The sequence below is a fragment of the Lygodium microphyllum genome, chromosome 24, assembly GCF_053477565.2.
Source record: "Lygodium microphyllum isolate KBCC chromosome 24, Lygodium_microphyllum_v1.1.10, whole genome shotgun sequence".
Classification (NCBI taxonomy): domain Eukaryota; kingdom Viridiplantae; phylum Streptophyta; class Polypodiopsida; order Schizaeales; family Lygodiaceae; genus Lygodium; species Lygodium microphyllum.
In genome coordinates this window covers 108,519,072-108,663,250 of record NC_141158.1, presented here as the reverse complement: position 1 = coordinate 108,663,250, position 144,179 = coordinate 108,519,072, and the positions used below count along the sequence as shown (strand labels likewise).

Below are 144,179 nucleotides of genomic sequence, written 5' to 3'. Positions count from 1 at the left end.
ACTATGAAGTGGTTTGGATCATTGTTTTCATGTTTCACGAGTCATGAATGTAAAACAAAATTTGATCGATGAGACTTGGAATTTTTTGCTTTCTCTACTGCATAAAGGATGAATTCACTTCATTCATCTTGTAATTTCCAAATATCTTACATAATAAACACGTTAAATTTGTCAAAATACAAAAGCAGTGCCGTGTAGGTTTTGACTAATTTTTTTTAGCAATATTTCTTTAGTCTTCTGGATATGAGCAAATATCGATTTGTATATTCTGCCCCTAATTTTTTTTTGTTTTCTGGATTTGGTTTTGTGAGTAATTAGGATGACTAAAAGGAAGTTTTCTTTAGAGGGAATGGAGGAGGAGGATCTAGACAATACCTGTGATAAAAAGCTGTTGTTTGATTTTCTTCATGCAGTTGGAAGTTCATCTAGATTTGTTTACATCAGAGATATGCTCAACATTCCCTTTGATATGCAAGAGCTCTTGAAGGATCTTGAAGATAAACTGAAATATTTTAGGGAGTTTTATGATAGACATGTGGAAGGCCTAGCGATTGAGGGATTTGTCCTTTATAGCGATGTAATGGAAGCTACCAATGCTGCTAGAACAAATTTGCAAACAAGGAGAAATTCAAGAAGTGGAAAGGAGATTGCCCTTTTCATCAAAATCAACATCAATGTCTTCATGTAAAGAAGGATGTTGGATTTATTGTATATCTTCAATTTATGGATAGTTGTTCTTCAGAAAATACAATACAAGAGAAGAAGATAGAGGATATTGCATGCAAATACAAAGAAGTTGAAGAAAAGGGAAAAATGTTTCAAGAGGATATTGAGAACTAGTTAGTGCACGGATTTGATGTTGCTTTGTTTAAAAGTGAAAACATTACAAAAGTGGAGTAAAAAGGAGATAAAGTTGAGTGCAAAGATTGAAAGAGGTCCTCTTGAATGTGTCCCAACATTTCCCACTTATCTCATCAACAAAAAGAGCTATGTATTGCTAAATGATATTCAACACCTTTTTTATCTTAGAGAAGTTTATTGCTTGGCAATCCTTGCAGCATGGGATCAAAATGATAAGAATTTTATAGTTTATGAAAAGGAATTGCTAGCAACTCTTGATATTGAGGGAGAGAATTTTCAAGATAGCTCTATAGCCTTGCATTCTTGTATTAATCAGATTGTGGAATATGAAAAGGAGGGGATATCTAACAAAGGAAGAGTACTTACAAATTTAGTAGAGACTTGGTATTGATAACATGGGATATGAAGAGAAACTGAAGTTCCCATTATAGGAGAAACCAAAAATTTCAATAAATCTATATGATGATAGTCTTCTTGAACAAGATGAAAACCCTAAGGTATGAAAGATAACTCTAAGATATCCATTGTGATTTATATTATAGTATGTTATGCATTATAGACAAATATTATTGGATATTTATCTACTAACATCTTATACTATTGTGGTTTATTGTGGAGATAGAAATTGAAGATGCAAAAAACTTTCCTGGAAGAGCCAAGGGCTCAAGGCCATTGAAGCTTGGCAAAATTCAACAAGGGCTTGGTCACTATATTGGAAGCTTAAATAATCTAGCAATTACAATTTATCATAGCAAGTTGTCAAGCTCTCCAAGATTACCAATAATGGCTTTGAAAGCTATCTCCAAGGTGATTGGATTCCAAGCTTTCAATAGAGCTTCAAACAAGATAATTTTGGTGGAGAAGGAAGAAGTTGTAAGAGTTTTTGGCTTCATGCCTAGATACAGTGGATCTAGCATAGGATACTTTGGAGTTCTTGGCTCTTATTTTCTCTCCCATGTAGGAGATGCCAAGAATTTGAAGCTCCTTCCAAGCTGTAGAAAACAAGAGTTCCTGAAATGTAGAGGTCTCATCGAGTGGGATGAAACAAAAGATTCCTTTAGAGGACCTAGTGAATTCCCCAAAACCAAAGACTCTTCTGCAACAGAGTCAGACTAAAAGATGTTAAGGGATTATTGAAACCCATATTTTGCCATCTCTTTGTCTAGTTTGTAACCATTCTGAATATCTTTTCTTTGCACAAGAGTTTAAATATCCCTCTTTTCTTCTTTGGGTAATAGTGGATATAGTCCTTGCCAAAGATGATGTATTACATGATGCAATTATGTCTTTGAGCTTGAATTTGTGCCAATTTGTGCCAAATTTATATATAGAACCATTGAAATATATCTAATAAACTGTTTGCTTTGTATCTTCCATCTTCATGTCTTGTGTGTTTAAAGTATTATTTTCTTGCTTGATAATGTGATTTTTCCATACCTTGGGTTGACAAAAAAAATAGAGATCCATATTTCTTGATAGAATTTGGAGCATGGTTTTATAAAATAGGCTTCATAGTTAACAAATAAGAAATTCAATTAGAAAATCCTATATGAATCAGACAATAAAGAGACATACATATGCAAACTTCTTACCATATAGTGAGTGAAGTGTTGATTACCCCAAGCTTTTGTCATTGCCTTTTTAAAAAGGTTCCATTGGTTTTTGAAGTTTTTGAGATCATCATCATTTCACTTTGTTTTATCACAATAAAAGAATACTTTGTCTAGTGTTTCCCAAACATTGGCTTTTCTATTCCAAGCATGTCCATTATCAACATGATCCTTAACTGCATTATGTAGGCACTTACACTGATTGTATCTAATAGTTGAGCCAACATTCCTAGAGTTTATCTTACCAAGTCTCCCATGAAAGTTTAGGAACCTCCTAATCTTCACTCCACCAATAGATGGCTTTTTGGGAAGATCTGGCTCAATACCAACATTATAACCATGTAAACCAACTGCAAATAAAACTTTTTCAAACTTTGTTACAGCATCTGTTCTAGCTAATAATGGCTTCACCTTCCATGCAAATCCTTTATAAAGATAAATAAGCTTTTCAATTATCCTACAAAGTGCATGAAGTGTACATATATGGGAATTCACTAAAGGAATATCTAGGACACTACCTTAAACTGTGGATCCTTGTTGTGCCTAGAGGGAGCTCTATTCCAATTTCTTGAGTTTAACTCTATGACTGGGGACATGCAATATAGGCAAGGAGATCTAGAGTTGGCTCCCTTTGATACATTGTACATACATTTAAGTGTCTTTAAATCACCAACTATATGCCACTAAATCTTATAATTCCCAAATTCTTCAGAAATAGCCTTTCACCTTCTTGTTGTCTCTTAATAACATCAGGTATTGGTGTTTGATGAGAAACCCAATACAATATATCAAAATCCTCTGTATCTACTTTGAATGCTCCTAGCCACCTTTGTACCTTACTTCTTGGATCCTTTTACTACAACCACCTCCTCCTTGTCTGAGACTCTCAATATTTCTAAGAGCCTTTTGTCGATTTCAAAGGCCTTAAATAGCTTGCATTCGTTGATAAGATTTGATGTGTATCTCCAATGAATGAATCCTGTGATGATAGCCCTCTAGCTTGTTATGTTTTGATAAAAGATGGTTCTACAATTTGAGGGCATCCTTTTCTACAACCAAGTCAAGTGTATAACCTAGAAACCCATTATAAACATCACCAATGAACCTCAACAATGAAGAGCTATTATAGAAAGGGAGAGTGCTATTTTTGCTAGGATCTTTGGGATATAGCCTACCATCTAACCAAAGATCAAGATTCTTCTTTCCTTCAAACCTAAGTATATGTTTTGTAGACTCTGTAATAGTAATGGGTTTTGTTCTCTTCCTTATTGGTTCATACTTACTATCCAACTCAATATGAAGATGATAGAGAGGTATTTTATTAGAGCTACTGAGATCATTGGATGATTGATCCATAGTTAACCGTCAGACGAACAAGCTGGAAAATCTAGAAAAGCTAAAGCAGAAGACAAAGGCCAAGGAAAAGTGAAACGGAAGACGAAGGCATGCCAAGAAAAATATAGAAACACAAGAAGTGCAAGAAAAGTCCTAAATAAGGGAAAAAGGCGCACAAGGAAAAGCGCAAGTCAATACTTTTGAAAAAGAGCGCAAGCACATCATGATTTAATTTAAGGAGCGCCAGACTCTCACCCGTGCAATTTGTAAATGTAGACGAGCGATGGAAAGGAAGCTAGGAAGATAAAAGGACAATGGGAAAAAGGGCCTAGGCCACGGCGGGCCATGTAAAAAAGGGGATAAGGGGATGACCACCCAAAAGGGATTTAGGATTTTGTATATAAAGTTGAAAAGTGAATGACAAGCTAATTCTTGTGTGTGGCCACAAGTGGGTCTCCTCTTCTTCTTCTTCTCCTTCTTCTTCTTGCTTGCTTGAGCTTGTGCTTGAGAGAGAGTGTGTGAGTGTGAGGGGGTGAGTGTGTGAGGGTGAGGGACTAGGGAGGAGAAGCTCTCCATCTTCTCCTCTCTTCTTCTCTTCTCTTGCTCACAACAATGGAGGTTGGAGCGTGGAGCTTGAGGATGGAGCTTGCTTAAAGCTTGCACTTGGATTGTGGAGCTACCGGAGTGTGCAGGAGAGGAGATAACTCCATTGATGGAGATAAGCTCACTACACCCGTAGATATGGATGGCGTGTTGGCTATGTGAGAGGTAGCCATTAGTGCTCGGCTTGAAACACTTGAAACAATAAGTGGTCCGTGGGTCTTGGCGGTTGAGCAAAGGCTCCCACATTTTGGTTCAGTTGTCGGGACCAACGGATTCAAGCCTTAAGTGCTTGCATGCTTCGAATCGAGCATTGAAGTAGGGTTTTCTCCAAACCAGTGCTTGAGGTAGATAGATAGGAAGCGAGGGAGTTTGAAGAGGTATTCGATCTCCTTAGCAAGTAGGGTTTTTTTATTTTAGACTTGGGAAAGCATGATGGAGTAGTGTAGATATTTTCCTTATAGTTTTTTCTTACATTTGAAAAGGATAGGAGAAAAACGTTGGAGCAAACAGTAGGGTTTTTTGTTGCTGTATAACAGGCTGAAACAGGGAAAAGAATGGCAAGAAATGAAATTTTGGATTAAATGTTAGTAAGGGAAGCAAGATTAAGGTGAGTGCAGGCCTGGACAAGGTGATAAGGGGCCAAGAGTGGCAAGAAAGGCCACACTATGCATTGCAGGGTTTCAGGAGAGCAGGAGAGTAGGAGAGAGGAAGAAAGATTTGTTAAGTGGATCCGCTTCGATCTGACCATTCAGGAGTTATTTGCCCAACCCAAGTAATTCCACACCTTCCACTGCATGAGTAGGTTGGATATGGAGCTGCTCGACCAGTAGGACGGCCTCCATCGCTCGACGCAATGAATTTTTTAAGTCCGGTGAAAAAACACGTCGCGCTCGGCCCGTCCAAGTGACCGCGATTTTGGGCCGAGTCCCAGAATCAGCCCTTGGACCGCTTGGCCATTCGGCCCTCGGCCCTGCCGACTCGGCCCAACCCCACTCGAACAAGTTGACATTCGGTCCACTTGACTCGGCCCTCGGCCCTCGGCCCACTCGGCCACTCAGCCCTTGGACAACAAGATTCTGATTGGCCGAATTTGACATTCGGACCAATTATATTCGGCCCTTTCTACTCGACCCTCGGATGGGCTGAAACAAGCACTCTTGGGCCGAATTTAGATTTTTTCAAATTTTAACCTAAAGACAGTGAAACTAACCAAGAGACCATATAGAGCCGAAACCATATCATAGATCCATCATTGGGCTGAAACTTAAAGCAAGTAGTTCAAAATTTGGCTCTATAAATGGTCTTTCGAATCACGTATGGCATTTATCATAACGGCCCCCCGCACCTCCCCCAAGTAGGTTGGCTTTGCCCCCTCTACACCTCCCTCAAGTAGGTTGGAGAGAAAACACGTGCCATGACAAGTCCTCCAAATTGGACCCTAGTGTAGTAATGGCTCTACACGAGCATGGATTCTCGCTTGCAAAAGAGCAACCAAAAGCCCATACCCAAACAGAGACAAATAGAGACCCTAGAACCTCAATGGGCCAATCTAGCCAACAAGGGCAAAAAGGCCACACTACAAAAACACATGTGTGTTGCATTCAGACTGCATCTGGTCAAAGTGGAAAGCAACAACATCAAGCTACAACAACGAGGATGACTAGATATGACAATCCTGATGATAGATACTCCTTGAATAGCACTGCACTGACGATCCAAGACATCAGTGGAGAATCCACATCTAGTCGTGTAGTTGGGGACTCAAGGGCATTTGTTAGAAGGCTTAAATTTATAACTTAAGACCTAGAAGACGAAAACATAGTACCGTCTGCTTATCTTAGGGTCAAACTCACCATGAAAAGAGAGCACACTATTGATGCTCTGATTGATGAAGGAGCAAATTTTAATATCTTGACCTATGAAGCATGGACCCTACTAGGCCAACTAGAGCTCACACCAACTAATGCAACTCTTAGCCCTTACAGGGGACACCCACAAGCACTCATAGGGAAGTGCAAAATCATTGCGACAATTGAAACTAAAAGCTTTCCTATCCTATTTCATGTTCCTCCAAATAGTGCTAATTGCGGGAAGGAAACCCTCCTAGGAAGACCCTTCAAAAGGGCAAACAAGTGTGAGGCTGACTATGTAGCATAGAGGATACACCTGACACTACCGGGTGTGAGGATAGTCACAACCTTTAGCAAGGGTGACCTCATCGAACCTCGAGGGAAAGGCAAGGAAGGTGCTGACATAATAGTCAAGCCTACTAATAAGAGCAAGGAATTGTTGGAAGAGTTGATACAAGCACAGGTCGAATGACGAGAACTAGTGAGTGAGGCCATGCCTGAAACAAGAAGGTCAGGAGACAATGCCAAGGACAGCCTTTGGACTTACAAATATCATAGAAGACCCCAAAAGAAGCCCAAGCCTTATAGATGAAGGCATCGATGGAGGGTTAACACAACACCGTGATGGATATCCAAAGTGTTGCTACGTGCTCAAGGATATTACGCAGGTAACCGATGGATTTGGGTGCCAAAACCCCCTGCTAAATTAAAGGCCAGATTGTATCAAGAGAAAAGAAGCGTAGGAGGAGATCTAAACGAAAGACCAAGTCTCGAGTCAAAAACATTGGAGTGACCGAGCCCCTCACGGTCGAAATCAAGAAACCAAATGGGACTAATCAGAGGGTAGATCCTCAGCCTAGCATGCTTGACAAGCAGATATCGGATGCAATCATTGAGGATACACAAAAGCTACTAGTGCTCTTTTGATTCCCCAAGAGGATAATGAGCACCAAAGGCACAATGCTGCTCATGAAAAGGCTGATTGTTCAACAAAGCAAATGGCACAATCGTCTAATAACCTCGAGCAAATCATTCAGCCAGTGTGAAGTCCACCTAAGAGTCCTAGATCTCCTACATCCTCTTTTTCCAAATGGACACAGGAAGCACAACAACAGTCGTCATGGGCGGCTGCTCAATCCCAATCTCTATCTCCATCTAAGCTTCCAAATGTCCTAGAGGTGGTACATGACACCATCCGTAGCTCTCGGTCCAAGGATATACCTGTGCAACCTAATATGACTAGATCAACTCATGCTCTACACAAGTGAATGCTCAAAGAGCAACAAAAGACATGACCACTTCCAATTGCCCTAGGGACTTGACACCACAATCCACCAAGAGTAGCCAGCCCAGTGGACTAGTCGCAACTACTTCCAATCAAGGATCACAACAGTCACAGCCCTTGGCCGTGACAATGACCCTTGCAGAATGTGTCCTTAGCAGTTCACCTGTGGAGGAGATGCCGCAACCAGCATCCTTGACAACTCCAGCACTTCCAAAGCACTTAAAGCCTAGGCTTGAGGAGAAACCTCTCAAAGATGTGGCCAAAGAGATGGTGCATCTAACCAATCAACCTAGCAAGGCTGTCCAGTAGGTCGCAACTACGTCCCATGAGGACACACCAGAGAAGGGGAAAGCTAAGGCCCAACCAAGCACATCAACGGCTCACCTAGTTTAGGGTCCTGAGTCATTAATTTATGCACCTTCACTGACCAAGAAAAAGAGGAGAAAACAACGAAAACAACAGCAGTTACAGGTAGTTGTGGACCCCAAGAACATTGAGACCAAGAGCGTTGGAGAGCTGAGAAATAAAGCATCGAGTCCATCCACCAATGAACCCGTGATGTCTCTCCTAATAGCGGTGAAACCTCAGACACATCCATGTATTCTGAAAAATCAAAGCAGCCGTTACCATCAACAGTTGCTTGCATCACTCAATCCACTGACAACAAAACTCACATTGACCAATCAAGAGTGGATACAACATTGCCACAATAGGGTGACAAATCTATACCAGTCACATGCGAGGAGAACCATGACAAAATAGAAGCAAAACCTCAGGAAAAATGCACAAACCCCGAGAGTATAAGCAATCCTAGCATTGACCAATCTTGCTCATCTAGGCCTGAGCCCCCAACTATGCTAAAGCCTAGGGAAACTCCTAGAACCTTGCATGAGATAGCAACCGATGTTCGCATGTGTCTATGTCCTGGCAGACATGGGTGCATTCCCTAAGGAGCAGCTTGAAGAATACTTGCCATTTCCCCTATCCTGGGAAGAGCAAGAACATCTTGACGAGCACTATGACAAGCTCCTACATAAATGCATGCAACTCACCTCTGACGAGGAAGCCGACGAACTACGCTTAATTGTAACATTCAATGATGTGCTCTGCCAACCAAATCTCTTAGAGATAAAGCAACTAAAGTGGCAATCAGAGGGTCGAAGTCAATTTAAAAAATGTTGCTTTGAAAACCACGTTGCAATGGCCGAACTAGGAGCCCAGATTATGACAGTCTCAGAGGAGCGATTGGCCAAATGGTAGTCTCAAAGAGACCCAACCAATATGGCACCAACTTCCTTTTGAGTGCTATCTATCATTCGGGGTACGGACTTAGCTGGAACTAGCCAAGAGAACTCTTTGGCTAATAAGGTTCTAACTGAGTAGGAGTTACATGTTTCCAGTAGACTTGGACAAGGTGCCATGCTACTCGATGTTGCAAAATATCTATCGTTATTGAGTAAGCTAACATGAGTACTGGATGTGTGTGCCACACTCCAGTACAATCCGGAGTTCTACAATTGGCTTTATCCTCGTGAAGTGACATGGATTCACAAATATATACATAAATAAACAATGAATTTTGTGACCCTGTATAGATAATATCAACACACACAAGCAATGATAGTCAAGTGTAGGGAGAAGAGTTGGGTTTGGCAGGCTGAGCTCCTCAAGTCCTCCTCTCACCACACATTTAGAAGTTGTGTGACCATTCCCACCTCCAGGTGGAGGGCAAGCAACCCTCATTACCGCCATAGGAAGCCCTGACCAACATCTCTAATGATGTAGATGAGGCACCGTCCCTTTCTAGACACCTTTTCCCCTTTCCGGTCTATCCTTCCGAGGATGAGCCCTGCCCCACTCCATGACAATCAGTCCACGCAACTTATCATGAGCCAAGTTCTGCTAATGGCTGGAGGCAAAACAAACATCATCATAGGGGCCATCCCTCTACAACAAACACTGCATGCCTCACCTCTTCCCTCCTCGTCATATGCGCTTGATAACCCACTGTATAATCCCTTCCATGCGAATAGTTTTATCCTGCCTCAGGGCCTAATCCTTGGTTCGCATTTTGCAGATCCCCCTACGGTAGCAGTCATGGATCACATAGTGTAGCTGGCATGCAAGGAAGCTCTCTGTCGTCAGAAAGAGCATAAGGCACTAGCGCCCCCACTAGAACGCTATGTGCTTACTCTAAAGAGATACGCGTCGAAAAGAGGCCCCAATGACACCACCCAGGACGCAGGCCGAAAACCCCCCAAGCCAAGAGGATGAGGGCTCAAGGGAGCACACGGGGTGTGGCAACACTAGCCATGCAAGCTCCCACGAGACGTCGAGCACCAGGTGCCCGAAAGAGGAGAGGCCAACTTGAGACAAGCAAGAATTTGACGCATTGTTTAAAAGCATTCTAGAAACAGTTGCGGCCAGGGACTACACCATCTAGGTCCCAGCCAACATCTTCCCTACCCAGCCTCACAGTAGCCCCTCACCGGCACAGCTTCAGTCGCCCGACCACCCAGACTCGCCCCGCCTACTATCTTGTCACTAAAAATAGCCACTAACTTGTCAATTCCCATCCTCATACCACATCAAAGCCTGATTTCATCTCTTTAATATCATTTGAGAGTTGCTGTAGGCTGTTAGAGTTCATGGAAGCATGGGACGTCTCAAATCCATTCATTGCTTGATTGATAGGAGAATAAGTGGAGCTTACATCAACCCCTTCAGTCTCATGATGCATGTGGCATATAGCTTCTTGAGGGGTTTCATGTTCATGTTCATGTTGGTATACTCTCAGCTCTTCATTGATGGTCTCCAAAATAGGATCCTTTTTCTTATTCCTTGCCATGAGTAATTTCTTGTCTTATATATACAGTAGAAGAAAAGCTCAAATATCTTGAGTTCTAGTGATCCGAATAACAAACTCTTTGGCTCTACTTGAAGCATGAGAAGTCCCCTTTCTAACAAACTTGTGGTAAAATAGGGCATTGAAAAATATTACTTGGAATAACGACAAGAACAATGCAAAGAATGATAAATCTGTGAAGGAATGTAGAGTAGTGGTGGCTCCCTCATTAGTGGCACTCTTCATCTAGAAGTTGCTTAGTCTTCTACACTAGATGCAACATCGATGGCCACTCAAATTAGTGACAACTTTTTAGTTCCTATATAGGGCAAAGGTGATATGTAGCTTATTTCGGATGGACATGGCGGTGCTTATACTTCAGAGGTTCTTTATGTACTAGACTTAGGCTACCTCCTTTCAGTGAGAGAATCTATGAGCTTGGCCTCATAGAGGAATTTAATGCAAACTCTTTTCGGGTTCTTGATGGTGGGAAGTTCAAGTAGATGGTGTGTCAAGTGCAGGATGAGAATAGTTTCTACAAGATGTGGAGTTCTGCAGCTCTTACATCCTTACTTCTTCCTTTAGAGATAGAGACTGAGCTATGGCATGCTCGGTTTGGCCACCTCAACTTCAAGTATTTTTGGAAGGCGGCTCGTGTGACCAACTTGTTTATGGCTTTCCAGATGTTGGGGTGAGCCATTCCCTTTGTGTATCCTACATTTGAGGAAAACATGACCCTCGTTCCATTCCCAGCAAGGCTTTTGAATGGACCATTAAATCCACATGCTTGTTTTCATTGATTTTTGTGGACTTATGAGAAATGAGTCTCTTAAGGGAGTCTTTATTTCATGCTAATTGATGATGATTTTAGCAAGATGACTCACACATAGTTTTTGAAGTTGAAGTCAAAATTTTTCTATCATTTTCGAGATTGGCTATCTTTGAGGAGAACCATCCTAGCTAGAAGTTAAATGCAATGCAATGCAGCAAAGGTGAAGAGTTTGTGTCCAATGAGATGGCTCCTTTTTGTGCAGAACGAGAGATTCATCAAGAGTATGCCAACACCAATACTCAAGAAAATTGTGTCTTGGAGTGCAAGAATAAGAGTGTGATCAAGATTGCTCAAAGAATGATGGAACATTGGCAAACACCATAGTGTTTATGAGCCGAAGCAATGGTCACTGCCATTCATATTCTCAACCGAGTCATAAACCCTGAAATAAGACACATTAGGCTTTAATGCAAAATAAGCCTCTTATGACTCGGTTGAGGATACAAATGGCACTAAAGCCTAATGTGTCTTATTTCAGGGTTTTTGGATGTTATGCCTATGTTCAAATCCGAGGAAGGAATGTGATAATTTTGAGTCAAAGTCCAAGAAGTAAGTATTTATTGCTACAATTCGTAGTCACAAGGGCATTGCATCTATAATCTAGTGGTGTCAAAATATGACAGCTATGGAAGCAAACCAAAGAGGCAGTAGGGTTTGCGGGTAGAGACACAAGAGTGTGTATTGCAAATGTTGAGAGAGAAGAGAAACTTAGAAAACACAAAAGAAGAAGATGATGAATGTTGAATCACTAAATCATGCTAAGTAAATCACGTGGTGTCACTTCTAGGGAATCTGCACAATGAAGGGACGAAATGCAATCCTTTGGTAGTAGGATATGGAAGGTAAATGTTAAAGGGTGAAGGAAAGGATAGCCAACAATAGAGGAAGTGAAATGCAGTTCTCAAGAGTTGTTAGAGATGAAGGATATGTTGAAATCTCTCCGAGATGATGGTTGCTATCAAGGTGATTGCTAGGTGTCCAATTGGAGAAAAAACATAATAATATCTTATGAAGATCTCACTACATAAGTGACTACAAATAGGCAACTGCTAGGCAGCCCTTTAGGAGTGAAGAAAACACAAAAATGAAAGTATTTGATATAGGACTTGTTAAGAGGGTGTAATCAGTTGTAAATGGCTCAAATTACTGTTTTGCAAACGAATCCTAATAATGAGGCCACAAAACACCAAGTGGAGATGGGTACAAAAGCCATGAAGTGTAATGTCCTCCTCATGGGGTGTGAACAATAGTGGAGAGGATGGAGAAAGGAGAAAAAATATGGAAGAGTGTGATAGAGTGTTAGAAGAAATGACTGTCCAATATCCTGTCTAACATCCTGTGCAACATCTTGTCTAACATCCTGGCCATGAGGATCAGTGGTGTAGGCTATCTAGCTAGCTATGTGGGAGTAGGGGGACTCTGTTGAAAGATAACCCTGTGTATCTAAACAACATTCTCATGTTGCATATGCATTTTTTCCTCATGGAACACAACATCATGGCTACAAATCACTTTCCGCACCTGCGGATCCCAAAGACAATATCCCATCTCACCTGCGTCTCCATAGCCAAGGAAAATGCATTTCACACTTTTAGGATCCAGCTTATTGTGTTTATCCTTGGGCACATGGCAAAAGGCCTCACATCCAAAGACACACAAATGAGCATATGAGGGAGGCTTTCATGTCCATATCTCCTCTGCAACCTAGAAGTCAATACCACTACAAGGTGACCTGTTAATGAGATGCACGACAGTAGAGACTGCCTCAGTCCAAAAATGTTGTGGTAAGTTTGCTTGGCTAAGCACACTACATGCCCTCTCTTTTTCGTTGCGCTTGTCATTGCACATCTTATGGCACTGCGGCTGTATGTGTCTTGCTTTTCCACAATAATGGCATGTAAGATCAAACTTACATCCACTGGATTTGTTGCATCCATGTGACTTAGATCGGGACTTCTGAGAGTCCTTCCCATGACGATCATTATCTTTCTTGCCACTTCTGCCACCTCTAATGGATAAAGCATGTGAATTTTGGGAAGCATCATTGTTTTTCCTATTAATTTCTTCAGTTAAAAGAGCACTCTCTACATCTTGCAATTTCAGCCCATCAAGTTTGTTGGTACAGATCGCAGTGTGAACTACATCCCAAGACTCAGGTAAAGTGCCAAGCAGAAACAAAGGATGCAAATTATCCTGAAACTCAATATCCTGTTGAAGCGGATTCTTCATGATAGAATGAAACTGGCTAAAGCGAGTAGACAATGGGGTCCCCTCCTTCATGTGGAGATCCATCGATTGTTTAAGCCAATACATTTGTGAAGCAGGGCTCTGCTTTACATACAGTTCCTGAATCTTTTCCCATAGATTCCATGCACTCTGATCTTCATCTTCAACAATATTATTATGGACCTCTTCATAGAGTGATAAAATGATAGTGGACTTGCATAGTGCATCTAAATCAGCCCAGTCATCATCATCCATATTCTCGGGTTTAATACCTTTGTTTCTTAGTGGCTTAATCTGCAATTTCTGTACCAAAACCTGCCATATTTGAGATTTCCAATAGCCATAGTCATCCAACTTCGCAACGTTAAACAAAGCCGTATCTTTGAGATGATCAGCTATAATGAGTCAAAACTGAGGCAGACTATGCAAAAAATAACCCGTTGTAATTAGCAGTAGACATGCCACAACCATTGCCAAAACAAGCTGAAAATAAGAGAATTTGCTAGAATGACCAGTTGTCCACCAAATAGTACCAAAAGTACATCAAAAGGACATGATTAAGCTCAATAAATACATCATAGTCCCCATAAAACAGCTTGCTGTAATAAATGACAGCAGCGAGTAAATGAGAGCAAACAGTGAGCTAATAGAGATCCAATGACAATAGTGACTGCCAAGTCCAATCTTGCATCAAGCAAGCGTAATAGAGGCACTATGACAACCAATGAACATGAGCCAAACACCCAAATGTGTCAAGAGGGTCCGTTAGTACAACTGATGCATCCCCTAACTAATAAGCAAGATGTACACACCACTGGCAAGACTTGACAAAGGTCAGTGTATGCTCAATGAAGACGGATCAAATCAGCTCATAAGCATCCAAGAGTAGACAAAGTATCTACCAAGTAAATATCATAGTCAAGGTCGTGTAAGAGATCCCACTCTCAAATCTCAAGTAATAGCTCAAATGCATAACCCGCAAGCTTTGGGTAAATCCAAGACCATAAGCATAAAGCTCCCACTGGCCAAAATTCGATGGCAAATGAGAAACCAAACCCCACACCCCATTGTCAGAGCAGAGCTAGGGGCAACCCCCATAGCCATGGAGGCACTCTTTAGGGCAGTGACCTTTTGGCACAGACTATGGGAACTTCCACACCATAGATACTCTAGATTGGCACTAACCTCATCTAGACAACTAGCAACAAGAGGCGAGAAGAACTGTTGGTTTTCACAGATGGCTATTTGGATGAGCCTACATGGTTTGAACCGTCTTCCACCTTTGGATTATAGCCTTGACTGCCCTACACTTTCTCTCAGCCGATCAGAGTTGAACAAGGTGATCAGAGCTGATATCTTGAGGATTGAGACAGCAAGGATATGGATCCACCCACCACTCCCTCTAGGATCGAGGATGGAGTTCTACAGGAGTCATTTCTTGTGCCTCTCTGATGATGATTTCACTATTCCGCTAGCATATATGGGCACCCATCTCTCCCATAGTGTATGGGTTGCTATTGGACAGATTCGCACCTCCTCACATAGGCTCCAGATGGAGACAGGAAGATGGACAAATACCCTAGCATAGGATAGGACTTGCCAGCTTTGTGGTCGAGAGCCTGCGACAGAGGAGCACTACATATGCAGATGCATAGTATACTATGACATACGAGGACGATACCACTGCCTCTTCCGGGATGGATTTGGACCCCTTCATCGTGTCATGGAGTACGAGGATCAAAGATGCCTAGGTCTCTTCCTCTTGGAGCTCGAGGGGCACCGAAGTGCACTACTATGAAATAGGAGGCCAACTCACCCACCAGAGGGACACACATAGAGAGCAGTAACAAACTTCTTCTACAAAGCCGATCCTACTGACACTACCAGCCTAGCAGAGACAGAGTCACCTCGCCAGACACTTACAGGCCACACCGTGGAGTCACATTGGATAGAGCCATTTCCCTTCGTCGAGCATGATGACCCCGTCTACTAGAACCACGTCCGAGGAGGCCACACCACAGTCAGATTAGAGCCATTATCACGAGACACTGCAGACTCACCACCAGGCATATCAGTAAAGCAACTAGGGACCACATCATAGCTGAGATCATGTGCAGATCTTGAGACCAACTACAGTCCATAGTCTCCACCACACTTTTTTACATTGCTAGATCACATCTGGTTCTCCTTTCCTTTCCTTTTCTTTTCTATCAATGGAACAACACTACACATGATTCAACCCTAGTATAGCCCCATCGTATAGTTATTTTCAGTATTCTTTCATAGGGCACCCACTTACTTGTAATGTTATCTTTACCTTATTGACAAGATGACATTAGACATGGATGTAATCCGGATTTTGTCTCATAGGCCACATTGGCCTTATGTAGACGTTAACATTTCTTTCTTTCTTTCTTCTCCTCTCCCTCTCTTCTCTCTTCTCTCTCCCTCTCCCTCTCCCTCTCCCTCTCCCTCTCCCTCTCCCTCTCCCTCTCCCTCTCCCTCTCCCTCTCCCTCTCCCTCTCCCTCTCCCTCTCCCTCTCCCTCTCCCTCTCCCTCCCCCTCCCCCTCCCTCTCCCTCTCTCTCTCTCTCTCTCTCTCTCTCTCTCTCTCTCTCTCTCTCTCTCTCTCTCTCTCTCTCTCTCTCTCTCTCTCTCTCTCTCTCTCTCTCTCTCTCTCTCTCTCTCTCTCTCTCTCTCTCTCTCTCTCTCTCTCTCTCTCTCTCTCTCTCTCTCTCTCTCTCTCTCTCTCTCTCTTTTTATCCCCCTCTCTTCAGTGGTAGTAGGGGGCAATGAGGTAGTCTATATGCCTTTGCTTAAGGAGGGGCTCTCGGCAGCAAGGGGCAGAAAATTAACGGCCTATCCTCCTTGGGGGGGGGGGGTGTTTTATAGGGGGGGAAAGCAGTACTATTGGGCTTCTCTTTACCTCCACCTAGACGGCTAAGAATGCCTTGCTGTCATGTAGTCGGCAGTATGGGGGGAAAAGAGATAGTGGTGGGGGCATCATTGTCTCCATCTTCCTTGTCATTACCACCTCCTTCCTCCCCCTCAGGATCATCGTAGACGGCTTCCTCCCTTCCCACATCATCTCCATGCCGTCCTTCTCCTTTCTTTCCCCCCTTGCCATCTGCTAGTGACAACAGGGGGGAAAAGGATTAAAAATTTTTGAACTAAGGTTGATTATTGAAGGGGGGTTTCGTATGCGGGAGTGAGCAGAACATTATAGTTTGAATGGTCCTACCCAAAACCCTAATTTTTTGGGGCACCCTTCAACATCTATAAATAGGCAGGTTGCCCATTATTGAGCTTTATCCCTTTGTGTAGGTTTCTCCTTATTTCAGTGCAGATTTCAACCATCACCCATCACCCATGTGGCGGTCTACCCTTTCCAATTGCTGCTGCTACTCCATCAACCCTTGTAGTGCCTAGTGGCTTCCTCCTTGGCTGTTGCCCGCTGTTGGCATCCTCTTCTCCTGATGTGTTTGGACTCTTCTACCATCGCCAATACATAGTTTGTCTCCTCTAGCTTGTGTTACTTCTCCACTAGGTAATAGTTGGCAATGATCTCTCACACCTTTCGGCAACCTCCTTCAGTTGCTTGTCATTGGTCTTCACCACACCAGGTGGTAGCTGGCGACACCTCATCCAGGTATCTCTTACTCAGCTGTGTTTGCAGCCTTCTGGTGTTGCCACCTTCCTCTTCCATCTTCCATAGTTGTCACCAGCATCTCTAGCAGTGTTGGGATCTACATTTGAGAGTCTTTCTCTCTTTGACTCTTTGACTGGTGGTCACAACACTTGGGATTCATCTCCGGTGGATGTTAGTCTCTGACACTGCATTGCTTTGCCCTTGGGCATTCTGTACACTCTTATATTCATTTATAGCATTCATTCACTTAAGAGTTTCTTCTCTCTATGTTTGAGTTTTGAGTTTTTATGTTTTGCATTGAGGGTTTGAGTTTTTCTTATCTCTATCTAAGTCTTTGTTGCATATGTTGTGTTTCCTAAGTCGTCCTAGCAAGCTTCCATTGGTTAAAATTTGTTCGGTATGAACGAAGTAAGCCCTAGCAAGCTTCTTTTTTAGAGTTTGAGGAGGCTACCCAACTTGTATGGAGTTATTCAAAGGCCATGCCTCCCGAAGCTGATTTGGAGTTTTAGGTCATCGTGGACCATAAGGTTTTTGTCTCTATCGGCTCTTCCTCAATATCAGAAGCTTGATGGAGAAAATTATGGCATTTGGTGTGTAATGATGGAGGTCCTCTTGGAGTCTTATGATCTGTTTGAGCTTGTGATTGAAGATATTGACCCGTTCAAAGGTAAAAGATTTTGCCACTCTTTCTTAGGAGGAGAAGCAAGAGGATAAGGTTCATGCAAGTTGAGAAAATTTAAATGCATGCATTCCCTCATTCCTATTTCTCTCATGTACACCAGTCGTAATTGCTCACATTAAGCCTTTGACATATGCTCATGAGATACAGTTGGAGTTGGATGAGCTTTACATTTGGATGATGGTTATGAAGCACGTGTCTATGGAGTTTAGATGCGGACTTGAGCCCCCACAAGTCCACCTCCATGGGAGAGCACATTGACAAGCTCTGGCAATTGCAAATGCAAGTTCAGAATGTCAATAAGACAATTTTATCCAAAGATATGGAGGTGAGTGTTGGGATGAAGGCCCGATTTAACCTCTGTGTATAGTACACGCACAGTGTACATGTGAATGCACCCTTATGTGCCCTAAGTATAAATACATTTTATTCTTTGCGTGCCAACACATTGTTGGTACACTCATATCACATCATACTTTCACTCTACTCTCACTCTCTCTAGCCGCCACACTCTCATGCTCAGTCCTCCTTGAACTTCTGTCACTCTTAGCTGAGCTCCAACAACTAGTATTAGAGCCCAAGGTTCTGCACGTTTCCCGCGACCAAGGTGCAGCTGACAGGTCTACAGGCAGCTCGAGCCAAAAGGGCTGTGCAGCACAAGTCAAGCTGAAGACCAACACAATGAGTGACAAACACACGTGCGTGGTGACAAGGGTGACCAGCGTTGACTAAGCACGAGTTCATGGTGACCAACAAGGCAACAGGTCTAGCGGTGGGCATAGACCTAGTGCAAATGACTAGACACCAGCAGACACACGCAGTTGGATGGACACGCCAACGGACAATGACCAAGTGCAGGACAGGCACCAACAGGCAGGGACCCGTGCACGTAGCGACAACCAAGCGGTCACGTCAGTTAGGAGGGTCAACGTACCACCCCCCCTCCACGACAGTTTTTTTTAAGAAATCAGAAATTTCCTTAATTTCTCACTTAACCCATTCTCTTTGACGGGGGTTCACGCATGGTAGCACAGATTACAAATCTGCGCAAATCTGGCCCAGAAATTTGGGGTTTTTCCCAAATTTGATCCCATTTGTACTTATCAGTGACATTCGTGTCAAAAATTGCAGACATTGCATGTGGTGACCTTAATTAATTTGGGGGTTTTGCCAAATTAGTAAGAATTTTGCTCTTTTAAGTAAAATTTCTTGACATTGGATCCCAGAAATTTGGGGCTTTTCATGTATTGGCAAAATTTTTCTCAGCTGGGTCAAATTGGCTGACATTTATGCAATTTTGGCTGGTTCATGTACAAATAGCAGAGACTTATTCCTAGTTGAGGAAAAACAGCAGTGTGTTTGCTCGTTCAGCTTGTGCTTTTACAGTTTAGGGGCATTTACTCTTGTGTTTGTGGTAAAATGGCTGCAACTTCTTCCATTTCAAACATCAAGAGTTTGATGGAAATCAAATAGTTTGATGGTCATGGCTTTGACCTTTGGAAAGACCGTATGCATGGCATTTTGTTCCTGAAGGATTGTGAGGATGCTTTGCAAGAAGATAAACCCGCACTAATGTCTGATGCAGATTGGGCCAGAGTAAATAAAAAAGTTGTGGCTTACATAAAGATGGTGTCATTGATGACATCTTAACAGACATTAAGGGTTTAGATATAGGTTATGCAATATGGGAGAAGCTGAAAACTACCTACGAGATCAACACACCTGTTAATCAGGTGCATTTAATACACAAGTTGATGAATATGCGACTGGATGAGTCAAAGCTTGCAACTAAGCACTTGAGTGCATTTACATGGATTCTAAATCAGCTCAAAGATGCAAATTTGGACTTTGATGATAAATGAGGGCAATCTTTTTTATCATGACACTGCTTGACTCTTGGGTGACCTTTGTGGTTTCACTCAGCAATAACCCCAATCTCTCATATGATGGGGTGAGGGGTACTATCTTGAATGAAGAAATTAGATGTATGTCTAGTAGAGAAGGCAACAACTGAGCTTATAATGTAAGAGATAGGACTGAAAAGAAAAATGCAAATGTAGGACAAAGAAATAGGAGCAAGAGCAAAGAAAAGGAAAAGAGTGACATTATTTGCTATCACTGTGGTTGGAAGGGCCACAAGAAACCTGATTGCAGGTATTACAAGAAGGAATATAAGAGAGAGAAGAATGTAGGAGATAAGAAAAGGGAGGGTAAGACAGATGCATCTAAGGCAACCAAAGGCAAGAAAAAAGGCCGATGTGGCCTCTAGTGTGGTCATAGAGGAGCTTTCAGATACAGAGGTTGACGTATTATGTGCAGTGATTATGATACCCTTGTATGTCACATGCAAGATATGCAGATTACCAAGGATGATGTGATTGATGCACTTTTGTTAGTTGAAGATGGTGTCACTCAGACTTGGATTGTAGACTCTAGTGCCTCTTTCCATGTAACTCCTTGCTTGGAGTGTTTTGTTATGTTTAATGCATGCAGTTATGGAAAGGTCTATCTTGGAAATAACCATGCTTACAGCATTGATGGGATTGGCACTGTACACTTGTCTTTAGATAATGGACCAGAGCTTGTGTTGAAAGATGTCCCTGGCATTAAAAAGAGTTTACTATCTGTTGGTCAGCTTGACTTGCATGGCTACACCACACTATTTGGTTCTCATCTATGGAAAGTGGAAAAGGGTTCCATGCTGATTGCAAAAGGAACCAAGAAGGGCACTTTGTATTGTTTGCATTGTAAAGCCTTGAATGGCAAGTTTCTTGCAGTTGTTGCTGAAATTTGCAGCCACTTGGAGTTATGGCATAAGAGATTAGGCCATATGAGCCAAAAAGGGCTTGATGTCCTTACCTCTCTGAAGAGGGTTGATGGAAAAGGCTCTAAACTTGAATTTTGTAATGAGTATCAGTTTGGAAAGCAAATAAAAAATTCATTTTACTCTGGTGTCTCTCGTAAGTCCAATGTCTTAGATTTAGTGCATTCTGATGCATGTAGTATGCCTGTGAAATCGTTGGGTGGTGCTACATATTGTGCCTCATTTATTGATGACTGTTCCAAAAATATTTGGGTATACTTGTTGAAAAAGAAAAGTGAAGTGTTTGCTGTTTTTAAAACTTTCGTGCATTTGTGATCACTCAGACAGGTAGAAAGCTGAAGCGCTTGAGAACTGATAATGGGGGTGAGTTCACATCTACTAAATTCAAGTCCTTTTGTGACTTGCATGGAATTAAGAGGGAGCTTACAACCCCTTACAACCCTTCTTCAAATTGGGTAGTTGAAAGATATAATAGGAATTTATGTGAAAGAGTGATGCATACTGTCCACCTCTAATCTCCCTCATGAATTTTGGGGAGAGGCACTCAAAACCACAGTTCACATTTGCAACCTCTCTCCAAACAGATCCTTAAACAATGGCATCCTTGAGGAGGTTTGTTCTGGCAAATCGGCCTCATATGACCATTTACGCATATTTGGTTGTGATGCTTTTTGTGCATGTTAGGGATGAGCTGAGGAACAAACTTGGCCCAAAATCCACCAAAGGCATTTTCATGGGCTATGGTGATGAGGGTGAATTTGGCTACAAAGTGTGGTTACCTTAGTCCAAGAAAATTATTCACAACCGTAATGTTGTGTTTAATGAGGCAAAATTTCTGAAATGTACTTTAGCCTCTAATGAAGATATGAAAAAGATGAAATTTGAGAGTTTGCGGCCACCTATTACTTCAGAAAATGAGCCTCATGTGCTGTATCACAGAATGAAACTAATGATCAGCCGGTTATTTTTTAGCCAGATGATGATGGACAGCAAATAAGAGCACAAGGAGGTCATGGACGGCAAGATAGACTTGCTGATTATGAAAATGCAGGGTGCTAGTAATGAAAATGAAGGTGTTGTACAGCATGAATAGTATGCTGAAAATGACTTACATCAGTCAATAAATGCTGAAAATAATATACCTCCAGATGTAGACCCAATTCCTAAAAATGTTGATCATTGGGTATGCATGTCTACATGTGTAAGAAGGCAACCACATAGGTTTGACCCCTCCTTGCATTTTGTGATGCTTACAGATGAGGGTGAGCCTCTTACATATAAAGAGGCCACACTATGTGAGTTCAATAGTAAGTGGAGCTAGTTATGGAGGAAGAGATTAAATCTCTATATGCAAATGACACTTGGGATCTTGTGTCATTGCCCAAGGGAAGGAAGCCACTTTCAAACAAATGGGTGTACAAAGTAAAGATAGTTGATGGGAAACCCAAGTACAAGGCAAGACTAGTTGCCAAAGGGTATGTACAGAAGGAAGGGATTGACTTCCAAGAGGTCTTCTCACCTGTTATGAAGATGACCACTCTACGTGTGCCTTTTGCTCTCACTATGTATTGGACTTAGAGCTACATCAAATGGATGTAAAAACATCTTTCTTGCATGTTAACATTGATGAGAAAATCTACATGAAACAGCACGAGGGCTTTGTAGTTCCTGGAAAGGGCAAATGGTGTGTAAACTAAAACGCAACCTATATCGATTGAAGCAAGCACCACAATAGTGGTACAAAAAGTTTGACACTTTTATGCTATCTCATGAGTTTACATGCAGCCATGCAAATCATTGCTTGTACATGAAAAAGGATAAAGGTGGCAGCCCCATCATACTTGTTTTGTATGTGGATGATATGTTGCTAGCTGGGAAAAGAAAGACTAGCTTGGATGCTCTAAAAAATCAGCTGAAATCGGCCTTCTCCATGAAAGATTTGGAAATGTAGAGCATATTTTGGACATGAGGATTTGTAGAGATAGAATGCAGAAATTGTTGTTTTTATCTCAAGAAAAATACATTGGAAAGGTAGTGGACAGATTTAACATGGCTGAGGCTAAGCCTTTTGGGGTACCCTTACCTCCTTACCTTAAGCTTAGCAAAGCCAATAGTCCAAAAGATGATGTGAAAGCAAATGCTATGAAGGGAGTCTCGTATGCATCACCTTGTGGCTCTCTTATGTATGCTATGGTTGCTACCTACTCGTCCAAACATTGCTCATGCAGTGGGAGTTATAAGCAGGTTTATGTCAAATCCTGGCAAAACACACTGGGAGGCTGCCAAGTGTATTCTTAGATATCTCAAGGGTACACAAAGAAAGTGTATTTGCTATGGGTAGGGTGCACTTAGTTGGCAGGGTTATTGTGATGTAGATATGGCAAGTGACTTGGACACTCGTAGGTCCACCACAACGGGTATGTCTTTACAGTTGTAGGTGGGGCTATTTCTTGGTGTTCCAGGTTGCAGAACATTGTTGCACCATTCAGTACCACTGAAGCTGAATACATATCATCTATTGAAGCTTCTAAGTTTTATGGTTGAGTAGACTTGCAAAGGATCTTGGCGTGTCTATGGGTACTGCAGTTTTGGGATATGATAGCCAAAGTGCTGTGTATCTGGCTAAGAATGCCATGTGTCATTCACGCACAAAGCATATAGATGTGCGATATCACTTCATGAGACAGATTTTGGAAGATAGTCAAATCACATTGACCAAGATTAAAACACAAGACAACCCTACAGATGTTCTCACTAAAAGTCTAAGCAAAGCTCAATATGAGCATTGCATATGACTAGTGGGAGTTGGTTAGAGGTTCCTATCGAACCTTTAAGTGGGAGATTTTTGGGATAAAGGCTCGGTTTAACCTCCATGTATAGTACAAGCACATTGTACATGTGAATGCACCCTTACACGCCCTAAGTATAAATACATTTTATTCTTTGTGTACCAACACATTGTTGATACACTCATATCGCATCGTACTTTCACTTTGCTCTCACTTTCTCCAGCCGTCACACTCTCACGCCCACTCCTCGAACTTCTGTCACTCTCAGTTGAGCTCCAATAGTGAGTTCATTGTCACAAATTTCTCCCCGGTTTTGTGCCTTTTACTCGGCTTTGATTGCCTTAAGGCATACTTAGACACTTAAGTGGGACATGTTGATTCCTATGGTATTGGATCAGGAGGAGCAACTTAAGACACTTAATTCTCCAAAGTCACCAGCTCTTACAAGTCAAAGCACATAGCCGTTTGTACATACCCTATCTTCTATATTCAACATTTTGTTTTTTGTAGTCTTCAATGTTCTACTGTCTCTTTCTCTCTCTTCCCTCTTTGTGTTTAGTATTATCATTTAGTTTAATCATATGCTTTTGCATTATAGTACTCTAACACCCCTTTTAACCTTACAAAGTATGCAAATGTCCAAGAAAAACAAGTATATTCGTAAGCACTATTCCATGGAAAGATATATATGCTTAAGACCTTAGAAAACAAGTATCATGAACTCCTACCACCTCAACTAAGATTCACTTTATATATGCCACATAATAGGATGACATTATCTTTGCCTTCCAAATGATAGTGCTCACAAAAAATGCCTTAAAACCATGTACTAAAGAAGCTATAGACTAATAAGTTGCATACAACTTCAATTTATATATAGTGTAGATTTATACCAAAGTATTAAAAGTATCAATAAAGATCAAATAGTAAAGTATATTGCCAATTGATTACTTACTATTGTATGTGACCTAAATAATGAAGAACCATAGTATTTGAATCATGTTAGTAGTATCTTCAAAACAATCGAGTGAGGAATAAGCATCCTACCATTGCATCTTCAAAAGTATGTGTGATGATGCATCTCTTTATATCGGTCCTTTCACAATTGTCCAGTTTTTCTTACTAGCCATATATTTTGTAATACCACATAGATATACACTAGCTCAGTGTCTCTTGATAACTCCTAAAATAAAAATAAATTAAATTTCAAAGCAATTTAGAGCAGTAAGAAATTCTTGTTAAAACTAAAGTCATGTCCATAAAATGAGGTTGGCATATCACCAATCTCTCCCACAAGAGACCATCCATGCATATCATGCACATAGCCTTCTCAGGTTATTATTCCCTGGTTGTATAGGTTACCAAATAGCCCTAAGATATGGTATAAAGGCAATCTTTTTTTGCACAAAAATTGTCACTCTTACCACTAAATATACACAAAATAACAATGTTAGTTATCTTTCAAAGATAATCCAAAAAACAAAACATTAGAAGGTTTCCTTAAACTTGAGGTAGGTGATGTAAGACTTGCTGAAGCAATCATATGCTCAACAACACTATTAAATGCAACATCATCATTACTATTGCTAGAGACCTCACCATTTCTTAGAATATACACACCGCAAGGACCATCGGAAGCAACTTAGCTAAGCCGAACTTCTCGAGCATATCCTTGTCATATTGCTTGATCCTACTTAAACTCAACTTCTTTGATGGCCTGTTCTTGATTATGGCCACATGGCTCTCAATGTCACACAGAGATTTGCCATTCGTAAGAAAGTTCCTCAGCATAATCATGACTCAGAGGATCTTTACTACCTTTAACTCTATCATATGGAAATAACTATCCAATCTTTGTAATGAAATTCAATCATAGTGTTGCAATAGCTCGAAGCATATGCCACAAGGATGCTAGTTGTCTTTGTGTCTCAAAAAGGGACCAGATAGCAAGAGTTGCTTCTCTCAAACATTCACATTCTACAATAGCCTAGCAAATATTTTTGAATCTTTTGGTTCATGAGATGCGCAACTCTGTGCATGTAGTCCTTATAGTCAATGATAAGCTTGGATATATAGAAGAAATCCAATTACTCTTGGATAACATTGGAGATGGACAATGAATCTAATTTCTACTAGCTTTTCAAGTGCTCTATGAGCATTTGTAGCTTATCCTCTTAATTGCCGTAATTCTTAATTTTTAATAACGTTGGAGATTGGACCATAGCCAATAGACTATTGATATCCTTACAGTTAACCTTTTATGCATTATACATTCCAGGGGATTGCAACTTGGAAGTGCAAGCATTTTTGAAAGGCATGACATGCACTAACTTCGTAAACGAATGGATAATTGTGTTTAAAATTTCCAAATGTATATAACTCGACTACGTGTATTAAAGACATGCTTAAATGCATTCTTTCCATGTGAAATCAATCTCTAAGAACCTGGGCGTTGAGGTTCAGGGTGTTATCCACACGCGGACTCGGAGTGGAAGCTCCTGCGTGTGCACCTCTCGCCATTTTCTTGGGAGCCATAGATGACGTAGATATTTTGTTTCAGCAACTTTCCCTTGGGTTACTTTCACGTATTGGACCCTCTCTGACTGAGCTCTTCTCCTCTGCGTGGGACACAGCCCTTATAACAGGTGGTTTTAAGAAAAACCTACAATGCATGGCAGAACAGGCTTTATGGAAGCTCAAAATTAGAAGCTTCCAAAGAAGCTTCTAATGCTTCTCTGTCTCTGACAGAAACATGGAGAGAGAAGAATTTGTTGGAGGGGGTGATGATGAGAATAATGATGGAGATGATGATTATAATGATGATGATGGTGGTCGTGGTGGCGAAGAAGGTGGCAACACAGCAGCCCACAATCCTCTCTTCCTTCCCCCCCTTAAGCATAAGGGGGGTTCATATAGTGTGTGTGTGTGTGTGGGGGGGGGGGGGGGGGGGGAGAATAGCCTCCCATGTGGCTGGCTTGCATGCCTCCCCTCCCTCATGCTTCTCCACACCACACTCCTCTCTCCTCCACTTAGGTCCACTCTCTCTCCCCTGCCATGCATTGGCTAAGGGGAGGGGGTAAATAATAATAATAATTTACAAAATTTTAACCATTATCCTTTTTCCTTTCCCGAAAAGGGTGTTCTCGTGTGGCCTACGGGTTTTTAGCCTTGGCCTCCTACGCTCGATGAAGTGAGCTGTTTATTAAAGCACGTGAGGTAAGCACTTAGCCACTAACATTATTCCGTTGCGAGAGATTACTTAGCACTCCTTTTGTGCGAGATGTGCGGGTTCTAGGAGTATTAATATTTCCTGACGGAAATATTACAGTGATAGGTCACTGCAATACTCTGTTGTGAATCAATTGTAGAAACATGTGTAGAAGGCATATACGATGGCACTGCAGCTAGTGATGCATACCAAGAGGCCATCTCATCAAAGATAACATCTCTACTAGTCTCCCAAGTAGAGGGATCATAGCATTTATATACCTTCTTCTCCTGTGAATAACTAATAAAGACACACTGTGCTTTTGGATCTAGCTTCTACCTCTTCTCATCAGGGATGTGCACATAAGCAAGACAGCCAAATACTTTCATGTGATTGATATTAGGCTTATAGCCATACAGCTTCTCAAATGGGGTCATATCATGAATACTTGTAGTGGGAGTCCTGTTCAAGAATAGCTACATGTAACCTGCCTATGTATGCCATTTTCAGACAAAAATGTGTCAAACTTATTTGATACATATTCCCCACCACTGTTAGATCTCAAACAAGAGATATAGCAATCAAATTCCTTTTCAACCTGCCGCTTAAATTGCTGAAAAACAACAAATACCTCATCCTTTTTTTTCAGTGTATAAACCCAAGTACAGTGACTAAAGTCATCAATGAATGTCACATAATACTTAGAGCCTCCTATAGATGCATTATGGGTTGGCCCCTACACATCAAAGTGAACCAATTGCAACGGTCGCTTACTATTTCTCACATGCTTGACAAATGGCAGCCTTGACTATTTATCAAACTGACAAGCATCGCAGACATGACCAATATCCGTGTAAGGAAACTTGGGTAGACCTCTAACAAGCTGCTTTTTTTGCATCATTTGCAGCCGCTGAAGATTAATGTACCCCACTCTTTTATGCCATATTTCTAAATCTCTAATTGTACCAAAGCCATGGGCAAACATGGCTGATTTCAACTGTGGCAAAGTGGCATCAAGAGTAAACATCCTGCCATTCCTATGACCGCGAGCAATCAATTTGTAGCCATTACCAAACTCCTCAATGAAGCAACCACGCTTATTAAACCTAACCTGCAAATTCTACTCAATCATCTGGCCCATAGACTTTGGCACATTTTGTGAGCTTACTAAGATTTTCTAAGAAAATTACATTTATGAGACTTTGGCACATTTTGTGCAGGGTGATGAAATCTTACCTTGTCTGGAGGGTGCTAAATAAATTTTGGCTATGACAAAGTTGCCTCGTGCTGGTGTTTCGGAGCAGGAAAAGGGCTTGCTCTTCGAAAAAACACTTTTGTGGTCCAAAAATTGGTTTTAAAAGGACCTTTGTTCACAAGTGTGGCTGCTATAATACGTAGTCAACTTGACACGTGCGCCATCGTTAAGCGTTTTTGTAAAAAATGAAAACCCCTAGTCAAATTGTAGTAAGGTTTTTTTTTTTTGTTACTTGAGTTGTTTGGGTGTTTGTTTGTTTTGTCATTTTGTAATTGGATTTCTTGTGTTTTTCTAGCTTAGGATTTGTTTATGTCATTTTGTTTGATTTGTTGAGTGTGAAACTTGATAGTGTTGGTCGAGCTTGGTATTTTTTTGGACACGTTGAAGCTGGAGTTTGCTAGTAGCTATACCGAACATTGTGGAATAAGGTTTATTTTCTTGTTGAGATTCTTGCACATCACAGGGATTATGGATTCACGAACACTTCACGTTGCACTTGTTTGATTGCACTGCACTCGGGAGTCGTCTCCTGTTCTATCAAATACTACCATGCCATGGGTTGGGATTAAGCACGTTTTACACCATCGTTGAGCACTAGCACGGCATGAGGCCTACTGCAGCTATATGCAACAAATTTCAGATGCACGCATACTTAAGAGGGCATCTGTCATTGAGCACACACATTTCTTGCACTCACGATATTTTGGATGTTCATCACAAAGTTATGAACCTAGAAATGAGTGTGTATGGTGGTTGGGTGAGTTAGAGAGTCATGAAGGATGCCAGCAATTGTGAGATGGGTTATTCTTATCTGGTCAACATCTTGAGGACCATCATTTTCTAAAGTGATTGTGAGAATTTGGGTGGAGCCGAGTATGCCATATTTTCTTGTTGAGAGTTGAGAGGTGAGGTTAAGGATTTAAATAATCAAGGAACTTTGTTTGCACTTTGCATGACACACCAGCACATATAGATAGGCTAGGCATAATTCCTCTAGTGCATCCATAATTTTTGTGTGAAACATCAATTGATTGGTTGCATACCAGGATCCAACATTGCATATTTTTTCAAATCATGAATGATTAGGCACGGAGTTCATTTAAAAAAACCATATTCCTACTAGGGCACACTGCATAAAAAACAGGTTCATATCCAGAGAATGTGTATTTTGAAGACTCAAGGATCAAAGGAAAAGGTTGTAAGTTTTACATTATGAGCGAGTATTTCTTGAAGAAAAAGAGGACGTGTGCTGGAAGTATGTGCAATTACAAGAACAATAGGCCAAGGAAGGGAATAAGTTGTCCAAGATAAAAGATGGAAAAAAATGATGTGATTTATGAAAATCAATATTTTTCCTTTTTTTAATGGATTTTCACAATTCTTCTCGTGTGAGCTTGTCAACCAGATGTGTTTCGATCGTTTTGACTACTCGGGAGACTATATGCGGAGTTCATATGATGAAGTTATGATCCAAACAAGTTGCAAACATGCATAGGGCACAAAAAACGAAAATAGTGAAAAGTTGTAAAAAAGCAAAAGCATAAAAGCATAAAAGCCTTAAGCCTTTTTAGAAAGCCAAAAGCTAAAAACAAAAAGCCTAATGTATGTGAGAGAACTTGTGAAAACTATATAAGGATGAGGAAGAGAAGAGTTAAGGGTCTTCCCCCTCAATTCCAATTGTATCATGAGAGAGGAGAGAGGAGGGTTGCATGCGAGAGTGTGAACTCTTGTCGTGCTAGTTGTGAAGTTGGAGAATTTGGATGTCGAAGTGCCAAGTGTCGTCTCAGGGTTATCAAGGTATAAAATTTCTATGATGTTGGATTTGTCTTCAAAGTTTGTTTTTGACCTTTTGTGCAAAATGTTGGTGTTTTTTGAAATTGTTGAAAGGTTGTGTGATGATCTACGTGGATTTGGGTTTTTAGTTGTTTGAGCTGTAAGATGCATTATGTGTTGTTTGGTTTCATGTGTGGTTCGTGTGGTGTTTGTCGGAACATTTAAATTTTTTGTATTGTGTTGCGTATCCTACAAAGTCAAATTTTCCAACCGGCACACCTTAACGTCTCATTATTGGGTTGTGAGTGATGCTTGCTCTTAATCACTGCTCGTGTAACATCTCTTATCTAGTGGCCTTGTTGAGGAGTACTGAAAAAGTTGACTTTGTCTTGGTTATTTTTCTTGTAAGTGACCTAGTTTTGATTTCTTGTGTATACTGAAACCCCTTAAAGCCTTGATAAAATGCTTTAAAAATGATCAATTATCTATTATCATTAGTTGTTTAAAAGACTAAAGTTCCCACATACAATCTTGTCAAATAAAATTGACTACTTTAGCCTTCATAAAATGCTTCAAAAATGATCAATGATCTATTGTTGTTAGTTGTTTTTCAAAAGACTAAGTCTCCACATTACAATCTTGCCATTTAAAACAACCTAATTTTCTTTTCAAGAGTCCTCCTACCTTGATTTGCAATGCCTGGGATGTGCAATGCTTAGCTCATTGGTAATATTGCATATTGCAAATATAGATGGATCAATACTTTTAAGGTGCAAATGTTACATTGCATGATTAGGATGCTAAAGCTTTAGCAAATAAGGTTAACAATCTGTATGATTGCTGAAAATGCCAACATCATCAGCTTCACTTCCACAACATTTGAGACAATGCTTTGAAATCCTTCATTTGTATGATGTTGGTTGATAGTGGTGCTATGGAGAAAGCATGCACGAACAGCCATGGCATCCCTTGCAAGCAGACTTGCAATTCAAGAGCAACTTCATCTCCATGTTCCTTTCCATGTTGCATTTGGTAGCTATCATTGAATCTTATATCTCCATCCAATCAATTCTAGCTTCCAAATTTGGATGGAGCTAGAAATGTATTTGGCTCTTCTTTAAGCTTCATCAGAACTGATTGATGAATCAATAGCTCTACCATGGCCCAATCGATTGTCACATTGGTGGTGTTGATTGCAGCTCCAATCTGATTCCTACAAGTCAAGATCCAGAAGTAAGGATCAGCAATTACCGCATAAAAGATACATGACCTCTCTTACTCTCTCATTCTCTTACTCTCACACACACGCACACACACACACACACACTCTCTCTCTCTCTCTCTCTCTCTCTCTCTCTCTCTCTCTCTCTCTCTCTCTCTCTCTCTCTCTCTCTCTCTCTCTCTCTCTCTCTCTCTCTCTCTCTCTCTCTCTCTCTCTCTCTCTCTCTCTCTCTCTCTCTCTCTCTCTCTCAAACAAGAATGACTTGATAGCCCATTGGCTCATGCAAGAGTCCAAGAGAAGGAGAAGAGAAGCACGCCGAGAATAACCTTGGGAGATTTCTCCCTCCCATGCAAGGTATTCAGCTATTACTGCTTCTTGCACTCACTAATCAGAGATTTCTAGAGGACATCACAGTGCAAGTGTAGCCTGTCCATGGATTTCTTGACACTGCAGTCAAGGAAGGGTCCCAACCAAAGGAAGAAGTCACCGATGACCATGGCACCTGCAAGAGCTTAGGGTGGGGGCAGTGGCAACCTCCTTCAAGCTATTACTGAAGGTGGTCACCACTTTAGACTGCTCACGATAGATTTCAAGTGGGGTTTTTTGTCCCACGTACAACTTAGCAAAAGAAGGCAGTAGAGACGGGACCAACAGGGTAAGACGAAGGGATAATTCACCATTCATGATGGGATGATGTGCATCATAGCTCTGCCATCACAATTGCAAGCTTTAACCTGGTGGGGTCTACATCAATGGAGTTCAACTTGAAATTCAGGATGTTATGCCTTTTAATGAGCCTAAATATTAAATAATTAAAACGAAGCACTTTCAAAGTCTACCAACCCAAAACTGAAATACTTAAATTCCTCCTAGTTCTAATGAATAAGATTTGTTCTTCAAGCTCCTCCCCTCCTCCATTCAGCAGCATGCCTTCCTTCTCCATTCCTATCCATTCTTCATGCAGTCCTTTTTTAAGGTTTCCTTTTCCAAGCTCCTCCCCTTGTCCATTCAGCAACAAGCTCTTCCCCTCCCCATGTCCTCCCCTTGTCCATTCAGCAACAAGCTCTTCCCCTCCCCATGTAACATTGCAAAGCTATCACTTCTACAATTTTTTAAGCAGTCCTTTCTCCAAGTTTCTTTTTTTGAAAGTCTTAGCAAAGTTTGCCTTCACACCTAAAGTTGTTTTTGCATGTGTTTACACAATTCTTCATTATTCTTTTCATTATCAAAGATGCCACCCCAACTATCACAAATCCAAAAATTAATGTTCCAAAACCCTCATCTAGTCCATTTGATGCCTCAAATCTTCAATGGGAGGCATGTACCAATCCGTCATCAAAGTTTGAGGTCCAAAACATTGCCTACATCCCATGGGATCAGTGGAATGATTTTATATGTGGTGAATCTCAAAGAGAGGATGCACCTACTGGCTTTCACAAGCAATGGACATCAAAGAACGCACCAAGTAAAATATTACGTTCGACAACAGATAGTCACAGGACAGATCTCCAAATCCCTCATATAATGTCATCTACAATCACTAAGTAACAAACAAACACTAATCACATAGTCTAAATCCAATTTCAATAAAACAATGCAAGCACAAGACATATGAAACACGAGGAGGCCTTCTGGACAAGAGAATCTAACACCCTCTCACATTTCATATGTCACAAGAGAAACAATGTAGGCCTAGGACGTATAAAATGCAAGGAGGACTCACATGGACAAGAGAAACTAACACCATCTCATCTTTCATACATATTCGATCAAAGAGAATTAATGTCATGAAGTTTTACAAGTCTCACAATAGAATAGTTCTCATTCTGCAAATCTCACATCTTATTCTCAATTATTTCAATCCTTGAAAGAAGATCTATTTGAATATTCACATCAATAATATTTCAATCTTATCCAACTATTTCTTATCAACATAAGTGGAAAAAAAATTATCCTTCTATGTGATCAAGCTCTGTTGATCCATGATTCTATTTGAAGAAACTTGCACTCCAAGCGACGTATAAAACATGAAATAACTCTTGTCCATAGGAAGATCCATGCCTAATCGCATTTCATATGTTAGGCTTTTTTTCAGGATCATTTGGTAGGAATTGTCAAGTGATTCAGAGCTAACTCACATTTGTCAAAAAACTTACATTTTTGAGGGTTTGGCGTGTATGCTCGGCGATGAAGCCTTCTTTAGTTGCCTTGCGCTGAAGAATAATTTTGCACTGTGATCAAGTTAGCATTGTGTTGGTGTGATTGAGCATAGAAAGAGCTTTGTCTTCAAAAAAAATATTTTGCCCTAATTCAAAAATTGGGTTTATAATGATGTTGGTTTACACGTGTGGCTGCTATAAAGTTTAGTTAATCTCACATGTGTGATGGATAGACCATTTTTGCTTGGAAATTTGTGCCATGTGTCACTTACTTTTTTGGCATGATAGCACTTTTATGGCTCCACTTTTTAAATGTTAAAGGTAATTCTTAGCATTTTCTTTTTCATTTTAAGCGCACCTCCTTCAAATTAGTGCAATGTACTTCTTGAACAAACATACGGTGACTGTTGGCATATATATATGACAACTCATGGTCCGGTTTATGTTACTATTTCTTTCACGTATCTTGTCTTATCTTTGACAAGCTATTTATCTTGTAAGCATTGCAAGCCAAACTAGGCGTATTCTTACAAAAAACCATTTATTCTTAGGGACTATAAATATCAGGTATCACACTTTTCTTAATATTTTTTTCTCTACATTCCTCAATTTCGAGGCATTGAATATGCTAGTTGATTTAAGAGGAGAAAAATACATCAGGAACTTAGAAATTCTATAAGGGTTTTTCTTTGTTTTTCTTTCAATATTGGTCTTGTACACATGTTAGATGATGGGATTTTGATCTTCTTGATGCATTATTTTGTTCAAAATTTTTGGATGTATAAAACATGAATCAAAGTGACGTGTGAAACATGATTTTATGAGCTATGAAGCGGTTTGGATCATTGTTTTCACGTTTCATGAGTCGTGAATGTAAAAAAAAAAAGATCGATGAGACCTGGAATTTCATGCTTTCTTAGAGATACCAATGCTACTAGAACAACTTTGCAAAGAAGCTTTAGCCTTGTTGATGAGGATTTTAGGAACTGAAAAGAAGATTGCCCTTTTTATCAGAACTAGCATCAATGTCTTCATGTAAATAAGGATGTAGGATTTCTTGTATATCTTCAATATATGGATAGTTGTTCTTTAGATACAATATAAGAGAAGAAGATAGAGGATATTGTATGCAAAGACAAAGAAGTTGAAGAGAAGGGGGAAATGTTTTAGGAGGATATTGAGAACTAGTTAGTACAAGGATTTGATGGTGCTTTGTTTAAAAGTGAGAACAATACAAAAGTGGAAGAAAAGGAGATAGAGTTGAGTGCAAAGATTGAAACAGGTCCTCTAGAATGTGTCCCAACATTTCCCACTTATCTCATCAACAAAAAGAGATATGTATTGCTAAATGATATTCAACACCTTTTCGATCTTAGAGAAGATTATTGCTTGGCAATCCTTGCAGAGCATGGGGTCAAAATGATAAGAATTTTATAGGTTATGAAAAGGAATTGCTGGAAACTCTTGATATTGAGGGAGAGAATTTTCAAGATAGTTCTGTAGCCTTGCAATCTTGTATTAATCAGATTGTGGAATATGAAAAGGGGGGATACCTAACAGAGGAAGAGTACTTACAAATTCAGTAGAGACTTGGTATTGATAACATGGGGTATGAAGAGAAACTAAAGTCTCCATTAGAGAAGAAACCAAAAAGCTCAATAAATCTATATGATAATAGTATTCTTGAAGAAGATGAAAACCCTAAGGCATGAAAGATAATTCTAAGATATCCATTGTGATTTATATTAGAGTATGTTATACATTATAGACAAATATTATTGGATATTTATCTACTGACATCTTATACTATTGTGGTTTATTGTGCAGATAGAAATTGAAGATGCATACAACTTTCTTGGAATAGCCAAGAAAGTTGTATTGTGGTTTATTGTGCAAATAGAAATTGAAGATGCATACAACTTTCTTGGAATAGCCAAGGGCTCAAGGCCATTGAAGCTTGGAAAAAGTCAAGGCCTTGGTCATTATATTGGAAGCTTAAATAATCAAACACTTACAATTTATCATAGCAAGTTGTTAAGCTCTCCAAGCTTACCAATAATGGCTTTGAAAGCTATCTCCAAGGTGATTGGATCCCAAGCATTCAATAGAGCTTCAGACAAGATAATTTTGGTGGAGAAGGAAGAAGCTGTAAGAGTTTTTAGCTTCATGCCTCGATATAGTGGATCTAGGGCAAGATACTTTGGAGTTATTGGCTCTTGTTTGCTCTCCCATGTAGGAGATGCTAATTCCAAGCTATATGAAACAAGAGTTCCTGAAATGTAGAGGTCTTATCGAGTGGGATGAAACAAAAGATTCCTTTAGAGGACCTAGTGAATTCCCCGAAACTAAAGACTCTTCTGCAACAGAGTCAGAGTAAAAGATGTTAAGAGTTTCTTGAAACCCATCTTTTTCCATCTCTTTGTCTAGTTTGTAACCATTCTGAATATCTTTTCTTTGCACAAGAGTTTAAAAATCCCTCTTTTCTTCTTTGGGTAACATTGGATATAGTCCTTGCCATAGATGATGTATTAAATGATGTGGTTGTGTCTTTGAGCTTGAATTAGTGCTAAATTTGTATGTAGAACCATTGAAAGACATCTAATAAACTGTTTGTTTTGTATCTTCCACCTCCATGTCTTGTGTGTCTAAAGTGTTTTGTTCTTGCTTGATAATGTGATTTTTCCATACCTTGGGTTGACCAAATAGATAGAGATCCATATTTCTTGATCAAATATGGAGCATGATTTTATAAAATATGCTGTATAGTTAACAAATAAAAAAATTTAATTAAAAAACCTTATATGAGTCAGACAATAATGAGACATACATATGCAAACTTCTTACCATATAGTAAGTGAAGTGTTGATTACCCCAAGCTTCTGTCATTTTCTTTTTAAAAAGGCTCAATTGGTTTTTGAAGTCTTTGAGATCATCATCATTCCACTTTGTTTTATCACAATAAAAGAATACTTTGTCTAGTGTTTCACAAACAGTAGCTTTTCTATTCCAATCTTCTCCATTATCAATGTGATCCTTAATTGCATTATGTAGGTACTTCAACTAATTTTATCTAATAGTTGACCCACCATTCCTAGAGTTTATCTTACCAAGTCTCCCATGAAAGTCTAGGAACCTTCTAGCCTTCACTCCACCAATAGATGGCTTTTTGGGGACAAAATTACCATCCTTAGACTTTTGAAGATGTGGTTCAATAACAACATTACCACCAGGAAAACCAATTGCAAATAAGACTTTTTCAATCTTTGTTATAGCATCTATTCTAGCTAATAATGGCTTCATCTTCTATGCAAATCCTATATAAAGATGAACAAGCGTTTCAATTATCCTACAAAGTTCATGAAATATACATATATGGGCATTCACTAAAGGAATATCTAGGACATTGACTTAAACTGTGGATCCTTGTTGTGCCTAGAGGGAGCTTTATTCCAATTACTTGAGTTTAACTCTATGCATGGGGACATGCGATATAGGCAAGGAGATCTAGAGTTGGCTCCCTTTGATACATTGTACATACATTTAAGTGTCTTTAGGTAACCAACTTTGTGCCACTCAATCTTATAGTTCCCAAATCCTTCAACAAAAAGCTCTTCTCCTACTTGTTGTGTCTTAATAATATCAGGTATTTGTGTTCGATGAAAAACCCAATACAATATATCAAAATGTTTTGTATCTTCTTCGAATGCTCCTAGCCACCTCTATACCTTGCTGCTTGGATTATTTTCCTACAACCTCCTCCTCCTCGTCTGAGACTCTAAATATTTCCAAGAGCCTTTTGTCGATTTTGAAAGCCCTAAATAGTTTTCTTTGGTTGATAAGATTTGATGGGTTTCTCCAACAAATGAATCCTCTATTGATAGCCCTCTAGCTTCTACAGTAACTCATTGTTATGTTTTGATAAAATATGGTTCTCCAATTTGAGGACATCCTTTTCTGCAACCAAGTTAAGTGTATAACCTAGAAACCCATTATAAACATTAGAAATGAGTCTCAACAATGCAGAGCTATTATAGAAAGGCAGAGTGCTATTTTTGCTAGGATCTTTGGGATATAGCCTACCATCTAACCAAAGATCAAGATTCTTCTTTCCTTCAAACCTGAGTATATGTTTTGTAGACTCTGTAGTAGTAATGTGTTTCGTTCTCTTCCTTATTGGTTCATACTTACTATCCAACTCAATATGAAGTTGATAGAGAGGTCTTTTACTAGAGCTACAGAGATCATTGGATGACTGATCGATAGCTAAGGATGTGATTAGAAGATTGGATTGAAAAACTATATGAATTAGAAATAAGAAGGAAAACGATGAAGAAACTAGTAAGGATGGGAAAGAAAGAAGAGAGTGAGAATGGAGGGAAGTAATAAAACATTGAGCAAAATTCAAATTGAATATTAGTTTTCACTTTAATGAGGATGAGTAATATCTTCTTTATGAAAATCTTTGTCACCTTTATGGCGGCCTAGATTTCTAGGTTTGATGTGACCATGAGAATATCGCGACAATGACTTATTAACAATTTTTTATATATTTACTTACCAAAATATTAAAGTTTTTAAAAATCTAAAAAATCACTTTGTTTTCTAAAATATTTTCTCTCTTTAGGATCACTTATAGGGCATTTTTGAGACCTCAAAACTCCCCTAATGATTGGGATGATCAAATGTGCTGATGATATATGGCTATCTAAAAGGCAGTATGGCTTGGATATATTATCCAAGTATGGTATGACAACATGTAATCCTCTTTCAGTGCCATTGGAGAAAAATGTGAAGTTGAGTGTTGATGTTGGGGATGAGATAGAAGACCCTACTATATTTAGGAGGATAGTAGGAGTATGATTTATATGACCATTAGAAGGTAGACTTGAGTTATGTTCTTGACCTTGTTAGTAAGTTTAAAAAGCCTCATTTGGATGTAGTTAGATACATATTGAGATATGTGAAGTCCACTTTGCATTATGAAATTTTTTATAAGGTAGGTAAGGATATACGTGTGTTTGGATACACAAGTGCAAATTGGACTGATCGCATGTCTGACGGAATATCTACCAGTGGATTCATATTTTCCCTTGGTAGTGTAGTAGCTATGTGGAGTAGCAAAAAGCAACCTACAATTGCTTTATTGAGTACAGAGAGACTAACTATAAAGATGCTACTTTGGTAGAATGTGTGGTGGTACGCTTTCAAAAGTTATTGGGTGATTTAGATGTGCAAGGAGATGGTTCAATTGTCATTCACTATGATAACATGAGCAGCATATGGTTAGCTAGAAACCTAGTGTTCCATGCTAAGAAAAAACACATTGAGGCGCATTACCATTTTGTGAGAGAGAAGGTGCTTGTAGGAGACATTGACTTGGTGTACGTTAGCACACAGGATTAGATAGCTGACATTTTCACAAAGGCATTGGGTATAGAGAAGCTTTGAAAATTTTGAAGCTTACTTGGAGTTGTGGAGATATAGTTGAGCTTGAGAGGGAGTGTTGAGATAACAAGCTCAACATGTAAGGACATTGATGATGGATTGCCTAGTTAGATGGTTTTGCATATCTACACTTAGTGCTAGTGGTCATTATGATTCTCACATGGCCATTGACTTATCACCTATTATATTTGGTTTATTGCACCTACCTACAATTAGTATAGTTATAGCATCAGTTGATTAGTATAGTTAGTTATGCATTGTTTGACTTAGTAGGCCACTTCCCTTTATGTTGTATCTTATCTATACTTTGTATACATTGTATTGTGTATGAAAGAAGAAGAAGAAACCAGCAAGGAAATTTTGGTCTCCATCTCTCTTCTTGTGCTCTGGAGTAAGCTTCCTCTTGTATGTATGGTGTGTGTTTGGTGCAACAGCCCAAGCAAGTTCCCCCCACCATACAATTCATGACATCATCCACATCCACATCCACATGTTGCAATCATCACCTTCCTATTGAGTACAAAAGCTGTTGACTGCCTCTCCACCTCGTCATTGACCAGCCGTATCATCTGCCAATCACCTCCCCACTAACCTACCATGTTAGATTTATTAAATCTACTGCCTATCTCTTTTTAGTTTACAAGATCCCATCATTAAAAAAATTTTAAAATGCTTTAGAAATCCATTCTATTATTCCTTAAATTCACAATAGCATAAGCCCCTGTTCACATTCAACCCTTCTCTCAAGCATAATTTTGGGACTTTATCCAAACCTCACACAATTTGGGTCCGAATTCCAGAAAAAATTGGGGGTTTCATCCATTTTTTCCCAAATCATTATTGAATTGAAGAAATTTAGCAGTGTCATCATCAATTTTGAAGCTTTTATCAAATTTGTCAAATTTTATCCAAATTTTGCCACCAAATTTGAGGCTTTTAAAAAAATTGGCATTCTTAATTGACATTGAGCCTCAATTCATCATTGCATGCAACATTCAATACCATTTAAGTAAAAATTTTACAAAGTTTGACAAAATTCTCTTCAATTTTCCAATACAATTTGAGGCTTTTTGTCATTTGAGCTTAATTTCACCCAAATTTCTTCAAATTTTGAGACTTTTCTAAAATTCATCAAATTTCATCAATATTGAGGACTAATTCACATTGTGGCATGGCGTTCAACAGCATTAAATAGGTAAATATTTTATCCAATTTCTTAATTTCTCTTCAATTTTTAGGTCAAATTTGGGGCTTTTGCCTCTACTCGTAAGGATCAAGGTAATCTTCTTACATGTGCATTAGTGGCTACAACATGCAATGAAGAACCTCTATGTTATAAAGATGCATTTTCAAATGATCGTTGGGTGGATGCAATGAAGGTGAAGATTGATTCCAGCCATCAAAATGAGACTTGGTAGCTATGTGACTTGCCTCATGGCAAGTGTGCAATAGGTAACAAATGGGTTTATAAAATTAAAAGAAAAGTAGATGGTTCTCATTTTACAGGTACAAAGCCCAACTTATTGCCAAAGATTGATGCCATGCATCAGAATGAGACTTGGGAGCTATGTGACTTGCTTCATGAAAAGTGTGCAATAGGTAACAAATGGGTTTATAAAATTAAAAGATAAGTAGATGGTTCTCATTTTACAGGTACAAAGCCCGCCTTCTTGCCAATGGCTATGCCCAATAGCAACAAGGAATCGACTTTGAGGAGACTTTTTCCCCTACCTCTCACACTACTACCATTAGGAGTATGATTGCCTTTGCTATCCACTTTCATTGGGAGGTACATGCATTGGACATCAAGATTGCATTTCTCCATGGATATCTCACTGAAGAGGTATATGTTTCTCAGCCTCTAGGATTTATAGTTAAAGTCTCTTAGCACAAATTCTATCACCTCAAGAGGGCTTTGTATGGTTTAAAGCAAGCTCCATGGGCTTGGTATGCCCGCATGCATTCTCATCTATTGCATCTTGGATTTCAAAATATCCCTATTGAGGCTATTCTTTGCATTCGACATGAGGGATCTAACTTTATTATTCTTGTGCTTTATGTTAATGACATGCTTGCCACTTGGACAAATGCTAGTCAAATTGTTGCATTTAAGGCTGAGTTATAGCAAACATTTGCTATGACAAATCTTGGTCTACTTCACTATTATTTGGGTATCCAATTTGCCACCATTGAGGAGGGCATCATTATGACACACTCCAAGTATATTGGGTAGCTTCTTCAGCTCTTTTAGTTTGAGAATTATAAGCCCATGTTTGCTCCCTTGGAACCTAGTTTTAGATTCACTTCTGATGATGGTAGCACACCCTTTGATTCTACTTTATATCAGTAAGCTATTTGATGCTTGATCTATCTATGCCACATGAGGCCTGATCTTCAGTTTGTGGTCTCCCAGCTGAGTAGATATATGCACAGCCCATCAGTACTTCATTGGCAGGTAGTGAAGCATGTCTTTTAATATCTTAAAGGTACCTAGGATCTTGTCCTTTTCTACAAGGTTAATTCTTCACTCTCTTTGCATTGATATTTAGATAGTGATTGGGTTGGATCTTGGGCACATCCCTTGTTTCTTAGTTTAGCAAGAAACAAACTGCAGTTGCTACTTCTAGTTGTGAAGCTAAGTATAGAGTAGAGTTCACAGTCACATTGGAGTGTGTTTGGCTTTGCAAGTTACATATAGATCTTCATGCATGCCACACGGCTCTAACACATATCTACACTAACAAAACTAAAGTGCTTTGGCTGTTGCACAGAACCTAGTGTTCCATGCCCGCACAAAGCATATAAAAGCTCATTACCATTATGTTTGATCTTGAGGGTGGATGTCAGCTAGAGAAATAGAGTTGTCTTATATACCTATTGAAGACAATTTGGTAAACCTTTTCATGAAGGCTCTTTCGCAACCAAATTTCTAGGCTTTTCGGCAAGCCTTGAACTCGATACCATTTGTTCCATGATTTTTCATACTCTATACTGTCATGTGTTGCTATATCCACTTAAATAAACTTGTGCAACCATAACCTTATGTTTCTTTTTATTTTCTAGGAATATTTTATTTTTCCTAGATCAGTCCACCCATTTCATGGAGCAAGGTTTGTAGGCCATCTTGTGGGCTACATGTGGATGCCCTTTGATCCATGATTTGAGCTCTGTAGGCATTTAAACTATCATTAAATGCAGTTGTTGGCCCTAGTGTCCTAGGCACTAAATGACACGTGACACTGGGATTACGTTTTATTATAGGGTCTCCTATGATGGCTAAGCCATTAGGACTTCATTTTTAATTATTTAAAAACACTTCATGTCTCATTTGCACATAAGTGTGGCATTATTTAGTGTAATCACGTTGAACATTGTACTCTCTCTCACTCATTAATACACCACTTTTTCATTCATGATCGAGTATCATTGTGCATTGATTAATTCTTTCATTCTCATTCATTTTCCATAAAATCAATTGCACAATTGCTCCATGCCTAAACCAACAAGTGTGTTACTAATGATCCATGCTTTAAGATGTATACACCATTCTTTTGTAAATGAGAGATTTCAGGAGGTGTTGTTCTTGGTCCATTTTCATATTCCATTTTCAAGTGATAATATATTTGCATCTTTGCATTGGAAGGACATATTAATGGCATTGCTGATAATCGTAATGAGGCCATTATCACCTTCATGATGGATATTTTCATAACACTTAGTTATGTCTACTAAACATGCACTAAATATGCTATCAAAGAGATTGAGAAACACTTCCTAAGTAGATTTCATAATCCAAAAGGATTGGATGTTATATCCTAATATGTTCAAACTTCTTATTCAAATTTGCACAAATTTCCTTAAAAACATTCTTGTAGCTAGTTGGAATGTCCATCAGAAGAGAGGTGTATTGGGAGTAGATTCAGCTTGTTGCATTTGTGAGCCATCTAAACTCACTTTTGTGGACTTTGAATATGCCCATAAGGAATGGAAATTTCTCCTCATTTTCAGATGGAGAAAGATTAAAAACATTACGTTTCTCTTTTATATTTGTAACAATAGCTGGAAAAGTTATGTGGAATTCTTGAAAATCATCCCCATCAAATCTCTACTTTGCAAGTGAAGTAATTAGATCTTTGTAGAAGAATGATGGATTGTTAGGGGGATTATCAACCCTAGATATAAAGAATTCATCAACAAGTATTCTTAAAATAATGATATCTTGTTCATGTATCTCAACATCCTCTATTTGTCCCATGATAGCCATTTGAGACACAAGATTCAATTTTATCAACATATTGACTATAAGATGTCGGTGCTCCATAAAGGAAATATATTTAGAAAGTATTTGTTTTGAGAAAAAGTTTTTGCCTAGCAAAATGGGAAAGGTTGCAATGATTCACACCATGCAAAGTGCACAAGGCAAGCCCATGTGATTACATCACCTTGTTTTTTAATGACATGGCAACTTTTTCCTTTTTTGGTTGACTGATATTGCATTTTGTTAAAAGGATAAAAACAATAATGGAAACTTGGAAGTCTGAATTAGGCTTCTTCTTTTGAGTCATCGTCTTAGTTGTTGTCAAAAGCGCAACACGCCTTGTCTCACGGACCATGCATGTAATGTCATTATCCATAGGTATGCATGTGGACGTTTCAAAAGTCTAATCTTTTCAAAATCATGAGAAAGAACAATATTAGCTCAAAAAAGGCAAGAATCCTATATAAACTTGCAAGAAATGAAGGACGTTCTTTGACATCACAACAAACAGGCACACGAAAAATACGATTGATCGAGAGTCGCTGACACAAGAACATGAATAGCCTTAAGCTCCATGGATAAGAGCTCGAATGTCATCGCCATTCTTTTCGAGTACGAAAATAGCGATGAAGAGGATGGAGAGAGAGAGAGAGAGAGAGAGAGAGTCGAGGGCAGCTTGGGATAGATCTCAAGTGGGGCCTTTTAGAGGTTTTCACCACCTATTTTAGGTCAAATGGCTTCCACGGCCATGACCTATGGTTCTGCAATCCGCTCCATCGAGAGCCAATGATTGTTGGATACCATATTCTCATTAGTCCGCTCATTTGAGAGATAAAGGTTGTTCAACTCCTTCCTCTTCTTTGGCTATGTAGCCTGCTCCACTAAGAGATAGTGACTGGCTTGACATGAGATTTCTATTCCCTCACCTCCCTTGTGTGAGCTTACCTTTTATGGTTTCTTGTGTTGTCTTCTTGTTCAAAGGAAGCTTAGCCTTACCTAAATTAGAGAAATTTTCCTTATTTTTTATGATGACGTAGAGGATTTCTCCCCTTTGTCATCATAATAATAAAATGATTGAGAGGAATGCTTGCCATTACCATTACCATTCTTGTTCTTGTTCTTGGATGAATTTGAGTTCTTTTTTGTTATCTTGAGCCAATCGTGATTGTGCTTCATCATTTGCAATTGAGCTAAGAGAATTGTTCAACCAACGTCATCAGAGACTTGCAAATCAAACTTGATTAGATTGTCCAAGTAATTAATAAATGCTCCAAGTCACTCCTTTATTTGTCTTTCTAAGTTGCATATCAAGCTACATTACTTTGTTTGAGTAAGTCATCGGAGGTGCATTGTTTTGCTTAAGAGAATGGAAATCATCCTCTAATCTATCAAGATACTATGGAGGGGGAGAGCGGGCTTTCAAGGCTTCCTAAAACTTATCCACTTATAGGTGAGTTCAAGGATCATCTAAAAAAGTGAGGCTTCTACTATGAGCAAGCCATTGCTTCTCAATCCACTCTTGATATCATATAATAGCATCATGTTATAGATGCATTAATACAAGAAATACCTCATTATAATCACTCCTAGGAGAAACTTGTCAGAGTGTAGCTATGTAGAAGTGTGGGTGTAGACTGAACATAGAGAGAGAGAGAGAGAGAGAGAGAGAGAGAGAGAGAGAGAGAGAGAGAGAGAGAGAGAGAGAGAGAGAGAGAGAGAGAGAGAGAGAGAGGAGGTGGTGGTGGGCGCCATAAACAATTGCATCACATTTTTCCTCCCTAGATTTGTGGAGGTGCTTGGTTGTTTCATAAGCCCTTTGCCTCTCTTGTCAACGATGCTAGTAAGAGGTGTAGTAATGGTTCCAATGGTAGCTTTGAGTAGCCTACACATTATCTTGAGTACCTTGGATGACTTTTGTAGTATCCTTGCGAGCTTCAATGGCCTAAGTACTTCCTTCTGCAACCTTATATCCTTAGTAGTGGGTGTGGCAAGTGAATCATGACCGGCAACCTCCTCCATGAACCTACAAGCATGATTCAACCTTTAAACCCTCATGCATGAGCACAAAAACTGATTCTACAAAAGCGACAAGACACTTTACATGGGTTAAAGTACTTACTCTCATTCAAATTTTCTTTTTCTAGGGGATAACTACCATAGGGTAATTGAGCCACCAAGGACAAACATTTTCCTCCCATGCAACAAATTTCCTCTCACATAATGTTGGAGAGTACATAGTATTCTCATCATGGATATCAATCCACTCTCTTATGAATTCCGGAGCTGCATCCAATCTCTTCTCTTCTACACATTATAGTATCCACCCACAACATTCTCAATCCAAATGACTCCATAAAAATCAAAGCACTTACCATAAGAGAACAAATGATTACTCCTCATGCACAATCATCAAAATAAACCTATAAATCATGCATTTGGATGAATGCACAAGATCTAGCATCTTCTCTGCAGTGTCTAAAGAGTTCAACCCATCCAAGAGATGTACAAAAGCCTACAAACATTTACAAAAACTTAACATTGACATGTACATGAAAAAGCTCAAGAAAGAAATATGAATGTATTGCATTGTGTCAACCTACATGGAATGATTCTTCAAGTTAAGGTTGAAGAACTCGAATGAGTCCGGCAATTGTGGACCTTCTACTTGTATCCCTTGGATCTGTAGCACTGCCTCCAAATGCAAATGAGCCCAATATGTCTCTTTCTTTGTGTAAACCCAAAAGATCTTGTAATCATCAAAGTGAGGTTATTGGGGATCTTTAGACTTTGTAAAACTCATAGGATGCAACAATATTTTTTTCCTGCAATGCACAACAACATGCATGAATAGAAAGCATTGAAGAAAAAAGGCACCACACAGACAACTTGATTTATAAATAAAAAGTGCCTCTCTGAAGAGATTTTTGAGTCTGTAAGACAATACAACTTGTCTCTTGTGATTTTGAGCATGCTCACATCATCCCACCTTAGGCTAAATAACAACTTAAAGAATCATCCCCATTTCGGGGATTGGCAATGCACAAGTACTTGTAACCCTATCTTTGAGGCACTCCTCTTTTGCTCTTATAGACTTATCTAAGCGTTTCTTCCTCTCTAACTCATCTATACCAAGAGCCTCAACCTTCACAATTTCTTTTGAGAAAAAGGCATGTAATTCATCCTATCATGCCAAAACAAAAATTAAATTATATCCAGAGATAGAAAAGCACATTCCATATAAGAGAGCTAGAGATAAAAGAGCACCTTCCAACAAGCTGAGATATTAAACTGCAAGGAGAGCTATACCATGGAGTGGCACCATGATAGCACCTTCCCTCTATACTCATCTCAACCTCAGCCCACTTCCTCATATCTAGACTCAATCTATCCAGAATGGATTCTTTGTTTGCAATGCCAAACTTTTGGAACATGTACACCTCATGAGCAATATTTGGAGCAACATGCGCCTTAGAAATACCATTGGAAACAAACATAAGCATAATATGCGAATGCAATCATAAATATGACAATGAGGGGCATAGTTGGAGGAGGAAGACTTACACTCTAGTGGTATCCAATGAGAGTAGTAGCTTTGCTTCCTTCTCTTGGCACATGAATGAATTGACACCATACACAAATATGGAATTGAGCATTGTCGGAGTACTCTATAACTGAAAACTGAATAACATAAGAATAGGACACATATATTCAATGCTTACATGTATAATTCTCAAAGTATAAATGATTACTTACTTTCTTTGATACATCTCCACCATGTTTTTAGCCAATGGTTCCCATCCCAAACCAAGAAATTCTTGCCCCTAAGATCTTGCCATTCTCTCCCAAGAGCCCTCTCAAACTTCTCATTTCTTTGATGAAAAATCAGACCCTACTCATCTAGATCATTGGATGTCACAAGCATGGTCTCCCCTTTGGAACTTGCAACTAACACAAGGAAGTGTCCCATAGTCTCAAGATAACCAATGGAATCAAAGGAAAGAATCAACAATTGAGCATCATCTGTGGTAAATTTGACTGCCTCATGAGTCACCAATCTAGAAAGAGGAATAATAGGAGGCAACATCCTCTTCTTGATATAAAACTGGCTCACTACATCACTCAAGCCTAGAGAGACTTGCTTACCCAAGTGACTTGAGTACTTTTTTTTTTTGTCCTCGACCTCCCCTTGACTAGTATTCCACTCACCTTTTCATTATCTTCCAAACCCTCATGGTGCACATTGGTCTCTCTAAACACAAACGTTAATAAACAATAGTAGCAATGCAATTATGTATATAAAAATAAACATCAATGAGTAACAATAAGAAATAATGATATATAAATGAAATGAACATATAAATGACTACTTGTCTGCTCAACAATCTCGTCAATGGTATTGGAGTCCCCATCTACTTGTGCTTCATCGTCAATGAATACACCTCTTTTTGGGCCACATCCTTTCTTCTTTGGAGGATTATCAAAAGGTCTCACATGTGATGATGCTTCCTGGTCTATGATCCGCCTGGGAACACATCCCGAATATAGCTTCATGCTGATTTGACGATTACTATGAGATGAGACATATTTCTTTATCCTGCTAGGCAGTCTTTTTGGTGCCATAATATGTAACTTGAGCATAAAGCACAAAGAAAATTAAAATCCACGATGCCCTTATTTACTGTTTAATATTGTTGAAATCCTCTTTTAGCATAGTCACAAAGTGAGCACACTCCCGCAACTCTTTTCAATCTTACGCATGTGTTAGCATGTGGGCATATAGACATACACATATATGCTAAGAGGTACACCTTCTCTCTTGTGGATACACATGAAAAATCACACAACAATTCCATATAGGCATACACATACATGCCCAAATGTGCCAACATGTGGGCATATAGACATACACATGCCCACATCCATCCTCTCTCTCTCTCTCTCTCTCTCTCTCTCTCTCTCTCTCTCTCTCTCTCTCTCTCTCTCTCTCTCTCTCTCTCTCTCTCTCTCTCTCTCTCTCTCTCTCTCTCATAGCCGACAGTTGTTCGCCTATCACAGCCGACATTTGTTCCCCTTTTGTAGCCATTATCTGGAGTACCAGAGCTACATACGCACATACATATACACGACACTTATCACACTCACAGCACCGTATTTTCAGTTTCCAGTTTTTAGCTTTTCATTCAGCACTTTTATTTTGGATAGCTGGACCTCATCAGTTGTATCACAGTTTGTCTCATAGGCCATTTTTGGTCTTTAGAAGACGTTAATATAACTTTCTTTCTTTCTTTCTTTCTCTCTCCAACGACCTCTCATATCCACATCCATCCAATAGTTGCTCTCTCCCATCTTTGTCTCCATCTCCTCCTCTACCTAGTGGCATGTCATCTCTGCTACTTTTTCTTAGGGCATCGGTTCTAAAAGGGGATGTATCAAGCAGCCTATCACATGAACATCTTAGGACAAGGTCCATTACAAGGTTGCCTATTGTCCTACAAACAAAGAACTACCTTAACAAGCCCAAAGTAGTAGACCAACTAGATCAAATATCCCCCATTTATAGATCTTAATGGCTACAGAAACAAAGTCTAATAATAAAGTAGGGACCATTACAACGGTTGTTAATAATAAGTACCAAGGATATCTCTTAGAGTTGGCACCTGCAAAATTCATGTCCCTTTGAATGATGCATCCTAAATTCGGCACTTGCAAAACCCTTGCGGGATACCTACATTAGTAACCCAACTATACGTGCTTCAGTGATCTACTTAGATAAAATGTCCTTCAAAGAGAGTGATGGTGATCAATCCCCCATCCCTCAAAGAAGAATACTGAGGTCCAAACTTCTAGCATGCAAATGACAACTACCACCTCAAGCACATGCAAACACACCATAGCATTGCTAAAGAGCAACTGGGAAGTACATGGACTACAAAGATATGGAAAGTACAAGATACAAGCAATAATTGATTGGGTGGAAGCTTTGATTACAAGACTCGAGAGAGAGTACAATGTCAAAAATAGTTTCATCTCATCCCATTCTCAATAGATCTCTTCATGATACAATCTTCGATCACAACCACAATATTCATATCTAGTCATAAGTATATCTAACAAGAACACCTTATATTTTAAACAACCACCTTATAAACTACAATATTTTACAAGATATTGTTGCATGATTTTCTATTTTAGATATTAAATATATGTGCAGCCACCATCACTCAATAAATCACTAATGTGTGTATAAAGAAGCCAAACTCGTAGTCCAAACTAGAGAAACAAAATTTAGATATTAAATATATGGGCATAATTACTTAATAAATCACCTAAAATTTAATTAGGCACATATTTAGTATATGCACAGTCCAAACATCTGCAATTGGTGATGAGAATTGGAATTGGTCCAAAAAGTTGAAAGATATGACAAATGATGTATGCTCTAGGAAGAGATATCCCGAATCCCATATGCACAGTGAGGCAAAATGCTATTATCCAACTACTATAAAGCATTGTACTTGACTATCACTTTTAGAGAGTTGAATGAAATATATCCCCAATATATCATGATAGTTTCTTCTTTCAGTTAGTGTCATTGTCAATGTTTTACACAAGATTGTGTTTATGAGTTCAAGCTTCCATCTTGAACCTAATTCACTTGTGTAATAGTCAGTCCATTGCCTATGTGATCATGAGTCTTGTATTCATCTTCCAACCTCCATAGCTCATGCCATGCTCTAGATCCATCTTTCTGACATAGTATCAAAGCTTAGCTAAGCATGCCTTAGCTCTACTCTACTCCTCAAGTCTCTCTTTACCTCTGGTCAATTCATTGTTAGCTCATGATTTCATTTCTCACCTCCATCTCTACTCTACCTTCTTATTTGCCATAGGTAGACTGGACCAGTAGCACTTTGAGCTTTCATAACTCTCTCTATAGGCCACATCTCAACTCAATTTATTCTGAAAAGTTACTCTATAGTCCAGTCTACTTCATCCCATCACAAAAATTGAGCCCATTGATATATGGACTAGCGAACATTGTGTGATTTCATCTTCATTGTCATATCTGCACTTGTTTACTGTCATATGGATGATCTACATCTACGTGTCAAGATACATCCTATGAGTATAGGGAATTTGATGCCCATTGTATGAGCTATCTCCCCACTAAAGGGTTCTTCAAATGATGTACTGTAGCTCTTGCTGCAAAGAACAGAAAACCCTAGACAAAGACTCCATAGCCAAGTACTCTTCAAGCTCTTTTCCACTTCATTTTGTCACTGGTCTAGCACACCAAAAGGTTCTATCATTTAGATTTGATCAGTTCTAGCAAGTGAAAACTTCAAGAAGAAGATTTGAAGGACCCGGTTGAAGATCAAGCAACCTACCTTTGAAGATCAAGCATCATCAAGCCTGACATCAAGATAGTATCTCTTGATACTTATCTAGTGCTTCTTGGCACTCGTGTTTCTTGATGCATCCAAGAACAATTCATTTGCTAGTTTTACTTCAATTCTTACAATGAAAAATATGAAGATTTTTAATGTGGAATGCCCAATTAATTAAATCCCTTGTAAGCCTCAATCTCATTGTAAAAGGATAATACAGCCCAAGTACACTCACGATAATACCTCCTTCAAAATGTCTGAACTTGAGCAAAGAGAAAAATTAAATGGTGAAATCTTTCATGCTTGGAAAGAAAAGACAATGTACCATCTCATGAGGAAAGACCTCTAGGATGTATTTGAGGATGATATAGGAGATGCAAATGGCAAGAAGGAAGATGATGAAGACAGGTTCTTTGAAGAAGTCGAGCTTGACAAGACAAAAGAGTGAAAAAAGATGAAGAGTAAGACTCTGGGCATCATTGCCTAGGGACTATGTGATGATGTATTGCACCATATCTCCAGCATCAAAGATACAAAAAAGGCATGGGATAAGCTTGACAGGATCTTTGGAACTCAAGCTAAAAACTCAAAAGTAAAATTACTCATGCAGTTCTATAAGCTAGATGTAAAGGATAATTCTTCTATGACCATGCACATTAACAAGTTCAAGAGCCTAAAAACTCAACTTGAAAATTTAAAGTAGAACATAGATGAGGATGAAGCCATAGCAGAGCTACTAGCAAGTGTAAATCAAGAACCATATGAGAACGTTTTGTCTATCCTAAGTAATGTTCCTAATCTCTCACTCAAAGACATTGAGCATTCTCTATTAGAGAAAGTAAACTTAAAAACAAGGATGCAAAAGAAATCATCTCAAAGGGCAATCTCTTGTACACCAAGGGAACTTATGGAGCAAAAGGACATGGACGAGGATTCAACACCAACAACAAGGATCGGGTCACAAGTCATTATTGTGGTAAGACTAGGCACATGGCTACTGAATATTTCCAGAGGAAAAGAGCACAACAAGTGCAGAAGGGTAACCATCAAAATCAATCCCCGAATGAAGAAGATGTTTCCGCTATTGGAAACTCTGACATATTATTTTGAAGAAATTTTCATTTTATGGATCTTGTGTTTTTCGATAGTGGATTTTGTTCCCCTTAGTGAATTTGCTTTGTTTTTTAAAAAAAAACATTGCCAAATATGTAAAGCTCCACCCTTTAACTTTACTAGGTTGCCTATGAGCTAGTCTCATGGGCCATGTCATCATGGGGGGGAGGGGGGGGGGGGGGGGGGGGGCAAAAGCTAGCAAGTGTGTAGGAACTCATCATTTGAGGGGGGTGTGAAAAGATATGACAAATAATATATGCTCCAAAAAGATATGTCCTGAATCGCATATGCATATAGTTAGGCAAAATGCTACTATCCAACTACTATAAAGCATTATACTTGACTATTACTTTCAGAGAATTGAATGTAATATATCATGATGCTTTCTTCTTTCAGTTAGTGTCATTCTTAGTGTCTTACACAAGATTGTGTTTATGAGTCCAAGGTTCCATCTTGGAACCTAATTCACTTGTGTAATAGTCAGTCCATTGTCTATGTTATCATGAGTCCCAACCTCCATAGGTCTTGCCATGCTCTAGATCCGTCTTTCTAACACAAAAACGAGAGGAATTGGTGGTGGCAAACAAAATTGGTGATGATGCCACCAAAAAACATTTGCAAGTCAACATGCATAGTCCAAACGACAAAAATGGAACTAATGATTCTGCCACCAAAAAATATTTAAAAAAACATTTGCAAGTGATGATGCTACCAAAGAATGAAATTCTAGTTATCAATGTTTGTAGTTATGATGCCACCAAAAAGTGAAGTTTGCACTTGAAATTTTAGTATTAAAAGAAATTTGTGTTATTGAGGACAAGCATTTGCAATTGATGCTTTCAAAATTTTGGTTTAAAAAAGGGAACTTGTGAAACCATGTTTGAAGCTGAGAGTACCTTTGATGCATGCAATGAGCTGAGACTACTTTTGATCCGCATGGCGCATATGACTTGGTGGCTCATGTGGTCCAGTTCACAAAATGTAATACAAAAAAACAAATAATACAACCAAATTAGGACATATCTCCAAATTTCTCATATAATGTTATCTACAATCACTAAGTAGCAAACAAACACTAATCACATAGTCTAAATCCAATTTCAATAAAACAATGCAGACACAAGATGTACGAAACACGAGGAGGCCTTTTGGACAAGAGAATCTAACACCCTCTCACGTTTCATATGTCATAAGAGAAAAAATGCAGGTCTAAGACGTATGAAATGCAAGGAGGACTCACATGGACAAGAGAAACTAACACCCTCTCACGTTTCATACATATTCGATTAAAGAAAATTAATGTCATGAAGTTTTACAAGTCTCACAATAGAACAGTTCTCATTTTGCAAATCTCACATCTTATTCTCAATGAGTTCAACCCTTGAAAGAAGATCTATCTGAATGTTCACATAATTAATATTTCAATCTTATCCACCTACTTCTTATCAACATAAGTGGAAATAAAATTATCCTTATGTGTGATCAAGCTCTGTTGGTCCATGATTCTATTTGAAGAAACTTGCACTCCGAGCGACGTATGAAACACGAAATAACTCTTGTCCATGGGAAGAGCCATGACTAATCGCACTTCATATGTTGGGCTTTTTTTGGGATCATTTGGTAGGAATTATCAAGTGATTCAGAGCTAACTCATATTTTTCAAAAAAAGTATATTTTCGAGGGTTCAGCATGTATGCTGGGCGATGAAGCTTTCTTTAGTCGCCTTGCGCTGAAGAATAATTTTGCACTATGATTAAGTTAGCGCTGTGTTGGTGTGATCGAGCATAGAAAGAGCTTTGTCCTCGAAAAAAAACTTTTGGCCATTCAAAAATTGGGTTTCTAAGGATGTTGCTTTGCATGTGTGGGTGCTATAATGTGTAGTTAATTTCACATGTGCGACAGGTAAACTGTTTAAGCTTGGGAAGTTGTGCCATGTATCACTTTTTTAGCATGATAGCACTTTTATGGCTCCACTTTTTAAAGGTTAATAGTAATTATTAGCATTTTCTTTTTCATTTTAAGCACACCTCCTTCGAATTAGTGCAATGTACTTCTTGAACAAACATGCGGTGACTGTTGGCATATATATATGACAACTCATGGTTGGGTTTATGTTACTATTTTTTTCATGTATCTTGTCTTATCGTTGGGCCATAGAAGGGCAGGCAAATAAATGGAGGGAGTATAAAAGAAAGAAGGAAGAAGAAAGGAAGCAGACCAGCTTCTATCTTTTCTTGAAAGGGTTGACCCTAAGGGCTTCAATGGCTGTTGCTTTTTACCTAGTGATATTAACAAAATATCAAATATGATATTTTTTTACTGTGACTGTATTCAAATCCTCAAGAATAAAATGAGAGAAGTAAATGACTCTATTATTCTTGCAGGATGAGGTATAATATATCAAAATTTATTTTTACTCACTATATGTTTCTAGCGATAGGCTTTCATGTTGATGCTCACTATGATATCCATTCCTTTGCTAGGTGTGCAATGCATGAGCTCCCTTTCATATACAACAAAAAATTGAGGTTCTTGATCCATCTATGTCATACTATATGAAGAGTGAGCTTGATGCAAGTGCATTTGATCATTGATTCAATCCAATTGACTTTGAAACTTTGGAAAATCTTCTAATTCCATACAATGAAAAGTAAGTAATTTGATATTTTGTTAGATTTTATGAGCTTTTATTTTACTAAATTATTGAAATATAATTGTTTTCGGTTCTCATTGGAGCCTAATTGGAATAGACTGTGTGGAGAGGCAATGCTTCCTCATCAATTCTATGAAAGGAATCCATGGAAATATCAAGTTGTAAGTTATATAATCCAAGGTCTCATCGATTTTTTAATCTTTCTTTTTGTAATAATTCTAAATTTTATTGTCTTTTAGGTATAGAGCTATAAAAAGATTGATTATTGAAGTGCTAGAGAAAAAGAGTCCCATGCCTTGTGATTTACTTGCAACAATGCAATATAGACAAGTTGCGGTAAGGTCTTGATTTGAATGGTTGGAACATAATAAGAAAATTTATTCTATAAACTACCATAAAAAAGTTTCACAGTTTTACTTTATATTGTTGATTGTAGTGTCCTCATTAGGATGATAGTCACTCTTGGCTAGAGAGTAATTGCAAATGCCAGAAGATTTGTTAGGTTTATTTATCTAAGTGAAGATAAACTTATAAAGGTAATGTGAAAGATACTAAACTTTAAGATTGAGGTTTGTTGCAAAATACTCCATTGATAATAATAATATATTTTATTTAAAAATAATATTTTTTTTTCTTACAAATGTATGATAGTTTACAAGGGATTGCTATACAAGTGAGCATGTTTGGTATATAAGAGCAAAGGTCATGAAATACATAATGGTCAATTGTATACAACCGACAAAAATGGACAAAAATGGGAGCTTGGACATTGGAGGAGAGGAGATGCACGTAATTGCAGTAGGTGAAGCTATGCCTTCAACACCCAAGGTAACCAAAGCATCAAAGAAAGGCAAAAGGACTCCTAAAAAGGATATTACCACAAAATTTGTACATGTATTTTATACTGATAGTAAAGAGATATTTTCTTCAATATCCTTGCATTGTATATTCTTCTATCTCCTTGTTAATATCTGTAAAAAATATGTTGCAAATGTTTAATAATCAGGAAGTAGAATCAGATATATACCTAAGTGGATATAATATGATATAAAAACTTACTTGTTTGTTATTAAGTTGGAAGACAAATGAGCATGGTAATTCAATATCTTCATTCTGTAAATCCATCCTCACTTGATGTACCGTACATGATGATCTAACCTTTAGGATTGCAATAATATCCTCATTGATCCAAACATCAAGATCCACTATAGGATCTTTGCTAAAATTATCAAGATTTTGGTCTAAAGCAACCAGACTACCACCAACATAATGCCATCTACTATAATAAAAGCTAAGGATGAAATTTTGAGTAGCAATCATATATTTACAAGCTATATAGTCTTGATATGTCTTACATATAATTTTTCCTTCTATCCTAGTGTCCCATTCCTCATCAACAAATTGTATGGCATATGATATGTTAGTCTCTTCATTGAAAGCATAGTCGTTGATCTTCTTATCTCAACATTAGAAAAGAAGTCAATAAATATATTAATAGACATGAACAAAGTAACTTTTCTTAACCTGCTTGAGATATTAGGTTATAATGCTCTTTGTATCTCAGAAAATATTTTACATCTATAGCCCTCACTAGTAGCTAGACTTGGCAAAGGCCACTCAAAGCTTGAAAAATCGGGCAAAGGAAGGGGGGATATTGATCCTCATTGGCTGCGTTGTATGGGGACATTATAAGAATGATCATAAAAGAATATTCCATTCTATGCAAGCTCTATCTTCTTTCTACCTAATTACATTTCTTCTCCAATTGAACCATGCATCACATCAATAACATCAATAATAGACTCGACCGGTTGCCATTGCTCAAGATTAAAGGAATAGACATCTACAAGACAAACAAAAAAATGTTATAATGGAAAACCTTAAACCAAGTTCAAGAAAAGAAGAATTTAAGAATCAAATTTTTACAATTTCGTATATACATTGGAAGATTTGAAGTTCCAAGTTCCAAATATAGCTCTCTATGCATAAACACATGTTACACCAATACCTCTCCAGGTTTTTCCTGTTACACGGTGATCCAACAGCCTTTGCTAATAATTTAGGAATCCATCTTCCATCTTTTTGGAACGAGTTAAACACTGAAATGGATGTGATTTGGGAGCTTGGATGCCTTGTTGAAGGTTGAGTTTTTGTATCCATAGCGCGCGCGCGCGCACACACACACACACACACACACAGAAGATTAGGCTACCACAAAGGAGGGAAAAACACGAGAGGGACAAAAGAAAGGAGGGAAAAAAATATGTGCCAAGCTTTTTACTAATTTGAACTTAGATTAAATGTGTCATTATCATTAATCCAAACATATAATTAAATAAAAGTGGTTGAGACAGTATATCATTAATGCAAAGAATGTCATAATCATGAATATAAGAGACTAAAAATAGATATTGATAATACAAATTCGTAATATTATATATATATATATATATATATATATATATATATATATATAAAGTAAAATAATTTTTACCTTTTTTAAAATAGAAGTTCCGTTATGGAAGCTTTGCTCCTATTGATCTAGAGCACTCTCTTTCTATCTCCTAAAAGGCATTTTCAAGACCTCAAAACTCCCTAATGTGTATTCAAGATGGCTATGTGTGCTACTAGAATTGTTTTGGTACTAAAATTGTGTTATCTCTAAACCTAGCCCTTTGAGCTAACTAGGACATACAAAGAGCTACATTTTAACCAACATATCTTTGATACCATAGTTGTGTTATCTCTAAACCTAGCCTTTGAGGTTAGTACACTCAAATGGCCATAAAAGGACATAAGCAATAACCATTTTATAAAGATGAGATAGTTTTTGGTGCACTCTAATGGTTGTGAAATGAAATTTTCAACTTAGAATAATGATCAAGAGATCTTGATTAAGAGAAAATAACACAATGATTATAATTAATTTCAAAAAGTAAAACCTTCCAATTGATTTCCATGGGGTTAGGATGTTATGTAAATGATTACAGTTTTTTACTATGCTTAAGTTGGATACTACATTTTATTATACTTTCTAATCCTTTATACTCTATAGCATGAAGTTACATCAGATCATCAAGTTTACTATTCTCGAGATACAATTGTGTTGAGAGAGCAACAATACTAATATTCAATTGATGGTCATTTAGATGTTGTACACATACATTTTTTGCACTCCCTATCCCTATGTGAACTTTGAGCACCTTACTTTCAACAAAATGTTGGTATTGTTGATTGTGTTATTGATGGATTGTATTTATGCCATTCTTCAACTAAATTTCTATTAAGTGTTGTTGATAAACAAAATAATAATGACACAAAATGCTCATGAATATTAGCCAAATTTGAATCCAAACAAATTATACAAGGAATTAAAAGCAGTACTACTCCAACCATTACTGGAAGGTTGGAAAGAGTCCACGAGATAATAAAAAATGAAGGAGTCATAAGTAATCCAAAAAAGAGATAATAAAGATTGCCTCGATAACTAGAGACCCATGACCTTAGAATATAATTTTTTCACAAAAACTCTGGCTACACATCTATCAATTCATTTGAATGAATGGATAAGAATTGAGCAAAAGGGATTCATCAAAGAAAGATATATTCTTGATTCTATGATAAACCTATAGGAAGGGTTTGAACATGTCCAAAAAGAAATAAGGACTTTATCTTTTTTAATATAGACTTCGACAAAGTTTATGGCAGATTAGAATGGACTTATATTTTACAATCTCTTGCTAATATGGGATTATGCAAGAAGTTTGTCAAATTTGTTAGCATCTTGTTTTGGACCATTGTTGCAGATGTACTGGGATGGTTGATTGACAATGAGATGAACAATGGCAATTTCTCGAGAATCCAATTACTAGGTAATAAGCAAATGATTCTTAACTAGTTTAAAGATGATACCAATGGAGCAGTAAAAAATTAACTTGTCTTAATGCGTACTTTTTGGAATTGTCTTTGAATCTTTTGTCTTGCTTCTAGTTCTATTGTAGTATTCTCTTGACTGGCTACTCAAAGAAGGGTGTAAAATTCTTGAAGAAGGAAAGGTATTCAATTTATTGGGTATTCCTATGGGATTTGGAGTCACATTGAAACAAAGGTGGGATTGGGTTCTAGAAAAACTAAAGAAAAAATTGGATTGATGGAAGGGACTATAGTTGAACCTAGCAAGAAGGGTTGTAGTACTTAAATACATAATTATCCCTACCACTCTATACTTCCTCTCATGTTGGGAACCCTCTTCAGCTAGTCTAAAATAGTTAGATAGCCTATTCAGAAATTTTCTATGGTCAAAAGATAGTGAAAGTTCAAGATCCCCAAGGTTGCATGGAGAATATGCACTCTAACTAAACAAAAGGATACCTTAGGCCTACCCAATCTGGAATTGATAGCCAATAGAATGGCCACCAAATGGATAGTACGAAGTTTTTATTTTCCTGAAGAGAGCTCAACTGTGCTAGTTCATAATAGTATGAGCCATTTCAAAATTGAATTGTCCACAAACGAACAAAAAGGGAAAGGAAAAAGTAATGTAGTGGAAGAGGAGATGAGAGCTACCCAATTCGTTATGGATGAGCTTAAAGCAAAGGTGGGTGTGGATCCCAAGCTTCTATTATGTCCTCGACCTTTCAAATCACGAAAGAATATGCTTATTACTTGGGATGAAATGTAAACAGTGCTTACCCTACAAAGGGCATTATTTTGGAACTAGGTCTCATAAGTATGCCCTCATACGTCTCCCCAACACTATTGAGTATCTAATGGGTGGCTGTGTCATTTTTGAGTTGTGACTTTGTACCTCACACTTTTTTCTTTACTTTTATCAATATATTTAACATCACCACTAAAAAAGAAAAAGAAAATTTCTTGTAAATATTATATCACAATTCTTATCAATCTACTTAAACTTTCAAATCTTTGAAATATATATATATATATATATATATATATATATATATATATATATATATATAAGCTTATAAAGAACATTCAAATCTTGAACTAGACAGAGCTTGGTATGCTACAATAACTCTCTCTCTCTCTCTAGCCCATCTACTTTTCTTCTTGCGTTTTTTTGCTCTTTCTTGTTGGAGTTTAAGCTCCAAGCTCGGCTCCAAGTCAAGTGCATCACAGAGATCACAAGAACCCAAGTCATTTGGGTCAAAAATGGACCTGTCAAAACAGCTCCCTATTGCATCTATTTGATAATAGGCAATAAGGCGTTCCATGAAATAAGGGTTGCGATATCCTCGTGATTTTCTCAAAACTTTATTGAAATGCAATGATTCTTTAACTTTTTTTTCTAGATAAGTAGAGAACTTCTCCTGTAGAGCAAGCGAACACCTGCTTGAAGGAGGAGGTGGCATAAAAGCTGGGTCAATCATATCCTGCCTTTTTCTTTCGGGCGACTGCAAAGGTCTGTTGTCTTCAACGCACTGTTCTTCTGCTCTTCCTGCTCCTTCCCTTTTTTTACTCTCCATCTTGGCATAATCTTCATCGCTGTTATGTACCCTGATTCCTTGCCCTCGACTCTCTCTCTCTCCATACTCTTCATCGCTGTTGCCGTACTCAGAAAGAAGGGCGATGACATTCGAGCTCTCATCCATCGAGTTGAGGCTATTCACGTTGTTACGCGAGCGGTGATCAAGAACAAGTCTCACCTCTCTCACAAGATACAATTCGAATTGAGGGAGAAGGCCCTTTGCTCTCCATTCTCATCTCCTTATATAGTTGTCACAAGTACTCTCACACACATTAGGCTTTTGGCTTTTGGCTTTTGGCTTTTGGCTTTCTTAAAAAGCTTAAGGCTTTTAGGCTTTTGGTTCCTTCGACGTTAAAATTTTTTTAAAAGATAGTTAAATTGCGTTTTCAAAACGCCATCCTGCTCGTTCTCGTTATCACTGGCGTGGTGCCGCGAGGGAGGCCGCTAGGCATGATGGATGAGCTCCCAGATCATCTGCTTCTACGACCTCGAGCGCCATCTCCCAAGTCAGTCACCGCTTCTACGACCTCGAGCGCCAGCATCGACATGCCCTCAAGGTTGGTTGCGACCTCCAGCAAGCTGCGCAAGTTTCAGTTTCAGGTTTATATTCACCCAAAACTCAGTTCCACATCTGCATGCTGTCCATATACAGATGCAAATCACCTTATAATTCGATCAAATATGTTGGGTTTGATACAGGATGCATGCAGATGATAGATACTTTATGCTAGTAACTGTATGCTCGTTGACAGTTGCTATATCTGCCTATGTTTGTGATTCAGGTGGTTGCCAATCATAGCTACGGTGTTAATGTTATTTCCTCAATTCCTGGCTACACTTCCTCGTGCTTGGCGGGGACTACCAGGGAGACGAGTATGCTAATGGAAAGGGATGCACAGGTGCTTGATCTGAAACTCATACTGTTGGATCAAATTTCATCTCTCTTCTCCTGGCTTTTGCCATAGCAATATATATTTCTTTGGGACATCCTTGTTGGATCTCAATGTGTGAGAAACCGTGCATTCTCTAGGTTACTACATTGTCCTTGCATGAGGGAGGTGTTTACAATGCTAATTGAGGTATCGGTTTAGCAATTTTAGTACGCATTCAATATAAGCATTAATTGATTCAGAGTTAGTAACTCTAGATATTTAAGCATTTACTATATCATTAGAGTTTGTGCTGATGATATTAAGGGTTATCTCAACATGATTTTATTGATTGAGAACATGCATACTTTTGGAATTTCAAGTATGGTATGCACACTTGAAAAACCAATGTGTCAGTTTTGATGTTAGATACGACGCTTTAGGGACTTGAGCAATGTTAGAGGTTAGAAGGCTTTCATGACTCTCAATTCCATTCTAAACATGGGCTATTGACATCTCAATAGAATTTGTCTTGTACTTCCTTATATCAGTATTGTTGGCTTGGGTAGCTCTAGTCTATTCGATTTGTATCTTAGATGATCAATACAACCCCTGTACACTTGGGTACCCCTAGTCTATTGTATCTGAGATGATCAATACAACCCATGTCTACTTGAGTCCGGATTCACCTTCCATCATTCAAGTTGTCAAGTGTTTCAATTTATGTTGAAGTTAGCCCTTATCTTCTGATCTATCATAATCATGTGTCAACCTCATTTCAAATTTCTCATGTCACACTACTCGCCATTGCTCGACCTCTAGTATGTCCAGACAAGCTTAGCATGATATGACTCACCTCGTCGTCGTGCAAATGTCCTAATCCTCTAGTCATTCTACTCCTCTCATTTATGCCCTTGCTATCCTACAAAAACTAGATACTTTATCTTGCTATGGTTATAAGGATACTTTAAAGTCACTAATCGATTCTCAAGAAATAAATTTTCCTATTTTATCTAGGACTTTGCTAAGTCATGCTAATGTCTCCCTTAATTACACCTTTCTCTGCCTCAAAAACTAACATTATCTTACTCTAATTTCATAACTATAATCTTTCAAGAGTTTAATACCCTCACTTGTGTACTCATGATTCATATGTCATACTTATTCTAATTGAACATCCTCTAATCAACTTGTGATGTGAATTTGGAATGGATTCTCAACAATCTTAAATAAAATCTGGTTGAATGTCAAAACAATCATAATCTCTAATCCTTCCAATCTGCATGTAATATCTTCCCTTGATTTAACTATGTAATTTCCAATGTCTAAGAAGGTTATTGCAAACTTATGATCAAAATCCAATAGTTGAAAGAGGAATATTACTCTAACACAACTCAATTAATTACACATTCTAGAGATAGATAACTCATGACTAGTCTTGAGTCAAATATTTGTAAGTCCAAACAGGACCCTAAAACCATACGATTGAAATAATCTTCAAATGGTTAAATGTAGCACAAGGGTAGAGATGTTGGCACAATGGGTCAATGTGGAAATGAGCTAAGAATCATTCCCCTTTGGTTCTTTGATAGTCAATGTCATAAAAAGATTTGTCCATCTTATGTTCCAAGTAACCAAAATGTCAATCAACTTGAAGCCTTCCCTACTTCTTCCTCCTCACATGCCTTGTGTAATTTGCCTTGCATTGTGAGCTTGATTTTTTTAGGAGGCTTTGGGAAAGAGGGGTGCTTCCTCACCTGTGCTTTAGTCCTCAAAACTTTCTTGCGACAACCTACCTCAAAGAATGGATGTGCCCTAACTAGTGAATTCCCAAAACCATCCTCAACAGGCTGCAAGCTAATAAGTGGATGTGGTAGTTGCACCTTTGCTTGTTGGACAAACATCTCCATTTGAAGAGCAAGACATCGAGCAAACTCTAGTAGTTCCACATCAACTTGTACCAAGCACACATTATTTTAAGACAACTGTAATATTTATAGGTGGTCAAAGCTAAGATTGATCATACCCAACACTTACCACACTGGAAGAGTGTCTCATCAACAATTTGGTGTATTTGTGCAATCTTGTCCTCATTTGATGTCATCGATGAGACTAATAATAAACCTCCAATAATCAATGAATATTGATTTGCAACAATTTAACAATGATAGATTAGAGTTATTTGTACCTGCACCAACCCCACGGGGAGACATGGGAAGCGGGTCCTCAACCTCGGTTGGGGGGTCCATGCGGCATAAGAATCCATGACCTATCAAAATTCTCGAATCACAATAACTTAGCAACATTCTAAAAAGCACAACAAGAAACTTCTAGCAACAACATAATGACTCACGTGGTACATCTTTGTTGTTGGACAAGTCGTACAAGTCCATGGATGCCTTGATGATATGGAAAAAATTTAAACCACTGATCATCAACACCTTTGCTTGGTGCTTGCAAAGGTTGCCACGTATGGCCCACTCACATGAGCAACATGCCCACTCACAATTTGCGTTCTCAACTTTGTGCCACAGATCGATTCTACTTTGGCTCTTCACCAAGGCAACCTTGTGATCAACATCCAATAACCTTACATTATCATCTGGGATTCCTTTGGCGTGCTCCACCGAGCTTGCAACAACATCCAAGATATTAATTTTTTTTTTGAATCTAGCCTCCTTCAACATATCCTAATACCAATAATAAGAATGACAAGGGCCCAATAGCATTTGTAAAAGCCAATCTACCCTTCGACCATGAATTGTCTTACGTCCAGTAAGAAATCGTGATTTTAGAATCCCATGATAGGACTCAATGCTACCATTTGTCTCTTGATTTGAGTGTGGCAAATTTCGAGCTGCTTGAATCCACGTTCCTTGGAAAGTAAACAATAAAATTAGGCAAATAAGAGAGGGAAAAGAATTAACTAGGTCACAAATCATTACCTATTGATGCCATCCACTGGTCCTTAAAGTACTCAACGAAGTCCTCCTCCTCCATGTATCTATGTAAAAAGTCATCCACTAGATCTCTAGCTTCTTGCTCTGTATTCATGTTATTGGTGTGCACTTGGCTTCGCATGTTCATTATCTAGCCTAGCGCCCTAAACATGTTTGCCCGTTTGGAGGTATCAGAAACCTTCTTGATCAAGTTCTTTAACCAAGTCCATTGGACTTGCCAAATGCAAAGGTATATTGGCATGCCAAAGACCTCCCTATTGCAAATAACAAAATATAATGAACCTCCAATCCCATGAACCACCAAACGAACCTCCAATCCCATGCACAATGCAACATAAAAGTGCCATAAATCGACAATTAATATGGAGGAATGCTTTATAGATGGCTTACCTAATAGCTTGTATTTCTGCAAGCGCATCATCTACCATAAATGCATTAGGCTGTTATGATTTTTTTGCATCAAACATTCGATCTCGAAAGGCCAGTATCCATGCTCGAATGTTAGCCATGGTGCTCGAAGATGTAATGACCCATGCAACAGGGACGCCATTACGATGAGTGTCAAACACCAAGATGGTGTATAGATGAAACTACAAAAGACCATTCTTGTTAACATTAATAAACTTTTTTCAATGAACATAAAAATTAGTGTAAATTTGTTTTCTAATACTATACCTTATATTTGTTAGTTCCAAATGTGGCATCCATTGCCAATAACCCATCGTTCCCATGCACTTTTGCCATCACTAGTTGCCAATCAGTTTGCACACCAAGCGCAAATGCATTCCCTTTTTCCTCACCAAAGAGCTAATAAAAAAAGGTTTGGCTCTTATCGGTAAGGACCCAATTGTGCACTCTGCGTGCATCATCCTGGTCCGTTTGCAAAGTGACAGCTTCCAACTTGCTTGAAATATTTAAAATATCCTTCAATGTAAGAATCTCTTATGGTCTTCAAGATACGATCTTTGGCACCCCTATGCACTGTGTGTATATGTTGCTGCAAAACTTGTTGTGGGGTATACCCTTTGTGAAGCATGTCACAGATCCATTATTTCATCCTCACTGACAGCCATGGTGCAAAGGCCATCCTTGCATTGGACTGTCCAGTGTATAGTGCACCTTGACACACATTTCCTTTTGCATCAACATGCTCGTATTGTATATAATTCAAATGGAAAATTGTGGGCCAAAGTTATAGTTGTGTAGCCACGAAGTAGCATTGACAACCCACAACATAGGTTTGGGACTCAACCCTTCATTTGCCGGCCTTCTTTTGGATTTTCATGGATGGTGGGTTATCACGAGCATCAATCGGACCAAAGTTACACCAAAAGATATAGAATAAAAATAAAATATAACATTCAACACCCGATAAGCTGCATATGACTATCTAGCATTGGACATAGAAGTTTACCTGGTGCATTCTTTGAGGTTAATTACTTGCGAAATCTAGTTGGAGCATCCTTTCTTTGGGATTCACCGCATATGAAATCATCCAATTGGTTCCATGTAATGTACGTGATGTTCTGGATGTCAAATTTTGATGATGGATTTGAACGTGCCTCCCATTGAAGATTTGAGGCATCAAAGGGACTGGATGGAAGATTTTGGACATAAATTTTTTGATTGGCAATAGTGGATGTGGAATGTTTGACATTGACAGGAATCATGGTGAAAGGTACAAATGGCAGCTTCAGAAAATAGTAGAAAGGTGTGTTTTGTTAAGCTGTGGGTAGCTTTGTTACGTTGCTTAATAAACCAGTAGAAATGGTAGCTTGATGGATGAGGACTGTTAGAAAGGGAAATGGAGGGGGAGGGCGCTGTCTTGAGAGAAGAGGAAGGAGAGCAGATCACTCTTTTGAGAAATCCAACTAGTGTTGTTAGGAGAGCCGAAATGGAGGAGTGATTCTTTTTTTTAAAATTAGTTTTTAAAAGTGTAGTGGTTGTTCGTAACGATTCAATTAATAGAGGAGGGAGAGTGTGGGGCGGAATCATAGATGCAGGCAGCACCGTTAGAAGTAGACCCCATGGGCCATGGATGCAAGCTTGATGCCATCTATCCGCCATCCCATAGTAAATCTCAGTTTTACTCTGATTGAAGTTTGCGACCTCTTCATCCTACGTGTACAAAAGACCAAAAACCATGCTTGAAATCTATCCTGGGGCATTGAGGGCAAGGAATTAGGGCACGTAATGGTGATGAAGATGATGCAATATGGAGAGTAAAAAAGGGGAAGGAGAAAGAAGAGCAAAAGAACAATGCGTTGAAGACACCAAACCTTTGCAATGTAATGAAGGAGACCTAGGAGAGACTGCAGAGAGGAGAGAGAAAGGGGAGAAGATGAGAGAAGAAGAGAGAGAAAGACTAGCAAAAGAGAGAGAAAGACAAAAAAAGAGAGAGAAAGAGGAGGGAAGCCATGAAAGCTAGAAGGAAGGAGAAAGGAGAGACTTGATTATTGATAACTGATGCCCTAATTGGGTCTCTCAACACCTTATATACCCTGTCAGTATAACTGGGTATTCCCATGCTAACCCGTGTCCTACCCGTCTATCCCCACTCTTTTACATTCCATCCCGACCTCGAAGGTTTTTTCCCTCAAAAACAAAAAGAGGACTTATGGCTCACAGAGAAAGGGGGGGTTTTTGCAGAGTACTACTCTGCTCAGCATTACAAAGGAGAATATAGGAGAATCTCATGTGGAATTGGGGCATAGAATTGTGTATATGATGTATATGACATGTGCAAGTTGATAGCATATGAGTTTGGCCTCCAATTCTTGACAATTAGGGGCTAACAAACAGTGGACAGCATGCTGTCCAGAACAGGCCTGCTGGAGGAAACTGGTCATAACTTCCTATGGGCATCTCCGATTGAGGCGTGTGACATGTCAAAACGAAGCTCGTTGAGGGTATTTTCAGCCTAGGTAGGTCATGCATGGGTGCACTTAATGCAGGCCCAAAACTGTTTGAAAATAGATGGCTGTCTACTGCAAAACAGGCCCAAATCGAGTCATCTTCAGCCAAGGTTGCCGCCTCAAGGTGAGGGGACTGCTCTGGGGGAGTGCTGATGTAGATAGAGCTTTCTTTCAACCCCCGGGATGAAATGGATAACCTACATGGTAAGCATCACTAGCATACAGGTCATCCATGCAAGCGTGGGTCTCTGCACTACCACCGGGGTCAAATGGAAAGTGGTTTCCATGCATTGGGTTACCATCGACAAGTAAAGCTAGAATGGTCAATACGACTAGTTGTTGTCACAAGACTGTGACAACTATTACATTTTTGTTGATTTCTTTATTACATATTTTATTTGGTTTTTCTTTTTGGAAGGATCCCTCTTCAAATCTAAACGCCTGAGTTGCATGGCCAGTATGTGAAATGGACAGGAATGTCTAGTGAGTCAAGACTGGACAGTTAAGGTCCAGTACAAGTCTGGAAGAGACTGATGGCACTGTAGATTGACAAGCATGGAAGAGACTTGTGAAAGTGTATATGGACAAGTGTGTTGAAGAACTAGCCTGGAAGAGACTAGTTGAAAGTGAAGATGGTCAAATCTCCAAGAGATTAGTCCATGTGGGGTCATCAGTGGAAATTCACTTTCAGTTGAGCTACATTGCAAATTTGGATGTAGCCAAAGTCTGCAAAGATGGTCAGAAGACTAGTGGGATGCAATGGAAGCAACTCCTAAAATTTAGGGAGTTACTATTTTTGGACCCCAGAATCTGTTCGCGTCATTATCTTCGTTTTTGCACGAGGATCAATCCTCTGGTCTGTGCCGGGGTCAAATTCTGCACCGAGCATGGAGAATTTTAGACCGGAAGGCTGGAAGAGACTGATGGCACTGTAGATTGACAAGCCTGGAAGAGACTTGTGAAAGTGTATATGGACAAGTGTGTTGAAGAACTAGCCTGGAAGAGACTAGTTCAAAGTGAAGATGGTCAAATCTCCAAGAGATTAGTCCATGTGGGGTCATCAGTGGAAATTCACTTTCAGTTGAGCTACATTGCAAATTTGGATGTAGCCAAAGTCTGCAAAGATGGTCAGAAGACTAGTGGGATGCAATGGAAGCAACTCCTAGAATTTAGGGAGTTACTATTTTTGGACCCCAGAATCTGTTCGCGTCATTATCTTCGTTTTTGCACGAGGATCAATACTCTGGTCTGTGCCGGGGTCAAATTCTGCACCGAGCATGGAGAATTTTAGACCGGAAGGCTGGAACGGGAAATATCTTCCAGTGCTGCCACTTGGCACAAATTGCTGTACTTACCTCTTTAAAGAGGGCTGGCGTGCAGTTTTTGGGCTTAGAAGGGCTCATTTGAGAAGGACAGTTGCTGATGGAGAGCTCTTGAGAGCTGGTCTACCTTGTCTATGATGCACAGGGGGCTGGGCTTGTTTCCTACTCTCTCTCTCTCTCTCTCCCTGACAGTATGGTTATGCTGCAGAATCAAGGGCCTTTCTTCTAATTCAGGTACAGCTGTGTGGAATATGCTGTTTTTGCATGAGGCAAGAGCCTCTTTTCTTCAGGAACAGGAGCAGTTGTTTGCTGCCCACAAGCAGGAACAGGTGAGGGTGGTAACCTCACCAAGCAAGTGTCTGAAACAGCACTAAATCAGTTCTGATTCTGGACTGTTTCGAGGCTATTTCAGAGCCCAATTGATGCCAGAATCAAGGGGCATTTGGCCTAGATGATGCATGACAGTGCAGGGAACAATATGAGCTGAGAATAGGTGCCAGAACAGGTCTGAACCAGTAATTACAGTGGGCTGAGTAGTACAGGGAACAGTATGAGTTGTAAACAGGTTTCAGAACAGGTCTGAACCAGTAATTACAGCAGACTGAAATTGTCAATTCTGCACTCCAACCAGAAGATTCAGTCTTGGGCAGAGTTTCCCCTCCTGGTCAACTTGATTTGGGTCAGTAATTGTACTGTTATGCTGTCAAATTTCACCTAGAATAGGTGAAAGACAGCCCATTCTACTTTGTCACTTTTAAAAATAAAGAAATACCGCAAGGGGCACCTAACTTAGGGGCCAACAGGGTGTCTGTGGGCAACAGGAGCATTCTAGCTTCCTGTTTTTCTTCTTGATTCTGTGTCTTTAAGTTCAGGTAAAGTGGGCGACTGTGAATTGGGTGAAAGCATTTATATATTTTGGTTGTACACTACTCCCCTTCCCAGTGAACAGGCCGGTTTCAGCTGTTGCATCGAGTCTGCCATAAGCATCATATGATTAAGCTCGGTCTGTGCTTGGATGTGTTAGCGGATCAGAGACTGGCCGTACAGTCGGCTGCATTTAATGCAGCCGACCTGCCATTTATGATCGCCCAGATTCTGGCTATTTATAGCCGAGTTTTCAGCAGTCTGCCTACACACTTCTGTACGCAGGTTCCAGGCTGGAGATACGTGCAGACTCCGTCTCTGTTCGCAGATTTCAGATAGGAGATCGTGCAGACTGCAGCGGACTTCGAGGTGAACAGCAGGTTGCATCGTCGAGGTGGAGACACGCAGTCCAGCGCACTGTGCCCGTGTACATATCTGCATATCTTTGTATACAACACACTTTATACAGCAGATCTTCATCTTCCACCAACCTGAAGAAGAGTTTCCATCACGACACAAGGCTGCGTTTTCAGTGTTTGAGGGCAAGCAGGAGGGCTGAGCCTCGGAACAAGGCTGAAGCGAGCGTGGGCACGCGGGAAAGGAGTCCAGGTGGTGGATTTGCTGCTGTTTACTGTGCTGTTTGACAAGGAGGAAGTTTGAGTTTTCAGCTTTCAAGTGCAGGTTTTGCTTTTTCATCGCCTCCGGCGGGTAAAGAAGTTTCGGGACACGAAAGAGCCCTAGCAGGCTGAGTTTTCATAGTCAGAGGGGGCTGCTTTTGCGTTTGTGAAGGCATTACAGGTGAAGATGTCTACAGAGATTGACTTGGAATTCCAAATGATCATGGACCGGAAGGTGCCTGTCTTACCGGCTCTTCCCGCAGATCAGAAACTCGATGGCGACAATTACCGCATCTGGCGCGTGATGATGTTGGCCATCCTTGAGTCCTACGATTTGGCGGAGCTTGTACAGGAGGAGATCGACCGGCCCTCGGTGAGAGATGAGTCCAAACTCTCTTCCGATGCTCGTGCGGAGTTGGCCAAGGCACAGTCTCACTGGGACAAACTGAATGCCCGGATTCGTTCCTTTCTTTTTCTGTCTTGTACTACAGCCGTGATAGCTCACATCGAGCACTTGACGGTGGCTCGAGAGATATGGCTGGAGCTTGATCAGATGTATAACCGAATGACCCTTATGAAGCGGGTTTCTTTGGAGGTGCAGATGCGGACCTTGTCCGTGAACAAGTCTTCTTCGTTGCGGGAGCACATCAACAAGCTTAGACAACTTCAGATGCAGGTTCAGAATGCGGGGAAGCCGATTTTCTCCGAAGACATGGCGATCACACTCTTGTCCCAGTTGCCGCCACGATTCGGTGCTTTCTACTCCGCCCTTATTGCTTCGGGGCGAGAGTCCACTCTTCGGTGGGAAGAGTTGGTTCCTATGGTCTTGGACCAGGAGGAATAACTGAAGGGACAGAATGCTTCCAAGTCGGAGGCACTGACAGGTCAAGCCTCTCAAAAGAAGGGGAAGGACCAAAAGAAGAAGAAGGGGGATAACAAGTCAAAGAAGGACAAGGACAAGGACAAAGAATCCACATGCCATATTTGTGGAAAGACTAGCCATTGGAAGAAGGATTGCCCTGACAAAGACAAGAAGGATACCAACAAGAAGGACACGAAGGATTCTGGAGTGGTGGCTGCACCCTCATCAGATGCGTTTCTTCATCTAGCTGTCATTGAGGACTCTACACCGAATGCTTCTGATGCTGCGATTCTAGCTCCCCAGGCTCGAGAGTGGATCGTAGACAGTGGTGCCTCCCGGCACATGACTCCTTCATCAGATGGTGTTGCCCAGTTGCGACCTTCGCGTGGGCAGATTCTCATTGGAGATAGCTCTTCGGTGTCTATTGCAGGACGGGGTGAGATGCAGCTTATTCCAGATGGACGTGGTGGTACCCATATCTCAGAGGTCTTGCATGTACAAGGTTTAGGGTATCATCTACTGTCAGTTCATAAGATTTGTTTCCTTGGACTTATGGTGGAGTTTGACAGTGATTCGGTGCGAGTCCTTGATTGTGGGTCAAGTAAGGTTCTCTCATCAGGATATGAGGAGAACGGCATCTACAAATTGAAGTCTTCTACCGCCCTCTCTACTCTTCTTCTTACCTCTCAGACACAGTCAGAGCTATGGCATGCTCGGTTTGGTCACCTCAACTATGATTATCTTCGAGGTTCCGGCCATAGCAGCAGGTGAGGAGCATCCCGTTCTTGGAGATCCAGGGGAGAGTTGGGCTCCCGAGACAGTTCCTTTGGAGTCCGTGCCTTTTGATTCCAATTCTGTTTCTGATAAAGAGTCTACTGTTCCATCGGTCACCCCCGAGGAGTTACCATCGGTGGATATCCCAGAGTCTTCTGCTGATGGAGAGAGACGAGGAGAGGTCCGGCCTCCTCCTCGTTGGGCCTGTGACACACTCCGTGATTCAGGGATCGAGGGGGTCCCCGAGGAGTGGGGACTGCAGGATGGTCCGCCGCGATCACGGAGGCACCAGGCACATTCTATGGAGCTTGTTTGCTCTAACTATTGTTTGATGACCTGTGTTATGCAGGATCGAGAGCCCACCTCCATGAAGGAGGCTTTACAGTCCGCACCATGGAAGAAAGCTATGGAAGCCGAGTTGGAGGCTATTGAGAGGAATGGCACTTGGTATCTCGTGCCTCGCCCCCCGAATAAGAAGGTGATTGGTGTCAAGTGGGTCTTCAAGACCAAGTACCTTAGCGATGGTTCTTTGGACAAGCACAAGGCTCGCCTTGTTGCTAAAGGTTTTGCACAGCGCCCAGGGATTGATTGTCATGACACTTTTGCCCCCACTGCTTGTATGGCGACTATTCGAGCTGTTCTTGCCTTGGTTGGCCATAGGAGATGGCCTCTCTACTAGTTGGATGTGAAGTCGGCTTTCCTCAATGGTGATTTGAAGGAGGAGATCTATGTAGAGCAGCCTCCTGGCTTTGGATCTTCAGATGGGCAAGTCTACAGGTTGAGGAAGGCCTTGTATGGCCTCAAGCAGGCTCTGCGTGCATGGAACGAGAAGATTGATTCGTTCCTACAGTCACAGTTGGGATATCGGCGTTCCAAGGCCGATCCGCAGCTTTATGTACACACTTCCGAGGCTGGTTGTGTGCTTTTTGTGTTGTATGTTGATGATTTGATTGTCACAGGTGATCATGCACAGAAGGTCAAAGAGACGAAGGCAGCTTTACATCAGATGTTCGAGATGACGGACTTGGGTCTACTTCATTTCTTTTTGGGCCATGAGATTTATCAGTCTCAGAGGGGGATTTTCATCTCTTAGCAGAGATATGTACAAGAGCTCTTGGATTGTCGGACCCTTTCTACTCCTATGGATCCGAACTGGAAGGCCACTTCCCATTCAGCTTCTCCCATGGCGGATGCCTCCCGCTATCGTCAGTTGATTGGATCATTGATTTGGCTCCTCGATTGGATCATTGATTTGGCTCCTCAACACTCGTGTTGATCTTTGTTTTGCTGTTGGGCTCTTGGCAGGGCTCATGAGTGAACCTCAGACGGTGCATTGGCAGGCTGCCCAAAGGATACTTTGGTATTTGAGGGGGACCTCTGATTTAGGGATTCACTATCCAGCAGGCACAGGTGGTTCAGATCTTGTACTTGCAGGTTGGAGTGACTCGGATTGTGCCGGTGATGTGGACCACAGGCGGTCTACAACAGGTTACTGTTTTACCTTGGGTGTAGGTGTTATCTCATGGAGTAGCAAGAAGCAGCCCACGGTAGCCATTTCGTCTACTGAGGCGGAGTATCGGGCTGTGTCTTCCACCACATGTGAGGCTGTGTGGCTTCGAAGATTGGAGGAGCTTGGTTGCCCCCAGACTCGTCCTACTTTGTTGCAATGCGACAATGAGAGTTACATTGCCTTGGCACGGAATCCTGTTTTCCATGCCGGACGAAGCACATAGAGATCCAGCACCATTTTATCAGAGAGAAGCTTCTGGATGAGACCATCACTGTGGAGTACTGCAAGACGGAGGACAATCTTGCGGATCTGTTTACGAAGGCACTTCCCCAGGCTCTACTTCGGAGATATTCCAGATCCCTCAGGCTTCTGTCCCGCCCAGGCTCTGAGAGGGGGTGTTAGCGGATCAGAGACTGGCCGTACAGTCGGACTATACAGTCGGACTGCCATGTGGCAGTCCAACTTGTACCAGTACAGTCGGCTGCATTTAATGCAGCCGACCTGCCATTTATGATCGCCCAGATTCTGGCTATTTATAGCCGGGTTTTCAGCAGTCTGCCTACACACTTCTGTACGCAGGTTCCAGGCTGGAGATACGTGCAGACTCCGTCTCTGTTCGCAGATTTCAGACAGGAGATCGTGCAGACTGCAGCGGACTTTGAGGTGAACAGCAGGTTGCATCGTCGAGGTGGAGACATGCAGTCCAGCGCACTGCGCCCGTGTACATATCTGCATATCTTTGTATACAGCACACTTTATACAGCAAATCTTCATCTTCCACTGTCTCTTTCTCTCTCTTCTCTCTGCGTTCTCTCTCTCTCAGTCCTATGCTTCCGCACCGCTGCACTCTGACAGGATGCGTTAATAACACATGGGGTTGTATAAGCTGAGAAGTGTACTGCATCAACCCTTATATGTGACATGTGTACACACTGAAGGGTCTCCTGAAAGGACATGTTTTCTTGATCCATAATATGAGCATGATCTTTAAGATCTACATGATCTTCTTTCTTGAATGAAAGTTCATCTTACTTTGGACCCACATCAAAATGGTCTTCAGCAAGATCTGTCCTATCCTTGGCATAATGATATTCGAATACAAATAGGAGTTTTGCATTCTGTGCTCTACATTTGTCTTGATGATCACAAGGTATCGGCTTAGCACATTGATAGCATAAGCCCGCAGCATGCAGTTCCCGTATCGTATCACTAATAAGGTTTCTAATGCGTTTAGCCTTAGATAGCAATCTACACACATGCTCATCACCATTGGTCAGCTCAATAATAGTTCTGACATGTTGCTCATAGTCATCTTGCTGCTCATGTACAACAGATGACTGCCCATGACCATAATGCTCATACTGTCCATATGAAGGGTCATGCCAATGTGGCTGTTGCTCATAATGATACTCATGCTGCCCACACATATGCTCATCACCATTGGTCAACTCAGTAATAGTTCTGACATGCTGCTCATAGTCATCTTGCTACTCATGTACAATAGATGGCTGCCCATGACCATAATGCTCATGCTGTCCATATGGAGGGTCATACCAGCGTGGTTGCTGCTCATAATGATACTCATGCTGTCCATATTGCATATGGTGATAACAGCCCTGCTGCTCATTTACATCTATTTGCTGTTGACTATTACCAAAACTTTGGCCATATTGTTGCCCATAAACATGCTGCCCAAGATTGCATGATGATTGTCCAACATGACTACAATGGTGTCCTTGCATCCTAGGCTGACCATAAATATGATGAGTAGCAAGTCCATGAGCATAGGTATCGGCATGATGCTGTTCATAATCACTGGCTTGCTGCTCGTGCATTGCATAAAAATCTCCATATGCATGCTGCTGACCAATGTTGTATGAGCTACCATATACATGTCCATGATCATGACTTGCATAAGAACTATGTTGCTACATAAAGGAGTGCTTGTAAGCGTAATCATGCTGTCCATATTGGCCATACTGTCGATCAAATCCATTGGAGCATGATCCACCCTCATGACAAGGTACATAGCCTAGGTGTTGCCCCAAGTCGTATTGTACAATACTTTGGTTACCAAAATTGCCCATATGTGATTTAGCTTAGCACCGGCAATTGACCTATATTTTTTGCCACATCAGAGCATCAAAAGATCCCTAGTATTACTACTGAAAATCAGATCTACACACTGCTGTTTTCTATTGTATGTTGCTCACTCTATCAAAACATCTCTGACAATTAAGTATTTAGAATATTCTGCAATTGAGTTTTCAGGACTGTACAGAAAGTTACTGCTGCCTGTCCCACAGGACCCTTGGTGACAAAAAGGGTTGTGTGGAGATGGCCGCATTACTAGACCCTGTAAGCCATTATATTATGATGGACTTTATTTGATGGAAGTTGAAGTGCAGTTTTGAATTCTCTGATTTCATCAAAATCTGTTGTCCTCTGACATTAGCAGCCTTCTCAGAAGTTGCATTCAGCAGAAAGTCAAGCAGTTCTGTAATTATGCCAGTACAACAATTGCATGTAATGCATCCTTAGTCAATGCAGTGTGATTCCAGACAAATGCATCAGTCTCAGGACTCTTCTATAATTATGCCACACAACAATTTCCTGTAGTGTATCCTTTGGCACTACTAGCTGAAGAATTGTTAGCCATGTAACTTGTACAATATGTTTCGTTAGCCAAGATACTTCAAACTGACAAAATCCACCAGCATGCTTGAGCTTGTGAGCTTGTTGCTTTAGACAGTTGGTAAGGATACAAGATACTATTAGGCACTTGTGAATCCAAATGCTTTCCCTGGTTCTGATAGAAGGAATTCTGCATGAATTTCTGCATGTTCTGTTCCTTTGTCTATTTTGTGTAAAAGTCCCTTCCAACTATGCTTTCCAACACCAAGAATTTGCCCAAAATCTTGTCAATCATCTGCACAGGACTGGCTTGATTTCTTGGCATAAGAAACTTTACTTATCTGCAGAGTTCTGAGGGAATTGAAATTTCATGTACTTCTGAACATCTACACATTCAGGTTGTTCTTCCACTTCAAACTTTTCAATAGTGTCCTCGCCGAACTCATCATGGTTGGAAGTGGCTTGAACAACAGTCTCTTTGTTGTCTTTTGAAGACTCAGGCCACAATCCACAATAGTATGAGGAATGTCCTTCCTTCAAGTAGGATTGCCTACTATCTTTTGGAGATTATCTATGAGCTGAGCTACAAAATGCATGCATTACTGGAAAGCCCAGTGCCCAGTTAGCGAATTCTTTAGTTGAGCTTTGAAGCTCCATCATTCAGTGCTGTAAAGCACATTGGAATCAGCTGCAGGCTTTGTATTCTCTTGGAGCACCTCGAGAGAACTTCTATCTTATGTGTCTTTGCTCCAGCTCTGTCATTGAGCCAACTACTACTACTTTCTATTGGACAAAGGAAAAGGTCTAGATGCAGTGGTAGAGGATCTCCTCTTGACATCGGCCTTCACATTTTCTGATCCTAATTTACGATCAAGCTCATTCAGTGAATTGCATTGCATCACTTCTCGGCTAATTCTGTCACATCGTAGGAAGGCTGAGCTAAAGTCAGGTGTACATCCTTCCATCTTTATCATCTCCAACCTTCTCTCAACTCAGCATCATATTTGCAAAACTGTGGATAGGATTTCATCCCCTGTATTCACATGAAAACTTTCAGTTATTGATGTGAGCCGAAGTGCATTCTGCCTGCTCCATTTCTGCATCAGACATTTCCTTCCTAAGCTTAGCTACCTTGTCCTAGTTGCAAGCTGCAGCATAGATGTTAAAGAGCACGACGTGTGCCCCCAAACATTTCAGGACCTATTCAAAAGCATGCCTCTACATGGCTATACTTTGATGCTTCTTGCAAGCACTAAGCAAGGAAAGCCACATTGAAGCACCATGCTGACCGCTTACTCCCATAACTTTGTCATTGGCTTCATTTAGAAGTCCTGCCCGCCCAAAAAGGTCAACCATACAGCAATAATCTTGGGGTCTCGGTGTGGTGCGATGATCTCAGCACATTAGCACTGAAATAGTGGTGACCTTATGATTAACCAAGGACATTGAATGCAGAGAGAACACACTTATCTGTCATTCAGTTTCAAGCCAGCACATAGCATTCTTTTGAATAATTGGAGAACCTTGTTCCAAGCCCCTGCTGAGCAGCCATTGTTGCAATTCCAAGTAGTGGTGGTGTCTCGTCAAAGGACTTGATTATAAGTTTTTGTGCAACCTCCATGTGCCGCATTTTGCATACATCCCAACCACTGCATTACACACATCAGTATCAGAACCAAAAGCCATGCTTCGTCACATCTGCATGGATCCTTTTAAACTGCTCAAGCGTTGTTGAATTTGCACAAGCATTTAGGACCCCATGTGCTGCATTTCGCATACATCCCAACCAGTGCAATTTCAGTCCTCATCTTCTGCTTTCTTTGCATTCAGCTCAAGAAGCTCAGCCTTTTGGCTTCCATTTCTGAGTAGCTCTGCTCAGAGGCTTTCATCAGCAGGTTTTTCACAGTGATTTTCCAAGCTATGGATGGCCACATACAGGCTTTTGTTTGAATGGAGAAGATCATTAGTAGCTGTACCGGCGGCGGCTTCAGGACGTAGATATTAAGCACCAACTTTGTGCCTTTTGACCAGGCGGCGGGGCAGGGACCTGACCTGGCATTCTGAAATGGGGACTAACAAGGGGAAAGATGGCAAAGCCATGATGGATTGCGGCAAGTACGCACGCTATACCCCGGAGCAGGTGGAGATTCTTGAGAGGGTGTACAATGACTGCCCCAAGCCCAGCTCAACACGTCGGTAACAGCTCATCCGCGAATGCCCCATCCTTGCAAACATTGGTCAGAAGCAGCTCAAAGTGTGGTTTCAAAACAGAAGATGCAGGGAGAAACAAAGAAAAGAGACAAACCGACTGCAGAATTGGAATTCCAAGCGGAATGCCATGAATCAAATCTTGTTGGAGGAGAATGACCGGCTGCAAAAGCAAGCTGCTCAACTGAGCTCTGAAAATCAGTACCTACGCCAACAGCTAATGCCTCGCTCATCGTTTGCAGGACTTGTGGCAAGAAAGAAGATCATTGGACCTCCAAATGTCCCCTCAAGGATCTCATTGGGACCAAGGGTTTCACACTTGGTGAGAAGCCTCCAGAAGATGATGGGCCTGGATTGGCTGCTCCTGGTGCTGGATCTACCACAACAAGCAAGAGCTCATACGTCCCTCCCAGCATGAGAGGCGGCACTGGGAAGGATGGTGACAGCATGCGCAGAGGTAGAGTTCGGGTTATCACCAGCTTCTTTACAGAGCTAGGCTTCTATTGGAGGTCCTGGTATGCCCTTTCCTCTTGCTATTGGTGCTCCATCACTGCTTCTTACAGCTCCTGTGTGTCTTCCAAGAAAGCTGCCATCTCTGCCTGTGTACCTGAAAAGTAGGGTTTATTGTTGGAAAATGAGACTAGATTTGAGGGAAAGGAGAGAGAAAGGAAGGATCTAAAAACTAAGCTTTGATACCAACTATAATGAAGGAGACCTAGGAGAGAGGAGAGACGGGAGAGACTGTAGAGAGGAGAGAGAAAGGGAAAGAAGATGAGAGAAGAAGAGAGAGAGACTAGCAGAAGAGAGAGAAAGACAGAAAAAGAGAGAGAAAGAGGAGGGAAGCCATGAAAGCTAGAAGGAAGGAGAAAGGAGAGATTTGATTATTGATAAAACTGATGCCCTAATTGGGTCTCTCAACACCTTATATACCCTGTCAGTATAACTGGGCATTTCCATGCTAAGCCGTGTCCTACCCGTCTATCCCCACTCTTTTACATGCAATCACCCGAAAGAAAAAGGCAGGATATGATCGACCCAGATTTTGTGCTACCTTCTCCTGCAAGCAGGTGTTCGCTTGCTTTACAGAAGAAGCTCTCTACTTATTTAGAAAAAAAGGTCAAAGAATCATTGCATTTCAATAAATATTTGAGGAAATTACGAGGATATCGCAACCCTCACTATATGGAACGCCTTATTGTCTATTATCATATTGATGCAATAGGAAGCTGTCTTGACAGGTCTATTTTAGACCCAAATGTCTTGGATTTTTGTGATTTCTATGATGCACTCGACTTGGAGCTTAAACTCCAATAAAAAATAGCAAAAAAACCCAAGAAGAAAATTAGATGGGCCTAGAGAGAGAGAGAGAGAGTATATTAACGTCTCTAAAAGGCCAATGTGGCCTATGAGACCAAAGCAATACATACAATGATGGTGTGTTTCTCATCTGGAACGAGAAAAGATGAAAAACATGCCTATAAGACTGAAAAAATGAAATAGTGTCCTATAAAAGGGAAACATGTCAATGATCTAAAAGTGAAAGTAGAAACAAGAAAACTCTCCATCAATGATATGTTTGTCCTCTAAGGAGGTGTATCTCTGCATGGCTGAGGTGTCTCAGCATCTGTCTCCTGTGGCGCTCAATGATGGCTTTAATTTGTCTGTGGTGTGGATGTCTAGGCCTTCGTCCGGGTGGACGTGGGCGCCTAGACCGGCTAAGTGCCACTGCTCTATCCAAAGGGACACCTATAGAAGATGAGGTCCAATGATGATGTACTCCTTTAGGCTGTGTGGCAGTAGTAGTGGTATCTGCCATACTCTATCGTATATCAGTGAAAAAGTCAGTGACTGCTCTGTCTATGTGAACCGAGCTGTGGGGGCCTCCTACTCCGTAGAATTGTTGCTCTGCGCCTTTGGAGCTCCAAGAGGAAGAATCCCAAGCATCTCTGATCCTCAAATCATAAAGTGTGCAAGCATATCCATGCCAATCATCCAGTCTAGTAATCTGTAGGGGTGGCTGGTTCTCATGCATCTTTTTCCATGCTCTCTTGCTGTCCTGCCCCAAGAACATGGAATACATTTCTGTTTCTAGTCTGCTTAGGTGTTCCCGCTTCTTTTTGCGTACCAATCGTCTGAAGAGTGTTCGAGCATGCTTATGTGTACATATGCCAAGTGCCATCTCTCGCTGAAAACGTGCTCGTGTCTCTCTGCACTCATCATCATACCAGCCATTCTGTGGGGCATTACCTCGTGGAGGTTTATCTGACGGTGTAGCGCATTCCCCTTTTGGGCCACAAAGATTGTTTAGCATAGACTATCAAAGTATTACGCTCAAGGCAATAAGGTGCATCCGATGCGCACTAAGTCCTTATGAGCAAAAAGAGGATCATCAGGTGTCACAATCTCTTGGAGATTGCCACAATGTGTATGGAGGTTTTTCCTACCTATTTTAGGTCAAATGGCTTCCACGGCCACAACCTATGGTTCTGCAATCCACTCCACTGAGAGACAATGATTGTTGGATATCATCTTCTCATTAGTCCGCTCCTTTGAGAGAGAAAGGTTATTCAACTCCTTCCCCTTCTTTGGCTCTGTAGCCTGCTCCACTAAGAGATAGTGACTGGCTTGACATGAGCTTTCTATTCCCTCACCTCCCTTATGTGAGCTTACCTTTTATGGTTCCCTGTGTTGTCTTCTTGTTCAAAGGAAGCTTAGCCTTACCTAAATTAGAGGACTTTTCCTTATTTTTGATGATGATATGGAGGATTTCTCCCCTTTGTCATCATAATCATAAAATGATTGAGAGGAATGCTTGCCATTACCATTACCATTCTTGTTCTTGTTCTTGGATGAATTTGAGTTCTTTTTTGTTATCTTGAGCCTACCATGATTGTGCTTCATCATTTGCAATTGAGCTAAGAGAATTGTTCAACCAACGTCATTAGAGATTGAGCTTGCAAATCAAACTTGATTAGATTGTCCAAGTAATTAATAAATGCTCCAAGTCACTCCTTTATTTGTCTTTCTAAGTTGCATATCAAGCTACATTACTTTGTTTGAGTAAGTCATCGGAGGTGCATTGTTTTGCTTAAGAGAATGGAAATCATCCTCTAATCTATCAAGATACTATGGAGGGGGAGAGCGGGCTTTCAAGGCTTCCTAAAACTTATCCACTTATAGGTGAGTTCAAGGATCATCTAAAAAAGTGAGGCTTCTACTATGAGCAAGCCATTGCTTCTCAATCCACTCTTGATATCATATAATAGCATCATGTTATAGATGCATTAATACAAGAAATACCTCATTATAATCACTCTTAGGAGAAACTTGTAAGAGTGTAGCTATGTAGAAGTGTGGGTGTAGACTGAACATAAAGAGAGAGAGAGAGAGAGAGAGAGAGAGAGGGGGGGGGTGGTGGGCACCATAAACAATTGCATCACATTTTTCCTCCCTAGATTTGTGGAGGTGCTTGGTTGTTTCATAAGCCCTTTGCCTCTCTTGTCAACGATGCTAGTAAGAGGTATAGTAATGGTTCCAATGGTAGCTTTGAGTAGCCTACACATTATCTTGAGTACCTTGGATGACTTGTGTAGTATCCTTGCGAGTATCCTTGCGAGCTTCAGTGGCTTAAGTACTTCCTTCTGCAACCTTATATCCTTAGTTGCTCGCTTGTCTGCAGTAGTGGGTGTGGCAAGTGAATCATGACCGGCAACCTCCTCCATGAACCTACAAGCATGATTCAACCTTTAAACCCTCATGCATGAGCACAAAAACTGATTCTACAAAAGCGACAAGATGCTTTACATGGGTTAAAGTACTTACTCTCATGCAAATCTTTCTCTTTCTAGGGGATAACTCCCACAGGGTAATCGAGCCACCAAGGACAAACATTTGCCTCCCATGTGATAAATTTCCTCTCACATAATGTTGGAGAATACATAGTATTCTCATTATGGATATCAATCCACTCTCTTATGAATTCCGGAGTTGCATCCAATCTCTTCTCTTCTACACATTATAGTATCCACCCGCAACATTCTTGATCCAAATGGCTCCACAAATATCAAAGCACTTACCATAAGAGAACAAATGATTACTCCTCATGCACAACCATCAAAATAAACCTATAAATCAGGTGTTTGGATGAATGTACAAGATCTAGCATCTTCTCTGCAGTGTCTAAAGGCTTCACTCCATCCAAGAGACGTACAAAAGCCTACAAACATTTACAAAAACTTAACATTGACATGTACACAAAAAAGCTCAAGAAAGAAATATGAATGTATTGCGTTGTGTCAACCTACATGGAATGATTCTTCAAGTTAAGGTTGAAGAACTCAAACGAGTCCGGCAATTCTGGACCTTCTACTTGTATCCCTTGGATTTGAAGTGTTTTTTTTGTTTTCCGTCCCCTTGACCTCCCCTTGACTACTATTCCCACTCACCTTTTCATTATCATCCAGACCCTCATGGTGCACATTGGTCTCTATAAACACAGATGTTAATAAACAATAGTAGCAATGCAATTATGTATATAACGATAAAGATCAATGAGTAACAATGAGCAATAATGATATATAAATGAAATGAACATATAAGTGACTACTTGTCTGCTTAGCAACAATCTCATCAATGGTATTGGAGTCCCCATCTACTTGTGCTTCGTCGTCAATGAACACACCTCTTTTTGGACCACATCCTTTCTTCTTTGGAGGATTATCCAAAGGTCTCACACATGATGATGCTTCCTGGTCTATGATCCGCCTGGGAACACATCCCGGATATAGCTTCATGCTGATTTGACGATTACTATGAGGTGAGACGTATTCCTTTATCTTGCTAGGCACTCTTTTTGGTGCCATAATATACAACTTGAGCATAAAGCACAAAGAAAATTAAAATCCTCTTTTAGCATAGTCACAAAGTGAGCACACCACTGCAACTCTTTTCAATCTTACACATGTGTCAGCATGCAGGCATATATACACACACATATATGCTAAGGGGTCGCAGCTACGTCCCATGAGGATACACCAGAGAAGGAGAAAGCTAAGGCCCAACCAAGCACATCAATGGCTGACCTAGTTCAGGGTCCTGAGTCATTAAGTTATGCACCTTCACTCATCAAGAAAAAGAAGAGAAAAGAAAGAAAATAACAATGGCAGTTGCAAGTGGCTGTAGACCCCAAGAAGATTGAAACCAAGAGTGCTGAAGAGCTGAGGAATAACGCATCGAGTCCATCCACCAATGAACCCATTGATGTCTCTCCTAATAGCGGTGAAACCTTAGACACATCTGTGTGCTCTGAAAAATCAAAGTAGCCATTACCATCAACGGTTGCTTGCAACACTCAATCCACCGACAACAGAACTCACATTGACCAATCAAGAGTGGATACAACACTGTCACAATAGGGTGACAAATCTATACCAGCCACACCCGAGGAGAACCATGACAAAATAGCAGCAAAACCTCAGGAAAAATGCAAAATCCCCGAGAGCATAAACAATCCTAGCGTTGACCAATCTTGCTCATCTAGGCCTGAGCCCCCAGCTATGCTAAATCCTAGGCAAACTCCTAGAACCTTGTATGAGATAGCAACCGAGCAAGCCCTCGTTGAACATAGAAGTGTCGCAGAATGCGTAACTGAGTTGAATGCTAAGCTCAAAGTGTTCGCACGAGTCTACGTCCTGGCAGGCATGGGCGCATTCCCTAAGGAGCAGCTTGCAGAATACTTACCATTTCCCCTATCCTGGGAAGAGCAAGAACAACTTGATGAGCACTAGGATAAGCTCCTACATGAACGCATGCGACTCACCTTTGACAAGGAAGCCGACGAACTACGCTTAATTGTAACATTCAATGATGTGCTCTGTCAACCAAATCTCTTAGAGATAGAGTAACTAAAGCGATAATCAGAGGGTCGAAGTCAATTTGAACAACGTTGGTTTGAAAACTGCGTTGCAATGTCATGACAGTCTCAGAAGAGCGATTGGCCAAATGGCGGTCTCAAAGAGACCCAATCTATGTGGGGCCAATTTTCGAGGAGCTACATGTTGTAAGTAGACTCGGACAAGCTACCATGATACTTGACGTTGCAAAATACCTGATGTTATTAAGAAGGCTGCCACAAGTACTAGATACATGTGCCACAGTCCAGTACAATCCCGAGTTCTACAATTGGTTTTTATCCTCGTGAAGTGACATGGATTTGTAAACATGTACATAAATAAACAATGAATTTTTTTGACCTTGTATAGATAATATCAACACACACAAGCAATGATAGTCAAGCACAGGGAGAAGAGTTGGGTTTGACAGACTAAGATCCTCAGGTTCTCCTCTCACCACACATTTAGAAGTCGTGTGACCATTCTCGTCTCCAATTGGAGGGCATGCAACCCTCATTATCGCCATAGGAAGCCTTGACCAACATCTCTGATGGTGTAGATGGGGCACCGTCCCTTTCTATACACCTTTCCCCTTTTTTCGGTCTATCCTTCCAAGGATGAGCCCTGCTCCACTCCATGACAACCACTCTGTGCAACTTAGCGTAAGCCAAGATCTGCTAATGGATGGAGGCAAAACGAACGTCATCATGGGGGCCATCTCTCTACAACAAACATTGCATGCCTCACCTCTCCCCTCCTCATCATATGCGCTTGATAACCCACTATATAATCCCTTCCATGCAAATAGTTTTATCATGCCTCAAGGCCTAATCCTTGGTTCGCATTTTGCAGGTCCCCCTACGGTAGCCAACATGAAGCACCCAGTGTAGTTGGCTTGCAAGGACGCTATCCGCCGTCGAAGGGAGCATGCATCACAAGCTCCTCCGTCGGAATACTATATACTTAGCCTTAAAAGGCATGCAAAGAAACGTGGTCCCAAGCGACACCGCCCCGGATGTAGGCCAAAAAATCCCCAAGCCAGGGGAATAGAAGCTCAAGGGAGCACACAAGGCGTGGCAACACCAGTCGTGTAGGCTTCTACCAGACGCTCGGGCACCAAGTGCTCGAAAGAGGAGAGGGCAGCTCGAGACAAGCAAGAATTTGACGCATTGTTTAAAAGCATTCTGGAAACAGTTGCGGCTAGGGACTACACCATTTGGGTCCGAGCCGATATCTTCCCTGCCCAACCTCACAGGAGCCCCTTACCAGCAGAGCCTCAATCGCCCGACCACCCGGACTCACCCCGCCTCGTGCAAATAGAGTAGCCTCTATGATATATAAGTAGTTTAACAAAGGCTATCTTGCCATAACTTTTTGTCGTAAAATGGTTAAAGAGGCAGGCTCCCCACCTGTATGCACTTTCCTTACTTATTGCTAATATATGTTACGTCTTTAACAAGCACCGGAATATGCATCGCAATCAGCATCATAGGATTTTGATAAAGTAATATCTTGACATGATTGCATCTGTTCGTTGTACTTGATGTATGCGACTAGCATATACTCTCATGAAGTGACAAGTGGATACAGGACGATGCAGGTCTTCGTGCGAACATGCTCAATGCTCAAGTCACCGCAAGACCACCAACCTCACAAAGAGCCATGACAAAGCCACGTTGCTGAAAGCAAAAATTACCCTTGTGAGTGCCCACGTCGCATGGCCCAAAGCATGATCTTAACCACTTCTTCTTTCTGGGTTACACTACGCCGGGCACTCACGAAAATTGTTACCCCAATTGTACCAACATCGCACATTCCAGAGAGGTTTGCAATATCTCAAGTGTATCTCCCCATCTCAACGACTGCTTCTCTAACAACGAGGCTAGGGCACAATCATCACTATAATATCCATTTCTTGAGAAGCTTGACATTTTCCAACCCATTGAAATGCTGATAGCCTCAATATATTGCAATGGTTGTACTCAGGCAAGTCAAAAAAAAAAAGGAAAGAAAAAAAGAACGAAAGAAAGAAAGAAAAAAGAACAAGAATATGAAACGAAAAAGAAAACGGAAAAGGAAAAAAGAAAAGAAAAGAAAAGAAAAGATACAAAGCACCCATGATTACAACACAGCACCTAGGGGTCCTCAAATTAGGTACGTCCAGTGACCTTGGTCGACTGGCTCCGTCCCTAGTCCCCTAGCCCTTTAGCATCACCCACAATTGTTCAGGGCACATCAAGGGCAGGACATACCTAGGGAGCTTGTCTCGCCTATGGTTAAACTTGTCACCCTGATCCATTCGCACGATTCTCTCTTGCACTCTGTCTTAATACCATTGCAATCAATTGTGGTGAGCACCGCACGAATAGCCATGAAAAATACACTGTCCTCATCAAGTAAGTCCAATAGCTCCCAACTACTGAAAGTGCGGTGTACATGTGTTCAATTATGTTACGTCGTGCAGTCACAACGCAAAGGATGTCTCATACATCTTCACGTGTACTTCTTCTCAACATGGACAACTTTGCTTTATCCACAAATTGTTACGAAAAACCAGCACGCGGTCTTCTAACTACGTAATATCTAAGTATGCACGAGCACTCACATACACACAGTTTGGGTCCTCAAGTGTAGGACAATACTCTCAGCTTGCTTAGAGTTCGACCTGTCTCCCAAACTAATTGAACTATGTCTTGTGTACAATAGAGAAGACTAGCACTACCCCTAGGAAGAGACTACCTATGAGAGGTTTTCAATTGCAGGTATTGACGACTCCAATGAAAGTGTCGTTAGCTCTTTATCGACACCAACCTTTGAATTCTTATCCTTTATCATCCTGTAAGCCCGCCAAGAATTGTCATGTGCAGAATCCCCAACAAACCAACACTTGTGCTGGCCATTAGTGCCATCCCCAACAAAGAATACCCCTACCACCAACTCCAACAACCCTATCACCAGCCACCTAGGCCACCAACATGCCCCCAACGACCTTCCTCCACACCACCACCAACACTCCACGGCAACCAGAGATGTCCCTTCCACCCACGTCTTCAGTGCATGCCAAAGCCTGCTACCTACGACGGTGAGTGCTATGGGACTGACACTCATCTAGGAGGGGGGTGATGTTAACCGGTAGACGAATAAGGTGGAAAATGTGGAAAAGCTAAAGCAAAAGACAAAGACCAAGGCAATGTGAAACGAAAGACAAAGGCGCACAAGAAAAAGCGCAAGTCAATACTTTTGTAAAAGAGCGCAAGCGCATCATGATTTAATTTAAGGAGCACCGGGCTCTCACCCGTGCAATTTGTAAAGGTAGATAGGCGGTAGGAAGGAAGCTAGGAAGATAGAAGGACAATGGGAAAAAAGGGCCTAGGCCACGGTCGGCCATGTAAAAAAGGGGATAAGGGGATGACCGCCTAAAAGGGATTTAGGGTTTTGTATATAAAGTTGAAAAGTGAATGAGAAGCTCATTCTTGTGTGTGGCCAAAAGTGGGTCTCCTCTTATTCTTATTCTTATTCTTCTTATTGCTTGCTTGAGCTTGTGCTTGAGAGAGGGAGTGTGAGTGTGAGGGAGTGAGTGTGTGAGGGTGAGGGACTGGGGAGGAGAAGCTCTCCATCTTCCCCTCTCTTCTTCTCTTCTCTTGTCTTGCTCGCGGCTATGAAGCTTGGAGCATGGAGCTTGAGGATGGAGCTTGCTTGAAGCTTGCACTTGGATCATGGAGCTACCGCAGTGCGCGGGAGAGGAGGTAACTCGATCGGCATGGAGGTAAGCTCACTACACCCATAGATATGGATGGCGTGTCGACTATGTGAGAGGTAGCCATTAGTGCTCGGCTTGGAACGTTTGAACAATAAGCGGTCCGTGGGTCTTGGCGGTTGAGCGAAAGCTCCCCCATGCATACATACAGTTGGTAAACTGTAGACTGTTAGTGACCAGCAACTTATTCAGTACCAAAACTGAGTCGTATACATGTCCCAAACCTTCATAAACATCTGCTAATACATGTAGCAGTCCAGATATAAGCACACAGGCACAAATCAGTGCATAACCAACAAGTACAAGTGTCAAATATCTTGTTCATAGATTGCAATCAACAAATACTCGGTGAAACCAAGTCTTTTCAGCTCCAAAACAGCCCCAAATCATGTCATACATTCACCTAGAAGTGTTAGGTTCAATACATGAGCATTTGGGTAGTCATAGTCATCCTGTCTTCAACGACCAATGGCATGGAAACATGAACTATTTATAACCAGCCAATACAATATGACTGCACTAATTTCTAGCTTCAAAATTTTGCATTCAACTCCCTTCTTGATCCACAAGACATCTGCAAGCTATATGCAAAGTCATCTAGTACATAGTACTATCAAAGTCATCTAACATTCCAAGACCATTAAGTGATTGCTTCTCATAGATTCATGACAGTTCTCAACCTGTCACAAGCTCTCATATCAGAGTACTTTGATCACAAATTGCAGCTCCAATGCACAGGAGCAAGTACATATGTCTTTCAAGAAAATGCCTATGCTTCAGTGATGGCCAAAGTACATGTCATATGACTTCAATGCATCAACCAAGGTCAAGTATATGCTGCCCTATCATTGTTAACAGCAGGTCTTCACTGTTTTCCAGATCTATATATCACTGTTACAACTCACACATGAGCTCCCATCAGTGCATTTGCTTACAACCTTTGAGCACCTCCCCAAGGGCATAATCAAGCATTCTATCACTTAGAATGCAACCAATGTGTTGATTTGTGGGCAATGGAGCTTTTGGCGCAGTCACGCAGGTCTGTAATCTTGTTTCCAGTAGCACGTGATGAGGGTAATGATGATGACTAGGCACTCTATTGTGCTCAATGAAGTCTTACAAGTCTCCCCAACAAGCAATTGCGAGCATTTCATCCAATGAAGACCACAAACTTACAATGCATACCTTCAAGAAAACAATGGCAGCCTACTTGACCTTTGACAAAACTGAGTCTTCAACTTTTGTAGGTCTTCTTCAGCTTCTCCTTCTCTTGAGAGTCCATCAAATTGAGCTTTGATACCATATTCAGAGAGGGAGAGACAGACAAAGAGTGGAGCAGACTCAAGAGCCTTCAGGCTCATGTTCATTCTTCTTCATTATTCCACACTTTGTCTTTAAAAAAACAAAGTAAGAGTAAGTGTTACTCTAGGTCTAACTTGACCAATACTCGACTAAGGTTAGATTAACACTACACTGACTTATTCAGTGACACACACATGAACATTTGTATCTAGCTGGAGCGGTCTATCACACATGACATAAATAAGGACGGGGAAATACAGGGAGCTTGATTTCTAATAGACTATGGACTACATATCTTTCTAAACCACTCTCCATGAGCAGTCATGTGGTTAGAGGTACCTAAGTTTCCCCAAAACATACATCATTCTTAGATAAACCATTAGCAATTAACTTGTAATCTACATACAAGCCAATACTAGGTGCACTACAACAAAAGACATGCTTCCTTTTTTACTAGCTGCACAATAATAATTGTAATCTACAATTTGTATGTACATGCTCTCTATTTCTATAACCTAGTAAACACATGAAACCTTACAACTTCAAAATCTATAACCTTTCTATCAAGCATAGATGAATCTCTAGCAACATAAGTAGAAATAGTTTTTTACCAACTTGCAAGGCCAGAATAGAGACCAAAATGACTAAAATATAGCAAAATATGCTTTGATAAGACCTGAAGGGCTTTGCTGTAGTGTATGCCCTACTCTTCGTGCTCACCCAGTTTCATTATAATCAAAGTCTGCAACAACACCAGCCTCAAGAGCCTTTGACAATAGTTATATTCCAAGGCAAATCGAATAAGATGGAAGAGCCTTGTACTTGTTGCTTGCTTTCACATTTGTTGCCTTTATCTCAATCTTTTATTGAGCTTTGTGCAATCTGAGTAGCTCTAATACTATGAAAATACAAAGGAGGAGAGAGGTGAAGCAAGCAAGAGCACACAGACACAATGGACACTTGAGCACATAGAGAGGGTTGAAATCTTTGTCTTCTTCTTTCATACAAATGATTTAGTCCACAACATGATAAAATACTAATATAAAAGTACTGAAATTTATATACATGTAGTTACCAAGTGTGAATCTGCTAAGGATAGGTGAGGTGGCAAAATGAATGTTCTATAACTAAGAGTGGACTATGTGGGTGTAGTCCAATTGTAGAATCACTAGCATACCCTCCATGTCAATCACCTAATGTGGGAGTGAGTAAAATCCTCCCACATCACCAAGGCATGTAGTAGATGCCAGCTCATGTGGAACTTGACATCTCAATACAAGATCAAATGCTAGGCTATCTATACAAGAGGGGATGAACAATCGTTGTGATCACAAGTTATGATTCAATGTCTTGCTTGCATACGATCTTTATACCAAGGCTTATAATGGGGTAGTATTTTGATGTGGATTGATATTGGATGCTATATAGCTTGTTGTTTGAGCACTCTTTTCAACCGGTTAGAAAAAAGAGAATAAGAGACCCTACTAGATCAAAACATAATGATTTGGGAGGACTCTTCCTTCTTTACACAAGGGATTTGCTAAAAGAGGTCATGATAGGGAAGGAGGGCATGGAGAAAAAGTACCAAAGAAGGCTTGTATAAATTAAGAAGTTTTTAGTGTTTCTAGAGGGTGGGTATTAAGGGAAGCCAAAGTTGATACCATTAAAGTCAAACCAAGTTAAGAATCATGGCGCGTGCGCGCGCACGCACACACACACACACATGCACGCACGCACACACGCACGCACACACACATACACACATGGGGGGAAGGGGAGTGAGAAAGATCACGAAGTGGAGGCTAAAGCTGGTTGCCCTAGGCATATAAGAGGAAATTGTGGGCATAGAGTGTGGAAATGAGTTATAGAAGGTCTAAACATCTTCCATGAGGAGCAATAAATAGATCAAAGTAATGTCTATGATGGTAGAGTTGGTTATCAAGTTTGAAAGCTACGATTGTGATGACATTCATTATAGCATGGCTCTACATATAATTAGTAAATTATAGTTAAGGCACAATCGGTATCATACTCCTATGTATTTATGGGAAATATAATACCTTTATGAGTAGTTGGCTACAGTTGGATGGTTTGCAAGAAAAAAATTTGTCGTAAAATTGCATTAATGATGCACAATGAGGGTTTCACCTTATAAATGAGCTTTGAGATGAGACCTTCCATATCCCATTTAATGCTATACTTTGGAAGTCACATCAATTTTTTACTGGCACATACAATGGAAAGGACTATATAATGAATAAAATGCTTGAGTACAATATGAAAAGGTTTGAAAATGGTAGAGAACACAAGTATATTATAGCACAAAGGTTAAGGATGTGGATCTTCACTCCTTGGAATATGATAATATACAAAATGTCACCAACAACCTAGGCAAGATGCAAGATGCTAGAAGTGATAGTTAAATCCATAATTGCAATGACATTGTAGAAGCTTTTAAGAAAATAACCCTTCTTAGGTGGGTGTTGGACTATTGATAGGGATGACCCTCCCACACTTTCCTTGTGAAGTCAATTCAAAATTCCCATGTCCAACTAAGTTTTTTGTGTCCCAAAGGGAGACTAGATGGTGTTGCATATAGATTAAGAGTTTTGGTCAACTGCTAAAGGACTCCTCTGGGCTTTAGAAGGGGCACCTCATACATGGTGGTGGAGTAATGGTTAAGATAGGAGAATCAAATAATAAAAGAAACTAAATGAAGTTAACAAAATAAGTTTGAATTGAATTTTTGATATTGATAGCCATTGATTTCTTGGTGCATACACAGAATATAAGAGAAAAGGAGGCTACCTGATTGAGAAAGACCTTTCCCTTTTGACATGCCAAGTGGCCCATGGCTGGGATGATTATTCATACTAGGAAGACTCATTTAATGGATAATAGATTTAGTCCATCAAATGTTTTATTACCACCTCTAGGCAATTTGTATATGCTTGACTTTTGACCGTGGAGTTGGATATGCATAAGAATCTATACACACCAAAATCTTCAACTCTAATATGAGTTATCGAGAGTCCGCTCGATGGAAAGATTAAAGATTGTTAGCATGTACTACTTGTAAGCTTCATACAAGGATTGATTTCTTGATCATGATAATGAATTGGTGTGTGACATTATGGGTTGATCCAAAAAGTACAAAGGAAGTATGTGGCCATTGCTCTACAAACCCTATGTTCAAAACTCAATGTTGGGGGTACTCCAAAGTACAAGAGAAATATGTTATTTGCCATACCTAAAGAAGTTGCCAACTTATAAGGACATAGATTCCAACCATTTCTACCGAAAAAAAACTTATGAGATGATACCCTAGATGGCTTAGAGCTTGATAGACGATTTTGTAAACCATTGTTGCACTAATAATGGGAACCCTTATTATTCTTACGGTTAGCTGATGATATTTGGGTAGTGGGTAAATAGCATTTTAGAATATTCTCCATGGACCAAAAAGAATGTAATGTGACCTCTTCATAAGTAATCTAGACCACATTGAAAATCTCAAAGTGGATGGAGGAACTAAAGATACTTCATTGTTTCTTATTCAAGAATTAAACAACCAATGACATTGTGACCATTAACATAGAGAGAATGACCTTTCAAGGTGGGGTATATGATTAAGTCACCTAAGTCTTAGCCCATGATTGTATCCGCTTACATGGGAGACATTCCTGAAATAATTACTCCATGATAGAATACCCCCCTTTACCAACAACATGTAAAGTCTTGAAAATAATGGAAATCTCCTACATGTGCACCATTGCCATTACATGAAGTTCATGATTAAAACTCTCTTGTATTTTGAGACCAGAGTATTGACCTATGTAGTACTAACCAGAATCGCTAAGGCTTGAGAATGGATAATAACTATAAGAAATTCCTTCTGAAGAAAAATCCACTAAGAAATTTAATGGAGAAGGGACCAAGGTTGAACAAGATATGGAAACCTGGATTGAAGCCATAGATGATTACTTTGGGACTACCAAAGCCATTGCTGCAAATCAATCCATGATGATTGCACACATATCTTCACATTATCACTTTTTTCTTTGTTATTTTTTTCCTAGACTTCCATGTCTAGGACGAAACAACGCCGCATACATTTTATATTAAAGAGATTTCAAGCTAGATGTTGAGGCTCCTTTAGATGTTGGTGACTCTAAATCTCCTTTAAATGTGGATGAAGCTTCACCTCTTTCAAATTGTGGTGAACATTCAACTCTCTCAATTGATGTAGCTTCAAAGCTTCCTATTACTAAAAGGAAAAGGAGGTCCATATGGTTTTATATGCAAAGGCATTTCAAAGAAATAAGGAGATCTCAAAGATCAACTAATCATCTTCTCCTTTCTAGGATAGCATTTATCAAGGTTATGAAGGAAATTGTTGGTAGGTTGTCTAGGGTGTCCAAAATGGAAGGGATTGAAAAAAGGGGAAAATTTCAACTATTATGTGTCTATAGGAGATAACATACATTGCTCAATATTATGCATTATTCAAATGATCCTATCCTACCATCTCAAAGCTAAATACAATGTAGTCTAGACCCTTTGTGATCTGCTCCAAACCATACCATTGCACTTTATCTATCGATTTTTGTACTCTCTTGCTCTTCTCTCTTAGGATCTTAGAGTTTGATACAATGCAATCTAGGCTTTCAAGAGTTGCTCCCCCCTCCCCTCCCCCCCTCCCCCCAATCACATTGTATTAACCACTTTTCGTGCTCTCTCTCTTTTATCATGTCATCTTAGAGTTGATGCAATAGGAGTGAGGCTGTTTGTGAGCCCCCTTAACCGCATCATATCCACCTTTGTTGTTTGCCTCTTTTGTACGGGTCTTTGTAGCCTTAATCATGCAAGAAGGCACAAGTTCTATGTTGGAATCTTGTCATGAAGAATTTAGAGAAAGAAAAAGACTCTCTAGCAACATGAGACTTTAAAAGAGGCTTCATAGATGATTCTTCAACCACTTCTCTAAGCTCTCCAACATGTGCAAAAAAATCAAAGAGAACCCCCTTCTCTAAAGACCTTTGGCTTCTCTTAGGTTACAAAAATCACTCCCTTAGAGAGGCTTCTTTAACTTCTTATTCACAACAATATTAACTTATCATTTACCAAATGCTAGAGACATGTTGAATCTTGAATGGGACTTTTTGGAAAGAGAATTATGTTGAGTTTCAACAAGTAATAGGGCCTTTTGTGCAGGTGGATTCATTCATATATTTATACATATGCATTTGATAATATGAAAATATGTTAATAATTCACATTTAATCAATGAAAAACTTAGTTAACACATGTTTCACATTAATTTCATTATTTCAAAATCCTACATCGTTTTATTAATAACACTCATATAGTGGAGACATTACACACCCTTACAGAAACTATGTCTCCATCCCTTGAAGGTGATGATAGTTGTCTAGGAATCCAAATAGAACTTCTGTCGATCTTGGCTTAACGAATGGCTCGAACATGTTGCATTTCTTTGAATATAGCTTTAGAAGTTGCCAACTTGAGAGTGGAGTCCAAAATATTCAATGGAGTATGTCATTCTTATCCATATAGAGCTTGGAATAGGGACATCTTAATCATTTCACTAATAGGTAGCATTATAGGCAAATCCTATAAGTGGTAGATGTTCCACCTCCTTGGTTTTCTACCACAATAGGATCTTAAGATGCTTGCAATGATTTAATTCACCCTCTCAGTTTGGTCATCAGTTTGCATGACAAGAAACATTGATGCATGGTTGAATCTCGATGGTTTAAAATAGACAAGTCCAAAACCCTAGATGCAACCTTTTAATTATATTTGGACCCCAAAAAACTTGAGTGCTTCCACAATCAACCAAGATTTTGAAGGATTTATCCATATAACTTGCTAATATCTGGATGAAACGTGGACGGTCGGCTCCCTTGTTCCTCATGCCTACATGAATGGTTTCTCACTTGATTTCTTTCCCTTGGAAATTATTCTTCTTTTCTTCTTCTTCTTGGCCTATTGTAGAGTTCACCCAAGCTCTAATTGCTATTTCACAACGTGACCTCTACTATTATTTCTATTTCCACTGCCTCTTCCTAGTATTTGGATGAAACAACATGGACGGTTGGATCCCTTGTTCTCCATGGCTGCACGAATGGTTTCTCCCTTGATTTCTTTCCTTGGGTAAATACTCTTCTTCTAATTAGCCTACCATAGAGTACACCCAACCTCTAGTGTTGTTTCTATTTCCATTGCCTCTTCCAGATGTTTGATTTGGATTAAGGTTCTGAGAAAAATTTGTGTAGTTAGCTCTCAAGTGTCTAATCTCTCTAATCTCTCTAAATTAGCAGAACTACTTTGCTTAGCCCTCCTAGGTCCTAAGTAGTATTACCCACTTGTTAGTTTTAGCATTGTTTATATGGGCACCATATGAGGGAATCTCGAAGGGTTGTGGGCCCTATCGACTTGAGACAAGTATTGAGAGAAGGATTTAGAACTTGGCAAAACCTCACAATCTATTGATTTGTCATCATCCTTTGATAGCTTCTTTAATTTTATCCAATGTATGGGAAGCTTCGGTAATCCCATTATCTCAACACCATTGGTTTCAGAAGAGTTTAACCTCATTGGTGAGAGAGATATCAATCAGGTGTGATATGTGTAAGGGGGATTTGACTCACCTTTGAGTTGCCTTATTGCACTATATTGATCACATCATATCGATCTCTAATATGGGATGACAAAAAAGCAAGACAGTATAGAAATCAATCAATATGCTGTCATGGCAAGGGTTAAAGCAACTCTTAAAGAGCTTGGATTGCATTGCATTGAACTCTAAGATTTTATTTATGAATGATGCATATATTACTACTACTCATACACACTTGATCATTTTAATAAATAGGGACTTTAGTTCATGAGTAGGACTAGATACATGCTCAACAAATTTTTGAAGCCTTTCCCACTACTAATGCCAATGCCTTTCAAATCCTTAACATTCCTCAATATTTGACAAGGAAAGAAAAGGAGGTCAAGGTTGAGGATGTGATCCATGAGTACACAAGGTCTATAATTAAAAAGAAGAGTATTTATGATGAGAAGGTCAAATACGTCCTTAAAACAATGAAAAATATTCACAAGAAGAAAATTGAGGCAATTTCTCCAATGAACTATTGGAGGATGGACAATATGTATAGCTAGATGCTAGTGAAGATGTGTCTTATTCCAAAGAAAGGGTTATCTAAGTATATCTCCCAAGGACAAGAGCATGTTTGAGAAAAGAGAGATCCAATTATCTAATTTAACAGTATATTGTTGCATTAGGTAAATACTCTTACCTATCTCTAATGCTTTGATGACCTACTTACAGATTGTTTTTCCAATATCAACTTGTGTGTAGGGCATACATTGCTCCTTTTAGCGATGATATCTTGAGGATTATATTTGTCATTGATCTACTTCTCTTAGTGGATCCATTTTCAAAAACAAGATCATATGTTGCAAATTTTTTCAATATATATAGTAACCTAACAAGCTATCATAATTGTCTTATGATGAAGGTGCATATTACTTAGTAGTAAACTTTCTTAAATACTTTATTTTCTTACTATGTGTTGGCTATTGTCTTGCTTTGGAGAGAGAGAACCTTGGAGCCCAATTTACATTGATGTTTTTTCTAGAGAGGTCATATTTTAATGAATTCTCTATCTAGAGTATGTGACTAGGCGCTAAACTATTATATACATCCATTTCTTGTTCTTTTATCTTATAAATAGATTCTCATTTATTGATTTTGCTAATAGATCTTAACTTGCAAAGACTTTTTACAACCTACATAGAGGTGTATGAGTGCATCGATGATTGTAATAAGCCCTTCAAGTGTCTAAACCAAGAGATCCTACCACATAGTGACACACAAAATTGCAAATTTTTATAAGACAATAATTGCAAAGTTGTTAAACATAGATGGAGTTGAGCATAAGCTTACCTATCTTTTGTTGCGTCATTGGAAATACCTTTATTGTGCGATCTATGCTTTGCTACAATGTAAAGAATATCAAGTCATATATGTGGACTAAGTAAATCCACATGTTCCAATTTTTGTAGGGCAATATGTGGTGGATTAAGTATAGATATACTTAATCAAATTTTTGTAGAACAATAGATGCAAAGTTGTTAAACATAGATGGAGTGAGTGTAAGCTTACCTATCTTTTGTTGCATCATTGGAAATACCTTTATTGTGCGATCTATGCTTTGCTACAATGTAAAGAATACCGAGTCGTATATGTGGTGGATGAAGTATTCATGTATGGGATGGGTGCATAAATATACCAATACATGTATCCATGGATAGGTTATGCTATACTCATTATATATAGTTACATATCTATACATAAAATACTACATGTATTTATCTTATATATGTAAAATCAACCAACCAAAATAGCCAAAAAAAATTATATTGTAACAACAAGAACATTAAGCAAGCTTTCATTGTCAAGTTTTTGCTTTTCCTCCAGCTAAACCTGCACACAAATTAGTACATGTGTAAATGCACATTTATCTACATTGTAAAATTAGAGGATCGGGTTTTCCTGCTGACATAACAAAGAGGCATTACATTATTGCTCTTTTGGAATACAATTGCAGGGTTCCCCTTTAAAAACAATGTAAAAGATTAGATGACCAGCACCAAACAATGTAAAAGATTAAAGGACCACCAAACAAAAAGTTTGAACTCTATGAAACAAAAAACATTTATTTTATTCTTATACAAAATGCACATCTTTTCATAAACATGTTATATCCACTTGTCTAATAAAAAACTTTACTACCCTTCCCACAATTTTATGGATCAGTACAACATTATGCTCAAGCTATTAAAATACAATAACAACTCCACTCAACTTATATGTGTGTGGCTCTTCATAACAAGCACATGCATAAACAAATACACATATATTATTACACACATGCACGCATTTACAGATGAATACAATTTTAGATATAGACATACACATCAATCTTAGATAGTTTGTTTACATTCACTTGTACATACCAGCAAACATATGCACAGAAAACATCCCACCCAAACATAAACATCCCAATCAAACATTTCTGCACCATAGAAAGTTATGAAAGTAATAAGTGCAATACATACAAACCTATCCACCAAAACGTTCCAATCAAACAAGTCTACATTACAGAACCTAAGTTATGAAAGTACTACCAGCAAATATACTTCAATTAATTCTTTCAGAACCATTGAAACTAAAGGGAGCCCTAGACATGGCTAACAACATAACAAAAAAGCAACAAGTGGATGCCTTACTGGAAACTTTTGAGGAATTCTCCACTCTCTTGGGTTCACTGATTAGCAGGCACAAGACTTAGTTGCTGTATGTTGTGCTAGATGATCCACCCGGGTGGCTGGAGGGATATAGTTTTAGGCTTATTAAGAAAGGGGAGACTTTCACGTACTTGGGATGTCATCTTGGATTAGGCCTTACACAACTGCAAAAATTCCAATGGTTCTTTCAGAGGATGAAGGCTAAGGTAAGCAACTCGGCAAATGGCACTTACTCCTTTGGAGGGAAGGTGGTGCTACTAGGCTCAATGCTTGTTTCTAGCATTGTTTTCATTGCCTTATTCCTGGCCTTCTCAGCGACATGCTGGGTGAGCTTAGAAAAGATGTTCAGGTTTTTTATGTGGCACAATTAGAAGAGGCAACGATGGCACTCTATTTCGTAGGATATAATCACCTCAACCAAAAAGGAAGGGGGCTCGGGCATTGATTCCTTGGAAGAAAAAGCATCACGCCTTCTTCGTAGGATGATGAGCAGGCTGTCCAGTTCCCAGCCGTGAGCAAGTATAGTTTGATAGTTTATTGTCAGCTCTAAGCTACCAGCAGGCAAGTGGACTGAGCTTACTAGGAGGACATGTCTCCAAAGGACCGATGATTAGATTTCAAGGCTCGGAAGCATTACAAGCAATAGTTCACAGCTGGAAGTCCATCATTAAGGAGCTTGAGTGGTGTGGCCATCAAGAGGGCAAAGGTGACCCAAGTCTGTGTTGCAATCCATATGGCTAGTTGACAGTGCCTATCAAGATAAAACTATCTAAAAGCATGCATGATGAAGGTTTGAGAAGATGGAAGGGCATTCGGGAGCCCACCCAATTGTGATTCCTAGCTATTGATGAGTGCCAGTCGAAGTTTCTACTAAATGATGAAGAGAAGCATTAGTTGTCACTGGTAGTGATGCTAAAGGAGGACTGGCCAAATTCCTTTAGGATGTTTCCACTCAGTCCAATGAGGTGCTTTAGAACCGAGAAGGGGAAAATGCTCTGAGAGTGCTGTAAAAAAGAGGATTTCAATATTCATAATGTTAGATCGATTATGAAGGTGCAGGAATACTGGAAGAGGTATCACCCAGAACCCACTTCAGAACCTGGAGGGGTGGGTTAGATTGATTTGGTCCAGTACACCCTCCAAACGCTTGAATCTTGTTTAATGAAAGACAATCATGAATAAATGGCCCCCTAGGAGAGAATCTCCAAGTTTTCTAATGTCTCTCTGCTCTAGAGATGTGTAGAAGGAATAAAGAAACGATCAAGCACCTTTTTGGGACTACATTGAGGTTAAAGGTGTCTAGAACACCATAGTTGAGTGGGTGGATAAGGCAGGACTTCAGTATAGAATTGATGCTAAGGTTGCTCTATTTGGTGGTAATGGACAACTCCAAGAAGCATAGGCATCACATCAGAATGTGATTAGGGCTATTTGGTCTCATAGAACCACCAAGTCTTTTGGAAGAATTGATAAATATAGACCTTGAAGTGTCTCCTTTTGTAAATCCGAAGTTTTATCCGTTTTGAAAGGCTTAGGTAGAAGGACATCTAGCTATAGAGCCCTTTACAAGGTGTCAAAGAGCAGTAACTGATACTTAGTTAGAGCCGTCTCCTTTTTTTGGATGATGTAAATATTATTTCATTGATACATATCACATTAAAAAAAAAAAAGCGGCAGTCACAAAAAGAAAACCCAAACATTATGCGCAACATGCTTTCAAAGTAAGCATGCGTGTACAAGCAGCTTTCTGAACCTGTGCATGAAAACATTATAGTTGAAAGGACAACAATCTTTGTGTACTGAAGCATAACAAATACACAACTTCCACCACAATCTTTTAAATATAAACCTACAACCCAACTAATAAGCCCTTAACAATCTATTTGGCCCTTAACATCCCACATGTTCAACCTCTCGATTTGGAAACATTGTACTACCTGCACACATTCACACTCAACATAGAAAAAACATCTAGCCACTGCCCAAGTTAGTTTAAATCCCCAATTTTCATGTACATATAAATGCATCCATATGAGACTCCCTTTTGAAAGCCTGGACGTATGAGAATAAACCAGAGTAATACTACCCCACAAGCTCAAGCACTAATCTTCATGCAGGGATGAAAAGCAAAAGCACAGCAAACCAAGAAGCTTGACCTTACAAGCACCTTTGGAACATGACACACAAGCAGAGATTGTTCAAGACACACCCCCAAGCTCCTAGTCTTCACAAACAGCATAACACAAATTCTACAAAATGCAAGCACACATTCTCTCTCTTTTTTTCATGATAGGTACACATTCTCTTTGTCACACACACGCACACACACACACACACACACACACAGCAGCAGCAGCACAACAAAAAAGTCTCTTAAAAGACAAAGAGCAGCAGTAGGCAGTTTGAAGTAGCACTACCATGCAATCACCCCCATTAAGGAAGGTTTTGCACACATTCAGCCACATATGCAACCCCCATTTTATTACAGGTGCATTAGCTCCTCCCCTTGTTAGCAGTTTTGGGCACCTCCACTAGGACTGAGCAGGCATCTAGGGCAGCAGCATGAGTACCAGGACCAGTTGGACAGCAGTGTGATGGGCAGGAGATCGTACAGGCAGCAGCAAGACACCTCGGACAGCAGGCAGGTCCGCTCAGACTGCCATTCCACCGTCTCTTTCTCTCTCTCTCTCTCTCTCTCTCTCTACCACCAGTACTCAAAGGAACAATTGAGAAAGGTTGTCCCATTTGTGGAGTTGGGAGATCCAATGTTCATTGGAGTGAAGGGGAAGCATGCAAGAGTTGGGTATTTTGATCTGGAAGAGAAGATAAAGGTCATGAAACAGACCAAGTCATTAGTGGGGACATCAGTGTGAATATCAGACGAACTGACACCATAACTCAAGAATAGAGTAGCAGAACTTAGCAAAGTTAGAGAAGCCAGGACGGAAGGGAAGTGGGCAGTTTACAGAGGAGGGAAAGCTATCATTAGAGAATTCCTTGTGAAAGCCCCTGACAAAGGGACAATTCTTCAGTTTTTATATCTCGTCGCTAATGGATCATTTGTAATGTAGTGGCAACTCTTATGAGTCATAAGAGTTCTTTAAGCTCTCAAATTTTGCTCTCTCTTTTTATTTTTCTTTTGCTCATATGGCAATGACCCAAAGTGGACCTCCCGTGGATGTTAATATGACTCTCTCTATCTCTCTCTCTCTCCCTCTGTCTATCTATCTATCTGTCTGTCTCTTTGGGTCGTGACATGGAAGTGTCGGGCAGGTCTGATGTGCTGGTCTGACATGGAAGTGATGGGCTGGTCTGACGTGCTACTCTCTCTCTCTCTCTCTCTCTCAGGTTATGACATGGAAGTGATGGGAAGGTCATGACAGTTTAGGGGCAGGGAATAGACAGCCCTGAGGTGGCATGTGATGCTGGTCATAGCATGGAAGTGATGTTAATGGTCTGATGTAACGCGAATGCTGGTCTGACGTGGTGACATGATGCTGGTCTTATTGACGATGCTGGTATGATGTGTCGTTAATGCTGGTCTGATGTGAAGTTTTTAGACCTGGCGTGATCGACTGCAGGCAATACTGGTCATGTTGCAGTGACAGACAAATACTGTGTACACTCTGAGAGATGAATGCTGTGTACACTCTGAGACAAATGCTGTGTACACTCTGAGAGATGAATGCTCTGAGCTCTGAATGCCTGGATGCGATATGGGATGCCTAAACTAAAGGAGACCTGTTATGGATATTGCTTGAAAATGCAGTAAATGCAGATATATAAACAACTTGGGATGCCATATTTCTGACTGCTAAAACTTGGAACATACCTGTGGATACAGTGTAGAAACTGTTAGTTCAATGAATGCAACAGTATATACATCTTTGTGTAAAATCTGATGTCACAGTGAATGCAGTATTTGTACATAAACTATGAATACAATGGTTATGCATTGGATACTGTCATGCCAGTAATGCAGTCCTGTATACTCTGCGGTCTGACATTGTGAGACAAGTTCTGAATATATTTAATGCAGTGAAGGCAAGGGGGACTTGTGAAATAATTTGGTAAGGGGAGTAGGAAAACCCTGAAAATTGCAGAAATCAAAAACATTGCTCTGGTTTGATGTGTACAAAATCAAATCTGAGTGGCCTTGCACACTGTGAATCCAATTAACAATGGGGATGGATGATGCAGACAAATGTAAAAATCGAGCCATGGAAAAAGAATATTTAGGAGATGAATCTGATTAAGAACTATCACAACCAGCCATGGAAGCAATGTTCCACACCCCTTCTAAGGACACACAGTACAAGACGTATGGCCATAGGGCCCATGATGACTGGACCTTCTCCCCAGGATCTGAGAGGCATGGAGAGGCCTCAAGCACCATGAATGAAAAGAAGTATGAAGAAATTCATCTAATGATTCCTCTAAACTACAAATTATGAGACAGGAGTTGGAAAAAGAAATGCGAGAGCAGGTTGGGGCTGAACTAATGGCTAGACCAGAAGGCAGAAATGCAAGATATACAGATAAAGATTAAGAATGAATTGCAAGCACAAATGCTGTTTGAAATTCACATGCTCAAAGCTGAAATGCAAAAAGTGGTAGAGGCTCAAAAATACTCATCATGTGCTTGACTTTCCCTCATCCAATTGAAGTTGGAGCTCTTGTTGCTCTTTGATAGCTTGAGCATTATCCTATTTGATTTCTTCACAAAGGCTTTCGAGAGTGGACACACTCCCACATGTATGACTTTATCTTGCTAGGCTGGTTTCAACAATTAGTGGTTGATTTAATGGATTGCTTAAGTAGAGATGTGGCTTGCAAATCTGAAATCTTGGAATTGAGGAAAGAATTGAACACATTTAAGAAAAAAGAAATAAATGTGTAAGAAGAACTACAAAAAGAGAGAGAGGCACTAAAGGCATGTGAAAGGGAGGTTCACTCATGGCGGCAGGAGTTGCAAAGAAAACACATAAGCAGATAGAAGAGGCCAATTGAGGTAGAAAAAAAGAATAAAGGAACATCAGTGAACAAGATTGAGGTACTGAATGCTACCTTGGAAGAAGAGGCCAAGAGCCGAGCTAGGGTACTGCATGTGTGGGTAGTAGGATGGGAGGAGAAGAGCAGCCCATAGGAAGATGCTAAGACACTTGCCAAAAAAATTGGGGCTTCAAATGTGCCTATAGTTAGTGCTGGGAGAGTACGGAAAGAGGACTCTTAAGTCAAAAGCTTAAATCCTTTGCTTTGGGAACATAGAGAAAAAAAAGGCATTCCTCTCTAAGAGGAGAGTACTCAAAGGTGAGAAGATTTATTTGGATGAGGATCTTACCCCAACATAGATAGCACATTGCAAAGAACACATGCCTAAAGTATTGGAAGCCCACAAAGAGGAAAAAGGGGTTGTTTATAGGGGTGGATGGGTCATCATCACTGACAGAAGAACCACATGACAGTATAAGGCCTATAAGGCACTTAGGATGTCAGTATGGAATTCTAATGAAGCCCCACGCTTGGTTACTTTGAAGATAGCTTCCAAAATGTAGAAATAGCCATGTACACAAAAACACACCAATGTAAATGTAGCCAATTACCAGAGGTGTAGGGCTACATGTGGAAAAGTGCATTTTGTCTACCAGCTAGAAAACCGGGAAGCACTAGGGATTCAAGAGGTGTAGCCATACTATACTAGGAAAACCTGAAAAGGATGGTGCAGGTAATGAAGAGAGATAATGATGCACAATACTTATGGATTAGGATACATGCAAGAAAACTATCGAATATATTCATTGCAATATGCTACTTTCCTCTTACAAACTCAACCTATGCCACAGGAGATGGATCTCCCTTTGATGTACTCTATGAGGATATTATGAGATATGCTACTGTTGGGAACATATTATTAGTGGGAGATTTCAATGCATGCACTGGAGATAGACAATTTGACCTTTATATCCATGATAATGCCATGTTCAAAGAGATTGATATAGATGATATAGGCCTATATAGGAGAGCCTAGGATAAAGACGTGAGTACCTATGGGACACATCTATTGGCTTTGGGAAGTGCACATAGACTAGCCATCTTTAACGGTCTACCACAATGGCCAGGATCTGACACTTAGAGATGTTGAAATCACAAAGGAGGGGCAAGTATTGTGGATTTCTTGATAGGCTCACCGGCATTGATACTAGACATCCAAAACATTAAGGTATCTAAAAGACCAATTGGCATAGCAACAAATCATGCTATCTTGACTTTTGTGCTCTCTTGTGGACATGAAACATGGAACACCACACCTCTCTAAACATCCCAAAAATCACTTTGAGCAGATTATTAGAGGAATGTATAAGGGACTTAGCAGAAGCCATACATAGATCAACCATGTATGCATTTCCACACACCTTGCCTGACCTACACTCTCTATTGCTCCCCAAAATAGCTGGTTTCATGATGAGTGTAGAGTCACTCAGGCTCGCGCTTACAGAGAGAAGTGGAGCTAGGCACTCGGACACATCGTCAAGCAAGGATATTCTTCAAACACCTTTTGCAGAAGAAGAAGCAAGACTACTTGGTGAAAGCACAAGTAGAGATATATCAGTTCTTTTTGGGACATGATAGCAAGAATGCATGGAAGATGTTTCATGAAAAACAGCCCCCCATATAGATTACATCAGTAGATGCTTGGCTTAACTATGGAAGACAACTAAATGATGTGCGAGGACAGCCATCTATGCAGCCCGCACATGCCTATAGGCCAACAAGGTGGTCTTTCTTCACCTGGAAATTGGTCAGGCATACAATTTATAGATTAAAAAATGGGAGGGCATAGGATGAGGATGGGCTAGTGGCATAACATTTCTCATATGCTTATGACATACTAGCACCCATACTAGCAATATGTTCAATAGAGTTGTATGAGAGGGCTTTCCTACGAGCTGGTCAAACAATACTATTCCACTCTTTAAGAGTGGTGATCCTTTGGTCCCTAGCAACTACAAGATTATCATGATCGGCCATACCTTGGCCAAGATATATGGATCTATATTGGAACATAAACTCAATGAGTGGGCTGAGATGCAAGGGAAGAGAGCACAAGGATAGGCAGGTTTCAGATGTGTATATACCACATTGGACCATATTCTCACACTTAGAGCCATTATCAAAAAGGAGGATGATGATCAATTGCTGCTTTGTAGATTCCTATAAAGCTTTTGATACAGTGCCTCGTATATGCATTATGAGCGCATTCTGCAGAGATTATAGGACGTTGGAGTGCTAGAAGGTATATGATGGGGTATTTATGCATTATATGAGATAGTGAAAGGTCATGTACGATCACCTGGGGGTTATTAGAGAGGATTGACAATACTATAGAAGTGAAACAAGGATGCCAGCTGCCACCCACATTGTTTGGTTTATATATAGATGAAGTGTCTAATTACATTGACTGAGATGCTGGAGTTGAAGTCAACCTAGTAAGGGTGTTGATGCCAATAATATTGCATGCAAATAACATTGTTCTTATTTAGGATTCACTAGAGGGATTGTAGCACCACCTAGATTCTTTGCATGTCTTTTGTAGAGACGAAGATCTCATAGTAAACCTTGGAAAGGCCAAAACCATGGTCTTCAATGCTTTAGCAGCATGGGTGATTAGATCCATGTACTAGTTCACATTACGAGAAAACATAGTGGAGCATGTGAGGGAATATGTTTATCTGAAAATCGCCTTCTCTCGTCCATGTTTTACATTGAGAAGGGTATCAATGGCACGTCTGGCATGAGGCCATATAGCACTTGGGGCACTTGAGAGTCAATGTACTCACATATAGTTCTAGGAGCCTCGCACCAAACTATGGTGGTTTGACACCCTAGTCACACCTACACTACTGGAGCAAAGGTATGGGGCTACAGCTTGTACCACAAGCGTCTCAGTCCACTCGAAATCACCTCAAAGCGAGAGAGCACCCATATCCTCAACGGAATTGGGTATGCTAGAGGGGCCTTCTAGTGATGAATCAAGAGAGGAGTCTACTATGGAAGATGTTTACCAGGTCATTCTAAATAAGCCTATAGAAGCTCAAGATAGAATCAGAGATGTCGATGTGATAGAGATAGACCTTCATTCATCGAATGATTTGCGACTGATCAAATTACGATCTATGCTTAGCATGGAGGAAAGGAAGGAGTACGTGTCCTTAATCTAGGAATTCCGTGATATATTGGCTTGGAGCTATTATGAATTGAGGGGTATTCCCCATCGTTTAGCCATCATAATATTCCCCTAAAATAGAGAAGTTGACCTGTTTGGCAAAAAGTGAGATGCATGCCTTTGAGTAAAGGGACGGGCTATTCCAAGAGTTACAGAAATTATGTAAGGCTAGCCTGATATTTCCCGTGCAACACATGGAGACTTATTGCTATTAGGCAGGCCATGGATCTTGCAATGTGATTGTCAAGTCGACATACCGGCTGGTTGTTTGGAGGCACTAGACAAGTAATAAATTGATCAAAGAAAGAGAGAGAGAGACTATTATGACGATTGGGATAGCACCAAAAGGCCATTAATCATGATGATAGCACGTATGATTAGAAGTAAGCCCACCACCCCACATCCCATTGTTAGAGTAGAGCTGGAGGCAGCATCCATGGTCACGGAGGCACTCTTCAGGGCAGTGACCTTTTGGCACATATTATGGGATCTCTCACGTCATAGATATTCCAGATTAGCAATAACTTCATCTAGAAAACTAGCAGCAATAGAGGCCAAGAAGTGATGTTGGTTTTCACATATGACTATCTGGATGAGCCTACACGGTTTGGATATTGACCATCTTCCACCTTTTGACTAGAGCCTTGATTGCCCTACATTTTCTCTCAACCGATTAGAGCTGAACTAGGTGTTTAGAGCTAATATTTTGAGGACTGAGACAGTGAGGACATGGATCCACCCACCACTCTCTCTAGGATCGAAGATGGAGTTCTACCGGAGTCACTTCTTGTGTCTCTTTGATGATGGATTCACTATTCGACCAGCATACATGGACACCCATCTCTCCCACAACATACGGACTACTATTGGACAGATTCATACCTCCTCTCATGGGCTATAGATGGAGACAGGTAGATGGATAGATACACCAGTGGAGGATAGGACTTGCCAGCTTTGTAGCCGAGAGCTTGAGACAGAATAACATTACATACATAGATGCACAATATATACTATGACATGCAAGGACAGTACCACTCCCTCTTCTGTGATGGTTTTGAACCTCATCATTATGTCATGGAGTATGAGGACCAGAGCCGCCTAGGCCTTTTCCTCCTTGAGCTCCAGAGGTGCCACATAGCACTGCTGCGAGATAGGATACTAGCTCACCCAAAGGGACCCACACAAAGAGTAGTGATAGATCTTTTTCATAGATCCGATGCTAATGACACTACTAGCCTTGCGGAGACAGAGCCACCCTGCTAGACACCTCCCATTCCATGTTGTGGAGACACATTGGATAGAGCCATTTCACTTCATTAAGCACGACGACCCCGTCTACCAAGACCAGATCTAAGGAGACCGCACCACAGCTGCAAATCTGAGCCATTATCACAAGACATCGAAGACTCACTACCAAGTATATTGGTGGAGTAGTTTGGGATCACATCATAGGTAAAAGTATGTGCAAACCTTGAGATTAGCTACAGTCTACAGTCCCCACCACATTTTTTTGTACATAGTTTTGTTAGATTTCGGTTTCATTTTCTTTCTACTGATGAGACAACATTAGATACAGTTTTACTCTAGCATAGTCCCATCATAAAGTTATTTCTTAGCATTTTTTTATAGGCCACTTATTTTAATGTTATCTTCACCTTAGTGATGAGATGACATTAGACATAGATGTATTTTGGATTTTGTCTCATAGGCCACATTGGCCTTATGTAGGCAAAAATGTCTCTCTCTTTTTTCGTAAAAGGTAATTGTATTAATTACGAAAAAAAATACAAGATTACTTGATTACAAGATACATGACGACAATCCAAGCCATCATGTGAAGAGGTGCTAAGCACTACAAGTTACAATTTCATGGCAAGGATGCGGAGGAAATTGCCATATGCCAAGGACGGAAGTCCTCCGTAGAGAGCAAATCCGAACGATGGAGAAGAGCTAACTGCCAATACAAGAGGCCCTTAAGCCTCACAATATGCCGCTGAACATTATGGGCGGAGTCAAACAGAAAAGCATTCCGAATGGTCCAATTATGCCAACAGCCCCAGTATCGAAGAAAGTGATACATGAGCTTCATATGTGGCTGTGCGGGAGTAGGGTATTTGGGCTGGCCCAAAACCCAATCAAAGGGGCGCAGTGTGATACCAACCACCCCTCGCCAAACGGCCGACAAAAATAACCAGACTTTCTTAGCGACGGGGCAAGAAATAAATCGGTGGCGGGCGGATTTTTTGTAGTGGTGCAAAAGAAACACGTACCATTGGAGATTCGTCGCTTGGAAAGAGCCGAAGCGAGCGGAAGACCCCCAATCATCACTCTCCAAAGAAAGACTTTGTATTTAAAGGGTGTCTTGTTGACCCAGCCCTCCATCACAGTTGCCCTCCACCATGACCGGGATTTACGCAATCCCCATAAAGCATTCGCTTTAGTAACCAGCCATTGATTATCTTTGATCAGAAGATGATACACTTGGTTAGCAGAAGCTTTGCTCAAATGCAGCCGGCCTTGTAGGTCCCAATCCTGCCAGGGATGATCCAAAGCAAGAGTAGGAAAGGGTTGTCTGCTCTGGAGCACCGTCAAAAGCTGTTCCCATAAAGGCCTATATCCACGAGGGATCCGAAAAAGCCTCCTAGCAGTACGAAACGATATAAGCACATTGCGACTGGCAAGGGTGGCATCCGCAACTGAAGACAAGCCCAAACGTGCCATCCGGTTGAATTGTGGTCTAAGCTCATGTTTACCTTCCCACGAAAGTAAACGCGAGACTGCCAGTAATTCCAATTGAAAAGAGTTTGTAGCCAAGCGATCCTCCGTTGGGTGCCACTGAGCCTTTTGAAGGACGTGTTTCCAGGAACACACCAAATGAGTAAGCAGCGATGAAGAAGAACTGGAAAACCGCGAATCAGCATTAAGAACGTGCCACCAAGAACTCCGGAGTTGGGTATTGCCATGCCGAAGCCCATGGCCCTCGAGGAAATAACGGGCGATAGCGACCCACGGATGATGATCATTCGAGCACATGGCGCGGAAAAGGGACCAACGAAGTGCCTGCATGTGAGTTTGGGCATCTAAAATAGCTCCGCCACCCATGCGTTTGGGGGTGCATGCATGCGACCACGAGATCCAGGAAATACCTGCATGCAATGAGTCCTTCTTCCATAGCATGAAGCGAATAGACTGAGTGAGAGCATTCAGAGTCGTAGGAGTCCAGGGCAACAATGGCAAGAAATATGTGAGCATTGGCAACATAATTATCTGGGCTACTTTGAGGCGAACATGAAAAGGCCAGGCCTGAGACTTCCAATACATAAACTTGGCCACCATTTTCTGAGAAAGCCACTGCAGAAGCTGCTTTGGGGGAACATCAACACCCAAAGGGTATCCAAGATGCCTGACAATGGAACCTCGAGGAACAACCAGACCCTGCCAGTCCAAGGACTACAAATCCGACTCCGTGCAGCTTAGAATGGCTGATTTGAGCACATTGATACGAAGGCCTGACGCCTGACCAAAGAGACCCCAAACATCCAATGCTTTTCGAAGGTTATCCTTGTCCGCACGCAAAACCATAAACGTATCATCCGCCAGGGATTGGCTAATGAAGTGTTGTCCTGTAGGAAGCGACAGTCCGGCCAACTGGGAAGAGGCGGCCATATGTGATAACATGGAAAGAACTGGATGTGTCGCAAGGGCAAAGAATAAAGGGCTCAAAGGGCACCCTGTCTGACAGAACGGGCAAGGACAAATGGCTCAGTAACACCTCCGTTCAGCATGACTCGCGAAGACGCCGCAGCACTAATGGTGTAGATCAGACGAGACATCCGAGCACCAAAGCCCATAGCAGACATAAGGTCAGCAACGAAAGACCAGTCCAGATAGTCAAAAGCCTTTTCCAGGTCCAGTTGAATCAGTACCACCTCCTGATTAGAATGCCGGGCATAATCAATGGCCAATTGGGCATTCAAAACATTGTGTAGAATATTTCGGCCCTTAATGAAACCATACTGGAGAGGGTGCACAAGGGCAGGGAGATGCTTATGGAGCCGATTCGCCATTACTTTGGAAAAGATTTTGTACATTGAACCCATCAAAGAAATGGGGCGCCACTGTGTCAACTTAGATGGCGAAGGAACTTTTGGAAGCAGTTTAATAAGTCCTTGTTTCCATGAGGGAGGCATGATCCCCGTTTCCCACACCTGCTGAAACAAAGCCTGCAATGGTTTCGCCAGTTGGGTAGCGAAAGCTTCAAAGAACTCATTGGTGAGACCATCCCAACCCGGACTTTTATCTTTGGGCAAGTGTAACAAGACATCCATAACCTCTGCTTCACCAATATCTGACTCCAGAGTAGCTTGCATGTCCTGCGGAAGCTGATTGCGGACCAGGTCATAAAAAACCGAACGGGCCTGAGTAATTTGGGCTGAAGGTGGAGAAGCGGAACCGAGAAGGTCACGGAAATAATTCCTGCACATATGCACAATAGTCTGTGGATCCAGGATAAGGTGGCCTTGTGCATCCTCGAGTCTGGTCATATTCTCTCGAGCAGGAGAGGCATGAAGAGCTCGAAAGAACTTATGGGTCTGACATGCACTATCTTGCAAAGTCTCTGTCAGATGTTGCAATTTGGCCTGCTGATACGATTTTAACTGGAATTCTTTAATAAGATCGGCCACCCGCATGGCCAGTGCAAGCAGAAATGCATCATCCGGAGTGTCCACCAGCAGGGAGCGAACCAAAAGCAGCAGGTCCTCCGCTGCCTGTCGACGGCGCCGACAAAGAGAGGCACGATAGATCCCATATTGCCGAGCAACCCGCTGCACATTAGAGAGCAATCTGTCAAATGACGTAGTGCCCTGAGAGGAAAAGTCCAAGAAGAATCTGTCAAGCAATTGCTGCATATAGCCCTGAAAAATTGTATGCTTTAAGTAGAATGAGTTGAAACGCAAAGGGAGTCTCTCCAGAAATTGCTTGAAAGGGGCAATGGGTTGTGCAAGCAACTCGAACTGCAGAGGGAAATGGTCCGACAAGACATATTGCTGCAACACTTTTATTTCGAGCATCTCAGGCAGAAAATCATCATTCTGCATGATATATATACGGTCCAACCGCGACCATGTTGTGGCATACTGGGCCGAATGGAAAGTAAAGCCTGGAGAAGACGGGTGTAGCCAGGACCAAAGATCTTGCTTAAGAACAGCAAGAGCCAACTCTTGCCACATATGACTTTCCGGCGCATCCATGACCGAGTGCTCCGATGTAGACTGGGAAGAATCAACACACATATTGAAATCCCCCATGAAGAAGCCCCGTCTGCCAAGTGACAAGGAAGTCTGCAAAGTCTGCCAAAGCTCTCGGCGAGATAACGAATCATTCGGAGCATAGAGGCCAAGTAACCATAGGATTTCCCCTTCGAATAAGATTTCAACCACCAAAAAGTGGCCATGAACATCATTTTTAATAAGAACAGGTTGATATTTGGCATGTACAATCATGAGCACACCCGAATAATGCATGGCCTGTGTTCCTGCATAGAACAAACGAAAGCCATGGCAATCCACAACTTTACCGGCGTCACCGTGACTCTTGTGCTCAACAACGCACAGGACATCCCAGTGATTCTCATACAATGCAGTCCACATGGCATGTTGCTTGTGGCGAGAACAAATTCCTCGCACATTCCACGTGGCTATTTTCATGTGTATACAAAACACAATCAGGTACGAGGCACAGCTTGCCTCGATTTGACTTTGTCGGCGAGAATGTCCAGGACTCCCTCATCCAAGAAATCCGCCAACACCGCAAAAGAGTTCTGAGGACCAGATTTGGAAGTAGACGGCATATCAGCTTGCTTGGGGTTGGAACGTGGGTAACGACGGTCCCACGGAGTAATGACGTTGCCTCTGGTATCAAAAGCCAGCTGTGCAGGTGGACCCTTTAGACGATCCGAATACATTTTCCTGGCGGGCTGATGACGGGGAGCTGAGGAAACCATAGCAGGAGCAGAGCGCTCGGAAGACATCATTTCCTTCCTGCGCATATATGTTCGCATGGAATCTTGTGAGGTAGTAGGCACAGTACTCTCCATGCCAGCACCAATCCTGTTGCCTTTTTTGGCACGTACTTCAACCCAATCAGTGGCACGGGAATCCAGACCCGAAACCTGTTGTTTACCTTTGGCCAGAACTTGGGGCGGGTGGATAGTATCCAGCGACGGAGCATCACACACCATATCTTCCATGGACGGAGCAACATGACCCGCATCTGAAACGTGTTGTTGCTTGGGGCATTCAGCCATAAAGTGCCCCAACTGTCCACAGGAAAAGCAATGGCCTGCAAAATTGCCCCATTTCAAACGAAAGTGTAACGGATGCATGCCAGAGCAATTGAGGCGTAGCCAAGCAGGCCGTTTCCTTGCAGTATCCCATAACATGCACAAGCGGTTGCGATTCACAGCCCTGAGACTGGGAGGGACCAGAACCGTGCCCACAGCGGCCATAGCATCCTTCAATAGCGGCCAATAAACAGCCGGACAATTTTCCACTTCTACCCACACAGGGCATTCACGTTGCAGGAGGCGCTGGAAATCTGCCATCGGGCGCCATGGAACCACATGAACCAACCGACGATAAAAAAACAAAGGCAGTTTAGACAGGAGAGCAGCACGGTGCATCTCTGTTTTCAAGAGGACCTCAAAAAAACCTCGGGATCCAACAAAAATCTCTTCAACACATTCCCCTTGTAGCAGACTCTGCAGCCATTGGCGAATACGGAAAAGCAGCGGGATTCGACCAGTGAAGAAGAGTATCACCGCGCGATCATAAAATACTGAAAAGGAGCGTAGGACAGTTTTTGGGTCGACGGTAGCTTCCAGAACATCGTCTGGAGCAGAGTCAGAGAAGGCTTCCTGATTATGTTGAACATATTCACCAAGCAGAGTGTTGGCAAATTCCAACAGATGCTCCCAGTCCACCTCCTGAGAGTCCACAGAATCCGAAGCAACCTGTGCATAGGAACGATCCGGAGTAACACCTATCTCTTCCGGGGTATGCTTGGTACGTTTACCCGCCGCAGGCTGGATGTCAGGACCCGGTGGCAATTCTTCAGTGCACGGAACCATATCCTCCAGTTCCTCAGCATCAGAGTCCGGGCCAAGTGCTGCCACCGTTTGGTCAATGAAATCCAGATCCAAACCAGCCATCGTGTATGACGAGCTGATCTCGAAGAAGGACTGACCGACAGTGCAGATCAGGACCGCTCTGTCTCTCTCCCTCTCTCTCTCTCTCTCTCTCTCTGTGTACAGAGCAGGGGGCACGCTATCCCGGACGCTGCCTCTCTGACGATGGTCAGGTTTAGGGTTTTACAGGAGTTGGGCGCCTCTGCACGAAAGGAGGAGCACACGCAGGCGGAGCCTCGAACAGCAGCACAGGCGAAGTTGACGGGGCGGCTGCAGACGTTTCAGCGGGACAGGCAGTAGACAAGGCAGAACGAAACAGGGCGATGCGCAGGGCTGAGACGTAAGAGACGTGGGGCTACGTGACTGAAGGGCGACGGCAGGGGTCCCCGCGCCCAGGACAGACGACTGACGGGCGAGGGCGAGGGCAAGGACAGGACGGGGCGACGGGGCACCCTGGCTCGTGGACGAGGGGGCGCGCAGGCGTCGGGGCAGGCAGGCGTCGGGGCGCGTAGAGAACGGGCCGCTCAGGCGACAGGCTCGCAGACGACAGGACGCGACGGCAGTCAGGCGACGACGGGGCACGACGGGCAGTCAGGTGACAGGGCGCGACGGGCAGTCAGGCGTCGGGCAGTCAGACGGCGCGACGGGGCACGCAGGCAACAGGGCGCCATCGACCGACATCGCTCTCTCCTCTCTCTTCTCTCTCTCAAAAAAAAAAAATCTCTCTCTCTCTCTCTCTCTCTCTGTCTCTGTGTTTAGAGTTATTGTTCAGTATATCATACACTTCTGCATTGCAACACTCTAACATGGAATCAAAGTAGCATTAAGGGGCTGATCGCATACTTAAAGTGGAGATTTCAGCATGACAACAAGATTGTGTTTTCATGGTCTGAGTGCAAGCAGGAGGGATGCACATCTACACAAGGCTCGAATGAGCAGAGATGGGAAGGAAAGGCGGCTTGTTTGTTGTTTTATGAGCATGAACAACTGTCAAAGCAGGAGAAAGGTTGTGTTTGCTGTGAGAGCAGGAAGAGATCGAAGCTCAGCTGAGAGTGGAGTAGACATTGTAGAGTGTGAGAGCACGACACCCAATGCAATAATTTGAAGTGTATGTGGGAGTACAAAGTACAACCCTTAAACCTTAGGATTGTAAGAGGGTGTTCACACCCGAAGTGTGTGAAACACGGTAAGTGCCTAAAATTGTGTAACATAGGCACATAAAATAAAGGGAATAAATCTTGGGGAAAAAACCTCTCGTACAGAGAGTAAAAAGTGCCCTAGTGTCCTACTGGAGATCACCAACACTCCTCTATGAGCGTAGGCGTGAGTCAAACCCAACAAACCCCCCTAGAGTGAAGAGTGATCAAGATACAAGGATCATCCACCAAAGAAGATCAAATTTAAAGCATTGAGAAATGCTTCAAATTTGTCAGGAGGAAGAGCTTTGGTGAAGATGTCTACCATATTATTGGTGGTAGAACAATAGACAAGGACGATATCTACTGCATGTAGCCTCTCTCTGACAAAATGATAATGGATCTCAATGTGCTTCGTGAGTGCATGAAACATTGGGTTCCGTGCCATTGTAATGGCACTCTTAACTGTCAGTGAACAAAAGAGTAGGCTCCGTGACAAATACATCCAGATTAGCTAACAAGCGTCTATACGCATTCAACTGTGGTAGTGAAAGCTGCCTTGTATTCAGCTTCACATGACGATGTGGCAACAATGGATTGTTTTTTGCTAAGCCAAGAGATGTAAGATGAGATGAGAAAGAAACAATTGCCACTAGTGGAGTGATGAGAATCATGAACACTAGCCCAATGAGAATCACCATAAGCATGTAAGTGTAGTGTTCCCCCCTTGGTATAAAGCAATCCAAGAGTCCTAGTATCCTCCAAGTAATGGAAAACACGCTTGATAGCTTGCCAATTGACATGCGTAGCTGATGCATATATTTGCTCAGGGCTGAAATTGCAAATTGTATGTTCGGCCTAGTGTTGCATAAGTAGATAAGGCATCCAACTACTGGAGCATATGTGTGGATATCAAACAAGTCAGTGTCATCATGCAATGACAACTTCAATCCAGGTTCCATTGGTGTACAAATTGGCTTGCAATCCTGTAAGACAAACCTCTCAAGAAGTTTACCAATGTATCTTGACTGTGACAATCCAATGCCTTTAGCATCATGAATGAACTAAATGCCCAAGTAATAGTGCAAAGGCCCCAAATTTGATATCTCAAAAGTTTTCTGTAAATTTTGTTTGAATGCTGAAATGTCATCAATATGTGTCCCTATAAGCAAAAGATCATCAACATATAGATATATGAACAGCAAGGACCCCCCCTCTTTACATACCTAAAGGATAGACTCTGATGAGCTGTTTATGAACCCTTGGCTAAGTAAAAAGGCATCAATCTTTGCATACCAAGCTCGAGGAGCTTGTTTCAAGCCATATAAATCCTTTTCAGCTTACAGACCAAGTGTTCAGATCCCTCAACTGCAAAACCAATGGGCTGCTGTACATACACTTCTTCTCGAAGTTCCCCATGTAAAAATGCAGTCTTTATATCTAGCTGATGCACAGACCATCCATAATGGGCAGCTAAAGCAACCATAGACCTAATGGTAGTCATGCGGGAGGTAGGAGCAATGTCTCCTCATAGTCAATGTTTTTCTTTTGTGCATAGTCCTTGGCCACAAGCTTGGCTTTATATTTGTCAATGGATCCATCTGCATTCCTCTTCAGCTTATAGACCCATTTTGTTCCAATGGCTTTCTTCCCAATAGGCAAAGACACTAAGTCCCATGTTTGATTATTTATGATGGAATCAAACTCAGCTTGCATTGCTTCCATCCAATGCACACTATGTTGTGCATCCTCAAAACATTTAGGCTCCTCATCATCAACTGTATGTGCTGCCATAACAAAATCCATGGTATGTGCACCATCATGCATACGAGCTTGCCATCTAGTACGACCAGCAATAGGAGCATCCAAATTACTATCTTTCATAGTCTATAAATACCATCTAGGCATTTATCTAGCCTCCTGATTGTGTATAAGCTCTTGCTGAATTTCAGATTCAGCACCATGCTGAATATTCAGATCAGCCATGGGCTGATTTTCTGCATTACCCAATGGAGCAGTTGGCTGAACACTTAAGTTCACTTGTTGAAACTCCAGCTGTATCACAGAAAGAAATGGGCAGCAGCCTTTCAAATACATCACTGGCAGCCTAATACATGTCAAAACCAGAAAGGGATAATTCTGATTTTTCATCAAAAACCACATCCCTACTGACAAATACATTTTTAGAGACAAGATCATATAATCTATATCCTTTGCTCTCACTACTGTACCCCATAAAAGTGCATTTGACAGTCTTGTTATCCAACTTCTTCCTGAGTACCTTGGGAATGTGTGCATATGCAAGACACCCAAAAGTATGAAAATGCCCAACAGAAGGTTTCTGACTGTTCCAAGCCTCAAAAGGCATGATATTCTTTAATGCCTTGGTGGGGCATCTATTCAAGACATGGCAAGCACACGTATCTACTTCCATCCAAAAATGATGTAGCAAGCTCCTTGCTTTCTGCATACATCTGGCTACCTCCATGAGTGACCGATTCTTCCTCTATGCAACCCCATTTTGCTGTGGAGTATCAGCAATAGTGTACTGATGAACAATGCCCTTCTGCTTCAAAAAAGAATTCAGCATAGAGGACATGTATTTCCCCCCTCGGTCCCAATAGAGAGTCTTCACCCTGCACCCAAATTGGTTTTCAACAAGTGCTAGAAAAGCCAAAAATGCATCATACACTTCTGACTTTTTCACTAAAGAGTAGACCTAGTAGAAACAAGTAAAATCATCAATAAAAGTGACGAAGTAGTAAGAGCCACCCAATGACTTTGTCTGCATAGGGCCACATACATCTAAGTGTACAATCTATAACCTAGCAGTGGCTCTAAAAGTAACATCACAGGGAAACGAAAAACGATGCATTTTTCCCAAAATACAACCCTTGCATAAGTGCTCAGGAGGTCTCTCCAAGAGAGGTAAACCATCAAGCATCTGTGTATGCTACAAAAGCATCAAGCTACCATAGTTTACATGCCCCATGCGAGCATGCCATAACTCCACCTGTAACATAGCAGGAGTAAAAGTGGACACTAAATAGGCCGACTGATCAACTGAAAGAGCATCCAACTCATATAGCCCATGACATAGAGTACCAGTCAAAACCAAAGTCATGTGTTTCTTATCTCTTACGATGCATCTGTCATCATCAAAGATGACTTGCAAACCACACCGTGCCAAAGAGAAAATAGACAACAAATTCTTCTTTATACCTGGCACAAACAAGGCATCCTGCAAGCGGAGAATAGAGCCATCAATGGCTCTTAACACAATCTCCCCAATACCTCTAATAGGGGATAATGCATTATTGACACACTGTACAGGCTTGTCAACTGGGGCTGCAATTACAGAAGCAAACAAATCTTTGTGAGATGTGATGTGCCTAGAAGCACCGTTGCCAAAAAACCATGTGCGTGCATCCTCAGTAGAGCTAAATGCTCTATTAGCCCAATAAGAGTCATAACTTCATGTATAAAAATGATAGTTCCTGTTTGCAACAAAGGATGTTGACTCAGTAGCAGTGAAAGGTGCATCAGAAGCACACATCCCTAACTCCTCCTTGGCTATGTGCTTTCTACACTCACTGATGTAGTGGCCTGGCTTCTTGCAATAGTGGCACTTGCCCTTCTTGGCTTGTGTGCCCCCTTGTTTCTTATTGCCCTGTGAAGTGCCTAAAGTCCTAGAGCTCTGCGGAACATTCTTTACTTGGCTGCCCTTGCCATTTTGCCGTGCCATAAAAGCCTGCTCAGAGGCTATAACATCCACATCACTGTTCTTTCATGTTTGCTCTTCCTCTAAGAGCAAATTGACTAGTTGAAGGAAAGTAAGTGGCTGTGGGGAAATCCTCATAGTGAGGTTCAAGGCCGTGTGAAAGGCTAAGTACAAGGGCGGCGATGAATTCAAGGTAGTAGATATCATATGTGCATCTAAGTAATACTCATCGACATTCATAAGTTGCTCACGCATGTCCTAAATTTTATTTAGGTGATCTTGCATAGAATCACTCTCATCCATCTTCACTGTCTCAAGCTCTTTCTTTAAGAAAGAGATGCGCGTCTCATTCTTTCCAACAAACATCTGCTCCAAGGTTAGCCAGACTTCTCGTGAAGAAACTGCAGACCGAATGTGAGGGATAATAGAACGCTGAACTGCCAATGCAATTAGCAACAAAGCCTACGCATCTCGTGTATCCCATGCCTTTTGTGCTACTGATCTCTAGGGAAGTGGCTGAGTTGGAGTAGGCTGGACAGGCTGAGTTGCCCGCTATCCACGTCCTCCTAGAGGAGGAGTAGCAGGAGCCACAACTCTGGGCCTAACTTCTTCACCATTGACATAATCCCAAACATTCTTCGCAATCAGTACATTCTTCATCATGAAGGACCAGAGTGAATAGCTATTATCATCCAACCTATCCTCCTTGAATACGCAAGTAAATACGTCACCTCCCTAATTTTCCATGATAAACAATGCTGATTAGAGAGCAAAAGAGCAATGTCTCAAGCTGGACCAACCTGGAAATCTCAGAATTTCCAGAAATTACAGCAAGGTAGTATCTTGCTGTAATTAGCAAATTGAAGCACACTCTGTCAAAACTGTTTGACATGCACGCAGTCCAAGGTGCAATAAATGCTCAATAGCACTATAGATGCAAAAGCCCCAAATTTTATTGTCCCAAAATGCTCAAAATTAGTCTATTTTAGACTATCACAGATGTACATGTATCAATCAGTGAGCTAACTGCAAAAGCTCCAAAATGTTGGGCCCAAATGCAAGAAATCCATGTTGTAATCGTGTCCTAGACACGTATTGAAGTTGCTAATGCTTGCTCGGGCAAAAACCCCTTCCAAAGAATTAGAAGGAATAAAAATTTGATAATTTTTTCTTGTTTGTTACCTTTGATATGGACTGAGCTAGTCATGGGGGTGACTGAAGGTAGTATGGACTAGTGGCTGGCAAAATTGGCGTGCTAACTTGGTAGGTTGGAGTAGACCCAGACTGGCAGGTGCTGGGAGTTGGAGCAGCAAGCGGTGCTACTCGAGCGGGAGTAGCAAGTCTTCAGCGTCCAGGCGCAAGGGCAACACAAGGGCAGTGCAGTCAGGTCTGGAGCAAGCGGGCAACAAGGCATAGAGACAGGCTAACGTGGTAGCACAGGACAAAGGGGAGGGATTGTGCGACGCTTGCTGATAGGGTTGCGCAAGACAAAGGGTGGCGTAGGACAAAGAGCAGGGACAAGGCGACGCCTGCTGATGGGTCGGAGGGCGACGCAGGACAGAGAACGTGCTGCCTGGCAGGACAGACTGGAAAATGTGAGAGACACTATAGCACCCTGCCTATTGGTGGTTCTGCTGGAGATGGTGAAACCGCTGACAACGGCAAAGGAGTTGGAGTCGATGGCTCTTAGGTCAACTGAGCTGAGACTGAGCTCTGATACCAAATGTGAGAGCAAGAAGAGATCAAAGCTCAGCTAAGAGTGGAGTAGACAGTGTAGAGTCCGAGAGCACGACACCCAATGCATTAATTTGAAGTGTATGTGGAAGTACAAAGTACAACCCTTAAACCTTAGGGTTGTAAGAGGGTATCCACACTCGAAGTGTGTAAAACACGATAAGTGCCTAAAATTGTGTAACATAGGCACATAAAATAAAGGGAATAAATCTAGGGGAAAAAAAACCTCTCGTATGGAGAGTAAAAAGTGCCCTAATGTCCTACTAAAGATCATCGACACTCTTCTGTGAGCGTAGGTGTGATTCAAACCCAACATTTGCAACCCTTTAGAATATATTTGATTTTAATTGCCACCAACAGTTAAAGTTTGTTCAAGGAGTGAAGGAAGCCCTAGAAAGCTGCTTTTTCGGAGTCAGAGAGGGCTACCCAATTCGTGTAGAGCTATTCAGAGGCCATGTCTTCCGAAGTAGCTGATTTGGAGTTTCACACCATCATGGACCATAAGGTTCCTATCCTTCCAACTCTTCCCCAAGATCAAAAGCTTGATAGGGAAAATTGTTGAGCTAAAAATGCATTAGCTTTACTAAATCAGCCCCAAAATATGCTTAATTAATGAAAAAACCTTGTGAAATGTGTTTCTAGAGAGTGTCTGTGTTCCTTAAGCACAAATCCACTTGGGAGGGCCCAAACTTTCTATAAATAAGTATGCTACCCTCCATTCAGCCCTAATCTCATTTTTGCAGGTTTCAAGTGTTTTCAGCTTGCTGCCCACACCCCTTTTGCGCAAAACATCACAATCTCAGCTGTCCCTTGCTGTCATCTACAGTCTCGCGCTTGTTTCCAATCCTCCACCTCCCATTTACTATTGTTTCTAGCCACAACCAACTGCTGTTGACCACCTGCACAGCTGTCGTACAGCTTGCCACATCAACATATTGCTGCGTTTGCAGGCCCCAGCTGTCGCCAACATAGTTTTATCTCTCCTGACTACTGTCACTGTAGTTTTCTCTCTCCTTGCTGTTGCAACAGATTTTCTCTCTCCACTGCTGCCTGTGTTTGTTGTTTTCTCTCTCCTACAGCCTATGTTTTTAGTCTTTCTCTCTCCTCACCTGCGTTTTTAGTCTTTCTCTCCAGATTGCCGTCTACATTAGATCTAGCTATCCACTATTGCATTTGCTGGTGTTTGACATCCGGAGGCAGCCTTGCTGCGATTTGGGATTCGTTCGGAGTGCAACACACTCTCTAGCTCATTACCCCTGCCCTGATCCTTGAGATACAAGAGTTCGAGGTTCAATATTCATTCACTACATAGTGTGTTTGTCACATGAGCATTGTATATTCAGTAATCATATCATTTCATTTCTTCACTGTGTTCATTGTCTCTGAGTTACCTAACCCTAACTATGCTCGTTTATCAATCTGTGCTTTGTCGTACAATTGTTATTTTTGTTTCTGTGTTAGGGTATTTCTTTACATGGTATCAGAGCCGGGTACTCTCTGTTAAGAAAAATGCTAGGATTTACACTGAGGACACACAAAGTGTACGACCACGATAGAAACACAAAGACACAGACACAGACCCAGAGGGCAAAACTCAAACCCTAAACGAAAAACTCAAAACTCAAACACAAAAATTCAAACACAAACAGAAGAAGGGAGAGAGAACAGAACTCTGAAGTGAATGAATCCTGTAAATGAATGTAAGAGTATACAGTGTGCTCAAGGGCAGAGCAATGTCGGAGTGTGACATCCACAGAACACGGATCCCAAGTGTGTGACCACCAATCGGAGTGTAGGAGTGCTGAATAGTGAATGGCAGCAGGTTGGTCACCGAAAGGCAGCAATCTGGAGGCTAGAAACTGGTAAACACAGCAGTGTACCACCAATCAAGGGCTGGAAACTATGCACAGCCTGCTGTAAACAGCAGGTTGAAATAGTGTGTGAGAGTGTATGCATAATTTAGCTCAACACCCCCTCTCAGGCCCAAAACTGAGCCGAAAGGTTAGGCCAGCCATGTGATGTTTATGTACCCCAAGGCGTCCCATCCCAAAGTAGCCAAGGCATCGGAAAAAGGGTGCACGTCGGCTGCCCAGTGACCTACCAAGACTATAGAGGCGATGGTTATCTTACCAAGGGAATCCAAGTAGTCACCCCAGAGAGGACAGGGCATTAGGCAAAGGGTGCACGTCGGCTACCCAGTGGCCTACCAAGTCCTACAAAGGCAGATAAAACCACATTGAATTTTGTGTTTTTTTTTTTTTTGAATAAGTAAGGTCAATTTTACGGGATGCGGCCGATTGAGTAATAGTGACCCAGAAGATAGGAGTAGGGAGGATACACCCAACACATCACAAAACAGTACAAGCTAACCCATCCACTCAGGGTGTCGATGACGAGGAAAAATAGGTGATGAGGTAGCCATGTGATGAAGAATGATGGTGGTGTGGTAACAACAGCCGCCGGTGGAAACAACTTAGGATCTGCTCAAGTGGTGCTCATGCAGCAGGTGGTACCACTTGGACAATGTCCCTCATGGGAAAATTGTTCACTTGCCCAAGCACCCTAGTACAAAGATGATGAAATTATGCAATGCAAAGGGTAAGGTACAACAGGGGGGAGAAGCCGATGTCGAAGACAAAGTGCTCAAGCCTGTAGAGTATCAAGAAGGGTAGGAACCCCCTCTCAACCTGGATGTAGATGCCGAAGAAGGAAGAGGAGCCTAATGTCGGTCTTCGTGTGGTGCCGAGAACCATAAGGAATGAAGAGGAGGAGGAAGCATCCCAGTTGGAAGATCTAGGTAGAAGTCACCGCCCTGTCAAGAGAGATGCTGCACGATCCACCTCGGGAGGGGAAGCCTCCATGCTGGTAGAAGAGCAAAACTCCAAGGATGATGATGTCAGAGTGCAGCGGTGCGGAAGCGTAGGACTGAGAGAGAGAGAACCCAGAGAGAGAGAAGAGAGAGAAAGAGACAGTGGAAGATGAAGATCTGCTGTATAAAGTGTGCTGTATACAAAGATATGCAGATATATACACGGGCGCAGTGCGCTGGACTGCGTGTCTCCACCTCGACGATGCAACCTGCACCTCGAAGTCCGCTGCAGTCTGCACTGTCTCCTGTCTGAAATCTGCGAACAGAGACGGAATCTGCGCGAGCCTCTGTTGGGGTAAAGGCACCTCCGCCGTGCCGCCCCGTGTATTACTACACTGACAGTACCTGCCACTGCACACTGCAGGTGGCGGGCGCCCGTCACGTCACTTTATTCTTTACATTCATTTTTTAGTGACTAGTAAATGAAGGAAGGCCCGGTCATACATTGTGACTGTTGGAGTTCCCATTTCTTGTCTCTCTCTTTCTTGCTCTTGCTCTCCCGCCATAGCTCGTGTGCAAGCTTCGATCCTTCTCACCTTTCAACTGGTAGCAAAGCTTGGCTTCCTCTTGCTCGAGCTCAGCTCGGTGCTTCTCTATCTTCGCATCGACTCCCTTCACGCATTGGATCTCCATCCCGGCAGCCATATCCGATCTCCCCGAGCTCCCATCACTCCCCGGCTTCTCGAGCACCTTCCCGGCCTATTGAGGCACCTTCAAGGCATTGATACTGAGGTATTTGATCATTCTTTCAGGGTTTTTTTTCAGTCTACAAACAGCAAGGGCAGCCATGGCTTCAAACCCTTGAAGCTTATTCTCCTCATATTGTGCCTTACACCTATCAAGGCTCAAAGAGGCTTGTCATAGGCCTTTGATAGGCCCTTCTTGAGCCCCCCATTACCCCCTTTTCAGCCCATGTGGAGCAGTAGCAAGTTCAGCACCAACAGGGCAGATTGCACCATTTTTTTCCAGGCTGTTACCACTCATCTACTTCAGCTCCACACTTGGCCATTGCTTCTTGCTCTCTACCTTGATCAAGAGGGCTATAGACTTCATGTTTGATGTCATTCAAGCTTTGGGCATTGGTCTTGATCATTCGGGGCTGATTTCTTCAGATTTGGGACTGTCATAAACTGTCATAACAGGCTGAAAACAGGGCAGCACCATTGGCATTAGCATTTGTTGCTTATACTCCATTCCGGTTGTGCTATTTGATGCCCGTATGCGGTCTACATGATGCCTAGTGCCTTGGGAATGTATGCACATGATTATGCCATGATTTTGGCATGAAATATTGGCTGATTTGGGACTGTTATTTACTATTATACAGTGTTGGAAACAGGGCAGCCACACTTGGCATTGGCATTTGATGCTTATACTCTACTCCGGTTACCTTGCTTGATGCCCATATGCGGTCTACATGATGCCTAATGTCTTGGGAATGTATGCATTCGATTTGCCCATGATTTGGCATTGTTTTTGGGCTGGAAATTGACAGTTTTGGACTGTTTAGAGCTGCTGTACATGAGCGGGCTGAAGCTCATTTGTCACATGTATTGCTTCTCTATCGATACCGGATGTATGCTATGGGTTATGTCATGATGTATTACACTTTGGGGATCGACTTCGAACTCATGGTCGTGATTCCGGAATGCTTTTGAGCATCGCATTTGCTCCGTTGTTATTGGTTTGTCATTGGCAGTTTGGTCAACTTGACTGGCATTTGGGCCGCTTATGCCTATTGTCTGTACTTGACGGATAAGCTCTATGCATTACATGCTTTGGTCCGTGGTTGATGCCTCTTAGTTCGTCCATGCTTGACAGATATTTTGGAAGCGTATGACGCATTGACTTGGTCACTTGTCACTGGTACTTTGTCTTGGGTTGCTTGAGCCCTTAACTCGATTGTACGCCTTTTGTGCCAGTGGGAGCATCTTACATGCTTACTTGACCTTGAGCAGGGATTACATGCTATTGGAGCAGTCTATGTCATTGAGCAGTTATGGATGTATTGAGACTTTGGGATTATACTCCGACAATTGGATGTTGCATTGAGTATATGTCTTGGTTCACATGATGCTTATTAGCTGAGTCTCAATTTTAGATCCGCTTTCTTTTGAGCAGACACCTATTTGTGTCAGGTTTTGGCAGTTGGTTCTATATTTTGCCTAGATTGTCTGGGGTGTGCCTCTTACTGGCAGATGCTATTTGACATCTCTCGGTGTTATGCTCATGTATTTTCACTGTCATTTGGCTTTGCTTTGTCCTCTTTATGCCGGCTTTGGACCTAGCATTGTTTAGTTGACATTAGATCCAGTTTTGGGACAGTTTTCTCTCATTATTGCAATTCTGAAATTTATTACAGCAAGCATTTATTGGTGGACTGAGCAGTATTTTTTATGCTGAAATATCCTGATTTGGTGTACCGCACCTAGTACTAAGTGGGCAGCATCTTTTGGCACACTTTTCTCGCCATTTGGAGCTCATTTCAGTGGATTTTGGGCATTTTCTGCAATAAAACAGCCAGCAGTTTTACATTGTCTGTGCATTTCCAGCTTGCATTATGGCATCCTCTTCGACTGATAATGCCATATTTAACATCACAAAGTTGGATGGTACCAACTACTCTTATTGGAAGAGTCAAATTTGGCAGGTCTTGGTGCAGAAATCTCAGATTAAGCCACTTCGGTTGAGTGGGGAGCAGCCTGAAACTATGGACAATGACGACTGGCTTGAACTTGATGAGCTATGCAAGTCCACGATTGTATTGTCTCTCACTGAACAGGTACATTATAATGTATTTGAGGAAGCACAGAGTGCATGGGATCTATGGAATAAGTTCAAGAATCTTTATGATAAGAAAAGTACGGCGAGTCAGATGTACTGGTTGAAGCAGCTTATGGATCTGCGCATGAAGGATAATGTGACTATGTCTGCTCACTTGAGCCAGTTCCATGCTATACTGAAGAATCTGACTTCGCAGGATATCACCTTTGGAGAGGAAGTAACTCCTCTTTTCTTGCTTGGGACTCTGAATGAGTCATGGGATGTATTCCGCACTGCCCTGTGTGCCTCTAGTGCTACTCTGAAACTGAATGATGTTGAGAGTACTCTTCTGCAGGAAGAGGTTAATCGTAAAAACTTGGATGCCTCTCGTGTTTCACATGCTTTGACAGTTAGAGGCAGGAATGACAGGAATGATCGTGGTCATGGCCGTGGCCGTGACTCGCAGAAGGGTCGGTCTAAATCTCGTGGAAAGTCGCGTGGGCGCAACGCTAGTGTCACTTGTCATCATTGTGGGAAAAAGGGCCATATCAGACCACAGTGTCATGAGTTGCGCAATGAGAAGCGCAAGGATAAGGGGAAAGAGAAAGTACAGGAAAAGTCCTCTGATCGCAGCATAGTACCTGCAAAGTCCAGCATCAAGATTGAAGAAATTAATGTCATGTAGACCGAGGATTCCGATGGTAGTGATGAGTTTATACTTGCAGCTAGTTCTTCTGATGCCTCACACTTGACTGAGACACCTAGTATGTATGCACAGTGCTGGTTATTGGATTCAGGTGCGTCCTTCCATGTGACGCCTTACCGTGAGTGGTTTCACTCTTACCGTACTGTATCTGGATCAGTCAGACTTGGAGATGACAGGTCTCTTGATATTGTGGGCTGTGGAGATATTCAGTTGCAGTTTTCTACTGGCAGTTCCTTTTTGCTCAGGGATGTACGTCATGTACCTGCGCTTACGCGCAGTCTTATGTCTATAGGACAGTTGGATGATGCAGGGTTTCATGTCTATTTTGGGGATTCTGCCTGGAAGATTACCAAAGGCAGACTTGTGCTTGCTAGAGGCGCCAAGGTTGGCAGCCTCTATCCTCTTGTTGTATCTGGGTCTTCTGTAGACCATGTTTTGGCAGTGGGCTCTATCCCACATGTATCACTTTGGCATGCCCGTTTGGGGCATATGTCTTTGAAGGGAATGAAAATGTTATCTGGTTTGCAGTATCTTCCGCCTTTGGACTATGCACGTTTTGACTCGTGTGATCATTGTCTTTATGGTAAGCAGAATAGGTCTACGCATAAGAAATCGGGTAGGCCATGCATGAGTGAGCCCTTGGCTTTGGTGCATTCAGATGTTTGTGGGCCCATGCCGTGTATGTCTATGGGTGGCGCGAAGTACTTTGTTACCTTCATTGATGATTTTTCTAGGAAAGTGTGGGCTTATCCCATAAAGCAAAAGTCCGATGTCTTGGCAGTCTTTCAGCGTTGGCTTGCTCTTGTTGAGAACCAGACTGGGTACAGGCTGAAATGCCTTAGGACTGACAATGGGGGAGAATATGTCTCACGTGCTTTTAAGCAGTTTTGTGATGACAGGGGTATTAAGCGTCAGTTGACCGCCCCTTACACCCCCGCCCAGAATGGTTTGGCTGAGCGCATGAACAGGACTATTCAGGAGCGTGTCCGCTCTATGCTTAGCCATGCAGGCCTGGCACAGAGCTTTTGGGCTGAGGCAGTTAGTACGGCAGTGCATGTCATAAACCGATCGCCTTCTAGTGGATTGGATTTCCAGGTTGCAGAGGAAGTTTGGGCTGGTAAGCCACCCTCTTATGCGCATCTCCGTGTCTTTGGATGTGAGGCATTCTACCATGTGCCCAAGGACAAGAGGAGTAAGTTGGATCCAAAGAGAATTAAACGCATCTTTCTTGGTTATGGTGATTCAGGAGAGATGGGCTATCGCCTATGGGATCCGCAGGCGCGGAAAATAGTACACAGCCATGATGTAGTCTTCCATGAAGACAAGATGCACAGGCAGCCTGAGAAAGTGATTGAGATCCGCAGAGTGATCTTTCAGGAGGAGCCTAGAGCTCCTGCACAGCCAGTTGGACAGCCTACAGCTGCAGCAGATGCTCATGGTCAGGGTGTTGGACAGGCAACTGGGCAGGCAGCAGAGCCTGCAGTGAGACGGTCTGCTAGAGACAGACGTCCACCTGATAGATTTCACCCCTCTATGCATTATATTTTGGTTACAGATGCAGGAGAGCCTTTCACTTATGATGAGGCTATGCGCAGGGGTGACAGTCACTCCTGGGAGAGGGCTATGCAGTCTGAGATCGACTCCTTGCATAAGAATGAGACTTGGGATTTGGTTGCCTTGCCTAAGGGCAAGAAGGCTTTGCCATGCAAGTGGGTGTACAAGCTGAAAAGTACCCCTGGACACCCCAAGCCGGCATACAAGGCTAGATTGGTAGCAAAGGGTTTTAAGCAGGAGCATGGTGTAGACTTTGATCAGGTCTTTTCTCCTGTGGTTAAGATGACCACCCTGCGCTTGGTCTTGGCTTTGGTTGCTCAGCTTGACTTAGATCTATATCAGATGGATGTCAAGACGGCTTTCTTACATGGAGACTTGCATGATAAGATCTATATGGAGCAGCCTAAGGGCTTTGCAGAACCTGGCAGGGAGCACCTAGTGTGCAAGTTGAAGAAAAGTCTTTATGGCTTAAAGCAGGCACCTAGGGAATGGTATCATAAGTTTGATGCCTTTATGCAGTCACAGGGCTACAACAAGAGTGCTATGGATCCGTGTCTTTACACGAAGAAAGCCCGTGATGGTTCATTGCTTATTTTGGTACTCTATGTGGATGATATGCTGATAGCAGGGAAAGCTCATGATGAGCTAGATGCTCTTAAATCTCAGCTGAAGAAGAGCTTTGAGATGAAGGATTTGGGACAGGTCTCCCACATACTTGGTATGCGCATTAGACGCGACAGGCATCAAGGACTCCTCTACTTGTCTCACAGAGGGAGTATATTCATAAAGTCCTTGAGCGCTTCCGCATGCATGACGTAAAGCCTATTGGCTGTCCATTGTCTTCTTATGTGAAGGTATCACAGGCCGATTGTTCGCAGACAGATGAGCAGAGGGCCAAGATGGCCCAGATCCCTTATGCTTCAGCCGTGGGCAGTTTGATGTATGCCATGATAGCCACTTGTCCAGATATTGCCTTTGCAGTTGGTGTTGTGGCACGCTATATGGCTACACCTGGTAGGAAACATTGGGATGCCGTGAAGGGTATCATGAGGTACCTGAAGGGCACAACAGATATGTGTATTTGCTATGGCAGCCAGGATACAGGGGTCGTGGGGTACACTGACTCCGATTATGCAGGACATGCAGATAGCAAGTAGCGTGGACATTATACATCGTCCAGTCAGACATATGATGCTTCTGGAGATAGACTATTTGCCATCACATATGTGAAAGACAGGGCTGTTGAGAAGTCTACTAAGGATGTTGTTTAGTGTATCGATTCGGGGGCATCGAATCATATGACCCTTCATGGTGACTGGTTTATTGACATGGTGCCTTAGAGGAATGGTTATGTATGGACAGGTGATGACACACAACATAGCATTGAACATAAAGGCAAAGTGCCTTTAGTAAACCATGATGGTACGAAAAGCTTCTACCAACGCGCTGCTGCCCTCGCCCCCCGTACCCTCGTCAAACTGCGCCCCCGCTAACTGGCCATTGTGCCTCCCCCATCCCTCTCGCCTGCCTCCTCGCCATCGTGCTACCCTCCCTTCTCATCATCAAGCTGCGCCTCCCTCTCCTTGCATCACACTGCGCCTCTCCCTCCTCGCCATCATGCTGCCCCCTCTCTGTGCGCCCCCCCGCCCTGTGGCTCCCGCCATCACGCTGTGCCTCCCCCTGTGTGCCCTCCACCCTGTGGCTCCCACCTGGTACCTCCCCCCTCGCCCTGTGGCCTCCGCCATCACGCTGCCTCTCCCCCCCCTGTGCCCTTCCACCCTGTGGCTCCCACCTGGTACCTCCCCCCTCGCCCTGTGGCCTCCGCCATCACGCTGGTCCCCCCCCCCGGTGCTTGATAACCCCATCCTCCCCCTTGTATCTCCCCCCACCTGGTAGCTCCCCCCATTCTGGCACCTTCCCCCTGCCCTGGTCACCCCTCATGCCCTGGTGCCTGCCCCACGTCTGTTTCCCCCCCTGCCCTGGTACCTCATCCGCGTTCTCTCCCATCTCCTCCACCCTGCGGCCACCTGCCTATAGGCCTCCCACGTCTTCATCCGTGGCGCCCGGCGCCTCTAGCGGCATCAGAAAACAGAATACCCCCTGCTCCAATTGCTCCCTTCATTTGCAGCAACACTTTCCCCTTCGGTAGTACAACAGTGTGTTTGGTAGGTTCTCAGTAGGGAAGCGCAATGAAAACCTCTGGTTAGACGCCACTGCATTCTACAAGTGCCCCCTAGTCAAAAATCTTGCGCATTGTCCTCTCTGAGAAACAGCTCTTGGCCGTCCGCGCCACAGAGTTGGAGCTTAAAGAAATAGTGATTTTCAATCAGGTAATAGGGCACTCTCCAGCCAGGGCCCAGCTTTGGGATTGGCTCCACTTCACGTTGCGCATTGGCCGCATTGGCACAATGCATATCGTGGAGGCAATCCTCATGGGCCGTGGGATCTTCATGGTTCGTCTCACCTCTATGAACGCAGGTCGTGAATTACTGGAGAGCTTGCCATATGCCTCCACACGAACGGGGGCATTCACATGGTTCCCTGGTATAGCAGTTTCATAGTGGAGTCATTTAAGCTTCACAACAGATTCCTCTGACACCCAGTCACTTTACTTTTCCCCAACTGGCGGTAGAGTACTACCAATTAGTGGAGAACTTTGGTTGGCTCTTCAGCATAGTTTTTCCTGCCTCCTTCACGGATGCTGTGGCAGCTGGAGGAGTCCCCAAGGTACGAGTGGTCGTGAAAGACACAAAGAGTATACCCAATTTCTTGGAGATAGAGGCAAGAGGTCACTCCTTTAGGCAGTAGGTCACTATGACCGGGCAACTTGGGCAGTGCCTGCACTGCCATGACTTTGGGCATCAGGCAGCAGACTGTACGCGCTTCGGAGCCAAGGTGGCTTGATGTTGATGGCTTTATACGAGTCCATAGACAACAGAGAGAGAGACGACAGGGATGGCCACAGCCAGCACTGCAGATGCAGCCTCGACAGCAGGGAGCAGGAGGGCAAGTAACGCCCCTTCAACAAAGCACTCCCCAGCTCCCCTTGCCTGCCCCACCCGGTAGGACCACAGCCCCCCACATTCACCACCCGCGCCACAGACTATCTCACCTGAGATCCCACACCCACCCTCCACCTCCCATGCCCCCTCCACTAACCCGGGCCCACGCGCCCCCCTTCCAGGGCCGCCCCCCCCCCCCCCCCCCCCCACACCCGCCATATGTACCTGGGACCATCCCACTATCGCTTGATCTTCGTCCCCCCCACCACCTCCCTTGCCAAGCACCCCTCCCTTGATCCGCCCCCCGTTCAGGTGATCCCCCCCAGACCCACCCCCCCGCCCCCCACAGGAGGTGATGAGTCACACATCCCTACATCCTCCTCGCACCAACAGTTCTTCCCCTCCCACACAACCACCAGCTCATCTGTCCCTACCGCCCGTCACACTTTCCTGAGAGACAGGCACAGTTGTTGCCACAGGATTTCTTCCGCAGTGGCCTATGGTTCTACCTGAGAGTTGCGGAGCGCCGAGAGTTCCCACTATCTCTAGAGGTAGGGATCTTCGTGGTTCGTAAGTCAAGGAGGGCAAGATCCATCTACTAGCACCACCGGATGGATCAAACTATGCTTTTTTCTTTCAATCCTCTCACTCAGGGGATTGGACGATGACATAGATAGAGGAGGAGTTAAGGAGTCAGGTGGAGGACCACATCTCCCAGTGGATGGGATATGAAGGACTAGCATTGTTTGCACAGCAATGGCCTGGTTGCATGATGGACATTAACAGGTGGGCTGGTGCCAAGATCCCACGCTTCAGCATCATCTTTCGAGCCCCTCCACAGTGGAGAGCTCTGCAGGATGTGATCAAGTGGCCCCTGGCACACAAGCGGCCAGTTTCTACCAATGTACAGAGTCACGACTCTCAGCATGGCTGTTAGATGCATTGATAGTACCACCTGGAGCATCTATCACCCCTATGGTCCTAGCCGAGGGCCACCTTGGGGGATTGGGTTTCACCATCTAGACCTACAGCAAAGCGCACTTACATGCCTCATAGTTTCTCCTCCTCATCAATAGCTTCCACACCAAATAGATGCCTATTCGGTCAGTCACAGGTTTCCCCATGAGCTTACACACCTTGCATCCTGGAATGTGAACACTCTCCACTACAATGGGGTCCGTGGTTCTAGAAAGTTGATTGTTTGGTAGGAGCTGCAATCTGCCCTTGCCGGAGGGATCGACATCCGACCTCTACAAGAGCACAAGCTCATGCCCACCCAAGCCCAGTGGGTAGGAAAGGTACTTACTGGGAGCTTGTGTTGTTACTAGGAGAACGCCATAGGTGCCCACGGCAGGAGTGGAGGCGTATTCACCTCTATCGGCCTGAGTCTCACCGCCTGTGTACGAGACTACGGGATGATAGTGGTAGGGAGGGTTCTAAGGATCAAACTGGATATTGGGGACTCGTTCCTTGGAGTCCTCAATGTCTATGCCCCTACCGAGGTTAGGGCACGTAGTAGGTTCTCGGTGGAGATCGCGGATGGACTCCTAGAGGTGGACTCCTAGATTATTGGAGGAGACTTCAACAACCTAGAGGCTTTGGAGGACCAGCAGGGCAGAGGCAGGAACTACTAGGGCATGGCTGGGGAGAAGCATGAGGTATGGGAGGTCTTTCTACTAGCAGTAGAAGCACGCGATGCCTGGAGAGACCCTGCCTTCCACAGGAGGGAGAGCTCGCTGGACTTCTCTCTCAGGGATACAAGCGGCTAGGTGGAGTCTTGCTGGAGCAGTTGGACAGGTTTTATGTAGGAGAGTGGGGTGGCTCTTGTGGAGGCCAGATTGGGCAGTGGCGGGTACCACATTGTCCGACCATTTTCTAGTTCTCCTGAGACTTCATCCCCTATCATCTACCCTAGATACACGATCCTGTCAGATCCCTGACTCAATCTATATGAGGGAGGAGATGACGAGACAGATAGAGCAGATTTGGAACAAGGAGTGGGACACGAGGGACCGGGTTGCAAAGGAGGTTGTAGAGGTCCTAGCTGAGTTGAGTAATATCTGCCAAGAGGCAGCCATACAGGCCAGGCAATAGAGCTGGGAGGAGAGAGCACTACGGCAAGACCTCGTAGCCACGCAGAGACTATTACAAGAGACACCAGGGGACCCCACCCTCTATACACAGGAGGCACGCGCACAAGCAGCCATTGCTGGCTTAGAGAACATGCACTTAGAGTTTTCTTTTCGCACCTGCACAGCTTTCTAGGCATGCAGAAGGGGGATACGATGTGTAGAGAGTTTTTCCAGGTGCACCAGCCTTCCATCTCAGGAGAGAAAATATGCAGCCTTTGAGATCAGTATGGGAGGACTCGCTCTAGCCCAGACGAGGTGATGGAGGTTGCCACCGACTACTATAGGTGCCTTTTCCAGCAGGAGACACCTTCAATTAAAGGACAACGATGTAGGCAGCAAGTCTAGGATCACATCCCGTCCCTCGTCACAGAGGAGATGGGACACTCCCTTCTAGCCCCCTTCATAGAAAAGGAACTAGAGGAGGCTTTCCATACATAGGACAGGCAGAAATGCCCGGGAGAGGATGGCCTCTCTAAGGCATTCTTCACCACCTACTAGAAGGTGGTGAAGGACCCCCTACTGATGGCCTTCCAGGAGATTTTCACTTCAGGACAAATGCCAGGGAATCTTTTGGCAGGCCTTATCAGTCTTCTCCCCAAAGGGGGAGACCGGTTTGAGCTTTCCCAGTGGAGACAAATCACCTTATTATCAGTGGCCTATAAGGCACTGGCAAAGATGATTGGTAGTTGACTACGCCCCGTGCTTCCAGAAAACATCCATGACACACAAACAGGCTTTGTCCAAGATAGGAGCATGCTGGACAATGTATCACCTCACTTTTCAACTTTATATACAAAGCCCTAAATCCTTTTTGGGTGGTCATCCCCTTTTCCCTCTTTTACATGGCCGGCCATAGCCTAGGCTCTTTTTCCCATTTTCCACCATTCTAATTTATCCTGTTCCCAACTAATGCGTACACTTTGCACAAGAGCGAGCCTGGCACTCTTTTACAAAGATTCGGGGGCGCTCCCACATTTTAATGGTCCGCCCTTTTACTCTTTTGGGGAGCTTTCACTCAACCGCCAAGACCCATGGACCACTTCTTGTTTCAAGCGTTCCAAGCGAGCTCTAATGGCTATCTCTCACCTAGCCGACGCGCCGTCGATCCTACGAGTGTAGTGAGCTTACCTTGATGCTTGATCGAGTACCCTCCTCTCTCTTGCACTCCGGTAGCTCCACGTTTCTTGATGTTAGCTCAAGCATCCTCAAGCCTCCTCCATCTCCAAGCTCCATCCTCCATAGCCGCGCGTGCAAGAGAAGAGAAGAGAAGAGAAGAGAAGAGAAGAGAAGAGAAGAAGGGAAGAGGACTGAGAAGCTCATTCTTTGGTGTGTGGCAAAAAAGAGTATTCTTCTTCCTCTCTTCTTCTCTCCTTCTTGCTTGTGTGTGCTCTAGAGAGAGGGAGTGTGAGAGTGTGAGGGAGTGAGTGTGTGTGGGAGTGAGGGATCAAGAGGGTGAAGCTTTTCACTATCTCCTCTTCCCTTCTTCTCTTCTCTTCTCTTCTCTTCTCTTCTCTTGCGCGCGTGGCTATGGAGGATGGAGCTTGGAGATGGAGGAGGCTTGAGGATGCTTGAGCTAGCATCAAGAATCGTGGAGCTACCAGAGTGCAAGAGAGAGGAGGGTACTCGATCAAGTATCAATCAAGGTAAGCTCACTACACTCGTAGGATCGACAGCGCGTCGGCTAGGTGAGAGATAGCCATTAGAGCTCGCTTGGAACGCTTGAAACAAGAAGCGGTCCGTAGGTCTTGGCGGTTGAGCGAAAGCTCTCCAAAAGAGTAAAAGGGCGGACCATTAAAATGTGGGAGCGCCCCCGAATCTTTGTAAAAGAGTGCCAGGCTCGCTCCTGTGCAAAGTGTACACATTAGTTGGGAATAGAATAAATTAGAATGGTGGGAAATGGGAAAAAGGGCCTAGGCTACGGCCGGCCATGTAAAAGAGGGAAAAGGGGATGACCGCCCAAAAAGGATTTAGGGCTTTCTATATAAAGTTGAAAAGTGAATGAGAAGCTCATTCTTTGGTGTGTGGCAAAAAGAGTCTTCTTCTTCCTCTCTTCTTCTCTCCTTCTTGCTTGTGTGTGCTCTAGAGAGAGGGAGTGTGAGAGTGTGAGGGAGTGAGTGTGTGTGGGAGTGAGGGATCAAGAGGGTGAAGCTTTTCACCATCTCCTCTTCCCTTCTTCTCTTCTCTTCTCTTCTCTTCTCTTCTCTTGCGCGCGTGGCTATGGAGGATGGAGCTTGGAGATGGAGGAGGCTTGAGGATGCTAGAACTAGCATCAAGAATCGTGGAGCTACCGGAGTGCAAGAGAGAGGAGGGTACTCGATCAAGCATCAAGGTAAGCTCACTACACTCGTAGGATCAACGGCGCATCGGCTAGGTGAGAGATAGCCATTAGAGCTCGCTTGGAACGCTTGAAACAAGAAGCGGTCCGTGGGTCTTGGCGGTTGAGCGAAAACCCCCACAGAGGGGATTAGAGAAAAATTTGATTTTTAGAAAAAACCAAAGGAACTGACAGAGGGGTCCATTGACCCCCGTCGTGTCATGTCACCCTCAAACGTCGCCTGCCTCTCCAGTCGCGAACTGCCCGCAGAGGTCATCTGACTGTCACGTAGTCACCGCCCATTTGCAATTCGACACTCGTCTACAGTTCGCACAGCTGTCACGCTGTTGTTGCCTATTGTCAGCTACACGCTGCATCTCGACTGATCCTGTTCCCGCCTGGTCCTTCACGTCGACCTGACAGTTGCATCTAACTCTTGTCAGCTAATCCTGTCAGGTCAGACTAGACTTGTCAATCTTGGGAAGCGTGCGGGACCTTTGGCTCTAATACCAGTTGTTGGAAGCAATAGGGATGCAACTCGAGCAGGAGTGAACGAGTGAGTGTGACGGCTTGAGAGAGTATGAGCAGAGTGAAAGTATGAGACGATAAGAGTGTACCAACCAATTGTGTTGGTACACAAAGAATAAAATGTATTTATACTTAGGGCACATAAAGGGTGCGTTCACATGTACAATGTGCGTGTACTATATACACGGAGTTTACCGGGCCTTTATATCCCAGCACTTTTGGCATGAAAAGCTCATGATGAGCTAGATGCTGCTATGGCTCAGCCCAAGAAGAGCTTTGAGATGAAAGATCTAGGATAGACCTCTCATATTCTTAGTATGCGCATTATGCGTGATAGGCATCAAGGACTACTCTATCTATCACAAAGAGAGTACATTCATAAAGTCCTTGACTGCTTCCGTATGCAGGATGTAAAGCCTATTGATTGTCCATTGCCTTCTCATGTGAAGGTATCACAGGCCGATTGTTAGTAGATAAATGAGCAGAGGGCCGAGATGGCTGAGATTCCCTATATGCATCCGTAGTGGGCAGTCTTATGTATGCCATGATAGCCACCCGTCCAAATATTGCTTTTGCAATTGGTGTTGTGGCACGTTATATGGATACACCTATGGCAAGAGGCATTGGAATGCCGTGAAGGGTATCATGAGGTACCTGAAGGGCATTGCTGATATTTGCATATGTTATGGCAGCCAGGATACAGGAGTCATGGGATACACTGACTCTAACTATGCAGGACATGCAGATAGTAGGAAGTCCACCTCTAGCTATGTGTTCACTTTTGCTGGAGGTGTTGTTTCATGGATGTCCAGGGTACAGAAATGCACGGCCCTTTCTACAACAGAGGCCAAGTATGTTGCAGCCACTAATGCTTGCAAGGAGGCCATTTGGTTGGTTGTTTGGTTACTGACCTTCGTATTGTAGATGCTATCCCTACACTGCATTCGGATTCTATGAGTGCTATCCATTTAGCCAAAAATCTGGTCTTCCATGCGAAGACAAAACACATTGAGGTGAGATATGACTTCATTCGTGGGGTCTTTTAGGACAAGTATGTTGACCTTGTCAGGATCTCAACTGACCAAAATCTTGTAGACTTGCTCACGAAAAGCCTCTCTACTACAAAACGCTTTGCCTTCCTTAGAAAGTTGATAGGCGTTGGATGAGATGACATCTTTCCTCATCCTCTTGTATCTATGTACATGTTGTACTGTCTTTTTTCTTTTTCCTTCTCACTCCTCAGTGAGGCAGATGCCTTTAAGTGGGAGGTGGTTGGAGGTAAAGGCGCCTCCGCCTAGCTGCTCGTGTATTACTACACTAACAGTACCCGCACCTGCACACTACAGGCGGCGGGCGTCCATAACTGTCACTTCATTTTTTATTCTTTCAGTGACATTTGAATAAAGGGAAGCCCGGTCACACATTGTGACTATTGGAGTTCCCACATTTGGAGTGTCTCTCTTTCTTGCTCTTGCTCCATCCATCATAGCTCTCACCTCCATGTTCTCTTGCTCAATCCTTCTCACCTTTCATGAAAACCAATAGTGGCAAGAACTCGCAAGATGCAAAGGTAAGCCAAAACAAGGGTCACACCACTTCCTTTGACGGAACCAAAGAAACAATACTCCTTTGGCAACAAATTCCTGAGAAAAATAGGTTTTGCACACATTGCTAGAGGTTGTACCATGTGGACAAGGAGTATCGTATCAAGGCCCAAGGTCTTCCTCGTAGAAATTATGAGTCAGAATTGAATCATGTGTAAGTCTCACACAAAGACTAGCCTCCACAATTACTACAAGATACTCTTTAGAAGAGCACCGGCTCTAATACCATGTGAAAATATGCTAGGGTTTGCACTAAGGAAACACAGTATGTATGACCAAGATTGAAGCACAAAGATTCAGATAGAGACAAGCAAAACTCAAACCCTAAACGCAAAATGCAAAAACTCCAAACTCAAACACAAAGACAAATACAGAGAGAAGAAACTCTGAAATGAATTAATGTAAGAGTGTACAGAATGCCCGAGGGTAGAACAATATAGTGTCGAAGAGTAACATCCACCAAAGACGGATCCCAAGTGTTGTGACCACCAATCAAAGTGTCAAAGAGAGGAAGACTATCAAATGCAGATCCCAACAAATGTTGGAGATGCTAGAAACAACTATGAAAGATGGAAGAGGAAGGTGATGACACTAGAAGGTTGCAAATGCAACTGAGTAGGAGACATTTGGATGAGGAGTACCACTAGTTGCCGCCTAGAAAGATGAAGGCCAAACACAAGCAGCAAAGTTTCGTCGAAAGGTATGGGAGATCACTGCCAACTATTGCTCAGTGAAGGAGTGTCCAAACACAAGCTAGAGGAGACAGATTGCATGCTGGCAATGGCAGAAGAGTCCAAACACAACAAGGGAAGAGGGCGCCAACATGGCTAATGAAGGGCATTATTTTTCCTCATGTTTGGAATCACATTATTGTGTATAAAAGTGTATGCTTAGGTGTGAACACATTTTACACCACTTAGCATTAAATAAGGGTCAAAGGGTACACCACTTAGCATTAAATAAGGGTCAAAGGGTTAGCTATGCAGCTTAGCCTATATATTCAGGCTCTACCACTTTTACTAGTTGCTCACTTATCATTATCAATCTATCTTTTCGTTTATGTGTACTTGCAATAGTTCTCTCTTTCTCTCTCTCTCTCTCTCTCTCTCCATGGAATTTCATCTAGCACCGCCTACTTGTACACAACTTAGCCTATATATTCAAGCCCTATCACTCGTAGCTCACTTATCATTATCAATCTATATTTCAGTTTTTGTGTACTTGCAAGAGTTCTCTCTCTCTCTCTCTCTCTCTCTCTCTCTCTCTCTCTCTCTCTCTCTCTCCATGGAGTTCCATCCGCCATAGTCTGTCAGACACACACGTAGTATCAGACCACATTCAACTACAGCTTCGCTCTTGCGTAATACTCTGCTGGTTCTCTTCGAGTGGCCATTTTTCTTGTTGGCTATTGGCTGTCCACTACGTAGTGCCCTCAAAGGATGAAGTAGTAGAAGAATAAGAAGAGGAAAAAGAAGTTCTAGCAAGTGTGTAGCTAGTGTCTCCATTGTACCTGTTGTGCAGTTGCCCTAAAATGATAGTTGATTGGCATCTGACAATTGTTGATTCCTACGCCCTGGTCCCTGCACCCTAGTCTGCCCCCACATGTCAGCATCAGTCTGCCTCATGTATGGGTGATTGACATCTGCCCTGTCTGACATGAATCTCAATCGCCTACCTGAAGGTGCATTTGCACTACATCTGTCCGCTGCTGCGTTGATCTGGCTTGTCAAATGTGCAGCCCGCCAAATCTGTCCCCCCACAAGCAGAGCTTGTCATCCAAAGATGAGCTTAAAATTAAAATTTTCAATCAAACTTTAATTATTAAAGTTTCCACATTGGCTTCTAAGGGGCAGTTTGCTGCAGTTTACATATTTTTAACTTAAAGTGAAATTTCTCCAAATTTCTTTATCAAATGTTGGGGCCTTCCATGTTTGACTGCTCAGCCATCAAATCGGAACTTCCATCAGCATATTGAAGACCACCCGAGTGTTCGCATTTGACATTAGTCAAAAAATTCCCACCAAGCGTCTAGTGCTTGGCGATACTGCTGCAAGCGGTCAACATGGGCTACGTGGCCGTCGAATACTGATTGACCTGATCATGATTAGTGGCTATTTATTACCAAGTTCTCTCCTCCTCAATTATCATCTTTAGCATATTGTGACATTTGCAGGTCTTGTTGTAGAGAGGGAGCTAGTGCTAGTGCCCAATCGCCACTCAGCGGATGACTCACTATTATATTGGATGATCTCATGATTTGGTATACGGATTTCATTTCTCAAGTATTCTTGTGAGTTCTCTTTGCAGTGTTCTCCTATTTATTTGTAGTCCCTTTCTTATATCTTGTATTGTACAATCTATTACAATAGATTCACACGCTTCCATCATTGCACCCACTTCTAACACGTTATGCATCAAATGCTATAATTTTCTCAATCAAGCTTCTAACCTTGGGGAAGAGCCGGTAGGTTAGAAACCTTATGGTTCATAATGGCACAAAACTCCAAATCAACTTTGGAAGACATGGCCTCTGAATAGCTCAGCGCAAATTGGTAGCCCCCTTTGACTCCAAAAAAGCAACTTGCTAGGGCTTCCTTTGCTCGTTCTCTGAACAAACTTTGAGTGCCGAAGGCAATTAAAAATTAAATCTACTCCAAAATTATAAAAACCAGTCTTTCTCCTACTTTGATTCTCTTCATGCACACAAAAACAGCAAACAAGCCTCCTTTCTAACATGTCTCTGCTCATTCTAGCCATGTGTTGATGTATAGCCTATTCACTTGCTCTAGAACACTTAAAATGCAGTCTTGGTGTCACATTGAAATCTCTCTTCAAGTCTCCCAGGATCGATTACTCCCTTAACGCTGCTCTAATACCATGTCCAAGTGCTACGATGTCAAAGTGTACAATCGAACTAAATGTTAATATTGAACACGAAGAGAGAGAGAGAGAGAGAGAGAGAGAGAGAGAGAGAGAGAGAGAGAGATGTTGAAGGCTACAGAAAACTAAATGCTGAATATAGAAGGTGAGAGTATGGACGATAGGCTATGTGCGTATGAATAGCTAGATGTTCTCTCAACTTCACAACATTGAAGTGACAGAGATTGGGAAGACAAAAGCCTAAAATAGACTAAAAAAGGAATTAAAAATAGGTAGTCGGCTCGCATTAAAAGTAGTCGATTGGACAAGTCAGTCCTATGAAATTGGCCTATAGATCTAATGTTTAGGGTAGTAAACATAAACTTAACACATACACACTATTCACTTCAGCAAAGAAAATAAATGACACAAAGAACCTAAGAGCTAGAGTGTTCTTGCATAGTAGATGACACCAGATTGGCCCCCAAAACAGAGTGAGCACCTCTTATGGTATTTCTTTAATATTGAAGATGATCCTTTATACGGACCACTTGTGACCAACTCATGTAATCAATTTGACTGTCATAGATCAACACTCTTTTTGCTAATGATTCCTCAAATGCTTTACTCTTCAATGGACCAGGTGCCCTCCAACTACCATGTCCTTGGTTGCTCTTGTCAACCTCATCAACCTTGACCAATGAGCTTTGAATTTGTTCCAGTTACACATTCAAACTAGTGTATCTTCAAGCATATAGAGCTGCAATCACTCCAATGTTGACTAACATGACATTGAGAATTGCATCCATAATCTCTCACTACCGCCATACTACAATCAATGAACGAGACTAGTCCAATTCATCAAATTAGGCCTCGCCCTGATTGTCCAATAATGTAAGATCTTTGCCCTAACAAAGTCAAATTGAAGTAGACATGTAAATCTGTTATCCATAAACCCTAATCTCTAGCATGCATTTGCCCTGATATTGGGTGCTGAATTTAATGGTTTCAGTGGTTGGGAAACCAGACCTGCATATCTGAATACATTTCTCTTGATCTCTACCCCAAATCTTCAACAATTTTGAAATCCAAAACAAGGGGGAACTGAGGAGTTGTGGTTGGAAAGTCTTCAACAAGCAATTCCACACCCAAAGTGACTGATTTTGGCAAACCCTAGCCACTGATCTGTTATAAACACCAAACCCTAATTTTGATATGTTGTAAAACAAAGCTTGCACAACCTGAGAGAGAGAAAGGAGAAGAAAGAGATTGATTCTTGACTGTCTAGGACCTTCAGAGGACAAATGCAAAACACTCTCCAAACTTTGATTGCTCCAAAAATTGAGAGAAAAAAAAGAGAAAGAGAGCCCCAAATAACCAATATCAAGTTTCCAAAAGAATAATTAGCCGCCCCTTGATTAGATCACATTTTTTATTAAGGACCAATTAATGATTTGTTCATTAATCATAAGTGAGGTGCTCACTAGATGGAACTTTAGCTCAAGGCTTGCTTACTAAATTAAGTGCCCCAAGAGAGTTGCTCTCATTAGGCATAACTTTCAATTCTAAGGTACAAACTTTCCATTTAATGAAAGTTGCACATTGCACTTGTTCCTTTTGCCTTGCTTTTGTACCACATAGCCTATACACTTGTCCGTTGCATGTCTAGTGTCAAATCCTTCACTATGTATGCAATGGTCACCATGCTAAGAGCTAGGGGTACCAGAAGTAAAGCTAATTTTAATTATAATTCTTCATGAAGTTTAATCAAATCATTGAGGTTCATTTCTCATTCTGGTGATACCCTACCATGTGGTAGCCTGATTGGACTTGACTATGTTGCTCCTGGCTATTGTCTAAGGCATCTTCCCACGGCCCATACAGTTTATTGCCCATCATAGTGATATCTATTTGGTCCTGTTGCTCATGCTGTTACTCAATGTGCCTACGTGAGCCAATGCCCTCGTCTTGGAGGTGCCCAAAATTGCTAACACCACCTCTCAAATCCTAGATACAAAATGAGGCTCAAGAATCTGGACTATTAACGAAGAACGGCTTGAGAAAATGCCTTGGTAAACAGATTTGCCAAATTATCATGTGTCTTACAATAGTCCATATCAATGGTCCTAGCTAAGATCCTTTGATAGATGAAGTGATAATGCCATTGGATCTCTATGTGCTTTGTCCACACATGAAATACTAGATTCTGTACCAATGCTATGCAACTCTCATTGTCACATAAAAGTATGGTAGCTTGGGGTTGCAAAAAACCAAGCTCATCGAATAATCTCTGAAGCTATATGGTCTCACAAGTAGTGGACAATGCCACTCCATACTTGCCTCTATCGAAGAAAGGGCAATAATCTGCTACTTTTTGCTACTCTAAGAAATGGCACCTACATCTAGGAGAAAACAATAACATGTAGTCGAATGCCTGTGATCAACATCACTAGTCCATATGGAGTCTGTCTAGCCTCAGAGCACCAAAGTTGAATCACTTGTACTTGGCGAAAACACAAATTAATTGTCAATAGTTGGAAGGATCTACTATCAGTGAATCAAAATGAGCCAAAGCCTTCCCGTTCAGATCCATAAGAGTAGAGATAATACGACACTCCATCATCTCATACATGGTGCAAAAGCTTTTGCACATATCCTTGTTGGAAAAGGAAGGTCCTCCTCTCGGTTTGCTATATCGCATGACCTAGAAAGAAATGAAGAAAGCATGTCACTCGTCAAACTTCTCGTGTATTGTCTCCTTATTTTGCTTGATCATTTGGGTATGATCTCGTCAAAATGAGATCACCCACATAGAGCACGAACAACATGCATCTTGCAACTGAAGTGTGGACATACAAATTCAGGTCAGATATAGATCTCCAATACCCAAATTTCTCATGAAGGAAAGAATCAACCTTTCCATTCCGCATATGAGAGAAGTTTGTTTAAGGCCATAAAGAGCCTTCTTTAACATGTATACCTTACCATCTGAAGGTGAGAACCTAGTAGGCTGCTCAACATAGATATGTTCTTACAAATTAGTGTTTAAGAAGGTGGACTTGACATCCAACTCATACATCAGCCATCTCCTATGGCTAGCTAGGCAAGAATTGCAATAATAGTAGCCATGTAGGGTTTAGGGGCAAAGGTGTCTTTGAAGTCCACATCGGGCTCGTGTGCAAGATCTTTGGCAACCAATGGTGCCTTTTGTTTATTGAGGGTGCCTTTAACAATGTACTTGGTCTTAAGGACCTATTTAACTCCAATAACTTCCCTATGAATGGGCTGTGGCATAAGTTGCAATGTGCCATTTTGCTCAATAGCCTCTAACTCCTACTCCATAGCCTGCCGTCAATGTGCAAGGCCTCCTCCATAGATCTCAGTTCTTGATCTTTCATAGTACGGGTCATTAGCCCATATGATGATCCGTAGTGAGATCAAGAACTGAGATCTATAGCGGATCATCATATGGCGGTAACCATTCCTCAAGTAGTCCATCAAACTATGCATCACGATGTGTGTCACAAACAGGTAGGAGATCGATACACCTCCTATTGCTCTACCTCAATTAAAGTCCCTAGAACATCCATCGGCATGGAATCAAGTAGAGAAGCAATCTTCTCAATAGTAGGGACCTTAGAAGCTGGAGGCTCCATAGGCACTAGCTCAAGTGTCCAATTGTCACTAGGATCTCCAAGAACATTGTGCTCCTTCTTGAGAAACCAAGTCATTCAGTGCATTTCCCCTACTTCATTCCTATTATGGTTTCCATTTACAGCCCCAAAAAGGCTATATTTGAATCATTATTTAGTGTCGTGGCACCACCCAAGAGACTTTAATGGGCGCCACTCAAGAGAGTTGGGGTGCCACTCAAGGTAGTCTGTGCCCATAAATATTGCATTGACTTTCCTCATTCTTTATCTCACACGTTCATTTCTTCTGACACTCTATCACCCTCTTCCATATTGTTCTCTCCTTTCTGCATCCTCTCCACTATTGTTCACACCCCATGAGGAGGACATTACACTTCATGGCTTTTGCATCCATCGCCACTTGGTGTTTTGTGGCCTCGTTATCAAGATTCATTTGCAAAACAGTAATTTGATCCATTTATAGCAGATTACACCCTCTTAACAAGCCCTATATTAAATCCTTTCATTTTTGTGTTTTCTTCACTCCTGAAGGGTTGCCTAGTCGTTGCCTATCTGCAGCCACTTATGCAGCGAGATCTTCATAAGATATTATTGTGTTTTTTCTCCAATTGGCCACCTAGCAGTCACCTTGATAGCAACCATCATCTCGGAGAGATTTCAACTTATCCTTCATCTCTAACAACTCTTGAGAACTGCATTTCACTCCCTCTATTGTTGGCTATCCCTTCCTTCACCCTTTAACATTTACCTTCAACTGAACATCACAACTTGTATAGACATCATGAATGACTGGGTCATAGATACAGTACCTCTATGACTAGGAACTATAGCCAATAAACACTTGCTTTTTGGACTTTGGCTCAAACTTGTCACATTCCTCTATCCAAAATGTCAACATAGACATCACATCCGAAAACTGTGACCTAAAATACATCAAGCCTTAGTCCAGAATAAGCCCCAAAAGGACTCATATCGGAAATGATTGAGATTGGTGATTAGTTAAGGATATGAA

General features: G+C 41.8%; 1 long non-coding RNA gene across 5 annotated transcripts; it reads left to right on the top strand.

Moving 5' to 3' along the window:
* Nucleotides 1-59,757: 59,757 nt before the first annotated feature.
* Nucleotides 59,758-138,945, top strand: LOC148015505 (uncharacterized). Of its 5 annotated transcripts, none has more exons than XR_015688421.1 (3): nt 59,758-59,909; nt 60,135-60,251; nt 138,829-138,945. It is a non-coding gene; the product is annotated as an uncharacterized LOC148015505 (long non-coding RNA). The 5 variants fall into 5 exon arrangements; XR_015688417.1 differs by having other exon boundaries at nt 59,758-59,952; XR_015688420.1 differs by lacking the exon at nt 138,829-138,945 and adding an exon at nt 100,531-101,231.
* The last annotated feature ends 5,234 nt before the right edge of the window (nt 138,946-144,179 follow it).